Source organism: Syngnathus scovelli, chromosome 16 (assembly GCF_024217435.2).
Source record: "Syngnathus scovelli strain Florida chromosome 16, RoL_Ssco_1.2, whole genome shotgun sequence".
NCBI lineage: Eukaryota > Metazoa > Chordata > Actinopteri > Syngnathiformes > Syngnathidae > Syngnathus > Syngnathus scovelli.
Genome location: NC_090862.1, coordinates 13,370,664 through 13,513,658, shown reverse-complemented (window position 1 = coordinate 13,513,658; position 142,995 = coordinate 13,370,664). Strand labels below are relative to the sequence as shown.

General features: G+C 52.5%; 5 long non-coding RNA genes, 21 other non-coding genes and 2 pseudogenes across 26 annotated transcripts; 5 read left to right on the top strand and 23 right to left on the bottom strand.

The window, feature by feature from the left end:
* Positions 1 to 337: 337 nt before the first annotated feature.
* Positions 338 to 456, bottom strand: LOC125984294 (5S ribosomal RNA). Its single transcript, XR_007486917.1, has one exon. It is a non-coding gene; the product is annotated as a 5S ribosomal RNA (ribosomal RNA).
* A 6,997-nt stretch (positions 457 to 7,453) lies between these two features.
* Positions 7,454 to 7,572, bottom strand: LOC125984283 (5S ribosomal RNA). Its single transcript, XR_007486907.1, has one exon. It is a non-coding gene; the product is annotated as a 5S ribosomal RNA (ribosomal RNA).
* Positions 7,573 to 8,660: 1,088 nt separating this feature from the next.
* Positions 8,661 to 8,779, bottom strand: LOC125984289 (5S ribosomal RNA). Its single transcript, XR_007486912.1, has one exon. It is a non-coding gene; the product is annotated as a 5S ribosomal RNA (ribosomal RNA).
* A 632-nt stretch (positions 8,780 to 9,411) lies between these two features.
* On the bottom strand, positions 9,412 to 9,530 carry LOC125984277 (5S ribosomal RNA). Its single transcript, XR_007486901.1, has one exon. It is a non-coding gene; the product is annotated as a 5S ribosomal RNA (ribosomal RNA).
* Positions 9,531 to 16,661: 7,131 nt separating this feature from the next.
* Positions 16,662 to 16,780, bottom strand: LOC125984282 (5S ribosomal RNA). The gene has a single exon (XR_007486906.1). It is a non-coding gene; the product is annotated as a 5S ribosomal RNA (ribosomal RNA).
* A 1,095-nt stretch (positions 16,781 to 17,875) lies between these two features.
* On the bottom strand, positions 17,876 to 17,994 carry LOC125984288 (5S ribosomal RNA). Its single transcript, XR_007486911.1, has one exon. It is a non-coding gene; the product is annotated as a 5S ribosomal RNA (ribosomal RNA).
* Positions 17,995 to 18,626: 632 nt separating this feature from the next.
* Positions 18,627 to 18,745, bottom strand: LOC125984274 (5S ribosomal RNA). The gene has a single exon (XR_007486898.1). It is a non-coding gene; the product is annotated as a 5S ribosomal RNA (ribosomal RNA).
* A 7,829-nt stretch (positions 18,746 to 26,574) lies between these two features.
* Positions 26,575 to 26,693, bottom strand: LOC125984281 (5S ribosomal RNA). Its single transcript, XR_007486905.1, has one exon. It is a non-coding gene; the product is annotated as a 5S ribosomal RNA (ribosomal RNA).
* A 1,091-nt stretch (positions 26,694 to 27,784) lies between these two features.
* On the bottom strand, positions 27,785 to 27,903 carry LOC125984303 (5S ribosomal RNA). Its single transcript, XR_007486925.1, has one exon. It is a non-coding gene; the product is annotated as a 5S ribosomal RNA (ribosomal RNA).
* Positions 27,904 to 28,535: 632 nt separating this feature from the next.
* LOC125984262 (5S ribosomal RNA) lies at positions 28,536 to 28,654 on the bottom strand. Its single transcript, XR_007486887.1, has one exon. It is a non-coding gene; the product is annotated as a 5S ribosomal RNA (ribosomal RNA).
* A 4,316-nt stretch (positions 28,655 to 32,970) lies between these two features.
* LOC125984280 (5S ribosomal RNA) lies at positions 32,971 to 33,089 on the bottom strand. Its single transcript, XR_007486904.1, has one exon. It is a non-coding gene; the product is annotated as a 5S ribosomal RNA (ribosomal RNA).
* Positions 33,090 to 34,179: 1,090 nt separating this feature from the next.
* On the bottom strand, positions 34,180 to 34,298 carry LOC125984287 (5S ribosomal RNA). Its single transcript, XR_007486910.1, has one exon. It is a non-coding gene; the product is annotated as a 5S ribosomal RNA (ribosomal RNA).
* Positions 34,299 to 34,930: 632 nt separating this feature from the next.
* LOC125984251 (5S ribosomal RNA) lies at positions 34,931 to 35,049 on the bottom strand. The gene has a single exon (XR_007486880.1). It is a non-coding gene; the product is annotated as a 5S ribosomal RNA (ribosomal RNA).
* A 6,711-nt stretch (positions 35,050 to 41,760) lies between these two features.
* On the bottom strand, positions 41,761 to 41,879 carry LOC125984293 (5S ribosomal RNA). Its single transcript, XR_007486916.1, has one exon. It is a non-coding gene; the product is annotated as a 5S ribosomal RNA (ribosomal RNA).
* A 2,776-nt stretch (positions 41,880 to 44,655) lies between these two features.
* Positions 44,656 to 44,774, bottom strand: LOC125984292 (5S ribosomal RNA). Its single transcript, XR_007486915.1, has one exon. It is a non-coding gene; the product is annotated as a 5S ribosomal RNA (ribosomal RNA).
* Positions 44,775 to 45,617: 843 nt separating this feature from the next.
* On the bottom strand, positions 45,618 to 45,736 carry LOC125984313 (5S ribosomal RNA; annotated as a pseudogene).
* An 871-nt stretch (positions 45,737 to 46,607) lies between these two features.
* On the bottom strand, positions 46,608 to 46,726 carry LOC125984284 (5S ribosomal RNA). The gene has a single exon (XR_007486908.1). It is a non-coding gene; the product is annotated as a 5S ribosomal RNA (ribosomal RNA).
* A 2,769-nt stretch (positions 46,727 to 49,495) lies between these two features.
* On the bottom strand, positions 49,496 to 49,614 carry LOC125984291 (5S ribosomal RNA). Its single transcript, XR_007486914.1, has one exon. It is a non-coding gene; the product is annotated as a 5S ribosomal RNA (ribosomal RNA).
* Positions 49,615 to 50,457: 843 nt separating this feature from the next.
* On the bottom strand, positions 50,458 to 50,576 carry LOC125984307 (5S ribosomal RNA; annotated as a pseudogene).
* Positions 50,577 to 51,449: 873 nt separating this feature from the next.
* On the bottom strand, positions 51,450 to 51,568 carry LOC125984245 (5S ribosomal RNA). Its single transcript, XR_007486878.1, has one exon. It is a non-coding gene; the product is annotated as a 5S ribosomal RNA (ribosomal RNA).
* A 3,051-nt stretch (positions 51,569 to 54,619) lies between these two features.
* LOC125984279 (5S ribosomal RNA) lies at positions 54,620 to 54,738 on the bottom strand. Its single transcript, XR_007486903.1, has one exon. It is a non-coding gene; the product is annotated as a 5S ribosomal RNA (ribosomal RNA).
* Positions 54,739 to 55,966: 1,228 nt separating this feature from the next.
* LOC125984286 (5S ribosomal RNA) lies at positions 55,967 to 56,085 on the bottom strand. The gene has a single exon (XR_007486909.1). It is a non-coding gene; the product is annotated as a 5S ribosomal RNA (ribosomal RNA).
* Positions 56,086 to 56,716: 631 nt separating this feature from the next.
* LOC125984296 (5S ribosomal RNA) lies at positions 56,717 to 56,835 on the bottom strand. The gene has a single exon (XR_007486919.1). It is a non-coding gene; the product is annotated as a 5S ribosomal RNA (ribosomal RNA).
* A 13,566-nt stretch (positions 56,836 to 70,401) lies between these two features.
* On the top strand, positions 70,402 to 76,509 carry LOC125983447 (uncharacterized). Its single transcript, XR_007486707.2, has 6 exons — positions 70,402 to 70,505; positions 70,683 to 70,853; positions 70,999 to 71,076; positions 72,604 to 72,696; positions 76,109 to 76,138; positions 76,347 to 76,509. It is a non-coding gene; the product is annotated as an uncharacterized lncRNA (long non-coding RNA).
* A 116-nt stretch (positions 76,510 to 76,625) lies between these two features.
* LOC137841051 (uncharacterized) lies at positions 76,626 to 78,425 on the top strand. The gene is made up of 3 exons (XR_011088384.1): positions 76,626 to 76,703; positions 77,164 to 77,340; positions 77,532 to 78,425. It is a non-coding gene; the product is annotated as an uncharacterized lncRNA (long non-coding RNA).
* Positions 78,426 to 87,461: 9,036 nt separating this feature from the next.
* On the top strand, positions 87,462 to 93,746 carry LOC125983446 (uncharacterized). The gene is made up of 6 exons (XR_007486706.2): positions 87,462 to 87,565; positions 87,743 to 87,913; positions 88,059 to 88,136; positions 89,664 to 89,756; positions 93,346 to 93,375; positions 93,584 to 93,746. It is a non-coding gene; the product is annotated as an uncharacterized lncRNA (long non-coding RNA).
* Positions 93,747 to 104,710: 10,964 nt separating this feature from the next.
* LOC125983445 (uncharacterized) lies at positions 104,711 to 112,672 on the top strand. The gene is made up of 6 exons (XR_007486705.2): positions 104,711 to 104,814; positions 104,992 to 105,162; positions 105,308 to 105,385; positions 106,913 to 107,005; positions 112,272 to 112,301; positions 112,510 to 112,672. It is a non-coding gene; the product is annotated as an uncharacterized lncRNA (long non-coding RNA).
* A 10,524-nt stretch (positions 112,673 to 123,196) lies between these two features.
* LOC125983442 (uncharacterized) lies at positions 123,197 to 129,915 on the top strand. Its single transcript, XR_007486701.2, has 6 exons — positions 123,197 to 123,714; positions 123,892 to 124,062; positions 124,208 to 124,285; positions 125,813 to 125,905; positions 129,515 to 129,544; positions 129,753 to 129,915. It is a non-coding gene; the product is annotated as an uncharacterized lncRNA (long non-coding RNA).
* The last annotated feature ends 13,080 nt before the right edge of the window (positions 129,916 to 142,995 follow it).

Sequence of the window (142,995 nt, the reverse complement as noted above, 5' to 3'; positions counted from 1 at the left end):
GGAAAAGTGAAGTGCACAAAACCTGCATTTGGCTGTATCAAAATAAATGTCATGAAAAAGGTAAAAACACTACATGGAAGCGCAATGTGTTGTGCTGGGTTCTTTTACAAGTAAAGACTGCTGCTTTGAGTTCACAGGGAGCCATGCTCTTTATTCACTGTACATAGAGGTTTTGAACTCGTGTTGTAGTTTCAGTGTCGGAGTTCAAACTAGGCTTGCAGTTTCCGAATGCCATTCGTGATGGGTGTTGTAAAAAGGTCTTGGCTTAAACGATTGAAGTGCACATAAGAAAAGAAAAAAAAAAAAAGAGCTTGAAGTGCACATAAGAAAAAGAAAAAGCTTACAGCACCTGGTATTCCCAGGCAGTCTCCCATCCAAGTACTAACCAGGCCCGACCCTGCTTAGCTTCCGAGATAAGACGAGATCAGGCGTTCTCAGGGTAGTATGGCCGTAAGCCGTGAGGTGACCCAACATTTTGCATTTTATAGACACAATCGCCCCTGAAACTAGCGAGCAAGCCAATGAAGCCTTCAAAACTGCTTCGGCACATGGAGACCAAGCATCCTGCATTAAAAGACAAACCTTAACCACTTCGGGTTTCATTGTCTCCGATTACGCCTGGATGGGACCGGCTCGTTTCTGAGAAACAAGCTCGGTGCTCCCAATAATTCAACGTAATGGTGACTTTTATTTTTATGTGGTTTATATTTGTTTTTATGCCAGTCGTATCATTTTATTTAATCGTATTTACCGTATTTGCCGGTGTACAGGTCGACTCGGTGTATAAGTCGACCCCCTAAAATTCGACGGAAATTTACGATTTTATGATATATCCTTTGTATAAGTCGAGCTCAATTGTTGCATTATATTAAACTTCAAAATTCAATATGCGAAATTTATTGACGAAATGTGTTCAAATTCTGGGAGGCCGTGCGCATGCTGCTGTTTATAAGCACCGCGGAGGAGATCGCGGCCGGCGAGCTCGCGCACGCCGCCCGGCACCAACGGGAGGCCGGAAATAGCTCCAAGCCGAGCGGATCGGCACTTTATAAGCACCGCGGAGGAGATCGCGGCGCCTCATTGGACTTCCAGCCGCCGGCGAGCTCGCGCACCCGCCCGGCACATCCGGGAGGCCGTGCGCACGAGCCAAGTGGCCGAAAATAGCCCCCGCCGAGCGGATCGGCTGTTTATAAGCACCGCGGAGGTGGTCGCGGCGCCTCATTCGACTTCCAGCGGCCGGCGAGCTCGCGCACCCGCCCGGCACATCCGGGAGGCCGTGCGCACGAGCCAAGTGGCCGAAAATAGCCCCGCCGAGCGGATCGGCTTTTTATAAGCACCGCGGAGGTGGTCGCGGCGCCTCATTCGACTTCCAGCGGCCGGCGAGCCCGCGCACCCGCCCGGCACATCCGGGAGGCCGTGCGCACGAGCCAAGTGGCCGAAAATAGCCCCCGCCGAGCGGATCGGCTGTTTATAAGCACCGCGGAGGTGGTCGCGGCGCCTCATTCGACTTCCAGCGGCCGGCGAGCTCGCGCACCCGCCCGGCACATCCGGGAGGCCGTGCGCACGAGCCAAGTGGCCGAAAATAGCCCCCGCCGAGCGGATCGGCTGTTTATAAGCACCGCGGAGGTGGTCGCGGCGCCTCATTCGACTTCCAGCGGCCGGCGAGCTCGCGCACCCGCCCGGCACATCCGGGAGGCCGTGCGCACGAGCCAAATGGCCGAAAATAGCCCCCGCCGAGCGGATCGGCTGTTTATAAGCACCGCGGAGGTGGTCGCGGCGCCTCATTCGACTTCAAGCGGCCGGCGAGCTCGCGCACCCGCCCGGCACATCCGGGAGGCCGTGTGCACGAGCCAAGTGGCCGAAAATAGTCCATGCCGACCGGATCGGCTGTTTATAAGCACCGCGGAGGTGGTCGCGGCGCCTCATTCGACTTCCAGCGGCCAGCGAGCTCGCGCACCCGCCCGGCACATCCGGGAGGCCGTGCGCACGAGCCAAGTGGCCGAAAATAGCCCCCGCCGAGCGGATCGGCTGTTTATAAGCACCGCGGAGGTGGTCGCGGCGCCTCATTCGACTTCAAGCGGCCGGCGAGCTCGCGCACCCGCCCGGCACATCCGGGAGGCCGTGCGCACGAGCCAAGTGGCCGAAAATAGCCCCCGCCGAGCGGATCGGCTGTTTATAAGCACCGCGGAGGTGGTCGCGGCGCCTCATTCGACTTCCAGCGGCCGGCGAGCCCGCGCACCCGCCTGGCACATCCGGGAGGCCGTGCGCACGAGCCAAGTGGCCGAAAATAGCCCCCGCCGAGCGGATCGGCTGTTTATAAGCACCGCGGGGGTGGTCGCGTCGCCTCATTCGACTTCCAGCGGCCGGCGAGCTCGCGCACCCGCCCGGCACATCCGGGAGGCCGTGCTAACGAGCCAAGTGGCCGAAAATAGCCCCCGCCGAGCGGATCGGCTGTTTATAAGCACCGCGGAGGTGGTCGCGGCGCCTCATTCGACTTCCAGCGGCCGGCGAGCCTGCGCACCCGCCCGGCACATCCGGGAGGCCGTGCGCACGAGCCAAGTGGCCGAAAATAGCCCCCGCCGAGCGGATCGGCTGTTTATAAGCACCGCGGAGGTGGCCGCGGCGCCTCATTCGACTTCCAGCGGCCGGCGAGCTCGCGCACCCGCCCGGCACATCCGGGAGGCCGTGCGCACGAGCCAAGTGGCCGAAAATAGCCCCCGCCGAGCGGATCGGCTGTTTATAAGCACCGCGGAGGTGGTCGCGGCGCCTCATTCGACTTCCAGCGGCCGGCGAGCTCGCGCACCCGCCCGGCATATCCGGGAGGCCGTGCGCACGAGCCAAGTGGACGAAAATAGCCCCCGCCGAGCGGATCGGCTGTTTGTAAGCACCGCGGAGGTGGTCGCGGCGCCTCATTCGACTTCCAGCGGCCGGCGAGCTCGCGCACCCGCCCGGCACATCCGGGAGGCCGTGCGCACGAGCCAAGTGGCCGAAAATAGCCCCCGCCGAGCGGATCGGCTGTTTATAAGCACCGCGGAGGTGGTCGCGGCGCCTCATTCGACTTCCAGCGGCCGGCGAGCTCGCGCACCCGCCCGGCACATCCGGGAGGCCGTGCGCACGAGCCAAGTGGCCGAAAATAGCCCCCGCCGAGCGGATCGGCAGTTTATAAGCACCGCGGAGGTGGTCGCGGCGCCTCATTCGACTTCCAGCGGCCGGCGAGCTCGCGCACCCGCCCGGCACATCCGGGAGGCCGTGCGCACGAGCCAAGTGGCCGAAAATAGCCCCCGCCGAGCGGATTGGCTGTTTATAAGCACCGCGGAGGTGGTCGCGGCGCCTCATTCGACTTCAAGCGGCCGGCGAGCTCGCGCACCCGCCCGGCACATCCGGGAGGCCGTGCGCACGAGCCAAGTGGCCGAAAATAGCCCCCGCCGAGCGGATCGGCTGTTTATAAGCACCGCGGAGGTGGTCGCGGCGCCTCATTCGACTTCCAGCGGCCGGCGAGCTCGCGCACCCGCCCGGCACATCCGGGAGGCCGTGCGCACGAGCCAAGTGGCCGAAAATAGCCCCCGCCGAGCGGATCGGCTGTTTATAAGCACCGCGGAGGTGGTCGCGGCGCCTCATTCGACTTCCAGCGGCCGGCGAGCTCGCGCACCCGCCCGGCACATCCGGGAGGCCGTGCGCACGAGCCAAGTGGCCGAAAATAGCCCCCGCCGAGCGGATCGGCTGTTTATAAGCACCGCGGAGGTGGTCGCGGCGCCTCATTCGACTTCCAGCGGCCGGCGAGCCTGCGCACCCGCCCGGCACATCCGGGAGGCCGTGCGCACGAGCCAAGTGGCCGAAAATAGCCCCCGCCGAGCGGATCGGCTGTTTATAAGCACCGCGGAGGTGGTCGCGGCGCCTCATTCGACTTCTAGCGGCCGGCGAGCTCGCGCACCCGCCCGGCACATCCGGGAGGCCGTGCGCACGAGCCAAGTGGCCGAAAATAGCCCCCGCCGAGCGGATCGGCTGTTTATAAGCACCGCGGAGGTGGTCGCGGCGCCTCATTCGACTTCCAGCGGCCGGCGAGCCCGCGCACCCGCCCGGCACATCCGGGAGGCCGTGCGCACGAGCCAAGTGGCCGAAAATAGCCCCCGCCGAGCGGATCGGCTGTTTATAAGCACCGCGGAGGTGGCCGCGGCGCCTCATTCGACTTCCAGCGGCCGGCGAGCTCGCGCACCCGCCCGGCACATCCGGGAGGCCGTGCGCACGAGCCAGGTGGCCGAAAATAGCCCCCGCCGAGCGGATCGGCTGTTTATAAGCACCGCGGAGGTGGTCGCGGCGCCTCATTCGACTTCCAGCGGCCGGCGAGCTCGCGCACCCGCCCGGCACATCCGGGAGGCCGTGCGCACGAGCCAAGTGGGCGAAAATAGCCCCCGCCGAGCGGATCGGCTGTTTGTAAGCACCGCGGAGGTGGTCGCGGCGCCTCATTCGACTTCCAGCGGCCGGCGAGCTCGCGCACCCGCCCGGCACATCCGGGAGGCCGTGCGCACGAGCCAAGTGGCCGAAAATAGCCCCCGCCGAGCGGATCGGCTGTTTATAAGCACCGCGGAGGTGGTCGCGGCGCCTCATTCGACTTCCAGCGGCCGGCGAGCTCGCGCACCCGCCCGGCACATCCGGGAGGCCGTGCGCACGAGCCAAGTGGCCGAAAATAGCCCCCGCCGAGCGGATCGGCTGTTTATAAGCACCGCGGAGGTGGTCGCGGCGCCTCATTCGACTTCCAGCGGCCGGCGAGCTCGCGCACCCGCCCGGCACATCCGGGAGGCCGTGCGCACGAGCCAAGTGGCCGAAAATAGCCCCCGCCGAGCGGATCGGCTGTTTATAAGCACCGCGGAGGTGGTCGCGGCGCCTCATTCGACTTCCAGCGGCCAGCGAGCTCGCGCACCCGCCCGGCACATCCGGGAGGCCGTGCGCACGAGCCAAGTGGCCGAAAATAGCCCCCGCCGATCGGATCGGCTGTTTATAAGCACCGCGGAGGTGGTCGCGGCGCCTCATTCGACTTCCAGCGGCCGGCGAGCTCGCGCACCCGCCCGGCACATCCGGGAGGCCGTGCAGACGAGCCAAGTGGCCGAAAATAGCCCCCGCCGAGCGGATCGGCTGTTTATAAGCACCGCGGAGGTGGTCGCGGCGCCTCATTCGACTTCCAGCGGCCGGCGAGCTCGCGCACCCGCCCGGCACATCCGGGAGGCCGTGCGCACGAGCCAAGTGGCCGAAAATAGCCCCCGCCGAGCGGATCGGCTGTTTATAAGCACCGCGGAGGTGGTCGCGGCGCCTCATTCGACTTCCAGCGGCCGGCGAGCTCGCGCACCCGCCCGGCACATCCGGGAGGCCGTGCGCACGAGCCAAGTGGCCGAAAATAGCCCCCGCCGAGCGGATCGGCGGTTTATAAGCACCGCGGAGGTGGTCGCGGCGCCTCATTCGACTTCCAGCGGCCGGCGAGATCGCGCACCCGCCCGGCACATCCGGGAGGCCGTGCGCACGAGCCAAGTGGCCGAAAATAGCCCCCGCCGAGCGGATCGGCTGTTTATAAGCACCGCGGAGGTGGTCGCGGCGCCTCATTCGACTTCCAGCGGCCGGCGAGCTCGCGCACCCGCCCGGCACATCCGGGAGGCCGTGCGCACGAGCCAAGTGGCCGAAAATAGCCCCCGCCGAGCGGATCGGCTGTTTATAAGCACCGCGGAGGTGGTCGCGGCGCCTCATTCGACTTCCAGCGGCCGGCGAGCTCGCGCACCCGCCCGGCACATCCGGGAGGCCGTGCGCACGAGCCAAGTGGCCGAAAATAGCCCCCGCCGAGCGGATCGGCTGTTTATAAGCAGCGCGGAGGTGGTCGCGGCGCCTCATTCGACTTCCAGCGGCCAGCGAGCTCGCGCACCCGCCCGGCACATCCGGGAGGCCGTGCCCACGAGCCAAGTGGCCGAAAATAGCCCCCGCCGAGCGGATCGGCTGTTTATAAGCACCGCGGAGGTGGTCGCGGCGCCTCATTCGACTTCCAGCGGCCGGCGAGCTCGCGCACCCGCCCGGCACATCCGGGAGGCCGTGCGCACGAGCCAAGTGGCCGAAAATAGCCCCCGCCGAGCGAATCGGCTGTTTATAAGCACCGCGGAGGTGGTCGCGGCGCCTCATTCGACTTCCAGCGGCCGGCGAGCTCGCGCACCCGCCCGGCACATCCGGGAGGCCGTGCGCACGAGCCAAGTGGCCGAAAATAGCCCCCGCCGAGCGGATCGGCTGTTTATAAGCACCGCGGTGGTGGTCGCGGCGCCTCATTCGACTTCCAGCGGCCGGCGAGCTCGCGCACCCGCCCGGCACATCCGGGAGGCCGTGCGCACGAGCCAAGTGGCCGAAAATAGCCCCCGCCGAGCGGATCGGCTGTTTATAAGCACCGCGGAGGTGGTCGCGGCGCCTCATTCGACTTCCAGCGGCCGGCGAGCTCGCGCACCCGCCCGGCACATCCGGGAGGCCGTGCGCACGAGCCAAGTGGCCGAAAATAGCCCCCGCCGAGCGGATCGGCTGTTTATAAGCACCGCGGAGGTGGTCGCGGCGCCTCATTCGACTTCCAGCGGCCGGCGAGCTCGCGCACCCGCCCGGCACATCCGGGAGGCCGTGCGCACGAGCCAAGTGGCCGAAAATAGCCCCCGCCGAGCGGATCGGCTGTTTATAAGCACCGCGGAGGTGGTCGCGGCGCCTCATTCGACTTCCAGCGGGCCGCGCACTCGCGCACGCCGCCCGGTTCAAATTTTCTAAGTGCAACGCACAATGAGATGCATGAGAAACGGCCTTGGTTACCATCACATTTGAAGCGATGAATACGAAGTTAAATTTTATGACTCGGTGTATAAGTCGAGGTCGATTTTTTTCGGTCGATTTTGGATCGAAAAAGGTCGACCAATACACCGGCAAATACGGTATATATACTTATTATAAATGTAGTATTTATTTATATAGATTTATTGTTTATTTATATATATAAAGGCAGGTCCGCAAAAATATTTCTGACGCGTAGCCGGTCCGTGGCGCAAGAAAGGTTGGGGACCGCTAGTCTAAAAGAATCTGGCCGTAACTGGAATAGGGTTCTACGCGAATGCCCAACGGAAAAGTGAAGTGCACAAAACCTGCATTTGGCTGTATCAAAATAAATGTCATGAAAAAGGTAAAAACACTACATGGAAGCGCAATGTGTTGTGCTGGGTTCTTTTACAAGTAAAGACTGCTGCTTTGAGTTCACAGGGAGCCATGCTCTTTATTCACTGTACATAGAGGTTTTTAACTCGTGTTGTAGTTTCAGTGTCGGAGTTCAAACTAGGCTTGCAGTTTCCGAATGCCATTCGTGATGGGTGCTGTAAAAGGTTCTTGGCTTAAACGATTGAAGTGCACATAAGAAAAAAAAAAAAAAGAGCTTGAAGTGCACATAAGAAAAAGAAAAAGCTTACAGCACCTGGTATTCCCAGGCAGTCTCCCATCCAAGTACTGACCAGGCCCGACCCTGCTTAGCTTCCGAGATCAGACGAGATCAGGCGTTCTCAGGGTAGTATGGCCGTAAGCCGTGAGGTGACCCAACATTTTGCATTTTATAGACACAATCGCCCCTGAAACTAGAGCAAGCCAATGAAGCCTTCAAAACTGCTTCGGCACATGGAGACCAAGCATCCTGCATTAAAAGACAAACCTTAACCACTTCGGGTTTCATTGTCTCCGATTACGCCTGGATGGGACCGGCTCGTTTCTGAGAAACAAGCTCGGTGCTCCAAATAATTCAACGTAATGGTGACTTTTATTTTTATGTGGTTTATATTTGTTTTTATGCCAGTCGTATCCTTTTATTTAATCCTATTTATATATATTTATTATAAATGTAGTATTTATTTATATAGATTTATCCATCCATCCATCCATCCATCCATTTTCTGAACCGCTTAGTCCCCACGGGGGTCGCGGGCGTGCTGGAGCCTATCCCAGCCGTCATCGGGCAGTAGGCGGGGGACACCCTGAACTGGTTGCCAGCCGATCGCAGGGCACACAGAGACAGACAACCAATCGCACTCACACTCACACCTAGGGACAATTTGGAGTCTTCAATCGGCCTACCAAGCATGTTTTTGGAATGTGGGAGGAAACCGGAGTGCCCGGAGAAAACCCACGCGGGCCCGGGGAGAACATGCAAACTCCACACAGGGAGGGCCGGAGGTGGAATCGAACCCGCACCCTCCTAACTGTGAGGCGGACGTGCTACCCAGTGCGCCACCGAGCCGCCTATATAGATTTATTGTTTATTTATATATATAAAGGCAGGTCCGCAAAAATATTTCTGACGCGTAGCCGGTCCGTGGCGCAAGAAAGTTTGGGGACCACTAGTCTAAAAGAATCTGGCCGTAACTGGAATAGGGTTCTACGCGAATGCCCAACGGAAAAGTGAAGTGCACAAAACCTGCATTTGGCTGTATCAAAATAAATGTCATGAAAAAGGTAAAAACACTACATGGAAGCACAATGTAGGTTTTAAACTCGTGTTGTAGTTTCAGTGTCGGAGTTCAAACTAGGCTTGCAGTTTCCGAATGCCATTCTTGATGGGTGCTGTAAAAAGTTCTTGGCTTAAACGATTGAAGTGCACATAAGAAAAAAAAAAAAAAAAAAGCTTACGGTAACTGGTATTCCCAGGCGGTCTCCCATCCAAGTACTAACCAGGCCCGACCCTGCTTAGCCTCCGAGATCGGACGAGATCGGGCGCTCTCAGGGTAGTATGGCCGTAAGCCGTGAGACCGCTCAGAATTTTTCATTTTATAGACACAATCGCCCCTGAAACCAGGCCAAGCAGCGGCGGGACTTGATGGCTGTGGTAAAAGTTTCCTTTCACAATTGACGTGGGAAAAAAAAAAAAAAAAAAGGCTTTCAGCACCTGGTATTCCCGGACGGTCACCCTTCCCTTTTGTTTTTTTTTTTATTTTTTTACAACCAGGGCCGAAACAGTCTTTCTTCCAAGGCTTTTGGTGTTTTCTGGAAACATGGCTATCATGAAAAGTTATTGACAGCTTTTTATGCGGTAGCACGAATTTGCCGTTGCGACCTGCATTTTGCTGAATCAAAATAAATGCCTTGAAAAGTTTAAAAACACTTCATGGAAGTGTTGTGTTGGGTTCTTTTACAAGTCAAGCCTGCTGCTTTGAGTTCACAGGGAGCCATGCTCACTGTACATAGTCTGCTCTCTAGCGGTAAAAAATTTAACTACAATGCTGTGGATGTCACCACATAATATAGCTTTCAAACTCGTGTTATAGTTTCAATGTCGGAGTTTAAATTAGGCTTGCTGTTTCCGGATGCCATTCGTGATGGGTGTTGTAAAAAATAGCTTCTTAAACGATTGAAGTGCACATAAGAAAAAGAAAAAGCTTAAAGCACCTGGTATTCCCAGGCGGTCTCCCATCCAAGTACTAACCAGGCCCGACCCTGCTTAGCTTCCGAGATCGGACGAGATCGGGCGTTCTCAGGGTAGTATGGCCGTAAGCCGCGAGGTGACCCAACATTTTGCATTTTATAGACACAATCGCCCCTGAAACTAGCGAGCGAGCCAATGAAGCCTTCAAAACTGCTTCGGCACATGGAGACCAAGCATCCTGCATTAAAAGACAAACCTTAACCACTTCGGGTTTCATTGTCTCCGATTACGCCTGGATGGGACCGGCTCGTTTCTGAGAAACAAGCTCGGTGCTCCCAATAATTCAACGTAATGGTGACTTTTATTTGTATGTGGTTAATATTTGTTTTTATGCCAGTCGTATCATTTTATTTAATCGTATTTACCGTATTTGCCGGTGTACAGGTCGACTCGGTGTATAAGTCGACCCCCTAAAATTCGACGGAAATTTACGATTTTATGATATATCCTTTGTATAAGTCGAGCTCAATTGTTGCATTATATTAAACTTCAAAATTCAATATGCGAAATTTATTGACGAAATGTGTTCAAATTCTGGGAGGCCGTGCGCATGCTGCTGTTTATAAGCACCGCGGAGGAGATCGCGGCCGGCGAGCTCGCGCACGCTGCCCGGCACCAACGGGAGGCCGGAAATAGCTCCAAGCCGAGCGGATCGGCACTTTATAAGCACCGCGGAGGAGATCGCAGCGCCTCATTGGACTTCCAGCGGCCGGCGAGCTCGCGCACCCGCCCGGCACATCCGGGAGGCCGTGCGCACGAGCCAAGTGGCCGAAAATAGCCCCCGCCGAGCGGATCGGCTGTTTATAAGCACCGCGGAGGTGGTCGCGGCGCCTCATTCGACTTCCAGCGGCCGGCGAGCTCGCGCACCCGCCCGGCACATCCGGGAGGCCGTGCGCACGAGCCAAGTGGCCGAAAATAGCCCCCGCCGAGCGGATCGGCTGTTTATAAGCACCGCGGAGGTGGTCGCGGCGCCTCATTCGACTTCCAGCGGCCGGCGAGCTCGCGCACCCGCCCGGCACATCCGGGAGGCCGTGCGCACGAGCCAAGTGGCCGAAAATAGCCCCCGCCGAGCGGATCGGCTGTTTATAAGCACCGCGGAGGTGGTCGCGGCGCCTCATTCGACTTCCAGCGGCCAGCGAGCTCGCGCACCCGCCCGGCACATCCGGGAGGCCGTGCGCACAAGCCAAGTGGCCGAAAATAGCCCCCGCCGAGCGGATCGGCTGTTTATAAGCACCGCGGAGGTGGTCGCGGCGCCTCATTCGACTTCCAGCGGCCGGCGAGCTCGCGCACCCGACCGGCACATCCGGGAGGCCGTGCGCACGAGCCAAGTGGCCGAAAATAGCCCCCGCCGAGCGGATCGGCTGTTTATAAGCACCGCGGAGGTGGTCGCGGCGCCTCATTCGACTTCCGGCGGGCGGCGAGCTCGCGCACCCGCCCGGCACATCCGGGAGGCCGTGCGCACGAGCCAAGTGGCCGAAAATAGCCCCCGCCGAGCGGATCGGCTGTTTATAAGCACCGCGGAGGTGGTCGCGGCGCCTCATTCTACTTCCAGCGGCCGGCGAGCTCGCGCACCCGCCCGGCACATCCGGGAGGCCGTGCGCACGAGCCAAGTGGCCGAAAATAGCCCCCGCCGAGCGGATCGGCTGTTTATAAGCACCGCGGAGGTGGTCGCGGCGCCTCATTCGACTTCCAGCGGCCGGCGAGCTCGCGCACCCGCCCGGCACATCCGGGAGGCCGTGCGCACGAGCCAAGTGGCCGAAAATAGCCCCCGCCGAGCGGATCGGCTGTTTATAAGCACCGCGGAGGTGGTCGCGGCGCCTCATTCGACTTCAAGCGGCCGGCGAGCTCGCGCAACCGCCCGGCACATCCGGGAGGCCGTGCGCACGAGCCAAGTGGCCGAAAATAGCCCCCGCCGAGCGGATCGGCTGTTTATAAGCACCGCGGAGGTGGTCGCGGCGCCTCATTCGACTTCCAGCGGCCGGCGAGCTCGCGCACCCGCCCGGCACATCCGGGAGGCCGTGCGCACGAGCCAAGTGGCCGAAAATAGCCCCCGCCGAGCGGATCGGCTGTTTATAAGCACCGCGGAGGTGGTCGGGCGCCTCATTCGACTTCCAGCGGCCGGCGAGCTCGCGGACCCGCCCGGCACATCCGGGAGGCCGTGCGCACGAGCCAAGTGGCCGAAAATAGCCCCCGCCGAGCGGATCGGCTGTTTATAAGCACCGCGGAGGTGGTCGCGGCGCCTCATTCGACTTCCAGCGGCCGGCGAGCTCGCGCACCCGCCCGGCACATCCGGGAGGCCGTGCGCACGAGCCAAGTGGCCGAAAATAGCCCCCGCCGAGCGGATCGGCTGTTTATAAGCACCGCGGAGGTGGTCGCGGCGCCTCATTCGACTTCCAGCGGCCGGCGAGCTCGCGCACCCGCCCGGCACATCCGGGAGGCCGTGCGCACGAGCCAAGTGGCCGAAAATAGCCCCCGCCGAGCGGATCGGCTGTTTATAAGCACCGCGGAGGTGGTCGCGGCGCCTCATTCGACTTCCAGCGGCCGGCGAGCTCGCGCACCCGCCCGGCATATCCGGGAGGCCGTGCGCACGAGCCAAGTGGCCGAAAATAGCCCCCGCCGAGCGGATCGGCTGTTTATAAGCACCGAGGAGGTGGTCGCGGCGCCTCATTCGACTTCCAGCGGCCGGCGAGCCCGCGCACCCGCCCGGCACATCCGGGAGGCCGTGCGCACGAGCCAAGTGGCCGAAAATAGCCCCCGCCGAGCGGATCGGCTGTTTATAAGCACCGCGGAGGTGGTCGCGGCGCCTCATTCGACTTCCAGCGGCCGGCGAGCTCGCGCACCCGCCCGGCACATCCGGGAGGCCGTGCGCACAAGCCAAGTGGCCGAAAATAGCCCCCGCCGAGCGGATCGGCTGTTTATAAGCACCGCGGAGGTGGTCGCGGCGCCTCATTCGACTTCCAGCGGCCGGCGAGCTCGCGCACCCGCCCGGCACATCCGGGAGGCCGTGCGCACGAGCCAAGTGGCCGAAAATAGCCCCCGCCGAGCGGATCGGCTGTTTATAAGCACCGCGGAGGTGGTCGCGGCGCCTCATTCGACTTCCAGCGGCCGGCGAGCTCGCGCACCTGCCCGGCACATCCGGGAGGCCGTGCGCACGAGCCAAGTGGCCGAAAATAGCCCCCGCCGAGCGGATCGGCTGTTTATAAGCACCGCGGAGGTGGTCGCGGCGCCTCATTCGACTTCCAGCGGCCGGCGAGCTCGCGCACCCGCCCGGCACATCCGGGAGGCTGTGCGCACGAGCCAAGTGGCCGAAAATAGCCCCCGCCGAGCGGATCGGCTGTTTATAAGCACCGCGGAGGTGGTCGCGGCGCCTCATTCGACTTCCAGCGGCCGGCGAGCTCGCGCACCCGCCCGGCACATCCGGGAGGCCGTGCGCACGAGCCAAGTGGCCGAAAATAGCCCCCGCCGAGCGGATCGGCTGTTTATAAGCACCGCGGAGGTGGTCGCGGCGCCTCATTCGACTTCCAGCGGCCGGCGAGATCGCGCACCCGCCCGGCACATCCGGGAGGCCGTGCGCACGAGCCAAGTGGCCGAAAATAGCCCCCGCCGAGCGGATCGGCTGTTTATAAGCACCGCGGAGGTGGTCGCGGCGCCTCATTCGACTTCCAGCGGCCGGCGAGCTCGCGCACCCGCCCGTCACATCCGGGAGGCCGTGCGCACGAGCCAAGTGGCCGAAAATAGCCCCCGCCGAGCGGATCGGCTGTTTATAAGCACCGCGGAGGTGGTCGCGGCGCCTCATTCGACTTCCAGCGGCCGGCGAGCTCGCGCACCCGCCCGGCACATCCGGGAGGCTGTGCGCACGAGCCAAGTGGCCGAAAATAGCCCCCGCCGAGCGGATCGGCTGTTTATAAGCACCGCGGAGGTGGTCGCGGCGCCTCATTCGACTTCCAGCGGCCGGCGAGCTCGCGCACCCGCCCGGCACATCCGGGAGGCCGTGCGCACGAGCCAAGTGGCCGAAAATAGCCCCCGCCGAGCGGATCGGCTGTTTATAAGCACCGCGGAGGTGGTCGCGGCGCCTCATTCGACTTCCAGCGGCCGGCGAGCTCGCGCACCCGCCCGTCACATCCGGGAGGCCGTGCGCACGAGCCAAGTGGCCGAAAATAGCCCCCGCCGAGCGGATCGGCTGTTTATAAGCACCGCGGAGGTGGTCGCGGCGCCTCATTCGACTTCCAGCGGCCGGCGAGCTCGCGCACCCGCCCGGCACATCCGGGAGGCTGTGCGCACGAGCCAAGTGGCCGAAAATAGCCCCCGCCGAGCGGATCGGCTGTTTATAAGCACCGCGGAGGTGGTCGCGGCGCCTCATTCGACTTCCAGCGGCCGGCGAGCTCGCGCACCCGCCCGGCACATCCGGGAGGCCGTGCGCACGAGCCAAGTGGCCGAAAATAGCCCCCGCCGAGCGGATCGGCTGTTTATAAGCACCGCGGAGGTGGTCGCGGCGCCTCATTCGACTTCCAGCGGCCGGCGAGATCGCGCACCCGCCCGGCACATCCGGGAGGCCGTGCGCACGAGCCAAGTGGCCGAAAATAGCCCCCGCCGAGCGGATCGGCTGTTTATAAGCACCGCGGAGGTGGTCGCGGCGCCTCATTCGACTTCCAGCGGCCGGCGAGCTCGCGCACCCGCCCGGCACATCCGGGAGGCCGTGCGCACGAGCCAAGTGGCCGAAAATAGCCCCCGCCGAGCGGATCGGCTGTTTATAAGCACCGCGGAGGTGGTCGCGGCGCCTCATTCGACTTCCGGCGAGCTCGCGCACCCGCCCGGCACATCCGGGAGGCCGTGCGCACGAGCCAAGTGGCCGAAAATAGCCCCCGCCGAGCGGATCGGCTGTTTATAAGCACCGCGGAGGTGGTCGCGGCGCCTCATTCGACTTCCAGCGGCCGGCGAGCTCGCGCACCCGCCCGGCACATCCGGGAGGCCGTGCGCACGAGCCAAGTGGCCGAAAATAGCCCCCGCCGAGCGGATCGGCTGTTTATAAGCACCGCGGAGGTGGTCGCGGCGCCTCATTCGACTTACAGCGGTCGGCGAGCTCGCGCACCCGCCCGGCACATCCGGGAGGCCGTGCGCACGAGCCAAGTGGCCGAAAATAGCCCCCGCCGAGCGGATCGGCTGTTTATAAGCACCGCGGAGGTGGTCGCGGCGCCTCATTCGACTTCCAGCGGCCGGCGAGCTCGCGCACCCGCCCGGCACATCCGGGAGGCCGTGCGCACGAGCCAAGTGGCCGAAAATAGCCCCCGCCGAGCGGATCGGCTGTTTATAAGCACCGCGGAGGTGGTCGCGGCGCCTCATTCGACTTCCAGCGGCCGGCGAGCTCGCGCACCCGCCCGGCACATCCGGGAGGCCGTGCGCACGAGCCAAGTGGCCGAAAATAGCCCCCGCCGAGCGGATCGGCTGTTTATAAGCACCGCGGAGGTGGTCGCGGCGCCTCATTCGACTTCCAGCGGCCGGCGAGCTCGCGCACCCGCCCGGCACATCCGGGAGGCCGTGCGCACGAGCCAAGTGGCCGAAAATAGCCCCCGCCGAGCGGATCGGCGGTTTATAAGCACCGCGGAGGTGGTCGCGGCGCCTCATTCGACTTCCAGCGGCCGGCGAGATCGCGCACCCGCCCGGCACATCCGGGAGGCCGTGCGCACGAGCCAAGTGGCCGAAAATAGCCCCCGCCGAGCGGATCGGCTGTTTATAAGCACCGCGGAGGTGGTCGCGGCGCCTCATTCGACTTCCAGCGGCCGGCGAGCTCGCGCACCCGCCCGGCACATCCGGGAGGCCGTGCGCACGAGCCAAGTGGCCGAAAATAGCCCCCGCCGAGCGAATCGGCTGTTTATAAGCACCGCGGAGGTGGTCGCGGCGCCTCATTCGACTTCCAGCGGCCGGCGAGCTCGCGCACCCGCCCGGCACATCCGGGAGGCCGTGCGCACGAGCCAAGTGGCCGAAAATAGCCCCCGCCGAGCGGATCGGCTGTTTATAAGCACCGCGGTGGTGGTCGCGGCGCCTCATTCGACTTCCAGCGGCCGGCGAGCTCGCGCACCCGCCCGGCACATCCGGGAGGCCGTGCGCACGAGCCAAGTGGCCGAAAATAGCCCCCGCCGAGCGGATCGGCTGTTTATAAGCACCGCGGAGGTGGTCGCGGCGCCTCATTCGACTTCCAGCGGCCGGCGAGCTCGCGCACCCGCCCGGCACATCCGGGAGGCCGTGCGCACGAGCCAAGTGGCCGAAAATAGCCCCCGCCGAGCGGATCGGCTGTTTATAAGCACCGCGGAGGTGGTCGCGGCGCCTCATTCGACTTCCAGCGGCCGGCGAGCTCGCGCACCCGCCCGGCACATCCGGGAGGCCGTGCGCACGAGCCAAGTGGCCGAAAATAGCCCCCGCCGAGCGGATCGGCTGTTTATAAGCACCGCGGAGGTGGTCGCGGCGCCTCATTCGACTTCCAGCGGGCCGCGCACTCGCGCACGCCGCCCGGTTCAAATTTTCTAAGTGCAACGCACAATGAGATGCATGAGAAACGGCCTTGGTTACCATCACATTTGAAGCGATGAATACGAAGTTAAATTTTATGACTCGGTGTATAAGTCGAGGTCGATTTTTTTCGGTCGATTTTGGATCGAAAAAGGTCGACCAATACACCGGCAAATACGGTATATATACTTATTATAAATGTAGTATTTATTTATATAGATTTATTGTTTATTTATATATATAAAGGCAGGTCCGCAAAAATATTTCTGACGCGTAGCCGGTCCGTGGCGCAAGAAAGGTTGGGGACCGCTAGTCTAAAAGAATCTGGCCGTAACTGGAATAGGGTTCTACGCGAATGCCCAACGGAAAAGTGAAGTGCACAAAACCTGCATTTGGCTGTATCAAAATAAATGTCATGAAAAAGGTAAAAACACTACATGGAAGCGCAATGTGTTGTGCTGGGTTCTTTTACAAGTAAAGACTGCTGCTTTGAGTTCACAGGGAGCCATGCTCTTTATTCACTGTACATAGAGGTTTTTAACTCGTGTTGTAGTTTCAGTGTCGGAGTTCAAACTAGGCTTGCAGTTTCCGAATGCCATTCGTGATGGGTGCTGTAAAAGGTTCTTGGCTTAAACGATTGAAGTGCACATAAGAAAAAAAAAAAAAAGAGCTTGAAGTGCACATAAGAAAAAGAAAAAGCTTACAGCACCTGGTATTCCCAGGCAGTCTCCCATCCAAGTACTGACCAGGCCCGACCCTGCTTAGCTTCCGAGATCAGACGAGATCAGGCGTTCTCAGGGTAGTATGGCCGTAAGCCGTGAGGTGACCCAACATTTTGCATTTTATAGACACAATCGCCCCTGAAACTAGCGAGCAAGCCAATGAAGCCTTCAAAACTGCTTCGGCACATGGAGACCAAGCATCCTGCATTAAAAGACAAACCTTAACCACTTCGGGTTTCATTGTCTCCGATTACGCCTGGATGGGACCGGCTCGTTTCTGAGAAACAAGCTCGGTGCTCCAAATAATTCAACGTAATGGTGACTTTTATTTTTATGTGGTTTATATTTGTTTTTATGCCAGTCGTATCCTTTTATTTAATCCTATTTATATATATTTATTATAAATGTAGTATTTATTTATATAGATTTATCCATCCATCCATCCATCCATCCATTTTCTGAACCGCTTAGTCCCCACGGGGGTCGCGGGCGTGCTGGAGCCTATCCCAGCCGTCATCGGGCAGTAGGCGGGGGACACCCTGAACTGGTTGCCAGCCGATCGCAGGGCACACAGAGACAGACAACCAATCGCACTCACACTCACACCTAGGGACAATTTGGAGTCTTCAATCGGCCTACCAAGCATGTTTTTGGAATGTGGGAGGAAACCGGAGTGCCCGGAGAAAACCCACGCGGGCCCGGGGAGAACATGCAAACTCCACACAGGGAGGGCCGGAGGTGGAATCGAACCCGCACCCTCCTAACTGTGAGGCGGACGTGCTACCCAGTGCGCCACCGAGCCGCCTATATAGATTTATTGTTTATTTATATACTATATAAAGGCAGGTCCGCAAAAATATTTCTGACGCGTAGCCGGTCCGTGGCGCAAGAAAGTTTGGGGACCACTAGTCTAAAAGAATCTGGCCGTAACTGGAATAGGGTTCTACGCGAATGCCCAACGGAAAAGTGAAGTGCACAAAACCTGCATTTGGCTGTATCAAAATAAATGTCATGAAAAAGGTAAAAACACTACATGGAAGCACAATGTAGGTTTTAAACTCGTGTTGTAGTTTCAGTGTCGGAGTTCAAACTAGGCTTGCAGTTTCCGAATGCCATTCTTGATGGGTGCTGTAAAAAGTTCTTGGCTTAAACGATTGAAGTGCACATAAGAAAAAAAAAAAAAAAAAAAAGCTTACGGTAACTGGTATTCCCAGGCGGTCTCCCATCCAAGTACTAACCAGGCCCGACCCTGCTTAGCCTCCGAGATCGGACGAGATCGGGCGCTCTCAGGGTAGTATGGCCGTAAGCCGTGAGACCGCTCAGAATTTTTCATTTTATAGACACAATCGCCCCTGAAACCAGGCCAAGCAGCGGCGGGACTTGATGGCTGTGGTAAAAGTTTCCTTTCACAATTGACGTGGGAAAAAAAAAAAAAAAAAAGGCTTTCAGCACCTGGTATTCCCGGACGGTCACCCTTCCCTTTTGTTTTTTTTTTTATTTTTTTACAACCAGGGCCGAAACAGTCTTTCTTCCAAGGCTTTTGGTGTTTTCTGGAAACATGGCTATCATGAAAAGTTATTGACAGCTTTTTATGCGGTAGCACGAATTTGCCGTTGCGACCTGCATTTTGCTGAATCAAAATAAATGCCTTGAAAAGTTTAAAAACACTTCATGGAAGTGTTGTGTTGGGTTCTTTTACAAGTCAAGCCTGCTGCTTTGAGTTCACAGGGAGCCATGCTCACTGTACATAGTCTGCTCTCTAGCGGTAAAAAATTTAACTACAATGCTGTGGATGTCACCACATAATATAGCTTTCAAACTCGTGTTATAGTTTCAATGTCGGAGTTTAAATTAGGCTTGCTGTTTCCGGATGCCATTCGTGATGGGTGTTGTAAAAAATAGCTTCTTAAACGATTGAAGTGCACATAAGAAAAAGAAAAAGCTTAAAGCACCTGGTATTCCCAGGCGGTCTCCCATCCAAGTACTAACCAGGCCCGACCCTGCTTAGCTTCCGAGATCGGACGAGATCGGGCGTTCTCAGGGTAGTATGGCCGTAAGCCGCGAGGTGACCCAACATTTTGCATTTTATAGACACAATCGCCCCTGAAACTAGCGAGCGAGCCAATGAAGCCTTCAAAACTGCTTCGGCACATGGAGACCAAGCATCCTGCATTAAAAGACAAACCTTAACCACTTCGGGTTTCATTGTCTCCGATTACGCCTGGATGGGACCGGCTCGTTTCTGAGAAACAAGCTCGGTGCTCCCAATAATTCAACGTAATGGTGACTTTTATTTGTATGTGGTTAATATTTGTTTTTATGCCAGTCGTATCATTTTATTTAATCGTATTTACCGTATTTGCCGGTGTACAGGTCGACTCGGTGTATAAGTCGACCCCCTAAAATTCGACGGAAATTTACGATTTTATGATATATCCTTTGTATAAGTCGAGCTCAATTGTTGCATTATATTAAACTTCAAAATTCAATATGCGAAATTTATTGACGAAATGTGTTCAAATTCTGGGAGGCCGTGCGCATGCTGCTGTTTATAAGCACCGCGGAGGAGATCGCGGCCGGCGAGCTCGCGCACGCTGCCCGGCACCAACGGGAGGCCGGAAATAGCTCCAAGCCGAGCGGATCGGCACTTTATAAGCACCGCGGAGGAGATCGCAGCGCCTCATTGGACTTCCAGCGGCCGGCGAGCTCGCGCACCCGCCCGGCACATCCGGGAGGCCGTGCGCACGAGCCAAGTGGCCGAAAATAGCCCCCGCCGAGCGGATCGGCTGTTTATAAGCACCGCGGAGGTGGTCGCGGCGCCTCATTCGACTTCCAGCGGCCGGCGAGCTCGCGCACCCGCCCGGCACATCCGGGAGGCCGTGCGCACGAGCCAAGTGGCCGAAAATAGCCCCCGCCGAGCGGATCGGCTGTTTATAAGCACCGCGGAGGTGGTCGCGGCGCCTCATTCGACTTCCAGCGGCCGGCGAGCTCGCGCACCCGCCCGGCACATCCGGGAGGCCGTGCGCACGAGCCAAGTGGCCGAAAATAGCCCCCGCCGAGCGGATCGGCTGTTTATAAGCACCGCGGAGGTGGTCGCGGCGCCTCATTCGACTTCCAGCGGCCAGCGAGCTCGCGCACCCGCCCGGCACATCCGGGAGGCCGTGCGCACGAGCCAAGTGGCCGAAAATAGCCCCCGCCGAGCGGATCGGCTGTTTATAAGCACCGCGGAGGTGGTCGCGGCGCCTCATTCGACTTCCAGCGGCCGGCGAGCTCGCGCACCCGACCGGCACATCCGGGAGGCCGTGCGCACGAGCCAAGTGGCCGAAAATAGCCCCCGCCGAGCGGATCGGCTGTTTATAAGCACCGCGGAGGTGGTCGCGGCGCCTCATTCGACTTCCGGCGGGCGGCGAGCTCGCGCACCCGCCCGGCACATCCGGGAGGCCGTGCGCACGAGCCAAGTGGCCGAAAATAGCCCCCGCCGAGCGGATCGGCTGTTTATAAGCACCGCGGAGGTGGTCGCGGCGCCTCATTCTACTTCCAGCGGCCGGCGAGCTCGCGCACCCGCCCGGCACATCCGGGAGGCCGTGCGCACGAGCCAAGTGGCCGAAAATAGCCCCCGCCGAGCGGATCGGCTGTTTATAAGCACCGCGGAGGTGGTCGCGGCGCCTCATTCGACTTCCAGCGGCCGGCGAGCTCGCGCACCCGCCCGGCACATCCGGGAGGCCGTGCGCACGAGCCAAGTGGCCGAAAATAGCCCCCGCCGAGCGGATCGGCTGTTTATAAGCACCGCGGAGGTGGTCGCGGCGCCTCATTCGACTTCAAGCGGCCGGCGAGCTCGCGCAACCGCCCGGCACATCCGGGAGGCCGTGCGCACGAGCCAAGTGGCCGAAAATAGCCCCCGCCGAGCGGATCGGCTGTTTATAAGCACCGCGGAGGTGGTCGCGGCGCCTCATTCGACTTCCAGCGGCCGGCGAGCTCGCGCACCCGCCCGGCACATCCGGGAGGCCGTGCGCACGAGCCAAGTGGCCGAAAATAGCCCCCGCCGAGCGGATCGGCTGTTTATAAGCACCGCGGAGGTGGTCGGGCGCCTCATTCGACTTCCAGCGGCCGGCGAGCTCGCGCACCCGCCCGGCACATCCGGGAGGCCGTGCGCACGAGCCAAGTGGCCGAAAATAGCCCCCGCCGAGCGGATCGGCTGTTTATAAGCACCGCGGAGGTGGTCGCGGCGCCTCATTCGACTTCCAGCGGCCGGCGAGCTCGCGCACCCGCCCGGCACATCCGGGAGGCCGTGCGCACGAGCCAAGTGGCCGAAAATAGCCCCCGCCGAGCGGATCGGCTGTTTATAAGCACCGCGGAGGTGGTCGCGGCGCCTCATTCGACTTCCAGCGGCCGGCGAGCTCGCGCACCCGCCCGGCATATCCGGGAGGCCGTGCGCACGAGCCAAGTGGCCGAAAATAGCCCCCGCCGAGCGGATCGGCTGTTTATAAGCACCGCGGAGGTGGTCGCGGCGCCTCATTCGACTTCCAGCGGCCGGCGAGCTCGCGCACCCGCCCGGCATATCCGGGAGGCCGTGCGCACGAGCCAAGTGGCCGAAAATAGCCCCCGCCGAGCGGATCGGCTGTTTATAAGCACCGAGGAGGTGGTCGCGGCGCCTCATTCGACTTCCAGCGGCCGGCGAGCCCGCGCACCCGCCCGGCACATCCGGGAGGCCGTGCGCACGAGCCAAGTGGCCGAAAATAGCCCCCGCCGAGCGGATCGGCTGTTTATAAGCACCGCGGAGGTGGTCGCGGCGCCTCATTCGACTTCCAGCGGCCGGCGAGCTCGCGCACCCGCCCGGCACATCCGGGAGGCCGTGCGCACAAGCCAAGTGGCCGAAAATAGCCCCCGCCGAGCGGATCGGCTGTTTATAAGCACCGCGGAGGTGGTCGCGGCGCCTCATTCGACTTCCAGCGGCCGGCGAGCTCGCGCACCCGCCCGGCACATCCGGGAGGCCGTGCGCACGAGCCAAGTGGCCGAAAATAGCCCCCGCCGAGCGGATCGGCTGTTTATAAGCACCGCGGAGGTGGTCGCGGCGCCTCATTCGACTTCCAGCGGCCGGCGAGCTCGCGCACCCGCCCGGCACATCCGGGAGGCCGTGCGCACGAGCCAAGTGGCCGAAAATAGCCCCCGCCGAGCGGATCGGCTGTTTATAAGCACCGCGGAGGTGGTCGCGGCGCCTCATTCGACTTCCAGCGGCCGGCGAGCTCGCGCACCCGCCCGGCACATCCGGGAGGCCGTGCGCACAAGCCAAGTGGCCGAAAATAGCCCCCGCCGAGCGGATCGGCTGTTTATAAGCACCGCGGAGGTGGTCGCGGCGCCTCATTCGACTTCCAGCGGCCGGCGAGCTCGCGCACCCGCCCGGCACATCCGGGAGGCCGTGCGCACGAGCCAAGTGGCCGAAAATAGCCCCCGCCGAGCGGATCGGCTGTTTATAAGCACCGCGGAGGTGGTCGCGGCGCCTCATTCGACTTCCAGCGGCCGGCGAGCTCGCGCACCCGCCCGGCACATCCGGGAGGCTGTGCGCACGAGCCAAGTGGCCGAAAATAGCCCCCGCCGAGCGGATCGGCTGTTTATAAGCACCGCGGAGGTGGTCGCGGCGCCTCATTCGACTTCCAGCGGCCGGCGAGCTCGCGCACCCGCCCGGCACATCCGGGAGGCCGTGCGCACGAGCCAAGTGGCCGAAAATAGCCCCCGCCGAGCGGATCGGCTGTTTATAAGCACCGCAGAGGTGGTCGCGGCGCCTCATTCGACTTCCAGCGGCCGGCGAGATCGCGCACCCGCCCGGCACATCCGGGAGGCCGTGCGCACGAGCCAAGTGGCCGAAAATAGCCCCCGCCGAGCGGATCGGCTGTTTATAAGCACCGCGGAGGTGGTCGCGGCGCCTCATTCGACTTCCAGCGGCCGGCGAGCTCGCGCACCCGCCCGGCACATCCGGGAGGCCGTGCGCACGAGCCAAGTGGCCGAAAATAGCCCCCGCCGAGCGGATCGGCTGTTTATAAGCACCGCGGAGGTGGTCGCGGCGCCTCATTCGACTTCCGGCGAGCTCGCGCACCCGCCCGGCACATCCGGGAGGCCGTGCGCACGAGCCAAGTGGCCGAAAATAGCCCCCGCCGAGCGGATCGGCTGTTTATAAGCACCGCGGAGGTGGTCGCGGCGCCTCATTCGACTTCCAGCGGCCGGCGAGCTCGCGCACCCGCCCGGCACATCCGGGAGGCCGTGCGCACGAGCCAAGTGGCCGAAAATAGCCCCCGCCGAGCGGATCGGCTGTTTATAAGCACCGCGGAGGTGGTCGCGGCGACTCATTCGACTTACAGCGGTCGGCGAGCTCGCGCACCCGCCCGGCACATCCGGGAGGCCGTGCGCACGAGCCAAGTGGCCGAAAATAGCCCCCGCCGAGCGGATCGGCTGTTTATAAGCACCGCGGAGGTGGTCGCGGCGCCTCATTCGACTTCCAGCGGCCGGCGAGCTCGCGCACCCGCCCGGCACATCCGGGAGGCCGTGCGCACGAGCCAAGTGGCCGAAAATAGCCCCCGCCGAGCGGATCGGCTGTTTATAAGCACCGCGGAGGTGGTCGCGGCGCCTCATTCGACTTCCAGCGGCCGGCGAGCTCGCGCACCCGCCCGGCACATCCGGGAGGCCGTGCGCACGAGCCAAGTGGCCGAAAATAGCCCCCGCCGAGCGGATCGGCTGTTTATAAGCACCGCGGAGGTGGTCGCGGCGCCTCATTCGACTTCCAGCGGCCGGCGAGCTCGCGCACCCGCCCGGCACATCCGGGAGGCCGTGCGCACGAGCCAAGTGGCCGAAAATAGCCCCCGCCGAGCGGATCGGCGGTTTATAAGCACCGCGGAGGTGGTCGCGGCGCCTCATTCGACTTCCAGCGGCCGGCGAGATCGCGCACCCGCCCGGCACATCCGGGAGGCCGTGCGCACGAGCCAAGTGGCCGAAAATAGCCCCCGCCGAGCGGATCGGCTGTTTATAAGCACCGCGGAGGTGGTCGCGGCGCCTCATTCGACTTCCAGCGGCCGGCGAGCTCGCGCACCCGCCCGGCACATCCGGGAGGCCGTGCGCACGAGCCAAGTGGCCGAAAATAGCCCCCGCCGAGCGGATCGGCTGTTTATAAGCACCGCGGAGGTGGTCGCGGCGCCTCATTCGACTTCCGGCGAGCTCGCGCACCCGCCCGGCACATCCGGGAGGCCGTGCGCACGAGCCAAGTGGCCGAAAATAGCCCCCGCCGAGCGGATCGGCTGTTTATAAGCACCGCGGAGGTGGTCGCGGCGCCTCATTCGACTTCCAGCGGCCGGCGAGCTCGCGCACCCGCCCGGCACATCCGGGAGGCCGTGCGCACGAGCCAAGTGGCCGAAAATAGCCCCCGCCGAGCGGATCGGCGGTTTATAAGCACCGCGGAGGTGGTCGCGGCGCCTCATTCGACTTCCAGCGGCCGGCGAGATCGCGCACCCGCCCGGCACATCCGGGAGGCCGTGCGCACGAGCCAAGTGGCCGAAAATAGCCCCCGCCGAGCGGATCGGCTGTTTATAAGCACCGCGGAGGTGGTCGCGGCGCCTCATTCGACTTCCAGCGGCCGGCGAGCTCGCGCACCCGCCCGGCACATCCGGGAGGCCGTGCGCACGAGCCAAGTGGCCGAAAATAGCCCCCGCCGAGCGGATCGGCTGTTTATAAGCACCGCGGAGGTGGTCGCGGCGCCTCATTCGACTTCCAGCGGCCGGCGAGCTCGCGCACCCGCCCGGCACATCCGGGAGGCCGTGCGCACGAGCCAAGTGGCCGAAAATAGCCCCCGCCGAGCGGATCGGCTGTTTATAAGCACCGCGGAGGTGGTCGCGGCGCCTCATTCGACTTCCAGCGGCCGGCGAGCTCGCGCACCCGCCCGGCACATCCGGGAGGCCGTGCGCACGAGCCAAGTGGCCGAAAATAGCCCCCGCCGAGCGGATCGGCTGTTTATAAGCACCGCGGAGGTGGTCGCGGCGCCTCATTCGACTTCCAGCGGCCGGCGAGCTCGCGCACCCGCCCGGCACATCCGGGAGGCCGTGCGCACGAGCCAAGTGGCCGAAAATAGCCCCCGCCGAGCGGATCGGCTGTTTATAAGCACCGCGGAGGTGGTCGCGGCGCCTCATTCGACTTCCAGCGGCCGGCGAGCTCGCGCACCCGCCCGGCACATCCGGGAGGCCGTGCGCACGAGCCAAGTGGCCGAAAATAGCCCCCGCCGAGCGGATCGGCTGTTTATAAGCAGCGCGGAGGTGGTCGCGGCGCCTCATTCGACTTCCAGCGGCCAGCGAGCTCGCGCACCCGCCCGGCACATCCGGGAGGCCGTGCGCACGAGCCAAGTGGCCGAAAATAGCCCCCGCCGAGCGGATCGGCTGTTTATAAGCACCGCGGAGGTGGTCGCGGCGCCTCATTCGACTTCCAGCGGCCGGCGAGCTCGCGCACCCGCCCGGCACATCCGGGAGGCCGTGCGCACGAGCCAAGTGGCCGAAAATAGCCCCCGCCGAGCGAATCGGCTGTTTATAAGCACCGCGGAGGTGGTCGCGGCGCCTCATTCGACTTCCAGCGGCCGGCGAGCTCGCGCACCCGCCCGGCACATCCGGGAGGCCGTGCGCACGAGCCAAGTGGCCGAAAATAGCCCCCGCCGAGCGGATCGGCTGTTTATAAGCACCGCGGTGGTGGTCGCGGCGCCTCATTCGACTTCCAGCGGCCGGCGAGCTCGCGCACCCGCCCGGCACATCCGGGAGGCCGTGCGCACGAGCCAAGTGGCCGAAAATAGCCCCCGCCGAGCGGATCGGCTGTTTATAAGCACCGCGGAGGTGGTCGCGGCGCCTCATTCGACTTCCAGCGGCCGGCGAGCTCGCGCACCCGCCCGGCACATCCGGGAGGCCGTGCGCACGAGCCAAGTGGCCGAAAATAGCCCCCGCCGAGCGGATCGGCTGTTTATAAGCACCGCGGAGGTGGTCGCGGCGCCTCATTCGACTTCCAGCGGCCGGCGAGCTCGCGCACCCGCCCGGCACATCCGGGAGGCCGTGCGCACGAGCCAAGTGGCCGAAAATAGCCCCCGCCGAGCGGATCGGCTGTTTATAAGCACCGCGGAGGTGGTCGCGGCGCCTCATTCGACTTCCAGCGGGCCGCGCACTCGCGCACGCCGCCCGGTTCAAATTTTCTAAGTGCAACGCACAATGAGATGCATGAGAAACGGCCTTGGTTACCATCACATTTGAAGCGATGAATACGAAGTTAAATTTTATGACTCGGTGTATAAGTCGAGGTCGATTTTTTTCGGTCGATTTTGGATCGAAAAAGGTCGACCAATACACCGGCAAATACGGTATATATACTTATTATAAATGTAGTATTTATTTATATAGATTTATTGTTTATTTATATATATAAAGGCAGGTCCGCAAAAATATTTCTGACGCGTAGCCGGTCCGTGGCGCAAGAAAGGTTGGGGACCACTAGTCTAAAAGAATCTGGCCGTAACTGGAATAGGGTTCTACGCGAATGCCCAACGGAAAAGTGAAGTGCACAAAACCTGCATTTGGCTGTATCAAAATAAATGTCATGAAAAAGGTAAAAACACTACATGGAAGCGCAATGTGTTGTGCTGGGTTCTTTTACAAGTAAAGACTGCTGCTTTGAGTTCACAGGGAGCCATGCTCTTTATTCACTGTACATAGAGGTTTTTAACTCGTGTTGTAGTTTCAGTGTCGGAGTTCAAACTAGGCTTGCAGTTTCCGAATGCCATTCGTGATGGGTGCTGTAAAAGGTTCTTGGCTTAAACGATTGAAGTGCACATAAGAAAAAAAAAAAAAAGAGCTTGAAGTGCACATAAGAAAAAGAAAAAGCTTACAGCACCTGGTATTCCCAGGCAGTCTCCCATCCAAGTACTGACCAGGCCCGACCCTGCTTAGCTTCCGAGATCAGACGAGATCAGGCGTTCTCAGGGTAGTATGGCCGTAAGCTGTGAGGTGACCCAACATTTTGCATTTTATAGACACAATCGCCCCTGAAACTAGCGAGCAAGCCAATGAAGCCTTCAAAACTGCTTCGGCACATGGAGACCAAGCATCCTGCATTAAAAGACAAACCTTAACCACTTCGGGTTTCATTGTCTCCGATTACGCCTGGATGGGACCGGCTCGTTTCTGAGAAACAAGCTCGGTGCTCCAAATAATTCAACGTAATGGTGACTTTTATTTTTATGTGGTTTATATTTGTTTTTATGCCAGTCGTATCCTTTTATTTAATCCTATTTATATATATTTATTATAAATGTAGTATTTATTTATATAGATTTATCCATCCATCCATCCATCCATCCATTTTCTGAACCGCTTAGTCCCCACGGGGGTCGCGGGCGTGCTGGAGCCTATCCCAGCCGTCATCGGGCAGTAGGCGGGGGACACCCTGAACTGGTTGCCAGCCGATCGCAGGGCACACAGAGACAGACAACCAATCGCACTCACACTCACACCTAGGGACAATTTGGAGTCTTCAATCGGCCTACCAAGCATGTTTTTGGAATGTGGGAGGAAACCGGAGTGCCCGGAGAAAACCCACGCGGGCCCGGGGAGAACATGCAAACTCCACACAGGGAGGGCCGGAGGTGGAATCGAACCCGCACCCTCCTAACTGTGAGGCGGACGTGCTACCCAGTGCGCCACCGAGCCGCCTATATAGATTTATTGTTTATTTATATATATAAAGGCAGGTCCGCAAAAATATTTCTGACGCGTAGCCGGTCCGTGGCGCAAGAAAGTTTGGGGACCACTAGTCTAAAAGAATCTGGCCGTAACTGGAATAGGGTTCTACGCGAATGCCCAACGGAAAAGTGAAGTGCACAAAACCTGCATTTGGCTGTATCAAAATAAATGTCATGAAAAAGGTAAAAACACTACATGGAAGCACAATGTAGGTTTTAAACTCGTGTTGTAGTTTCAGTGTCGGAGTTCAAACTAGGCTTGCAGTTTCCGAATGCCATTCTTGATGGGTGCTGTAAAAAGTTCTTGGCTTAAACGATTGAAGTGCACATAAGAAAAAAAAAAAAAAAAAAAGCTTACGGTAACTGGTAATCCCAGGCGGTCTCCCATCCAAGTACTAACCAGGCCCAACCCTGCTTAGCCTCCGAGATCGGACGAGATCGGGCGCTCTCAGGGTAGTATGGCCGTAAGCCGTGAGACCGCTCAGAATTTTTCATTTTATAGACACAATCGCCCCTGAAACCAGGCCAAGCAGCGGCGGGACTTGATGGCTGTGGTAAAAGTTTCCTTTCACAATTGACGTGGGAAAAAAAAAAAAAAAAAAGGCTTTCAGCACCTGGTATTCCCGGACGGTCACCCTTCCCTTTTGTTTTTTTTTTTATTTTTTTACAACCAGGGCCGAAACAGTCTTTCTTCCAAGGCTTTTGGTGTTTTCTGGAAACATGGCTATCATGAAAAGTTATTGACAGCTTTTTATGCGGTAGCACGAATTTGCCGTTGCGACCTGCATTTTGCTGAATCAAAATAAATGCCTTGAAAAGTTTAAAAACACTTCATGGAAGTGTTGTGTTGGGTTCTTTTACAAGTCAAGCCTGCTGCTTTGAGTTCACAGGGAGCCATGCTCACTGTACATAGTCTGCTCTCTAGCGGTAAAAAATTTAACTACAATGCTGTGGATGTCACCACATAATATAGCTTTCAAACTCGTGTTATAGTTTCAATGTCGGAGTTTAAATTAGGCTTGCTGTTTCCGGATGCCATTCGTGATGGGTGTTGTAAAAAATAGCTTCTTAAACGATTGAAGTGCACATAAGAAAAAGAAAAAGCTTAAAGCACCTGGTATTCCCAGGCGGTCTCCCATCCAAGTACTAACCAGGCCCGACCCTGCTTAGCTTCCGAGATCGGACGAGATCGGGCGTTCTCAGGGTAGTATGGCCGTAAGCCGCGAGGTGACCCAACATTTTGCATTTTATAGACACAATCGCCCCTGAAACGCGAGCGAGCCAATGAAGCCTTCAAAACTGCTTCGGCACATGGAGACCAAGCATCCTGCATTAAAAGACAAACCTTAACCACTTCGGGTTTCATTGTCTCCGATTACGCCTGGATGGGACCGGCTCGTTTCTGAGAAACAAGCTCGGTGCTCCCAATAATTCAACGTAATGGTGACTTTTATTTGTATGTGGTTAATATTTGTTTTTATGCCAGTCGTATCATTTTATTTAATCGTATTTACCGTATTTGCCGGTGTACAGGTCGACTCGGTGTATAAGTCGACCCCCTAAAATTCGACGGAAATTTACGATTTTATGATATATCCTTTGTATAAGTCGAGCTCAATTGTTGCATTATATTAAACTTCAAAATTCAATATGCGAAATTTATTGACGAAATGTGTTCAAATTCTGGGAGGCCGTGCGCATGCTGCTGTTTATAAGCACCGCGGAGGAGATCGCGGCCGGCGAGCTCGCGCACGCTGCCCGGCACCAACGGGAGGCCGGAAATAGCTCCAAGCCGAGCGGATCGGCACTTTATAAGCACCGCGGAGGAGATCGCAGCGCCTCATTGGACTTCCAGCGGCCGGCGAGCTCGCGCACCCGCCCGGCACATCCGGGAGGCCGTGCGCACGAGCCAAGTGGCCGAAAATAGCCCCCGCCGAGCGGATCGGCTGTTTATAAGCACCGCGGAGGTGGTCGCGGCGCCTCATTCGACTTCCAGCGGCCGGCGAGCTCGCGCACCCGCCCGGCACATCCGGGAGGCCGTGCGCACGAGCCAAGTGGCCGAAAATAGCCCCCGCCGAGCGGATCGGCTGTTTATAAGCACCGCGGAGGTGGTCGCGGCGCCTCATTCGACTTCCGGCGAGCTCGCGCACCCGCCCGGCACATCCGGGAGGCCGTGCGCACGAGCCAAGTGGCCGAAAATAGCCCCCGCCGAGCGGATCGGCTGTTTATAAGCACCGCGGAGGTGGTCGCGGCGCCTCATTCGACTTCCAGCGGCCGGCGAGCTCGCGCACCCGCCCGGCACATCCGGGAGGCCGTGCGCACGAGCCAAGTGGCCGAAAATAGCCCCCGCCGAGCGGATCGGCTGTTTATAAGCACCGCGGAGGTGGTCGCGGCGCCTCATTCGACTTCCAGCGGCCGGCGAGCTCGCGCACCCGCCCGGCACATCCGGGAGGCCGTGCGCACGAGCCAAGTGGCCGAAAATAGCCCCCGCCGAGCGGATCGGCTGTTTATAAGCACCGCGGAGGTGGTCGCGGCGCCTCATTCGACTTCCAGCGGCCGGCGAGCTCGCGCACCCGCCCGGCACATCCGGGAGGCCGTGCGCACGAGCCAAGTGGCCGAAAATAGCCCCCGCCGAGCGGATCGGCTGTTTATAAGCACCGCGGAGGTGGTCGCGGCGCCTCATTCGACTTCCAGCGGCCGGCGAGCTCGCGCACCCGCCCGGCACATCCGGGAGGCCGTGCGCACGAGCCAAGTGGCCGAAAATAGCCCCCGCCGAGCGGATCGGCTGTTTATAAGCACCGCGGAGGTGGTCGCGGCGCCTCATTCGACTTCCAGCGGCCGGCGAGATCGCGCACCCGCCCGGCACATCCGGGAGGCCGTGCGCACGAGCCAAGTGGCCGAAAATAGCCCCCGCCGAGCGGATCGGCTGTTTATAAGCACCGCGGAGGTGGTCGCGGCGCCTCATTCGACTTCCAGCGGCCGGCGAGCTCGCGCACCCGCCCGGCACATCCGGGAGGCCGTGCGCACGAGCCAAGTGGCCGAAAATAGCCCCCGCCGAGCGGATCGGCTGTTTATAAGCACCGCGGAGGTGGTCGCGGCGCCTCATTCGACTTCCGGCGAGCTCGCGCACCCGCCCGGCACATCCGGGAGGCCGTGCGCACGAGCCAAGTGGCCGAAAATAGCCCCCGCCGAGCGGATCGGCTGTTTATAAGCACCGCGGAGGTGGTCGCGGCGCCTCATTCGACTTCCAGCGGCCGGCGAGCTCGCGCACCCGCCCGGCACATCCGGGAGGCCGTGCGCACGAGCCAAGTGGCCGAAAATAGCCCCCGCCGAGCGCATCGGCTGTTTATAAGCACCGCGGAGGTGGTCGCGGCGCCTCATTCGACTTACAGCGGTCGGCGAGCTCGCGCACCCGCCCGGCACATCCGGGAGGCCGTGCGCACGAGCCAAGTGGCCGAAAATAGCCCCCGCCGAGCGGATCGGCTGTTTATAAGCACCGCGGAGGTGGTCGCGGCGCCTCATTCGACTTCCAGCGGCCGGCGAGCTCGCGCACCCGCCCGGCACATCCGGGAGGCCGTGCGCACGAGCCAAGTGGCCGAAAATAGCCCCCGCCGAGCGGATCGGCTGTTTATAAGCACCGCGGAGGTGGTCGCGGCGCCTCATTCGACTTCCAGCGGCCGGCGAGCTCGCGCACCCGCCCGGCACATCCGGGAGGCCGTGCGCACGAGCCAAGTGGCCGAAAATAGCCCCCGCCGAGCGGATCGGCTGTTTATAAGCACCGCGGAGGTGGTCGCGGCGCCTCATTCGACTTCCAGCGGCCGGCGAGCTCGCGCACCCGCCCGGCACATCCGGGAGGCCGTGCGCACGAGCCAAGTGGCCGAAAATAGCCCCCGCCGAGCGGATCGGCGGTTTATAAGCACCGCGGAGGTGGTCGCGGCGCCTCATTCGACTTCCAGCGGCCGGCGAGATCGCGCACCCGCCCGGCACATCCGGGAGGCCGTGCGCACGAGCCAAGTGGCCGAAAATAGCCCCCGCCGAGCGGATCGGCTGTTTATAAGCACCGCGGAGGTGGTCGCGGCGCCTCATTCGACTTCCAGCGGCCGGCGAGCTCGCGCACCCGCCCGGCACATCCGGGAGGCCGTGCGCACGAGCCAAGTGGCCGAAAATAGCCCCCGCCGAGCGGATCGGCTGTTTATAAGCACCGCGGAGGTGGTCGCGGCGCCTCATTCGACTTCCAGCGGCCGGCGAGCTCGCGCACCCGCCCGGCACATCCGGGAGGCCGTGCGCACGAGCCAAGTGGCCGAAAATAGCCCCCGCCGAGCGGATCGGCTGTTTATAAGCACCGCGGAGGTGGTCGCGGCGCCTCATTCGACTTCCAGCGGCCGGCGAGCTCGCGCACCCGCCCGGCACATCCGGGAGGCCGTGCGCACGAGCCAAGTGGCCGAAAATAGCCCCCGCCGAGCGGATCGGCTGTTTATAAGCACCGCGGAGGTGGTCGCGGCGCCTCATTCGACTTCCAGCGGCCGGCGAGCTCGCGCACCCGCCCGGCACATCCGGGAGGCCGTGCGCACGAGCCAAGTGGCCGAAAATAGCCCCCGCCGAGCGGATCGGCTGTTTATAAGCACCGCGGAGGTGGTCGCGGCGCCTCATTCGACTTCCAGCGGCCGGCGAGCTCGCGCACCCGCCCGGCACATCCGGGAGGCCGTGCGCACGAGCCAAGTGGCCGAAAATAGCCCCCGCCGAGCGAATCGGCTGTTTATAAGCACCGCGGAGGTGGTCGCGGCGCCTCATTCGACTTCCAGCGGCCGGCGAGCTCGCGCACCCGCCCGGCACATCCGGGAGGCCACAAATTTTCTAAGTGCAACGCACAATGAGATGCATGAGAAACGGCCTTGGTTACCATCACATTTGAAGCGATGAATACGAAGTTAAATTTTATGACTCGGTGTATAAGTCGAGGTCGATTTTTTTCGGTCGATTTTGGATCGAAAAAGGTCGACCAATACACCGGCAAATACGGTATATATACTTATTATAAATGTAGTATTTATTTATATAGATTTATTGTTTATTTATATATATAAAGGCAGGTCCGCAAAAATATTTCTGACGCGTAGCCGGTCCGTGGCGCAAGAAAGGTTGGGGACCACTAGTCTAAAAGAATCTGGCCGTAACTGGAATAGGGTTCTACGCGAATGCCCAACGGAAAAGTGAAGTGCACAAAACCTGCATTTGGCTGTATCAAAATAAATGTCATGAAAAAGGTAAAAACACTACATGGAAGCGCAATGTGTTGTGCTGGGTTCTTTTACAAGTAAAGACTGCTGCTTTGAGTTCACAGGGAGCCATGCTCTTTATTCACTGTACATAGAGGTTTTTAACTCGTGTTGTAGTTTCAGTGTCGGAGTTCAAACTAGGCTTGCAGTTTCCGAATGCCATTCGTGATGGGTGCTGTAAAAGGTTCTTGGCTTAAACGATTGAAGTGCACATAAGAAAAAAAAAAAAAAGAGCTTGAAGTGCACATAAGAAAAAGAAAAAGCTTACAGCACCTGGTATTCCCAGGCAGTCTCCCATCCAAGTACTGACCAGGCCCGACCCTGCTTAGCTTCCGAGATCAGACGAGATCAGGCGTTCTCAGGGTAGTATGGCCGTAAGCCGTGAGGTGACCCAACATTTTGCATTTTATAGACACAATCGCCCCTGAAACTAGCGAGCAAGCCAATGAAGCCTTCAAAACTGCTTCGGCACATGGAGACCAAGCATCCTGCATTAAAAGACAAACCTTAACCACTTCGGGTTTCATTGTCTCCGATTACGCCTGGATGGGACCGGCTCGTTTCTGAGAAACAAGCTCGGTGCTCCAAATAATTCAACGTAATGGTGACTTTTATTTTTATGTGGTTTATATTTGTTTTTATGCCAGTCGTATCCTTTTATTTAATCCTATTTATATATATTTATTATAAATGTAGTATTTATTTATATAGATTTATCCATCCATCCATCCATCCATCCATTTTCTGAACCGCTTAGTCCCCACGGGGGTCGCGGGCGTGCTGGAGCCTATCCCAGCCGTCATCGGGCAGTAGGCGGGGGACACCCTGAACTGGTTGCCAGCCGATCGCAGGGCACACAGAGACAGACAACCAATCGCACTCACACTCACACCTAGGGACAATTTGGAGTCTTCAATCGGCCTACCAAGCATGTTTTTGGAATGTGGGAGGAAACCGGAGTGCCCGGAGAAAACCCACGCGGGCCCGGGGAGAACATGCAAACTCCACACAGGGAGGGCCGGAGGTGGAATCGAACCCGCACCCTCCTAACTGTGAGGCGGACGTGCTACCCAGTGCGCCACCGAGCCGCCTATATAGATTTATTGTTTATTTATATATATAAAGGCAGGTCCGCAAAAATATTTCTGACGCGTAGCCGGTCCGTGGCGCAAGAAAGTTTGGGGACCACTAGTCTAAAAGAATCTGGCCGTAACTGGAATAGGGTTCTACGCGAATGCCCAACGGAAAAGTGAAGTGCACAAAACCTGCATTTGGCTGTATCAAAATAAATGTCATGAAAAAGGTAAAAACACTACATGGAAGCACAATGTAGGTTTTAAACTCGTGTTGTAGTTTCAGTGTCGGAGTTCAAACTAGGCTTGCAGTTTCCGAATGCCATTCTTGATGGGTGCTGTAAAAAGTTCTTGGCTTAAACGATTGAAGTGCACATAAGAAAAAAAAAAAAAAAAAAGCTTACGGTAACTGGTATTCCCAGGCGGTCTCCCATCCAAGTACTAACCAGGCCCGACCCTGCTTAGCCTCCGAGATCGGACGAGATCGGGCGCTCTCAGGGTAGTATGGCCGTAAGCCGTGAGACCGCTCAGAATTTTTCATTTTATAGACACAATCGCCCCTGAAACCAGGCCAAGCAGCGGCGGGACTTGATGGCTGTGGTAAAAGTTTCCTTTCACAATTGACGTGGGAAAAAAAAAAAAAAAAAAGGCTTTCAGCACCTGGTATTCCCGGACGGTCACCCTTCCCTTTTGTTTTTTTTTTTATTTTTTTACAACCAGGGCCGAAACAGTCTTTCTTCCAAGGCTTTTGGTGTTTTCTGGAAACATGGCTATCATGAAAAGTTATTGACAGCTTTTTATGCGGTAGCACGAATTTGCCGTTGCGACCTGCATTTTGCTGAATCAAAATAAATGCCTTGAAAAGTTTAAAAACACTTCATGGAAGTGTTGTGTTGGGTTCTTTTACAAGTCAAGCCTGCTGCTTTGAGTTCACAGGGAGCCATGCTCACTGTACATAGTCTGCTCTCTAGCGGTAAAAAATTTAACTACAATGCTGTGGATGTCACCACATAATATAGCTTTCAAACTCGTGTTATAGTTTCAATGTCGGAGTTTAAATTAGGCTTGCTGTTTCCGGATGCCATTCGTGATGGGTGTTGTAAAAAATAGCTTCTTAAACGATTGAAGTGCACATAAGAAAAAGAAAAAGCTTAAAGCACCTGGTATTCCCAGGCGGTCTCCCATCCAAGTACTAACCAGGCCCGACCCTGCTTAGCTTCCGAGATCGGACGAGATCGGGCGTTCTCAGGGTAGTATGGCCGTAAGCCGCGAGGTGACCCAACATTTTGCATTTTATAGACACAATCGCCCCTGAAACTAGCGAGCGAGCCAATGAAGCCTTCAAAACTGCTTCGGCACATGGAGACCAAGCATCCTGCATTAAAAGACAAACCTTAACCACTTCGGGTTTCATTGTCTCCGATTACGCCTGGATGGGACCGGCTCGTTTCTGAGAAACAAGCTCGGTGCTCCCAATAATTCAACGTAATGGTGACTTTTATTTGTATGTGGTTAATATTTGTTTTTATGCCAGTCGTATCATTTTATTTAATCGTATTTACCGTATTTGCCGGTGTACAGGTCGACTCGGTGTATAAGTCGACCCCCTAAAATTCGACGGAAATTTACGATTTTATGATATATCCTTTGTATAAGTCGAGCTCAATTGTTGCATTATATTAAACTTCAAAATTCAATATGCGAAATTTATTGACGAAATGTGTTCAAATTCTGGGAGGCCGTGCGCATGCTGCTGTTTATAAGCACCGCGGAGGAGATCGCGGCCGGCGAGCTCGCGCACGCTGCCCGGCACCAACGGGAGGCCGGAAATAGCTCCAAGCCGAGCGGATCGGCACTTTATAAGCACCGCGGAGGAGATCGCAGCGCCTCATTGGACTTCCAGCGGCCGGCGAGCTCGCGCACCCGCCCGGCACATCCGGGAGGCCGTGCGCACGAGCCAAGTGGCCGAAAATAGCCCCCGCCGAGCGGATCGGCTGTTTATAAGCACCGCGGAGGTGGTCGCGGCGCCTCATTCGACTTCCAGCGGCCGGCGAGCTCGCGCACCCGCCCGGCACATCCGGGAGGCCGTGCGCACGAGCCAAGTGGCCGAAAATAGCCCCCGCCGAGCGGATCGGCTGTTTATAAGCACCGCGGAGGTGGTCGCGGCGCCTCATTCGACTTCCAGCGGCCGGCGAGCTCGCGCACCCGCCCGGCACATCCGGGAGGCCGTGCGCACGAGCCAAGTGGCCGAAAATAGCCCCCGCCGAGCGGATCGGCTGTTTATAAGCACCGCGGAGGTGGTCGCGGCGCCTCATTCGACTTCCAGCGGCCAGCGAGCTCGCGCACCCGCCCGGCACATCCGGGAGGCCGTGCGCACGAGCCAAGTGGCCGAAAATAGCCCCCGCCGAGCGGATCGGCTGTTTATAAGCACCGCGGAGGTGGTCGCGGCGCCTCATTCGACTTCCAGCGGCCGGCGAGCTCGCGCACCCGACCGGCACATCCGGGAGGCCGTGCGCACGAGCCAAGTGGCCGAAAATAGCCCCCGCCGAGCGGATCGGGTGTTTATAAGCACCGCGGAGGTGGTCGCGGCGCCTCATTCGACTTCCGGCGGGCGGCGAGCTCGCGCACCCGCCCGGCACATCCGGGAGGCCGTGCGCACGAGCCAAGTGGCCGAAAATAGCCCCCGCCGAGCGGATCGGCTGTTTATAAGCACCGCGGAGGTGGTCGCGGCGCCTCATTCTACTTCCAGCGGCCGGCGAGCTCGCGCACCCGCCCGGCACATCCGGGAGGCCGTGCGCACGAGCCAAGTGGCCGAAAATAGCCCCCGCCGAGCGGATCGGCTGTTTATAAGCACCGCGGAGGTGGTCGCGGCGCCTCATTCGACTTCCAGCGGCCGGCGAGCTCGCGCACCCGCCCGGCACATCCGGGAGGCCGTGCGCACGAGCCAAGTGGCCGAAAATAGCCCCCGCCGAGCGGATCGGCTGTTTATAAGCACCGCGGAGGTGGTCGCGGCGCCTCATTCGACTTCAAGCGGCCGGCGAGCTCGCGCAACCGCCCGGCACATCCGGGAGGCCGTGCGCACGAGCCAAGTGGCCGAAAATAGCCCCCGCCGAGCGGATCGGCTGTTTATAAGCACCGCGGAGGTGGTCGCGGCGCCTCATTCGACTTCCAGCGGCCGGCGAGCTCGCGCACCCGCCCGGCACATCCGGGAGGCCGTGCGCACGAGCCAAGTGGCCGAAAATAGCCCCCGCCGAGCGGATCGGCTGTTTATAAGCACCGCGGAGGTGGTCGGGCGCCTCATTCGACTTCCAGCGGCCGGCGAGCTCGCGCACCCGCCCGGCACATCCGGGAGGCCGTGCGCACGAGCCAAGTGGCCGAAAATAGCCCCCGCCGAGCGGATCGGCTGTTTATAAGCACCGCGGAGGTGGTCGCGGCGCCTCATTCGACTTCCAGCGGCCGGCGAGCTCGCGCACCCGCCCGGCACATCCGGGAGGCCGTGCGCACGAGCCAAGTGGCCGAAAATAGCCCCCGCCGAGCGGATCGGCTGTTTATAAGCACCGCGGAGGTGGTCGCGGCGCCTCATTCGACTTCCAGCGGCCGGCGAGCTCGCGCACCCGCCCGGCACATCCGGGAGGCCGTGCGCACGAGCCAAGTGGCCGAAAATAGCCCCCGCCGAGCGGATCGGCTGTTTATAAGCACCGCGGAGGTGGTCGCGGCGCCTCATTCGACTTCCAGCGGCCGGCGAGCTCGCGCACCCGCCCGGCATATCCGGGAGGCCGTGCGCACGAGCCAAGTGGCCGAAAATAGCCCCCGCCGAGCGGATCGGCTGTTTATAAGCACCGAGGAGGTGGTCGCGGCGCCTCATTCGACTTCCAGCGGCCGGCGAGCCCGCGCACCCGCCCGGCACATCCGGGAGGCCGTGCGCACGAGCCAAGTGGCCGAAAATAGCCCCCGCCGAGCGGATCGGCTGTTTATAAGCACCGCGGAGGTGGTCGCGGCGCCTCATTCGACTTCCAGCGGCCGGCGAGCTCGCGCACCCGCCCGGCACATCCGGGAGGCCGTGCGCACAAGCCAAGTGGCCGAAAATAGCCCCCGCCGAGCGGATCGGCTGTTTATAAGCACCGCGGAGGTGGTCGCGGCGCCTCATTCGACTTCCAGCGGCCGGCGAGCTCGCGCACCCGCCCGGCACATCCGGGAGGCCGTGCGCACGAGCCAAGTGGCCGAAAATAGCCCCCGCCGAGCGGATCGGCTGTTTATAAGCACCGCGGAGGTGGTCGCGGCGCCTCATTCGACTTCCAGCGGCCGGCGAGCTCGCGCACCCGCCCGGCACATCCGGGAGGCCGTGCGCACGAGCCAAGTGGCCGAAAATAGCCCCCGCCGAGCGGATCGGCTGTTTATAAGCACCGCGGAGGTGGTCGCGGCGCCTCATTCGACTTCCAGCGGCCGGCGAGCTCGCGCACCCGCCCGGCACATCCGGGAGGCCGTGCGCACAAGCCAAGTGGCCGAAAATAGCCCCCGCCGAGCGGATCGGCTGTTTATAAGCACCGCGGAGGTGGTCGCGGCGCCTCATTCGACTTCCAGCGGCCGGCGAGCTCGCGCACCCGCCCGGCACATCCGGGAGGCCGTGCGCACGAGCCAAGTGGCCGAAAATAGCCCCCGCCGAGCGGATCGGCTGTTTATAAGCACCGCGGAGGTGGTCGCGGCGCCTCATTCGACTTCCAGCGGCCGGCGAGCTCGCGCACCCGCCCGGCACATCCGGGAGGCTGTGCGCACGAGCCAAGTGGCCGAAAATAGCCCCCGCCGAGCGGATCGGCTGTTTATAAGCACCGCGGAGGTGGTCGCGGCGCCTCATTCGACTTCCAGCGGCCGGCGAGCTCGCGCACCCGCCCGGCACATCCGGGAGGCCGTGCGCACGAGCCAAGTGGCCGAAAATAGCCCCCGCCGAGCGGATCGGCTGTTTATAAGCACCGCAGAGGTGGTCGCGGCGCCTCATTCGACTTCCAGCGGCCGGCGAGATCGCGCACCCGCCCGGCACATCCGGGAGGCCGTGCGCACGAGCCAAGTGGCCGAAAATAACCCCCGCCGAGCGGATCGGCTGTTTATAAGCACCGCGGAGGTGGTCGCGGCGCCTCATTCGACTTCCAGCGGCCGGCGAGCTCGCGCACCCGCCCGGCACATCCGGGAGGCCGTGCGCACGAGCCAAGTGGCCGAAAATAGCCCCCGCCGAGCGGATCGGCTGTTTATAAGCACCGCGGAGGTGGTCGCGGCGCCTCATTCGACTTCCGGCGAGCTCGCGCACCCGCCCGGCACATCCGGGAGGCCGTGCGCACGAGCCAAGTGGCCGAAAATAGCCCCCGCCGAGCGGATCGGCTGTTTATAAGCACCGCGGAGGTGGTCGCGGCGCCTCATTCGACTTCCAGCGGCCGGCGAGCTCGCGCACCCGCCCGGCACATCCGGGAGGCCGTGCGCACGAGCCAAGTGGCCGAAAATAGCCCCCGCCGAGCGGATCGGCTGTTTATAAGCACCGCGGAGGTGGTCGCGGCGACTCATTCGACTTACAGCGGTCGGCGAGCTCGCGCACCCGCCCGGCACATCCGGGAGGCCGTGCGCACGAGCCAAGTGGCCGAAAATAGCCCCCGCCGAGCGGATCGGCTGTTTATAAGCACCGCGGAGGTGGTCGCGGCGCCTCATTCGACTTCCAGCGGCCGGCGAGCTCGCGCACCCGCCCGGCACATCCGGGAGGCCGTGCGCACGAGCCAAGTGGCCGAAAATAGCCCCCGCCGAGCGGATCGGCTGTTTATAAGCACCGCGGAGGTGGTCGCGGCGCCTCATTCGACTTCCAGCGGCCGGCGAGCTCGCGCACCCGCCCGGCACATCCGGGAGGCCGTGCGCACGAGCCAAGTGGCCGAAAATAGCCCCCGCCGAGCGGATCGGCTGTTTATAAGCACCGCGGAGGTGGTCGCGGCGCCTCATTCGACTTCCAGCGGCCGGCGAGCTCGCGCACCCGCCCGGCACATCCGGGAGGCCGTGCGCACGAGCCAAGTGGCCGAAAATAGCCCCCGCCGAGCGGATCGGCTGTTTATAAGCACCGCGGAGGTGGTCGCGGCGCCTCATTCGACTTCCAGCGGCCGGCGAGATCGCGCACCCGCCCGGCACATCCGGGAGGCCGTGCGCACGAGCCAAGTGGCCGAAAATAGCCCCCGCCGAGCGGATCGGCTGTTTATAAGCACCGCGGAGGTGGTCGCGGCGCCTCATTCGACTTCCAGCGGCCGGCGAGCTCGCGCACCCGCCCGGCACATCCGGGAGGCCGTGCGCACGAGCCAAGTGGCCGAAAATAGCCCCCGCCGAGCGGATCGGCTGTTTATAAGCACCGCGGAGGTGGTCGCGGCGCCTCATTCGACTTCCGGCGAGCTCGCGCACCCGCCCGGCACATCCGGGAGGCCGTGCGCACGAGCCAAGTGGCCGAAAATAGCCCCCGCCGAGCGGATCGGCTGTTTATAAGCACCGCGGAGGTGGTCGCGGCGCCTCATTCGACTTCCAGCGGCCGGCGAGCTCGCGCACCCGCCCGGCACATCCGGGAGGCCGTGCGCACGAGCCAAGTGGCCGAAAATAGCCCCCGCCGAGCGGATCGGCTGTTTATAAGCACCGCGGAGGTGGTCGCGGCGCCTCATTCGACTTACAGCGGTCGGCGAGCTCGCGCACCCGCCCGGCACATCCGGGAGGCCGTGCGCACGAGCCAAGTGGCCGAAAATAGCTCCCGCCGAGCGGATCGGCTGTTTATAAGCACCGCGGAGGTGGTCGCGGCGCCTCATTCGACTTCCAGCGGCCGGCGAGCTCGCGCACCCGCCCGGCACATCCGGGAGGCCGTGCGCACGAGCCAAGTGGCCGAAAATAGCCCCCGCCGAGCGGATCGGCTGTTTATAAGCACCGCGGAGGTGGTCGCGGCGCCTCATTCGACTTCCAGCGGCCGGCGAGCTCGCGCACCCGCCCGGCACATCCGGGAGGCCGTGCGCACGAGCCAAGTGGCCGAAAATAGCCCCCGCCGAGCGGATCGGCTGTTTATAAGCACCGCGGAGGTGGTCGGGCGCCTCATTCGACTTCCAGCGGCCGGCGAGCTCGCGCACCCGCCCGGCACATCCGGGAGGCCGTGCGCACGAGCCAAGTGGCCGAAAATAGCCCCCGCCGAGCGGATCGGCGGTTTATAAGCACCGCGGAGGTGGTCGCGGCGCCTCATTCGACTTCCAACGGGCTGCGCACTCGCGCACGCCGCCCGGTTCAAATTTTCTAAGTGCAACGCACAATGAGATGCATGAGAAACGGCCTTGGTTACCATCACATTTGAAGCGATGAATACGAAGTTAAATTTTATGACTCGGTGTATAAGTCGAGGTCGATTTTTTTCGGTCGATTTTGGATCGAAAAAGGTCGACCAATACACCGGCAAATACGGTATATATACTTATTATAAATGTAGTATTTATTTATATTGATTTATTGTTTATTTATATATATAAAGGCAGGTCCGCAAAAATATTTCTGACGCGTAGCCGGTCCGTGGCGCAAGAAAGGTTGGGGACCACTAGTCTACGTAAAAGAATCTGGCCGTAACTGGAATAGGGTTCTACGCGAATGCCCAACGGAAAAGTGAAGTGCACAAAACCTGCATTTGGCTGTATCAAAATAAATGTCATGAAAAAGGTAAAAACACTACATGGAAGCGCAATGTGTTGTGCTGGGTTCTTTTACAAGTAAAGACTGCTGCTTTGAGTTCACAGGGAGCCATGCTCTTTATTCACTGTACATAGAGGTTTTGAACTCGTGTTGTAGTTTCAGTGTCGGAGTTCAAACTAGGCTTGCAGTTTCCGAATGCCATTCGTGATGGGTGTTGTAAAAAGGTCTTGGCTTAAACGATTGAAGTGCACATAAGAAAAAAAAAAAAAAAAAAAAAGAGCTTGAAGTGCACATAAGAAAAAGAAAAAGCTTACAGCACCTGGTATTCCCAGGCAGTCTCCCATCCAAGTACTAACCAGGCCCGACCCTGCTTAGCTTCCGAGATAAGACGAGATCAGGCGTTCTCAGGGTAGTATGGCCGTAAGCCGTGAGGTGACCCAACATTTTGCATTTTATAGACACAATCGCCCCTGAAACTAGCGAGCAAGCCAATGAAGCCTTCAAAACTGCTTCGGCACATGGAGACCAAGCATCCTGCATTAAAAGACAAACCTTAACCACTTCGGGTTTCATTGTCTCCGATTACGCCTGGATGGGACCGGCTCGTTTCTGAGAAACAAGCTCGGTGCTCCCAATAATTCAACGTAATGGTGACTTTTATTTTTATGTGGTTTATATTTGTTTTTATGCCAGTCGTATCATTTTATTTAATCGTATTTACCGTATTTGCCGGTGTACAGGTCGACTCGGTGTATAAGTCGACCCCCTAAAATTGGACGGAAATTTACGATTTTATGATATATCCTTTGTATAAGTCGAGCTCAATTGTTGCATTATATTAAACTTCAAAATTCAATATGCGAAATTTATTGACGAAATGTGTTCAAATTCTGGGAGGCCGTGCGCATGCTGCTGTTTATAAGCACCGCGGAGGAGATCGCGGCCGGCGAGCTCGCGCACGCCGCCCGGCACCAACGGGAGGCCGGAAATAGCTCCAAGCCGAGCGGATCGGCACTTTATAAGCACCGCGGAGGAGATCGCGGCGCCTCATTGGACTTCCAGCGGCCGGCGAGCTCGCGCACCCGCCCGGCACATCCGGGAGGCCGTGCGCACGAGCCAAGTGGCCGAAAATAGCCCCCGCCGAGCGGATCGGCTGTTTATAAGCACCGCGGAGGTGGTCGCGGCGCCTCATTCGACTTCCAGCGGCCGGCGAGCTCGCGCACCCGCCCGGCACATCCGGGAGGCCGTGCGCACGAGCCAAGTGGCCGAAAATAGCCCCCGCCGAGCGGATCGGCTGTTTATAAGCACCGCGGAGGTGGTCGGGCGCCTCATTCGACTTCCAGCGGCCGGCGAGCTCGCGCACCCGCCCGGCACATCCGGGAGGCCGTGCGCACGAGCCAAGTGGCCGAAAATAGCCCCTGCCGAGCGGATCGGCTGTTTATAAGCACCGCGGAGGTGGTCGCGGCGCCTCATTCGACTTCCAGCGGCCGGCGAGCTCGCGCACCCGCCCGGCACATCCGGGAGGCCGTGCGCACGAGCCAAGTGGCCGAAAATAGCCCCCGCCGAGCGGATCGGTTGTTTATAAGCACCGCGGAGGTAGTCGCGGCGCCTCATTCGACTTCCAGCGGCCGGCGAGCTCGCGCACCCGCCCGGCACATCCGAGAGGCCGTGCGCACGAGCCAAGTGGCCGAAAATAGCCCCCGCCGAGCGGATCGGCTGTTTATAAGCACCGCGGAGGTGGTCGCGGCGCCTCATTCGACTTCCAACGGCCGGCGAGCTCGCGCACCCGCCCGGCACATCCGGGAGGCCGTGCGCACGAGCCAAGTGGCCGAAAATAGCCCCCGCCGAGCGGATCGGCTGTTTATAAGCACCGCGGAGGTGGTCGCGGCGCCTCATTCGACTTCCAGCGGCCGGCGAGCTCGCGCACCCGCCCGGCACATCCGGGAGGCCGTGCGCACGAGCCAAGTGGCCGAAAATAGCCCCCGCCGAGCGGATCGGCTGTTTATAAGCACCGCGGAGGTGGTCGCGGCGCCTCATTCGACTTCCAGCGGCCGGCGAGCTCGCGCACCCGCCCGGCACATCCGGGAGGCCGTGCGCACGAGTCAAGTGGCCGAAAATAGCCCCCGCCGAGCGGATCGGCTGTTTATAAGCACCGCGGAGGTGGTCGCGGCGCCTCATTCGACTTCCAGCGGCCGGCGAGCTCGCGCACCCGCCCGGCACATCCGGGAGGCCGTGCGCACGAGCCAAGTGGCCGAAAATAGCCCCCGCCGAGCGGATCGGCTGTTTATAAGCACCGCGGAGGTGGTCGCGGCGCCTCATTCGACTTCCGGCGGGCGGCGAGCTCGCGCACCCGCCCGGCACATCCGGGAGGCCGTGCGCACGAGCCAAGTGGCCGAAAATAGCCCCCGCCGAGCGGATCGGCTGTTTATAAGCACCGCGGAGGTGGTCGCGGCGCCTCATTCGACTTCCAGCGGGCCGCGCACTCGCGCACGCCGCCCGGTTCAAATTTTCTAAGTGCAACGCACAATGAGATGCATGAGAAACGGCCTTGGTTACCATCACATTTGAAGCGATGAATACGAAGTTAAATTTTATGACTCGGTGTATAAGTCGAGGTCGATTTTTTTCGGTCGATTTTGGATCGAAAAAGGTCGACCAATACACCGGCAAATACGGTATATATACTTATTATAAATGTAGTATTTATTTATATTGATTTATTGTTTATTTATATATATAAAGGCAGGTCCGCAAAAATATTTCTGACGCGTAGCCGGTCCGTGGCGCAAGAAAGGTTGGGGACCACTAGTCTAAAAGAATCTGGCCGTAACTGGAATAGGGTTCTACGCGAATGCCCAACGGAAAAGTGAAGTGCACAAAACCTGCATTTGGCTGTATCAAAATAAATGTCATGAAAAAGGTAAAAACACTACATGGAAGCGCAATGTGTTGTGCTGGGTTCTTTTACAAGTAAAGACTGCTGCTTTGAGTTCACAGGGAGCCATGCTCTTTATTCACTGTACATAGAGGTTTTGAACTCGTGTTGTAGTTTCAGTGTCGGAGTTCAAACTAGGCTTGCAGTTTCCGAATGCCATTCGTGATGGGTGTTGTAAAAAGGTCTTGGCTTAAACGATTGAAGTGCACATAAGAAAAAAAAAAAAAAAAAAAAAAAGAGCTTGAAGTGCACATAAGAAAAAGAAAAAGCTTACAGCACCTGGTATTCCCAGGCAGTCTCCCATCCAAGTACTAACCAGGCCCGACCCTGCTTAGCTTCCGAGATAAGACGAGATCAGGCGTTCTCAGGGTAGTATGGCCGTAAGCCGTGAGGTGACCCAACATTTTGCATTTTATAGACACAATCGCCCCTGAAACTAGCGAGCAAGCCAATGAAGCCTTCAAAACTGCTTCGGCACATGGAGACCAAGCATCCTGCATTAAAAGACAAACCTTAACCACTTCGGGTTTCATTGTCTCCGATTACGCCTGGATGGGACCGGCTCGTTTCTGAGAAACAAGCTCGGTGCTCCCAATAATTCAACGTAATGGTGACTTTTATTTTTATGTGGTTTATATTTGTTTTTATGCCAGTCGTATCATTTTATTTAATCCTATTTATATATATTTATTATAAATGTAGTATTTATTTATATAGATTTATTGTTTATTTATATATATAAAGGCAGGTCCGCAAAAATATTTCTGACGCGTAGCCGGTCCGTGGCGCAAGAAAGTTTGGGGACCACTAGTCTAAAAGAATCTGGCCGTAACTGGAATAGGGTTCTACGCGAATGCCCAACGGAAAAGTGAAGTGCACAAAACCTGCATTTGGCTGTATCAAAATAAATGTCATGAAAAAGGTAAAAACACTACATGGAAGCGCAATGTGTTGTGCTGGGTTCTTTTACAAGTAAAGACTGCTGCTTTGAGTTCACAGGGAGCCATGCTCTTTATTCACTGTACATAGTCTGTCCTCTAGCGGTAAAAACGTGAACTGCAATGCTATGGCTGTCGCCACACAATGTAGGTTTTAAACTCGTGTTGTAGTTTCAGTGTCGGAGTTCAAACTAGGCTTGCAGTTTCCGAATGCCATTCGTGATGGGTGCTGTAAAAAGTTCTTGGCTTAAACGATTGAAGTGCACATAAGAAAAAAAAAAAAAAAAAAAAAGCTTACGGTAAGTGGTATTCCCAGGCGGTCTCCCATCCAAGTACTAACCAGGCCCGACCCTGCTTAGCCTCCGAGGTCGGACGAGAGCGGGCGCTCTCAGGGTAGTATTGCCGTAAGCCGTGAGACCGCTCAGAATTTTTCATTTTATAGACACAATCGCCCCTGAAACCATGCCAAGCAGCGGCGGGACTTGATGGCTGTGGTAAAAGTTTCCTTTCACAATTGACGTGGGAAAAAAAAAAAAAAAAAGGCTTTCAGCACCTGGTATTCCCGGACGGTCACCCTTCCCTTTTGTTTTTTTTTTGTTTTTTTTACAACCAGGGCCGAAACAGGCTTTCTTCCAAGGCTTTTGGTGTTTTCTGGAAACATGGCTATCATGAAAAGTTATTGACAGCTTTTTATGCGGTAGCACGAATTTGCCGTTGCGACCTGCATTTTGCTGAATCAAAATAAATGCCTTGAAAAGTTTAAAAACACTTCATGGAAGTCACTTCACTGGTTTCTTTTATATCAAACAAATTGTTTTAGGTTATTCACCTGACATGTTTCGGCGGTTTCTTCCGCCTTCATCAGAGTGTCACAGATGTGATGGTGACGCGTCTTTATCAGCTGATGGATCAACATGTCAGGTGAATAACCTAAAACAATTTGTTTGATATAAAAGAAACCAGTGAAGTGATTAAATAAGGAAAAACAAAATGAACTTAGTACAATTACTTCATGGAAGTGTTGTGTTGGGTTCTTTTACAAGTCAAGCCTGCTGCTTTGAGTTCACAGGGAGCCATGCTCACTGTACATAGTCTGCTCTCTAGCGGTAAAAAATTTAACTACAATGCTGTGGATGTCACCACATAATACAGCTTTCAAACTCGTGTTATAGTTTCAATGTCGGAGTTTAAATTAGGCTTGCTGTTTCCGGATGCCATTCGTGATGGGTGTTGTAAAAAATAGCTTCTTAAACGATTGAAGTGCACATAAGAAAAAGAAAAAGCTTACAGCACCTGGTATTCCCAGGCGGTCTCCCATCCAAGTACTAACCAGGCCCGACCCTGCTTAGCTTCCGAGATCGGACGAGATCGGGCGTTCTCAGGGTAGTATGGCCGTAAGCCGTGAGGTGACCCAACATTTTGCATTTTATAGACACAATCGCCCCTGAAACGCGAGCGAGCCAATGAAGCCTTCAAAACTGCTTCGGCACATGGAGACCAAGCATCCTGCATTAAAAGACAAACCTTAACCACTTCGGGTTTCATTGTCTCCGATTACGCCTGGATGGGACCGGCTCGTTTCTGAGAAACAAGCTCGGTGCTCCCAATAATTCAACGTAATGGTGACTTTTATTTTTATGTGGTTTATATTTGTTTTTATGCCAGTCGTATCATTTTATTTAATCGTATTTACCGTATTTGCCGGTGTACAGGTCGACTCGGTGTATAAGTCGACCCCCTAAAATTCGACGGAAATTTACGATTTTATGATATATCCTTTGTATAAGTCGAGCTCAATTGTTGCATTATATTAAACTTCAAAATTCAATATGCGAAATTTATTGACGAAATGTGTTCAAATTCTGGGAGGCCGTGCGCATGCTGCTGTTTATAAGCACCGCGGAGGAGATCGCGGCCGGCGAGCTCGCGCACGCCGCCCGGCACCAACGGGAGGCCGGAAATAGCTCCAAGCCGAGCGGATCGGCACTTTATAAGCACCGCGGAGGAGATCGCGGCGCCTCATTGGACTTCCAGCGGCCGGCGAGCTCGCGCACCCGCCCGGCACATCCGGGAGGCCGTGCGCACGAGCCAAGTGGCCGAAAATAGCCCCCGCCGAGCGGATCGGCTGTTTATAAGCACCGCGGAGGTGGTCGCGGCGCCTCATTCGACTTCCAGCGGCCGGCGAGCTCGCGCACCCGCCCGGCACATCCGGGAGGCCGTGCGCACGAGCCAAGTGGCCGAAAATAGCCCCCGCCGAGCGGATCGGCTGTTTATAAGCACCGCGGAGGTGGTCGGGCGCCTCATTCGACTTCCAGCGGCCGGCGAGCTCGCGCACCCGCCCGGCACATCCGGGAGGCCGTGCGCACGAGCCAAGTGGCCGAAAATAGCCCCTGCCGAGCGGATCGGCTGTTTATAAGCACCGCGGAGGTGGTCGCGGCGCCTCATTCGACTTCCAGCGGCCGGCGAGCTCGCGCACCCGCCCGGCACATCCGGGAGGCCGTGCGCACGAGCCAAGTGGCCGAAAATAGCCCCCGCCGAGCGGATCGGTTGTTTATAAGCACCGCGGAGGTAGTCGCGGCGCCTCATTCGACTTCCAGCGGCCGGCGAGCTCGCGCACCCGCCCGGCACATCCGAGAGGCCGTGCGCACGAGCCAAGTGGCCGAAAATAGCCCCCGCCGAGCGGATCGGCTGTTTATAAGCACCGCGGAGGTGGTCGCGGCGCCTCATTCGACTTCCAACGGCCGGCGAGCTCGCGCACCCGCCCGGCACATCCGGGAGGCCGTGCGCACGAGCCAAGTGGCCGAAAATAGCCCCCGCCGAGCGGATCGGCTGTTTATAAGCACCGCGGAGGTGGTCGCGGCGCCTCATTCGACTTCCAGCGGCCGGCGAGCTCGCGCAACCGCCCGGCACATCCGGGAGGCCGTGCGCACGAGCCAAGTGGCCGAAAATAGCCCCCGCCGAGCGGATCGGCTGTTTATAAGCACCGCGGAGGTGGTCGCGGCGCCTCATTCGACTTCCAGCGGCCGGCGAGCTCGCGCACCCGCCCGGCACATCCGGGAGGCCGTGCGCACGAGTCAAGTGGCCGAAAATAGCCCCCGCCGAGCGGATCGGCTGTTTATAAGCACCGCGGAGGTGGTCGCGGCGCCTCATTCGACTTCCAGCGGCCGGCGAGCTCGCGCACCCGCCCGGCACATCCGGGAGGCCGTGCGCACGAGCCAAGTGGCCGAAAATAGCCCCCGCCGAGCGGATCGGCTGTTTATAAGCACCGCGGAGGTGGTCGCGGCGCCTCATTCGACTTCCGGCGGGCGGCGAGCTCGCGCACCCGCCCGGCACATCCGGGAGGCCGTGCGCACGAGCCAAGTGGCCGAAAATAGCCCCCGCCGAGCGGATCGGCTGTTTATAAGCACCGCGGAGGTGGTCGCGGCGCCTCATTCGACTTCCAGCGGGCCGCGCACTCGCGCACGCCGCCCGGTTCAAATTTTCTAAGTGCAACGCACAATGAGATGCATGAGAAACGGCCTTGGTTACCATCACATTTGAAGCGATGAATACGAAGTTAAATTTTATGACTCGGTGTATAAGTCGAGGTCGATTTTTTTCGGTCGATTTTGGATCGAAAAAGGTCGACCAATACACCGGCAAATACGGTATATATACTTATTATAAATGTAGTATTTATTTATATTGATTTATTGTTTATTTATATATATAAAGGCAGGTCCGCAAAAATATTTCTGACGCGTAGCCGGTCCGTGGCGCAAGAAAGGTTGGGGACCACTAGTCTAAAAGAATCTGGCCGTAACTGGAATAGGGTTCTACGCGAATGCCCAACGGAAAAGTGAAGTGCAGAAAACCTGCATTTGGCTGTATCAAAATAAATGTCATGAAAAAGGTAAAAACACTACATGGAAGCGCAATGTGTTGTGCTGGGTTCTTTTACAAGTAAAGACTGCTGCTTTGAGTTCACAGGGAGCCATGCTCTTTATTCACTGTACATAGAGGTTTTGAACTCGTGTTGTAGTTTCAGTGTCGGAGTTCAAACTAGGCTTGCAGTTTCCGAATGCCATTCGTGATGGGTGTTGTAAAAAGGTCTTGGCTTAAACGATTGAAGTGCACATAAGAAAAAAAAAAAAAAAAAAGAGCTTGAAGTGCACATAAGAAAAAGAAAAAGCTTACAGCACCTGGTATTCCCAGGCAGTCTCCCATCCAAGTACTAACCAGGCCCGACCCTGCTTAGCTTCCGAGATAAGACGAGATCAGGCGTTCTCAGGGTAGTATGGCCGTAAGCCGTGAGGTGACCCAACATTTTGCATTTTATAGACACAATCGCCCCTGAAACTAGCGAGCAAGCCAATGAAGCCTTCAAAACTGCTTCGGCACATGGAGACCAAGCATCCTGCATTAAAAGACAAACCTTAACCACTTCGGGTTTCATTGTCTCCGATTACGCCTGGATGGGACCGGCTCGTTTCTGAGAAACAAGCTCGGTGCTCCCAATAATTCAACGTAATGGTGACTTTTATTTTTATGTGGTTTATATTTGTTTTTATGCCAGTCGTATCATTTTATTTAATCCTATTTATATATATTTATTATAAATGTAGTATTTATTTATATAGATTTATTGTTTATTTATATATATAAAGGCAGGTCCGCAAAAATATTTCTGACGCGTAGCCGGTCCGTGGCGCAAGAAAGTTTGGGGACCACTAGTCTAAAAGAATCTGGCCGTAACTGGAATAGGGTTCTACGCGAATGCCCAACGGAAAAGTGAAGTGCAGAAAACCTGCATTTGGCTGTATCAAAATAAATGTCATGAAAAAGGTAAAAACACTACATGGAAGCGCAATGTGTTGTGCTGGGTTCTTTTACAAGTAAAGACTGCTGCTTTGAGTTCACAGGGAGCCATGCTCTTTATTCACTGTACATAGTCTGTCCTCTAGCGGTAAAAACGTGAACTGCAATGCTATGGCTGTCGCCACACAATGTAGGTTTTAAACTCGTGTTGTAGTTTCAGTGTCGGAGTTCAAACTAGGCTTGCAGTTTCCGAATGCCATTCGTGATGGGTGCTGTAAAAAGTTCTTGGCTTAAACGATTGAAGTGCACATAAGAAAAAAAAAAAAAAAAAAAAAGCTTACGGTAACTGGTATTCCCAGGCGGTCTCCCATCCAAGTACTAACCAGGCCCGACCCTGCTTAGCCTCCGAGGTCGGACGAGAGCGGGCGCTCTCAGGGTAGTATTGCCGTAAGCCGTGAAACCGCTCAGAATTTTTCATTTTATAGACACAATCGCCCCTGAAACCATGCCAAGCAGCGGCGGGACTTGATGGCTGTGGTAAAAGTTTCCTTTCACAATTGACGTGGGAAAAAAAAAAAAAAAAAGGCTTTCAGCACCTGGTATTCCCGGACGGTCACCCTTCCCTTTTGTTTTGTTTTTTTGTTTTTTTTACAACCAGGGCCGAAACAGGCTTTCTTCCAAGGCTTTTGGTGTTTTCTAGAAACATGGCTATCATGAAAAGTTATTGACAGCTTTTTATGCGGTAGCACGAATTTGCCGTTGCGACCTGCATTTTGCTGAATCAAAATAAATGCCTTGAAAAGTTTAAAAACACTTCATGGAAGTCACTTCACTGGTTTCTTTTATATCAAACAAATTGTTTTAGGTTATTCACCTGACATGTTTCGGCGGTTTCTTCCGCCTTCATCAGAGTGTCACAGATGTGATGGTGACGCGTCTTTATCAGCTGATGGATCAACATGTCAGGTGAATAACCTAAAACAATTTGTTTGATATAAAAGAAACCAGTGAAGTGATTAAATAAGGAAAAACAAAATGAACTTAGTACAATTACTTCATGGAAGTGTTGTGTTGGGTTCTTTTACAAGTCAAGCCTGCTGCTTTGAGTTCACAGGGAGCCATGCTCACTGTACATAGTCTGCTCTCTAGCGGTAAAAAATTTAACTACAATGCTGTGGATGTCACCACATAATATAGCTTTCAAACTCGTGTTATAGTTTCAATGTCGGAGTTTAAATTAGGCTTGCTGTTTCCGGATGCCATTCGTGATGGGTTTTGTAAAAAATAGCTTCTTAAACGATTGAAGTGCACATAAGAAAAAGAAAAAGCTTACAGCACCTGGTATTCCCAGGCGGTCTCCCATCCAAGTACTAACCAGGCCCGACCCTGCTTAGCTTCCGAGATCGGACGAGATCGGGCGTTCTCAGGGTAGTATGGCCGTAAGCCGTGAGGTGACCCAACATTTTGCATTTTATAGACACAATCGCCCCTGAAACTAGCGAGCGAGCCAATGAAGCCTTCAAAACTGCTTCGGCACATGGAGACCAAGCATCCTGCAGTAAAAGACAAACCTTAACCACTTTGGGTTTCATTGTCTCCGATTACGCCTGGATGGGACCGGCTCGTTTCTGAGAAACAAGCTCGGTGCTCCCAATAATTCAACGTAATCGTGACTTTTATTTTTATGTGGTTTATATTTGTTTTTATGCCAGTCGTATCATTTTATTTAATCGTATTTACCGTATTTGCCGGTGTACAGGTCGACTCGGTGTATAAGTCGACCCCCTAAAATTCGACGGAAATTTACGATTTTATGATATATCCTTTGTATAAGTCGAGCTCAATTGTTGCATTATATTAAACTTCAAAATTCAATATGCGAAATTTATTGACGAAATGTGTTCAAATTCTGGGAGGCCGTGCGCATGCTGCTGTTTATAAGCACCGCGGAGGAGATCGCGGCCGGCGAGCTCGCGCACGCCGCCCGGCACCAACGGGAGGCCGGAAATAGCTCCAAGCCGAGCGGATCGGCACTTTATAAGCACCGCGGAGGAGATCGCGGCGCCTCATTGGACTTCCAGCCGCCGGCGAGCTCGCGCACCCGCCCGGCACATCCGGGAGGCCGTGCGCACGAGCCAAGTGGCCGAAAATAGCCCCCGCCGAGCGGATCGGCTGTTTATAAGCACCGCGGAGGTGGTCGCGGCGCCTCATTCGACTTCCAGCGGCCGGCGAGCTCGCGCACCCGCCCGGCACATCCGGGAGGCCGTGCGCACGAGCCAAGTGGCCGAAAATAGCCCCCGCCGAGCGGATCGGCTGTTTATAAGCACCGCGGAGGTGGTCGGGCGCCTCATTCGACTTCCAGCGGCCGGCGAGCTCGCGCACCCGCCCGGCACATCCGGGAGGCCGTGCGCACGAGCCAAGTGGCCGAAAATAGCCCCCGCCGAGCGGATCGGCTGTTTATAAGCACCGCGGAGGTGGTCGCGGCGCCTCATTCGACTTCCAGCGGCCGGCGAGCTCGCGCACCCGCCCGGCACATCCGGGAGGCCGTGCGCAAGAGCCAAGTGACCGAAAATAGCCCCCGCCGAGCGGATCGGCTGTTTATAAGCACCGCGGAGGTGGTCGCGGCGCCTCATTCGACTTCCAGCGGCCGGCGAGCTCGCGCACCCGCCCGGCACATCCGGGAGGCCGTGCGCACGAGCCAAGTGGCCGAAAATAGCCCCCGCCGAGCGGATCGGCTGTTTATAAGCACCGCGGAGGTGGTCGCGGCGCCTCATTCGACTTCCAGCGGCCGGCGAGCCCGCGCACCCGCCCGGCACATCCGGGAGGCCGTGCGCACGAGCCAAGTGGCCGAAAATAGCCCCCGCCGAGCGGATCGGCTGTTTATAAGCACCGCGGAGGTGGTCGCGGTGCCTCATTCGACTTCCAGCGGCCGGCGAGCTCGCGCACCCGCCCGGCACATCCGGGAGGCCGTGCGCACGAGCCAAGTGGCCGAAAATAGCCCCCGCCGAGCGGATCGGCTGTTTATAAGCACCGCGGAGGTGGTCGCGGCGCCTCATTCGACTTCCAGCGGCCGGCGAGCTCGCGCACCCGCCCGGCACATCCGGGAGGCCGTGCGCACGAGCCAAGTGGCCGAAAATAGCCCCCGCCGAGCGGATCGGCTGTTTATAAGCACCGCGGAGGTGGTCGCGGCGCCTCATTCGACTTCCAGCGGCCGGCGAGCTCGCGCACCCGCCCGGCACATCCGGGAGGCCGTGCGCACGAGCCAAGTGGCCGAAAATAGCCCCCGCCGAGCGGATCGGCTGTTTATAAGCACCGCGGAGGTGGTCGCGGCGCCTCATTCGACTTACAGCGGTCGGCGAGCTCGCGCACCCGCCCGGCACATCCGGGAGGCCGTGCGCACGAGCCAAGTGGCCGAAAATAGCCCCCGCCGAGCGGATCGGCTGTTTATAAGCACCGCGGAGGTGGTCGCGGCGCCTCATTCGACTTCCAGCGGCCGGCGAGCTCGCGCACCCGCCCGGCACATCCGGGAGGCCGTGCGCACGAGCCAAGTGGCCGAAAATAGCCCCCGCCGAGCGGATCGGCTGTTTATAAGCACCGCGGAGGTGGTCGCGGCGCCTCATTCGACTTCCAGCGGCCGGCGAGCTCGCGCACCCGCCCGGCACATCCGGGAGGCCGTGCGCACGAGCCAAGTGGCCGAAAATAGCCCCCGCCGAGCGGATCGGCTGTTTATAAGCACCGCGGAGGTGGTCGCGGCGCCTCATTCGACTTCCAGCGGCCGGCGAGCTCGCGGCACGCCGCCCGGTTCAAATTTTCTAAGTGCAACGCACAATGAGATGCATGAGAAACGGCCTTGGTTACCATCACATTTGAAGCGATGAATACGAAGTTAAATTTTATGACTCGGTGTATAAGTCGAGGTCGATTTTTTTCGGTCGATTTTGGATCGAAAAAGGTCGACCAATACACCGGCAAATACGGTATATATACTTATTATAAATGTAGTATTTATTCATATAGATTTATTGTTTATTTATATATATAAAGGCAGGTCCGCAAAAATATTTCTGACGCGTAGCCGGTCCGTGGCGCAAGAAAGGTTGGGGACCACTAGTCTAAAAGAATCTGGCCGTAACTGGAATAGGGTTCTACGCGAATGCCCAACGGAAAAGTGAAGTGCACAAAACCTGCATTTGGCTGTATCAAAATAAATGTCATGAAAAAGGTAAAAACACTACATGGAAGCGCAATGTGTTGTGCTGGGTTCTTTTACAAGTAAAGACTGCTGCTTTGAGTTCACAGGGAGCCATGCTCTTTATTCACTGTACATAGAGGTTTTGAACTCGTGTTGTAGTTTCAGTGTCGGAGTTCAAACTAGGCTTGCAGTTTCCGAATGCCATTCGTGATGGGTGCTGTAAAAAGTTCTTGGCTTAAACGATTGAAGTGCACATAAGAAAAAAAAAAAAAAAGAGCTTGAAGTGCACATAAGAAAAAGAAAAAGCTTACAGCACCTGGTATTCCCAGGCAGTCTCCCATCCAAGTACTGACCAGGCCCGACCCTGCTTAGCTTCCGAGATCAGACGAGATCAGGCGTTCTCAGGGTAGTATGGCCGTAAGCCGTGAGGTGACCCAACATTTTGCATTTTATAGACACAATCGCCCCTGAAACTAGCGAGCAAGCCAATGAAGCCTTCAAAACTGCTTCGGCACATGGAGACCAAGCATCCTGCATTAAAAGACAAACCTTAACCACTTTGGGTTTCATTGTCTCCGATCACGCCTGGATGGGACCGGCTCGTTTCTGAGAAACAAGCTCGGTGCTCCAAATAATTCAACGTAATGGTGACTTTTATTTTTATGTGGTTTATATTTGTTTTTATGCCAGTCGTATCATTTTATTTAATCCTATTTATATATATTTATTATAAATGTAGTATTTATTTATATAGATATATCCATCCATCCATCCATCCATCCATTTTCTGAACCGCTTAGTCCCCACGGGGGTCGCGGGCGTGCTGGAGCCTATCCCAGCCGTCATCGGGCAGTAGGCGGGGGACACCCTGAACTGGTTGCCAGCCAATCGCAGGGCACACAGAGACAGACAACCAATCGCACTCACACTCACACCTAGGGACAATTTGGAGTCTTCAATCGGCCTACCAAGCATGTTTTTGGAATGTGGGAGGAAACCGGAGTGCCCGGAGAAAACCCACGCGGGCCCGGGGAGAACATGCAAACTCCACACAGGGAGGGCCGGAGGTGGAATCGAACCCGCACCCTCCTAACTGTGAGGCGGACGTGCTACCCAGTGCGCCACCGAGCCGCCTATATAGATTTATTGTTTATTTATATATATAAAGGCAGGTCCGCAAAAATATTTCTGACGCGTAGCCGGTCCGTGGCGCAAGAAAGTTTGGGGACCACTAGTCTAAAAGAATCTGGCCGTAACTGGAATAGGGTTCTACGCGAATGCCCAACGGAAAAGTGAAGTGCACAAAACCTGCATTTGGCTGTATCAAAATAAATGTCATGAAAAAGGTAAAAACACTACATGGAAGCACAATGTGTTGTGCTGGGATCTTTTACAAGTAAAGACTGCTGCTTTGAGTTCACAGGGAGCCATGATCTTTATTCACTGTACATAGTCTGTCCTCTAGCGGTAAAAACGTGAACTGCAATGCTATGGCTGTCGCCACACAATGTAGGTTTTAAACTCGTGTTGTAGTTTCAGTGTCGGAGTTCAAACTAGGCTTGCAGTTTCCGAATGCCATTCTTGACGGGTGCTGTAAAAAGTTCTTGGCTTAAACGATTGAAGTGCACATAAGAAAAAAAAAAAAAAAAAAAGCTTACGGTAACTGGTATTCCCAGGCGGTCTCCCATCCAAGTACTAACCAGGCCCGACCCTGCTTAGCCTCCGAGATCGGACGAGATCGGGCGCTCTCAGGGTAGTATGGCCGTAAGCCGTGAGACCGCTCAGAATTTTTCATTTTATAGACACAATCGCCCCTGAAACCATGCCAAGCAGCGGCGGGACTTGATGGCTGTGGTAAAAGTTTCCTTTCACAATTGACGTGGGAAAAAAAAAAAAAAAAAAGGCTTTCAGCACCTGGTATTCCCGGACGGTCACCCTTCCCTTTTGTTTTTTTTTGTTTTTTTTACAACCAGGGCCGAAACAGTCTTTCTTCCAAGGCTTTTGGTGTTTTCTGGAAACATGGCTATCATGAAAAGTTATTGACAGCTTTTTATGCGGTAGCACGAATTTGCCGTTGCGACCTGCATTTTGCTGAATCAAAATAAATGCCTTGAAAAGTTTAAAAACACTTCATGGAAGTGTTGTGTTGGGTTCTTTTACAAGTCAAGCCTGCTGCTTTGAGTTCACAGGGAGCCATGCTCACTGTACATAGTCTGCTCTCTAGCGGTAAAAAATTTAACTACAATGCTGTGGATGTCACCACATAATATAGCTTTCAAACTCGTGTTATAGTTTCAATGTCGGAGTTTAAATTAGGCTTGCTGTTTCCGGATGCCATTCGTGATGGGTGTTGTAAAAAATAGCTTCTTAAACGATTGAAGTGCACATAAGAAAAAGAAAAAGCTTACAGCACCTGGTACTCCCAGGCGGTCTCCCATCCAAGTACTAACCAGGCCCGACCCTGCTTAGCTTCCGAGATCGGACGAGATCGGGCGTTCTCAGGGTAGTATGGCCGTAAGCCGTGAGGTGACCCAACATTTTGCATTTTATAGACACAATCGCCCCTGAAACTAGCGAGCGAGCCAATGAAGCCTTCAAAACTGCTTCGGCACATGGAGACCAAGCATCCTGCATTAAAAGACAAACCTTAACCACTTCGGGTTTCATTGTCTCCGATTACGCCTGGATGGGACCGGCTCGTTTCTGAGAAACAACAAGGAGAAGAACACCCATGTTCGGATGCTGTTCCTGGACTTCAGCTCAGCACTGAACAACACCATGCCGCACTGAACAACACCATGCCGCACTGAACAACACCATGCCGCACTGAACAACACCATGCCGCACTGAACAACACCATGCCGCACTGAACAACACCATGCCGCACTGAACAGCACCATGCCGCACTGAACAGCACCATGCCGCACTGAACAGCACCATGCCGCACTGAACAGCACCATGCCGCACTGAACAACACCATGCCGCACTGAACAACACCATGCCGCACTGAACAACACCATGCCCCACTGAACAACATTACGCCGCACTGAACAACACCATGCCGCACTTAACAACACCATGCCGCACTGAACAACACCATGCCGCACTGAACAACACCATTCCGCACTGAACAACACCATGCTGCACTGAACAACACGACGCCGCACTGAACAACACGACGCCGCACTGAACAACACCATGCCGCACTGAACAACACCCTGCCGCACTGAACAACACCATGCCGCACTGAACAACACCATGCCGCACTGAACAACACCATGCCGCACTGAACAACACCATGCCGCACTGAACAACACCATCCCGCACTAAACAACACCATGCCGCACTGAACAACATTATGCCGCACTGAACAACATTATGCCGCACTGAACAACATTATGCCGCACTGAACAACATCATGTCGCACTGAACAACACCATGCCGCACTGAACAACACCATGCCGCACTGAACAACACCATCCCGCACTGAACAACACCATGCCGCACTGAACTACACCATGCCGCACTGAACAACACCATGCCGCACTGAACTACACCATGCCGCACTGAACAACACCATGCCGCACTGAACAACACCATGCCGCACTGAACAACACCATGCCGCACTGAACAACACCATGCCGCACTGAACAACACCATGCCGCACTGAACAACACCATGCCGCACTGAACAACACCATCCCGCACTGAACAACACCATCCCGCACTGAACAACACCATGCCGCACTGAACAACATTATGCCCCACTGAACAACAATATACCGCACTGAACAACATTATGCCGCACTGAACAACATTATGCCGCACTGAACAACACCATGCCGCACTGAACAACATTATGCCGCACTGAACAACATTATGCCGCACTGAACACCATGCCGCACTGAACAACACCATGCCGCACTGAACAACACCATGCCGCACTGAACAACACCATGCCGCACTGAACAACACCATGCCGCACTGAACAACACCATGCCGCACTGAACAACACCATGCCGCACTGAACAACACCATGCCGCACTGAACAACACCATCCCGCACTGAACAACATTATGCCGCACTGAACAACATTATGCCGCACTGAACAACATTATGCCGCACTGAACAACATCATGTCGCACTGAACAACACCATGCCGCACTGAACAACACCATGCCCCACTGAACAACATTACGCCGCACTGAACAATATTATGCCGCACTGAACAACACCATGCCGCACTGAACAACACCATGCCGCACTGAACAACACCATGCCGCACTGAACAACACCATGCCGCACTGAACAACACCATCCCGCACTGAACAACACCATGCCGCACTGAACAACACCATGCCGCACTGAACAACACCATGCCGCACTTAACAACACCATGCCGCACTGAACAACACCATGCCGCACTGAACAACAACATGCCGCACTGAACAACAACATGCCGCACTGAACAACACGTCGCCGCACAGAACAACACGACGCCGCACAGAATAACGCAATACCGCACAGAACAACACCATGCCGCACAAACAGTTTTAGATAATATTACGTCGCAGTCATGCGACGCGGACATGACGTCAATAGGCGGAACTCATGGCAAAATTATAATCCGTGGGCGTGGCTTGCAACAGGAAGTAGGAAAGCGGCAATGCTGGCAAACAAGACACAGCGGTTAGTAACACGACGACTAACAAGACAAATATTTTTGTTTTCAGCTTGCAACTTGACCGTCTAGAGCGTACAAGGTAATTACAACTCATTGTTTTGAAAAATATGTTTTTTTGTTGGCCTGAAAAGCGAGGCAGTGTGGCATTTGGGAGGAACGTCGAACTCGGCGTCTGCTTCCAGCCACAGACGCCAAATTTCGACGATTATTTCGACTGGTCAACGTTTGTAAATTATTGCGTTGATTAAAAACTTTATTTAACTCTACTCTTAACTTTGCCGTTTCAGATATGCGGGTATTACACCGCGGAAATGACGTCAATAGGCTGAACTCTGGCCAAAATTCAAATCTGTGGGCGCAATGGCCTTGAGCGAGACAACGGATACAAACACGACGATTATCAACAGAAATATCTTTATTTTCTGCTTGCAAGTGGACCGTCTAGAGCGTACACGGTAAGTACAACTCATTGTGTTTTAAAAGATTTATGTTTGTGTAGTTTGCGTTGCGTTGTATCTGTGAATGTTGGTTGAGGCTAAATGTTAATGTTTAATTTCCTTCCTTTAGGTTCCACGGTGTTTGTTGGCTGTATGTTTTCCACTGCAAGAAGAGGCTCGTATCATTGACCAGCAGGAGCTACAATGGTGAGTACCCCTTTCGTCGTCCATTTATGTTAAACACTTCCTGTTTCATGTCTAACAGTACTCGATTTAACAAATAACCATAAATAAATACAGTGTGGGCAGTCAAGTTAACATATGTGATTATCCTGCCTAATATGTTTATCACAAATATGTCACTAATATGTTTATTTGTTTATCACAACACCTTTGGACCTTCAGCAATCGATTATTTCCCTTCATCTACATAGAGACAGAACGATGGTGTCTTAAACATCTCATTCATTTCACCAAATAACTTCACGCAGGTGGATAACGGCCGTCTCGGTCACGCTATGTTGCGTGATGCAGTTTTGAAGAACCAAATGCATTTATTCAATGAATAAGTCAAGCTAGATCTATGTTTATGATGTTGTACGTTACGGTACCGATTGAAGTTGAGTCCGAAGCCAGTGGAAAACAGCGCTGCGTTTGTGCTCTCCAGGTACAAATGTTGTGATCTCTGACTGACGACCGGGCGAGACTCGAGTAAGAGATGTCCAAACGAGCTCCGGCAGGGCGGGTCAAGGCGGAGCGAACGGACGCCTTTCAGGCCGCCAATGACGAGCTGAGAGCCAAACTGATGGACGTCCAGTTAGAACTTCAGCAGGAGAAGAACAAGGTGAAAACCTCAACAGACAGACACTGCCTTCCTCCCTGCCTGCTTCCCTGCCTGCCTCCCTGCCTGCCTCCCTGCCTGCCTGCCTCCCTGCTTGCCTCCCTCCCGCCCTCCCGCCCTCCCTCCCTCCCTCCCTCCCTCCCTCCCAGTTTCCCCGATGTAGATTTGACATGCGTGTGCCATGACTGTGTCAGCCTACGTCAACAAATGCACCGAGGACGTCAGCACCACTAAGAATATCATCACCCGGGGCAACCAACGACCCTGGATGACTGAGGAGGTACGTCAAACGCTACGAGCGCGGAACTCTGCCTTCAAGTCTGGCGACAAGGAGACACTGAGGACAGCGAGAGCCAACTTGAACCGTGCCATCAGGGTAGCGAAGCGAGACCACAGTCGAAAAATTCAGGATCGTTTCCACGACGCCAACAACACCAGGAGTATGTGGCAAGGCATACGGGCGATTACAGACTACAACTCACCCTCCCCCCCCGGTGGGTGAAGATGATGCTGACTTTCTAAATGGTCTAAATAACTTCTTTGGGAGGTTCGAGGCACTAAACGGCACTCCAGCAGTTAAAACTGTCCCCCATCAGGAAGAGGAGGTACTCTGCCTTGACTCCGCCGATGTGTTGAAGACCCTGAGGAGAGTCAACTCCCGTAAGGCCCCTGGCCCCGACAACATTCCTGGGCGTGTGTTCAGGGAATGTGCAAGTCAGCTGGCTGGGGTCATCACAGACATTTTTAACACCTCGCTGGGCCAAGCCACAGTGCCAGCGTGCTTTAAGATTGCCTCCATCATTCCGGTGCCGAAGAAACTCAAACTTGACTTAATGATTACCGGCCTGTTGCACTGACTCCGGTCATGATGAAGTGCTTCGAACGGCTGCTTAAAGATCACATCGTTTCCAGACTCCCCCCATTATTTGACCCGTTCCAGTTTGCCGACCGGCAAAACCGCTCCACTCAGGACGCCATCTCCTCCGTTCTTCACCTGAGCCTGGCTCACCTGGAGGAGAAGAACACCCATGTTCGGATGCTGTTCCTGGACTTCAGCTCAGCGTTTAACACCATCATCCCACAGCATCTAGTAGGAAAACTGGAACACCTGGGCTTCAACACCCCCCTTCGCAACTGGCTGCTAGACTTCCTCACCAACAGACCTCAGTCAGTCCGGGTCGGACAGAACACCTCTGATGTCATCACCCTCAGCACAGGCTCCCCTCAGGGCTGCGTCCTGAGCCCCCTGCTGTTCACCCTGATGACACACGACTGCGTCCCCAGGTTCACCACCAATCACATCGTGAAGTTCGCAGACGACACAACGGCGGTGGGGCTCATCAGAGACAACAACGACCTGGACTACAGAGAGGAGGTGGAGCAGCTGGTGGGCTGGTGCAGAGACAACAGCCTGATCCTGAATGTGGAGAAGATGAAGGAGATCATCGTCGACTTCAGGAAAAACCAGCCTCACCACGCTCCACTGATCATCAACAGCTCAGCTGTGGAGGTGGTCAGCAGCACCAAATTCCTGGGGGTCCACATCACAGAAGACCTCACCTGGACTATGAACACTACGGCACTGATCAAGAGGGCACAGAAGCGCTTGTACTTCCTGCGGAGGATGAGGAGAGCCCACCTGCCCCCACCCATCATGAGGACGTTCTACAGGAGCACCATAGAGAGCATTCTGACAAGCTGACTCTCTGTGTGGTGTGGAGGCTGCACCGCCTCCGATTGGAAGAACATGAGGAGAGTGGTGAGGACAGCAGAGAGGATCATAGGGGCTCCTCTTCCCTCCATTCAGGACATTTCATCTCAGCGCTGCATGTCCCGTGCCCGTAACATCAACAATGACCCATCACACCCCCACCATGGACTGTTCTCCCTGCTGCCCTCTGGGAAGAGGTTTCGCACAATCCGCTGCAGGTCCACCAGGTTCTGCAACAGCTTTTTCCCTGCTGTCATCAGACTGTTGAACATTAGAACTGTTGAGCTCTAAACTGAACTCTGCATCACACATTCACAGAACTGTACTTTATGACACTACGGACCTCTATCTTGCACTATCTCGCACTACCAACTTTACTGAACTTGTGTAAACCCTTTAAATAGAAGTTTAATACATGGTTTAGCATTCCTCTGCACACTCTTGAATACTGTTTTGCCTACTTGCACTATTGCATAATTAGCACTGCTGCACTTTATACTTATTTGTAATATATATATATATACAGTATATGTATATATATATATTTTCATAGGATATGTTACTTCTATTCAACTGCAATATCACTACTTTGTTGTAAGCCGTGTGCAACGAAATTTCGTTTTGTATGCACCATGTGCAGACAAGATGACAATAAAGTTTGTCTAAGTCATGTCAGGTCAGCTGTCTGGAGAGAGAGAGAAGTCAGGACCTGCGGGCGGAGCACCACCGTGCCACCGCCGCCATGACGGAACTCAAAAGCAAACTCCATGAGGAGAAGCAGAAAGAGTTAGCCGTTACCAGGGAGACATTACTGCGGCAGCATGAAATGGAGCTGATGAGAGTGATCAAAATCAAAGATGGAGAGATCCAGCGACTGAATGCCTTGGTCCTCAGCCTGAGGGACGGCTCCATGGACAAGGTGATCCGCTCAATCCGTGTCTGACTATCCGCACGCCACGTCGGGCTCCGATGCGGCCGCTACCGTATTGTGTAGCTTGTCCTCAGTAAGCGTCGCGGCGCTCCGTTGCGGTCTCAACGGCCCGATGTGGCGCAATGTCTGCTCAGGTGAGGAGCGGGGGCGCTTTGCTGGCGGAAGTGGAGGAGACGCGGCGGTGTCGGGAGACCGAGCGGTGTCGCCTCCACCAGGAGCGCGGAAGAAGCCCTGGCAGCGGCCCAGCAGGCCTGGCAGTCCCGAGCGGCCGAGCTCCGATCGGCTCATCACCAGCATCGGGAGGAGCTGAGCCGAACCAAGAGAGACTGCGAGAGGGAGATCCGCCGACTGGTAGGACTGATCAGATGCGCGGTGCGTGGCTATGTTCCCAATTTCGTTGTATACCTGCAGTGCAATGACACCTAAGGCATTCTATTCTATTCTATTCTATTTCACAAGAAGAAAACGTCCGGTTGCTCGCTTCGCTTTTGTCACAGCAATGGTGTTCTAGTCGATTCAAGATAAAAATTGGCCGGTTGCTCTCTTTGTTTTTGTCACAATTCTGGCAAATGAGTTTGCCCGCCTGCCTGAGCGCTCCCCGTTTGTACATCCAGATGGATGAGATCAAGCTGAAAGACAGAGCGGTTAGTGTTTTGGATAAATCCCTGGGGCCGGCCACGTCCACCGCCTTCAGCTGCAGACTCAGGCTGCCGAGCAGCAGATCGCTGCCCTGAGGGATTCCCAAAGGGCGGGCCTAAACTACCCTGGAAGTGGGGTCAACGGCGCTACTAGCAATCCTCTTCATAGCGTAAGCCACCTCATCACACACTTGCAGTACGCATGACTTAGTTCGTTGCTGGAGGAAGGTAGCACAAAAACAGTTTTGAACTTTGAACGAGTGGTTGTGTGTGTGTGTTGCGGGGCGTTTTCAGTCTCAGGAGGATCGGGACACGCGAAGGTTTCATCTGAAAATCGCTGAGCTCAGCGCAGTCATCAGGAAACTGGAGGATCGAAACGCCCTGCTTTCTGAAGAGCGCAATGAACTGGTAATTTATTGACGGCACGCTTGAAGGTTTGCGCTACGTTTGATGCGCGCCATCCAGCGAGGCACCCATTGCGCTTGCTTATTAGTTGAGCGGCGCGGCGAGTCGGTTGCCTGGTAGATGTCTTTTATTGGGAGCCAAAGCCACGATTCCGTTCAAACCGATGCCAAAGGAATGGATACGTTCTGGCCCGCGTGTTGTGCGTCTTTCGCATCCCGCACTTCATGCTTGCAGCTTAAGCGACTGAGAGAAACAGAAAGCCAGTTTCTGCCACTCCTGTACAAAAACAAACGCCTGAGCAGGAAGAATGAAGAACTCTCACTGGTGCTGTGTCGCCTTGAAAACAAAGTGCGCTTTGTCACCCAGGAGAACGAGGAGATGGCAAGCTTGGTAAGTCGACGCGGACAACGGCGGCGTGCCAACAGAGTCCACTGCATTTGTGTTCCACAGAGAAGGCCTAGTTCGCTCAATGACCTGGAGCGCGGTTGCGGCCAGCAGGACGGTGAAATGGAGTTCCTTCAAGTTGTGGAGCAGCGGCACATCATCGACGACTTGTCCAAGGTCTTCAGGCAGGTGACTCGGTGCACGTACGGCAGCGCCGCGCTCGCTCGCTGTCGCCAGGAAACCTTTTCCGTCCAAAGCTTGGCCGGCGGCCGCCATCCAAAAAATTGGCCCCTTAAACTCCGACCTTTCAAGCAGGAGCATTGTGCGCACGCGTTTGAACACGCTTTAGACTTGTTTTGCCGTTTTCAGCAGCTCAAAGCTCCCGTTTTGTCAGCGCCTTTGCCACTCGCTGTGCGCTGAAAACGACGGACTCGCCCGGCTGCTCAGCCCGTCAACCATGAGCCGCGAGCGCGACGTCATTGTCCGTAGGCAGCTAGTGGCAAAATGCACCCTGTTAGAGTTGCGCTCGCTCCAACTTATTTTGCAAGAACCACACGGGAGACAAGTAAGTTCTTTTGGACACCTGCAGGTGGAGAGTCCATCCGTTGTACGAATGAAGTCTGACTCTCGGCTCCCGCACGAGCATTTTTATTAAGAGAAACAGGGTGGGTGTAAGAGTGGATTGAATAGAGAAAGCCCTTGACCTCTAGTCAAAACATAGCAAGGGATGTTTTACGACTTTGTGTAGGAAGGGATAAGCGATAGGGATAAATAAGGGATAAATAATATTATTTATTACAGGTTGCAGTCAAAGTCAAAGCAACATAATCATACGATAAAGATAATCTGGAAAACCCTGACACACCCTGTAGTTGTCACTTTTGGAAAAGACGAGCGTCCCTCCAATCATCGCCGGTGACGGGTTTTTCAGGCTCTGGAGACAGGAGCTCATGTCAGAAATGTCATCGTGAGTCGCGTTTGTTTCTGCGCCGGAGCCGTTCGTTCCCTTTGCATCCAAAGAATCTCAAAGGCGGATTATTTGTGTCGACAGGAGAGAGATTTGCTGCTACGATACCGACGTCGAGAATCTCTGAGGAGGAACAAAGCGTGAGGTCCTGCAAGGTGAGTCTGTTTGTTTGCGGCTGCTTGGTGTTGCGCAAGATGAAATGGCCTTTTTCTCGCTATCGTTCCTCTCGTCGATTCATCGTGAGGTGTCGCTTCAGTTTGTTCAGAGAGATGTTTGCTTCCGCGCCCGCAGGTCATCGAAACATTTTACGGCTACGACGAAGACGTGTTGGTGGACTCGGACGGATCGTCCTTGTCTTTTCACACCGACAGAACCCCCGACACGGAACCCGAAGAGGTAGCCCGCCATTTCTGCCAGCGTATTGGCGCCAAACATTCCTCTTCAGCCTGGAATCGGACTCGTCTTTGCGTCGCGGGTGCTTTGTCGCCGGTCTGACTGATTCTGGTACTAGTGCTGTGTTGCATTGGTGTGTGCATGAGGAGGCGGAGCTTCGCTACCGCCAGCTGACGCAAGAATATCAAGCGCTGCAACGAGCCTACGCTCTGCTAGCCCAGACCAGCGGAGGGGACTACGACGCCGAGAAGGAGATCAAGGTGGCGCCCCTTCCCGCAACCCCCGGCCGGGTCGCAGCCTCCCCGTTCTCACCCAGCCTCGGGTGTTCTCTGGTCTGAAAGGAGGAGGAGGAGCCTCCCTCCTCCTCCTTTCAGACCAGAGAAAAGCTGATGGTAGTGTCAAACGCACCTCTTTCAATAATCACTCTTCCCTTAAATATCTACGAAAGTTATTTAATTCTCTAACATGTTCGGAGTTACTTTTTACGCGGCCCGTCAAAAGGGGAAACGGGCCTGCGCCCTTCAAATAATTAAATTACTTTCAGTTCTACACCAAACCGATAATCCGATTCAAACACTTCCGTTAATTTATTCAGACGAAGCAAACTTTCAAACGGATTGAAATTCACTCGTGTCTCAAATAACTACGAAAGTTATTCAATTCTCTAAAATTGTCTGATGTTACTTTTATTTATTACGGTCCTATGTTATACCATAATAACCCCCCGCACATTAATCAAATTGTCAAATCAACCCCGAACCATCGATTGTACATTCAGTACAAATCAGCGCACAACAAAGTAGATGAATATACACAACACATTTATTGAAGAAACATGAAATAGAATTACAAATCTTAATCACTCCAGAAACCGAACAATTTCACCCACTGATACCCGTGTTAATAAAATCATTCAATCCCAGAACAATTCGATTGCAAAACACAGTTCATGAAAGAGGGAATCAATTTTTAGCCAAGCAAAGAAATCAAGAAGTAAAAATCACATTTGTGCTTCTCCAAACAATTTATGTCACGCCACTATTCTCATAGTGACGGGTCCCTTGATCGAATTGACTAACAATATTGCTTTAAGCTGTTACAGAATACATTTTTAGCCAAGCAAAGAAATCAAAAAGTAAAAATCACATTTGTGCGTCCATGCGTGACTCACAATCCGACACCGTGTTCCTGTTTTATTTCTATTTTAACTTGCTTAGCTTATTTTGGCCCCTTTTTTGGTCTCATGTTTTGGTCTGGCGCCATCTTTTGGACAAATTTGGAATTTCAGCTCTGCCAATTTATTCCTGTGAACAATCCATATTTTACCATTTGCACCATCTCTTCCCCCCATGTTACATGACAGTAGAAATGGGTCACTATCAAAGCAGAGTAGCAGATCTGGAGTCAGCGCTGAAGCAACAAGGACAGGTAAGCTTATCAATGAGCACACCTTTTTCTCAGACAAAATAGCTACATTCTTCAGTCACTCATTCGTCTGGCATTACTGGACCAACACCCCCCCCCTGAACGTGGCTGGGAAAATGTGGAGAAAAGCAAATGTCATTTTCCAGTCAACCAAAGAATTTGTGGATGAAAATGACACAACATTCCAAAGCTGTCCACGCGTTTGTCTCTTCTAGAATGTCAAGTGGGTGGAGGAGAAGCAGCTGCTGCGTCAGAGCAATCAGCAGTTGGCCGAAAAGGTGACGGAAAGAAAGGCGCTGGGCGGAGTCGCTTGGCGTCACACCCGTCCGGAAGCCCCGCAGATGAGGTCTGACTGTCTTTTCAGGTCAGGCGGATGGAGGCGGAAGAAGCGCGTCTGAAAGAGCACATCCAGGATATCCGAGACCAAAACGAACTGCTTGAGTTCCGCATCCTGGAGCTGGAGGTGGGAAGACTCGCACAAGCGTTTTGAGGCCAGAGATGTGACGGACGGACGGACGGACGGACGGACGGATGCATGCCTCTGCCTTTCAGGAGAGGGAGTGGCGCTCCCCCGTCTTGAAGTTTCTGCAAGTCCGTTTCCCAGACGGCCTCAGCCCTTTGCAGATCTACTGCGAGGCCGACGGCGTGAGCGTACGTAAGGCGTCCCTCGCAACCCTAACCTTAACCTGAGGTCCCAGAACACCTTACATTGCTCCTTGCGCCTTTCCCCAGGACATCGTCATCAGTGATCTGATGAAGAAGCTGGACATCCTGGGCGATAACGCCGTAAGTGTATGTCGAACTCCTTATGTTCGCACTCCACGAGACTCGGCGGCTCAAATGTGACTTTTGGAAGGCTTTGCGCTGAAAGAACCTTGTTGACGCTGTGCCTTTGGGCTCTTGCAGAATCTCACCAACGAGGAGCAGGTGGTCGTGATTCACGCCAGGACCCTTCCCACCCTAGCCGAGAAGGTAACGCGCACGTCCACGCACGCTCTCGCATTCTGCTTATGTGACAGCAGCCTTTCCTCAGTGGTTAGAATACATCAAAGTGACCAAGTCAGCACTTCAACAGAAGATGTTGGACATTGAAAGTGAGAAGGTAGACAGACACGCGACATCAGCCAAGGGGAACTCGGGGCAATGTGCCCCAACAATTCTGACCTTGAGCTGTGCTAGGATATGTTCTGCAACCAGAAGGGCTACCTGGATGAAGAGTTGGACTTCAGGAAGCGTTCCATGGACCAGGCTCATAAGGTAAGCCGCCCTCAAATCTCCCGCCGGACTACTGATGGACGAGGATTGCGGCCCAGAGGATCATGGAGCTGGAGGCCATGTTGTACGAGGCGCTACCGCAGCGGGACTGCCCCGCCACGGACGGCGAAAAAGCCAGCCACGCTGGCGTGAATGACGTGCTGACGGCGGATCAGAGACAAGAGCTTAGGAGCGCCGTGGACCAATGGAAGCGAGCCCTGATGTGGGAGTTGAGGGAGCGCGACGCTTGCATCCTCCAAGAGAGAATGGATCTGCTGCACAGCGCGCAACAGGTAAGGGCCCAAAGCCAGCCCGGCACTTACTTGCACGCTTACTGGCTTTTGAAGGCTACTTTCCATTTGTCCGTCCTAGAGGAACAAAGAGCTGAAAGAATTCATCGAAGCTCACAAGAGACAAATCAAACAATTGGAGGAGAAGTTTCTGTTTCTCTTTCTAGTCTTCTCCTTGGCCTTCATTCTGTGGCCCTAACACCAGCTGGTGAGTGAGCTCCAGCGGCACCGCACTCGACACCTCCGATACACTGCCAGCCGGTCTCAGACGTTGGCAGACGCTCCGATGCCGACGTATACCCCCCGCCACGGTGACAGAGGCACCGCGTCACACCGGCGCTCATCCAATCAGAAGGCAGGAAAGGCAAATTCACATGCAGGGCACTCTTGAACCAGAAGAGAGCGCCACAAAAAACGGTTGTTGCCCCAAACGCGCACTAAAAAGGGTCAGAATAACAAGAGTCCCACCGGCCAGCCGGGGCCACCCGTCCATCCATTTCTTCAGGGGGGGAAAAAATTGGAGTCACCGGTGAGTACATTTTGCATTTAGCTCTGCTTTTCTGCTTCTGTCTTCAAGTGTGTGGCATCCTGCGACCAAAGATTCAGCCAACCCCAAAGCGGTTGACCTCAACGTCCCACCACCATTCCTACCAGAGCAGGTGACGTGATGCTTTGGACATCCTTCCGTCTCAGATGCCCAAAAGTACTCTTTGCCACATCTGCGGCAATACGGTGTCTTTTCAAAGGTGCAAATAAATCCAGCGTGGGCGGAACACGCACGTCTTCGGTTTTTCCCGCTTTGTTTGTGTGACAGCTGTTGTGAAAATTTTACACAAATAAAGTTGTATAGTACAGGTTTGGCCAAGCCGCAACTCCCGAACCGCATGCGGCTCTTTTATGTTCATATCAACATTTGTGTGTGTGTGTGTAGGTGTGTGTGTGTGTGTGGGGGGGGGGGGGGGGGGGTTGTGCGTGTTGGCTTCACTTGAGTTCAATTTAGTATTTTCGTCAAAAGCGCATGTGGTGAAATTCCACAAAGTAGGATGGGCAAACACATTCCAGTAAACTATTAGTGTCAATTGGGCTCTCGAAATGGCAGGGAAAAGATGCACAGCAAAACGAAAATATGTAGATGAACACAGGACGTTTTTATCAGAGTGGGAAAGTTTCTATTTTTTGTTGAACGTGATGGCAAACCATTCTGCCTGATACGTCAGACCTCAGCGCATTTCAAAGATTCAAATCTTCAGCGCCATGCACTTCAGCTCACTCCATGCTAACATTGATCAGGCGTCGAACCCGCAACATCATGCTTAAGAGGTGGACATGCTAACCAGTGCGCCATTATGTCAACGCATAACAACTGTAAGAACTTCCGCCGGAATTCAAATCCGCGGGGAGAGTTAACTTGTTTAAAAGGGAGTGGGCAGAAGAATTATTTAATTTATTTAAATCTATTTGGAGTGTGCGCCATTATGTCAATGCATAACAACTGTAAGTCTACTAAACAAAACAGCGGTTGCTATATGACGTCTGCCACGTCGTGGTCACGTGACGCGGACGTGACGTCGACGCCTACTTTACATCCCACCGATCACAGGACCCCTCGGCTGCATAACCGCGCCCCCTTCCCAACCAATCGGATTTGCTATACGCGAAAACGACGCCAATGGGCGGGCTCTTCCGCCAGAATTTAAATCCGTGGGCGTGGCTCGCAACAGGAAGTAGGAAAATGGCGATGTTGACAAAGACACAGCGGATGGTAACATACGACTAACGAGAGAAATATTTTTATTTTCTGCTTGCAACTGGACCGTCCAGAGCGTACACGGTAAGTACAACTCATCGTTTTTAAAAAGAAGTACTTTTGTTGCCCTGAAAAGCGAGTGAGTGTGGCGTTTGGGGGGAACGTCGAATTTCGACGATTCTTTCTGGTCAACGGTTGTAAATGATTGCGTTGATTAAAAAAGAAAACTTGATGTAACTCTACTTTTAACTGCCGTTTCAGATAAGCGGGTATTACGTCGCAGTCATGTGCCGCGGATATGACGTAATTGGCTGACCTTCCACCAAAATTCAAATCTGTTGGCGCGATGGCCGTGAGCCACTGAGCAACGACGAATATCAACAGAAATATCTTTATTTTCTGCTTGCAACTGGACCGTCTACAGCGTACACGGTAAGTAACACTCATTGTGTTTAAAGAGATTTACGTTTGTAATAGCAACGTGTAGCTGAGGCGCTAGCAGAAGTGTAGCCGCGTTGCGTTGTACGTGTGAATATTGGTCCAGGCGAAATGTTAATGTTTAATTTCATTCCTTTAGGTTCCACGGTGTTTGTTGGCTGCAAGTTTTCCACTGCAAGAAGAGGCTCGTATCATTGACCAGGAGCGAGCTACAACGGTGAGTAGCCATAACATTTATGTTAAACACTTCCTATTTCATGTCTAACAGTACTTGATTTAACAAATAACCATAAATAAATACAGTGTGGGCACTGAAGTTAACATATGTGATTATACTGCCTAATCTGTCACCGAGTATATTGTTGCAAAGTAATATAAGATCCAAAGTTGTAATTCAGAATAGTTTTCAAAAGAAGGCCATTAGAATTATATACAAGTCTGATTACCCTGAACATAACAACAAGCTATTAATTAAATCACAAATTCTTCAATTCAAAGATTTGGTAGATTATCAGAATAATAATGTCTAACAGTAATTGATTTAACACATCACGATAAGTAGATTGAGTGTGGGCACTCTCAAGTTAACATATGTGATTATACTGCCTAATCTGTTACAGAGTATGTTGTTGCCAAGTAATGTAGAATAGATCCAAAGTAGTAATCCAGAATAGTTTTGAAAAGGCCATTAGAATAATAAACAAATCTGATTACCTTGAACATAATAGTTAAGTGTTGAATATGTCCTATGAAGTCAAAATTTGGCACCATCATGTGGTGAAATTTGGAATTGCATCACATCCAATTTTGCCTGGGAACAAACAGATTAAATAAATCTTAGACTTAAATAAGCCACTCCTTCTCAAACAAGTAAACTCTGCCCATTTTGCGCAGTAGATGGTCTGTTAATATCTAGTATTTATACAAAGTCATAATTTAAATTGCTTTTAACCTTCATTCATCGCTTCAACCAACATTACTCGCTCTTATTACCAACTTGTATCGATTTAACTGAGCGTTTAATACTTCCTATCAGGTCTCAAGTCAAGATTTGGCAAAATACAATTTCAGCAAATCCAATTTTGCCAGGCAACAAAAAGAGATTAAATAAACTAAATAAGTCTTCTTCCCATTAAATAAATCAGAAAAGTCTGTCTTGCAACCAGTCCTCTTCAAACAAGTAAAGTCTGCCCGTTTTGTGCCGTAGATTTTGTGTCTATGCCTAGTATTTATACAAAATCATAATTTAAACGACTTCATTCCTTCATTCACTTTGGAAATTTGGAATTGCAGCAAATCGAATTTTGCCAGGGAACAAAAATAGATCAATTAAACTAAATAAGTCTTCTTCCCATTAAATAAATTAAAAAAGTCTGTCTTGTAACCAGTCCTTTTCAAACAAGTAAAGTCTGCCCATTTTGTGCCGTAGATTTTGTGTTTATGCCTAGTATTTATACAAAATCATAATTTAAAGGATTTCATTCCTTCATTCACTTTGGAAATTTGGAATTGCAGCACGTCAAATTTTGCCTGGGAAGAAAAGTAGATTAAATAAATTTAATAAGTCTTACTACTTCCCAATAAATAAATTAAATACGTCTTACTTGTTCCCACTCCTTTTCAAAAAAGTAGTTTAAAACGAGGGCCCTTCACTCAACCTTTAACCTCAACACCGCACGTCACATTGTGTTGTATCTGTGAATGTTGGTTGTGGCCAAATGATAGTTTTCTTTCATTCGTTTAGGTTCCACGGTGTTTGTTGGCTATATATGTTTTCCACTGTCAGAAGGATGAAAATACAAAGTACAACGCTTGGACGTGGGCGACGACGTCACCGGTGAGTCCTTCCTTCCTATTTATTTACCTTCTAGGTGCTAGGTGCCGCACTGAACAACATTATGCCGCACTGAACAACATTATGCCGCACTGAACAACACCATGCCGCACTGAACAACACCATGCCGCACTGAACAACATTATGCCGCACTGAACACCATGCCGCACTGAACAACACCATCCCGCACTGAACAACACCATCCCGCACTGAACAACACCATCCCGCACTGAACAACACCATGCCGCACTGAACAACACCATGCCGCACTGAACAACACCATGCCGCACTGAACAACACCATGCCGCACTGAACAACACCATGCCGCACTGAACAACACCATGCCGCACTGAACAACATTATGCCGCACTGAACAACATTATGCCGCACTGAACAACATTATGCCGCACTGAAAAACACCATGCCGCACTGAACAACACCATGCCGCACTGAACAACACCATGCCGCACTGAACAACACCATGCCGCACTGAACAACACCATGCCGCACTGAACAACACCATGCCGCACTGAACAACACCATGCCGCACTGAACAACACCATGCCGCACTGAACAACACCATGCCGCACTGAACAACACCATCCCACACTAAACAACACCATGCCGCACTGAACAACATTATGCCGCACTGAACAACATTATGCCGCACTGAACAACATTATGCCGCACTGAACAACATCATGTCGCACTGAACAACACCATGCCGCACTGAACAACACCATGCCGCACTGAACAACACCATGCCGCACTGAACAACACCATCCCGCACTGAACAACACCATGCCGCACTGAACAACACCATGCCGCACTGAACAACACCATGCCGCACTGAACAACACCATGCCGCACTGAACAACACCATGCCGCACTGAACAACACCATGCCGCACTGAACAACACCATGCCGCACTGAACAACACCATGCCGCACTGAACAACACCATGCCGCACTGAACAACACCATGCCGCACTGAACAACACCATGCCGCACTGAACAACACCATGCCGCACTGAACAACACCATGCAGCACTGAACAACACCATGCAGCACTGAACAACATTATACCGCACTGAACAACATTATGCCGCACTGAACAACATTATGCCGCACTGAACAACACCATGCCGCACTGAACAACATTATGCCGCACTGAACAACATTATGCCGCACTGAACACCATGCCGCACTGAACAACACCATCCCGCACTGAACAACACCATCCCGCACTGAACAACACCATGCCGCACTGAACAACACCATGCCGCACTGAACAACACCATGCCGCACTGAACAACACCATGCCGCACTGAACAACACCATGCCGCACTGAACAACACCATGCCGCACTGAACAACACCATGCCGCACTGAACAACACCATCCCGCACTGAACAACATTATGCCGCACTGAACAACATTATGCCGCACTGAACAACATTATGCCGCACTGAACAACATTATGCCGCACTGAACAACATTATGCCGCACTGAACAACATTATGCCGCACTGAACAACACCATGCCGCACTGAACAACACCATGCCGCACTGAACAACACCATGCCGCACTGAACAACACCATGCCGCACTGAACAACACCATGCCGCACTGAACAACACCATGCCGCACTGAACAACACCATGCCGCACTGAACAACACCATGCCGCACTGAACAGCACCATGCCGCACTGAACAGCACCATGCCGCACTGAACAGCACCATGCCGCACTGAACAGCACCATGCCGCACTGAACAACACCATGCCGCACTGAACAACACCATGCCGCACTGAACAACACCATGCCCCACTGAACAACATTACGCCGCACTGAACAACACCATGCCGCACTGAACAACACCATTCCGCACTGAACAACACCATGCTGCACTGAACAACACGACGCCGCACTGAACAACACGACGCCGCACTGAACAACACCATGCCGCACTGAACAACACCCTGCCGCACTGAACAACACCATGCCGCACTGAACAACACCATGCCGCACTGAACAACACCATGCCGCACTGAACAACACCATGCCGCACTGAACAACACCATCCCGCACTAAACAACACCATGCCGCACTGAACAACATTATGCCGCACTGAACAACATTATGCCGCACTGAACAACATCATGTCGCACTGAACAACACCATGCCGCACTGAACAACACCATGCCGCACTGAACAACACCATCCCGCACTGAACAACACCATGCCGCACTGAACTACACCATGCCGCACTGAACAACACCATGCCGCACTGAACTACACCATGCCGCACTGAACAACACCATGCCGCACTGAACAACACCATGCCGCACTGAACAACACCATGCCGCACTGAACAACACCATGCCGCACTGAACAACACCATGCCGCACTGAACAACACCATGCCGCACTGAACAACACCATCCCGCACTGAACAACACCATCCCGCACTGAACAACACCATGCCGCACTGAACAACATTATGCCCCACTGAACAACAATATACCGCACTGAACAACATTATGCCGCACTGAACAACACCATGCCGCACTGAACAACACCATGCCGCACTGAACAACACCATGCCGCACTGAACAACACCATGCCGCACTGAACAACACCATGCCGCACTGAACAACACCATGCCGCACTGAACAACACCATGCCGCACTGAACAACACCATGCCGCACTGAACAACACCATGCCGCACTGAACAACACCATCCCGCACTGAACAACATTATGCCGCACTGAACAACATTATGCCGCACTGAACAACATTATGCCGCACTGAACAACATCATGTCGCACTGAACAACACCATGCCGCACTGAACAACACCATGCCCCACTGAACAACATTACGCCGCACTGAACAATATTATGCCGCACTGAACAACACCATGCCGCACTGAACAACACCATGCCGCACTGAACAACACCATGCCGCACTGAACAACACCATGCCGCACTGAACAACACCATCCCGCACTGAACAACACCATGCCGCACTGAACAACACCATGCCGCACTGAACAACACCATGCCGCACTTAACAACACCATGCCGCACTGAACAACACCATGCCGCACTGAACAACAACATGCCGCACTGAACAACAACATGCCGCACTGAACAACACGTCGCCGCACAGAACAACACGACGCCGCACAGAATAACGCAATACCGCACAGAACAACACCATGCCGCACAAACAGTTTTAGATAATATTACGTCGCAGTCATGCGACGCGGACATGACGTCAATAGGCGGAACTCATGGCAAAATTATAATCCGTGGGCGTGGCTTGCAACAGGAAGTAGGAAAGCGGCAATGCTGGCAAACAAGACACAGCGGTTAGTAACACGACGACTAACAAGACAAATATTTTTGTTTTCAGCTTGCAACTTGACCGTCTAGAGCGTACAAGGTAATTACAACTCATTGTTTTGAAAAATATGTTTTTTTGTTGGCCTGAAAAGCGAGGCAGTGTGGCATTTGGGAGGAACGTCGAACTCGGCGTCTGCTTCCAGCCACAGACGCCAAATTTCGACGATTATTTCGACTGGTCAACGTTTGTAAATTATTGCGTTGATTAAAAACTTTATTTAACTCTACTCTTAACTTTGCCGTTTCAGATATGCGGGTATTACACCGCGGAAATGACGTCAATAGGCTGAACTCTGGCCAAAATTCAAATCTGTGGGCGCAATGGCCTTGAGCGAGACAACGGATACAAACACGACGATTATCAACAGAAATATCTTTATTTTCTGCTTGCAAGTGGACCGTCTAGAGCGTACACGGTAAGTACAACTCATTGTGTTTTAAAAGATTTATGTTTGTGTAGTTTGCGTTGCGTTGTATCTGTGAATGTTGGTTGAGGCTAAATGTTAATGTTTAATTTCCTTCCTTTAGGTTCCACGGTGTTTGTTGGCTGTATGTTTTCCACTGCAAGAAGAGGCTCGTATCATTGACCAGCAGGAGCTACAATGGTGAGTACCCCTTTCGTCGTCCATTTATGTTAAACACTTCCTGTTTCATGTCTAACAGTACTCGATTTAACAAATAACCATAAATAAATACAGTGTGGGCAGTCAAGTTAACATATGTGATTATCCTGCCTAATATGTTTATCACAAATATGTCACTAATATGTTTATTTGTTTATCACAACACCTTTGGACCTTCAGCAATCGATTATTTCCCTTCATCTACATAGAGACAGAACGATGGTGTCTTAAACATCTCATTCATTTCACCAAATAACTTCACGCAGGTGGATAACGGCCGTCTCGGTCACGCTATGTTGCGTGATGCAGTTTTGAAGAACCAAATGCATTTATTCAATGAATAAGTCAAGCTAGATCTATGTTTATGATGTTGTACGTTACGGTACCGATTGAAGTTGAGTCCGAAGCCAGTGGAAAACAGCGCTGCGTTTGTGCTCTCCAGGTACAAATGTTGTGATCTCTGACTGACGACCGGGCGAGACTCGAGTAAGAGATGTCCAAACGAGCTCCGGCAGGGCGGGTCAAGGCGGAGCGAACGGACGCCTTTCAGGCCGCCAATGACGAGCTGAGAGCCAAACTGATGGACGTCCAGTTAGAACTTCAGCAGGAGAAGAACAAGGTGAAAACCTCAACAGACAGACACTGCCTTCCTCCCTGCCTGCTTCCCTGCCTGCCTCCCTGCCTGCCTCCCTGCCTGCCTGCCTCCCTGCTTGCCTCCCTCCCGCCCTCCCGCCCTCCCTCCCTCCCTCCCTCCCTCCCTCCCAGTTTCCCCGATGTAGATTTGACATGCGTGTGCCATGACTGTGTCAGCCTACGTCAACAAATGCACCGAGGACGTCAGCACCACTAAGAATATCATCACCCGGGGCAACCAACGACCCTGGATGACTGAGGAGGTACGTCAAACGCTACGAGCGCGGAACTCTGCCTTCAAGTCTGGCGACAAGGAGACACTGAGGACAGCGAGAGCCAACTTGAACCGTGCCATCAGGGTAGCGAAGCGAGACCACAGTCGAAAAATTCAGGATCGTTTCCACGACGCCAACAACACCAGGAGTATGTGGCAAGGCATACGGGCGATTACAGACTACAACTCACCCTCCCCCCCCGGTGGGTGAAGTTGATGCTGACTTTCTAAATGGTCTAAATAACTTCTTTGGGAGGTTCGAGGCACTAAACGGCACTCCAGCAGTTAAAACTGTCCCCCATCAGGAAGAGGAGGTACTCTGCCTTGACTCCGCCGATGTGTTGAAGACCCTGAGGAGAGTCAACTCCCGTAAGGCCCCTGGCCCCGACAACATTCCTGGGCGTGTGTTCAGGGAATGTGCAAGTCAGCTGGCTGGGGTCATCACAGACATTTTTAACACCTCGCTGGGCCAAGCCACAGTGCCAGCGTGCTTTAAGATTGCCTCCATCATTCCGGTGCCGAAGAAACTCAAACTTGACTTAATGATTACCGGCCTGTTGCACTGACTCCGGTCATGATGAAGTGCTTCGAACGGCTGCTTAAAGATCACATCGTTTCCAGACTCCCCCCATTATTTGACCCGTTCCAGTTTGCCGACCGGCAAAACCGCTCCACTCAGGACGCCATCTCCTCCGTTCTTCACCTGAGCCTGGCTCACCTGGAGGAGAAGAACACCCATGTTCGGATGCTGTTCCTGGACTTCAGCTCAGCGTTTAACACCATCATCCCACAGCATCTAGTAGGAAAACTGGAACACCTGGGCTTCAACACCCCCCTTCGCAACTGGCTGCTAGACTTCCTCACCAACAGACCTCAGTCAGTCCGGGTCGGACAGAACACCTCTGATGTCATCACCCTCAGCACAGGCTCCCCTCAGGGCTGCGTCCTGAGCCCCCTGCTGTTCACCCTGATGACACACGACTGCGTCCCCAGGTTCACCACCAATCACATCGTGAAGTTCGCAGACGACACAACGGCGGTGGGGCTCATCAGAGACAACAACGACCTGGACTACAGAGAGGAGGTGGAGCAGCTGGTGGGCTGGTGCAGAGACAACAGCCTGATCCTGAATGTGGAGAAGATGAAGGAGATCATCGTCGACTTCAGGAAAAACCAGCCTCACCACGCTCCACTGATCATCAACAGCTCAGCTGTGGAGGTGGTCAGCAGCACCAAATTCCTGGGGGTCCACATCACAGAAGACCTCACCTGGACTATGAACACTACGGCACTGATCAAGAGGGCACAGAAGCGCTTGTACTTCCTGCGGAGGATGAGGAGAGCCCACCTGCCCCCACCCATCATGAGGACGTTCTACAGGAGCACCATAGAGAGCATTCTGACAAGCTGACTCTCTGTGTGGTGTGGAGGCTGCACCGCCTCCGATTGGAAGAACATGAGGAGAGTGGTGAGGACAGCAGAGAGGATCATAGGGGCTCCTCTTCCCTCCATTCAGGACATTTCATCTCAGCGCTGCATGTCCCGTGCCCGTAACATCAACAATGACCCATCACACCCCCACCATGGACTGTTCTCCCTGCTGCCCTCTGGGAAGAGGTTTCGCACAATCCGCTGCAGGTCCACCAGGTTCTGCAACAGCTTTTTCCCTGCTGTCATCAGACTGTTGAACATTAGAACTGTTGAGCTCTAAACTGAACTCTGCATCACACATTCACAGAACTGTACTTTATGACACTACGGACCTCTATCTTGCACTATCTCGCACTACCAACTTTACTGAACTTGTGTAAACCCTTTAAATAGAAGTTTAATACATGGTTTAGCATTCCTCTGCACACTCTTGAATACTGTTTTGCCTACTTGCACTATTGCATAATTAGCACTGCTGCACTTTATACTTATTTGTAATATATATATATATACAGTATATGTATATATATATATTTTCATAGGATATGTTACTTCTATTCAACTGCAATATCACTACTTTGTTGTAAGCCGTGTGCAACGAAATTTCGTTTTGTATGCACCATGTGCAGACAAGATGACAATAAAGTTTGTCTAAGTCATGTCAGGTCAGCTGTCTGGAGAGAGAGAGAAGTCAGGACCTGCGGGCGGAGCACCACCGTGCCACCGCCGCCATGACGGAACTCAAAAGCAAACTCCATGAGGAGAAGCAGAAAGAGTTAGCCGTTACCAGGGAGACATTACTGCGGCAGCATGAAATGGAGCTGATGAGAGTGATCAAAATCAAAGATGGAGAGATCCAGCGACTGAATGCCTTGGTCCTCAGCCTGAGGGACGGCTCCATGGACAAGGTGATCCGCTCAATCCGTGTCTGACTATCCGCACGCCACGTCGGGCTCCGATGCGGCCGCTACCGTATTGTGTAGCTTGTCCTCAGTAAGCGTCGCGGCGCTCCGTTGCGGTCTCAACGGCCCGATGTGGCGCAATGTCTGCTCAGGTGAGGAGCGGGGGCGCTTTGCTGGCGGAAGTGGAGGAGACGCGGCGGTGTCGGGAGACCGAGCGGTGTCGCCTCCACCAGGAGCGCGGAAGAAGCCCTGGCAGCGGCCCAGCAGGCCTGGCAGTCCCGAGCGGCCGAGCTCCGATCGGCTCATCACCAGCATCGGGAGGAGCTGAGCCGAACCAAGAGAGACTGCGAGAGGGAGATCCGCCGACTGGTAGGACTGATCAGATGCGCGGTGCGTGGCTATGTTCCCAATTTCGTTGTATACCTGCAGTGCAATGACACCTAAGGCATTCTATTCTATTCTATTCTATTTCACAAGAAGAAAACGTCCGGTTGCTCGCTTCGCTTTTGTCACAGCAATGGTGTTCTAGTCGATTCAAGATAAAAATTGGCCGGTTGCTCTCTTTGTTTTTGTCACAATTCTGGCAAATGAGTTTGCCCGCCTGCCTGAGCGCTCCCCGTTTGTACATCCAGATGGATGAGATCAAGCTGAAAGACAGAGCGGTTAGTGTTTTGGATAAATCCCTGGGGCCGGCCACGTCCACCGCCTTCAGCTGCAGACTCAGGCTGCCGAGCAGCAGATCGCTGCCCTGAGGGATTCCCAAAGGGCGGGCCTAAACTACCCTGGAAGTGGGGTCAACGGCGCTACTAGCAATCCTCTTCATAGCGTAAGCCACCTCATCACACACTTGCAGTACGCATGACTTAGTTCGTTGCTGGAGGAAGGTAGCACAAAAACAGTTTTGAACTTTGAACGAGTGGTTGTGTGTGTGTGTTGCGGGGCGTTTTCAGTCTCAGGAGGATCGGGACACGCGAAGGTTTCATCTGAAAATCGCTGAGCTCAGCGCAGTCATCAGGAAACTGGAGGATCGAAACGCCCTGCTTTCTGAAGAGCGCAATGAACTGGTAATTTATTGACGGCACGCTTGAAGGTTTGCGCTACGTTTGATGCGCGCCATCCAGCGAGGCACCCATTGCGCTTGCTTATTAGTTGAGCGGCGCGGCGAGTCGGTTGCCTGGTAGATGTCTTTTATTGGGAGCCAAAGCCACGATTCCGTTCAAACCGATGCCAAAGGAATGGATACGTTCTGGCCCGCGTGTTGTGCGTCTTTCGCATCCCGCACTTCATGCTTGCAGCTTAAGCGACTGAGAGAAACAGAAAGCCAGTTTCTGCCACTCCTGTACAAAAACAAACGCCTGAGCAGGAAGAATGAAGAACTCTCACTGGTGCTGTGTCGCCTTGAAAACAAAGTGCGCTTTGTCACCCAGGAGAACGAGGAGATGGCAAGCTTGGTAAGTCGACGCGGACAACGGCGGCGTGCCAACAGAGTCCACTGCATTTGTGTTCCACAGAGAAGGCCTAGTTCGCTCAATGACCTGGAGCGCGGTTGCGGCCAGCAGGACGGTGAAATGGAGTTCCTTCAAGTTGTGGAGCAGCGGCACATCATCGACGACTTGTCCAAGGTCTTCAGGCAGGTGACTCGGTGCACGTACGGCAGCGCCGCGCTCGCTCGCTGTCGCCAGGAAACCTTTTCCGTCCAAAGCTTGGCCGGCGGCCGCCATCCAAAAAATTGGCCCCTTAAACTCCGACCTTTCAAGCAGGAGCATTGTGCGCACGCGTTTGAACACGCTTTAGACTTGTTTTGCCGTTTTCAGCAGCTCAAAGCTCCCGTTTTGTCAGCGCCTTTGCCACTCGCTGTGCGCTGAAAACGACGGACTCGCCCGGCTGCTCAGCCCGTCAACCATGAGCCGCGAGCGCGACGTCATTGTCCGTAGGCAGCTAGTGGCAAAATGCACCCTGTTAGAGTTGCGCTCGCTCCAACTTATTTTGCAAGAACCACACGGGAGACAAGTAAGTTCTTTTGGACACCTGCAGGTGGAGAGTCCATCCGTTGTACGAATGAAGTCTGACTCTCGGCTCCCGCACGAGCATTTTTATTAAGAGAAACAGGGTGGGTGTAAGAGTGGATTGAATAGAGAAAGCCCTTGACCTCTAGTCAAAACATAGCAAGGGATGTTTTACGACTTTGTGTAGGAAGGGATAAGCGATAGGGATAAATAAGGGATAAATAATATTATTTATTACAGGTTGCAGTCAAAGTCAAAGCAACATAATCATACGATAAAGATAATCTGGAAAACCCTGACACACCCTGTAGTTGTCACTTTTGGAAAAGACGAGCGTCCCTCCAATCATCGCCGGTGACGGGTTTTTCAGGCTCTGGAGACAGGAGCTCATGTCAGAAATGTCATCGTGAGTCGCGTTTGTTTCTGCGCCGGAGCCGTTCGTTCCCTTTGCATCCAAAGAATCTCAAAGGCGGATTATTTGTGTCGACAGGAGAGAGATTTGCTGCTACGATACCGACGTCGAGAATCTCTGAGGAGGAACAAAGCGTGAGGTCCTGCAAGGTGAGTCTGTTTGTTTGCGGCTGCTTGGTGTTGCGCAAGATGAAATGGCCTTTTTCTCGCTATCGTTCCTCTCGTCGATTCATCGTGAGGTGTCGCTTCAGTTTGTTCAGAGAGATGTTTGCTTCCGCGCCCGCAGGTCATCGAAACATTTTACGGCTACGACGAAGACGTGTTGGTGGACTCGGACGGATCGTCCTTGTCTTTTCACACCGACAGAACCCCCGACACGGAACCCGAAGAGGTAGCCCGCCATTTCTGCCAGCGTATTGGCGCCAAACATTCCTCTTCAGCCTGGAATCGGACTCGTCTTTGCGTCGCGGGTGCTTTGTCGCCGGTCTGACTGATTCTGGTACTAGTGCTGTGTTGCATTGGTGTGTGCATGAGGAGGCGGAGCTTCGCTACCGCCAGCTGACGCAAGAATATCAAGCGCTGCAACGAGCCTACGCTCTGCTAGCCCAGACCAGCGGAGGGGACTACGACGCCGAGAAGGAGATCAAGGTGGCGCCCCTTCCCGCAACCCCCGGCCGGGTCGCAGCCTCCCCGTTCTCACCCAGCCTCGGGTGTTCTCTGGTCTGAAAGGAGGAGGAGGAGCCTCCCTCCTCCTCCTTTCAGACCAGAGAAAAGCTGATGGTAGTGTCAAACGCACCTCTTTCAATAATCACTCTTCCCTTAAATATCTACGAAAGTTATTTAATTCTCTAACATGTTCGGAGTTACTTTTTACGCGGCCCGTCAAAAGGGGAAACGGGCCTGCGCCCTTCAAATAATTAAATTACTTTCAGTTCTACACCAAACCGATAATCCGATTCAAACACTTCCGTTAATTTATTCAGACGAAGCAAACTTTCAAACGGATTGAAATTCACTCGTGTCTCAAATAACTACGAAAGTTATTCAATTCTCTAAAATTGTCTGATGTTACTTTTATTTATTACGGTCCTATGTTATACCATAATAACCCCCCGCACATTAATCAAATTGTCAAATCAACCCCGAACCATCGATTGTACATTCAGTACAAATCAGCGCACAACAAAGTAGATGAATATACACAACACATTTATTGAAGAAACATGAAATAGAATTACAAATCTTAATCACTCCAGAAACCGAACAATTTCACCCACTGATACCCGTGTTAATAAAATCATTCAATCCCAGAACAATTCGATTGCAAAACACAGTTCATGAAAGAGGGAATCAATTTTTAGCCAAGCAAAGAAATCAAGAAGTAAAAATCACATTTGTGCTTCTCCAAACAATTTATGTCACGCCACTATTCTCATAGTGACGGGTCCCTTGATCGAATTGACTAACAATATTGCTTTAAGCTGTTACAGAATACATTTTTAGCCAAGCAAAGAAATCAAAAAGTAAAAATCACATTTGTGCGTCCATGCGTGACTCACAATCCGACACCGTGTTCCTGTTTTATTTCTATTTTAACTTGCTTAGCTTATTTTGGCCCCTTTTTTGGTCTCATGTTTTGGTCTGGCGCCATCTTTTGGACAAATTTGGAATTTCAGCTCTGCCAATTTATTCCTGTGAACAATCCATATTTTACCATTTGCACCATCTCTTCCCCCCATGTTACATGACAGTAGAAATGGGTCACTATCAAAGCAGAGTAGCAGATCTGGAGTCAGCGCTGAAGCAACAAGGACAGGTAAGCTTATCAATGAGCACACCTTTTTCTCAGACAAAATAGCTACATTCTTCAGTCACTCATTCGTCTGGCATTACTGGACCAACACCCCCCCCCTGAACGTGGCTGGGAAAATGTGGAGAAAAGCAAATGTCATTTTCCAGTCAACCAAAGAATTTGTGGATGAAAATGACACAACATTCCAAAGCTGTCCACGCGTTTGTCTCTTCTAGAATGTCAAGTGGGTGGAGGAGAAGCAGCTGCTGCGTCAGAGCAATCAGCAGTTGGCCGAAAAGGTGACGGAAAGAAAGGCGCTGGGCGGAGTCGCTTGGCGTCACACCCGTCCGGAAGCCCCGCAGATGAGGTCTGACTGTCTTTTCAGGTCAGGCGGATGGAGGCGGAAGAAGCGCGTCTGAAAGAGCACATCCAGGATATCCGAGACCAAAACGAACTGCTTGAGTTCCGCATCCTGGAGCTGGAGGTGGGAAGACTCGCACAAGCGTTTTGAGGCCAGAGATGTGACGGACGGACGGACGGACGGACGGACGGATGCATGCCTCTGCCTTTCAGGAGAGGGAGTGGCGCTCCCCCGTCTTGAAGTTTCTGCAAGTCCGTTTCCCAGACGGCCTCAGCCCTTTGCAGATCTACTGCGAGGCCGACGGCGTGAGCGTACGTAAGGCGTCCCTCGCAACCCTAACCTTAACCTGAGGTCCCAGAACACCTTACATTGCTCCTTGCGCCTTTCCCCAGGACATCGTCATCAGTGATCTGATGAAGAAGCTGGACATCCTGGGCGATAACGCCGTAAGTGTATGTCGAACTCCTTATGTTCGCACTCCACGAGACTCGGCGGCTCAAATGTGACTTTTGGAAGGCTTTGCGCTGAAAGAACCTTGTTGACGCTGTGCCTTTGGGCTCTTGCAGAATCTCACCAACGAGGAGCAGGTGGTCGTGATTCACGCCAGGACCCTTCCCACCCTAGCCGAGAAGGTAACGCGCACGTCCACGCACGCTCTCGCATTCTGCTTATGTGACAGCAGCCTTTCCTCAGTGGTTAGAATACATCAAAGTGACCAAGTCAGCACTTCAACAGAAGATGTTGGACATTGAAAGTGAGAAGGTAGACAGACACGCGACATCAGCCAAGGGGAACTCGGGGCAATGTGCCCCAACAATTCTGACCTTGAGCTGTGCTAGGATATGTTCTGCAACCAGAAGGGCTACCTGGATGAAGAGTTGGACTTCAGGAAGCGTTCCATGGACCAGGCTCATAAGGTAAGCCGCCCTCAAATCTCCCGCCGGACTACTGATGGACGAGGATTGCGGCCCAGAGGATCATGGAGCTGGAGGCCATGTTGTACGAGGCGCTACCGCAGCGGGACTGCCCCGCCACGGACGGCGAAAAAGCCAGCCACGCTGGCGTGAATGACGTGCTGACGGCGGATCAGAGACAAGAGCTTAGGAGCGCCGTGGACCAATGGAAGCGAGCCCTGATGTGGGAGTTGAGGGAGCGCGACGCTTGCATCCTCCAAGAGAGAATGGATCTGCTGCACAGCGCGCAACAGGTAAGGGCCCAAAGCCAGCCCGGCACTTACTTGCACGCTTACTGGCTTTTGAAGGCTACTTTCCATTTGTCCGTCCTAGAGGAACAAAGAGCTGAAAGAATTCATCGAAGCTCACAAGAGACAAATCAAACAATTGGAGGAGAAGTTTCTGTTTCTCTTTCTAGTCTTCTCCTTGGCCTTCATTCTGTGGCCCTAACACCAGCTGGTGAGTGAGCTCCAGCGGCACCGCACTCGACACCTCCGATACACTGCCAGCCGGTCTCAGACGTTGGCAGACGCTCCGATGCCGACGTATACCCCCCGCCACGGTGACAGAGGCACCGCGTCACACCGGCGCTCATCCAATCAGAAGGCAGGAAAGGCAAATTCACATGCAGGGCACTCTTGAACCAGAAGAGAGCGCCACAAAAAACGGTTGTTGCCCCAAACGCGCACTAAAAAGGGTCAGAATAACAAGAGTCCCACCGGCCAGCCGGGGCCACCCGTCCATCCATTTCTTCAGGGGGGGAAAAAATTGGAGTCACCGGTGAGTACATTTTGCATTTAGCTCTGCTTTTCTGCTTCTGTCTTCAAGTGTGTGGCATCCTGCGACCAAAGATTCAGCCAACCCCAAAGCGGTTGACCTCAACGTCCCACCACCATTCCTACCAGAGCAGGTGACGTGATGCTTTGGACATCCTTCCGTCTCAGATGCCCAAAAGTACTCTTTGCCACATCTGCGGCAATACGGTGTCTTTTCAAAGGTGCAAATAAATCCAGCGTGGGCGGAACACGCACGTCTTCGGTTTTTCCCGCTTTGTTTGTGTGACAGCTGTTGTGAAAATTTTACACAAATAAAGTTGTATAGTACAGGTTTGGCCAAGCCGCAACTCCCGAACCGCATGCGGCTCTTTTATGTTCATATCAACATTTGTGTGTGTGTGTGTAGGTGTGTGTGTGTGTGTGTGGGGGGGGGGGGGGGGTTGTGCGTGTTGGCTTCACTTGAGTTCAATTTAGTATTTTCGTCAAAAGCGCATGTGGTGAAATTCCACAAAGTAGGATGGGCAAACACATTCCAGTAAACTATTAGTGTCAATTGGGCTCTCGAAATGGCAGGGAAAAGATGCACAGCAAAACGAAAATATGTAGATGAACACAGGACGTTTTTATCAGAGTGGGAAAGTTTCTATTTTTTGTTGAACGTGATGGCAAACCATTCTGCCTGATACGTCAGACCTCAGCGCATTTCAAAGATTCAAATCTTCAGCGCCATGCACTTCAGCTCACTCCATGCTAACATTGATCAGGCGTCGAACCCGCAACATCATGCTTAAGAGGTGGACATGCTAACCAGTGCGCCATTATGTCAACGCATAACAACTGTAAGAACTTCCGCCGGAATTCAAATCCGCGGGGAGAGTTAACTTGTTTAAAAGGGAGTGGGCAGAAGAATTATTTAATTTATTTAAATCTATTTGGAGTGTGCGCCATTATGTCAATGCATAACAACTGTAAGTCTACTAAACAAAACAGCGGTTGCTATATGACGTCTGCCACGTCGTGGTCACGTGACGCGGACGTGACGTCGACGCCTACTTTACATCCCACCGATCACAGGACCCCTCGGCTGCATAACCGCGCCCCCTTCCCAACCAATCGGATTTGCTATACGCGAAAACGACGCCAATGGGCGGGCTCTTCCGCCAGAATTTAAATCCGTGGGCGTGGCTCGCAACAGGAAGTAGGAAAATGGCGATGTTGACAAAGACACAGCGGATGGTAACATACGACTAACGAGAGAAATATTTTTATTTTCTGCTTGCAACTGGACCGTCCAGAGCGTACACGGTAAGTACAACTCATCGTTTTTAAAAAGAAGTACTTTTGTTGCCCTGAAAAGCGAGTGAGTGTGGCGTTTGGGGGGAACGTCGAATTTCGACGATTCTTTCTGGTCAACGGTTGTAAATGATTGCGTTGATTAAAAAAGAAAACTTGATGTAACTCTACTTTTAACTGCCGTTTCAGATAAGCGGGTATTACGTCGCAGTCATGTGCCGCGGATATGACGTAATTGGCTGACCTTCCACCAAAATTCAAATCTGTTGGCGCGATGGCCGTGAGCCACTGAGCAACGACGAATATCAACAGAAATATCTTTATTTTCTGCTTGCAACTGGACCGTCTACAGCGTACACGGTAAGTAACACTCATTGTGTTTAAAGAGATTTACGTTTGTAATAGCAACGTGTAGCTGAGGCGCTAGCAGAAGTGTAGCCGCGTTGCGTTGTACGTGTGAATATTGGTCCAGGCGAAATGTTAATGTTTAATTTCATTCCTTTAGGTTCCACGGTGTTTGTTGGCTGCAAGTTTTCCACTGCAAGAAGAGGCTCGTATCATTGACCAGGAGCGAGCTACAACGGTGAGTAGCCATAACATTTATGTTAAACACTTCCTATTTCATGTCTAACAGTACTTGATTTAACAAATAACCATAAATAAATACAGTGTGGGCACTGAAGTTAACATATGTGATTATACTGCCTAATCTGTCACCGAGTATATTGTTGCAAAGTAATATAAGATCCAAAGTTGTAATTCAGAATAGTTTTCAAAAGAAGGCCATTAGAATTATATACAAGTCTGATTACCCTGAACATAACAACAAGCTATTAATTAAATCACAAATTCTTCAATTCAAAGATTTGGTAGATTATCAGAATAATAATGTCTAACAGTAATTGATTTAACACATCACGATAAGTAGATTGAGTGTGGGCACTCTCAAGTTAACATATGTGATTATACTGCCTAATCTGTTACAGAGTATGTTGTTGCCAAGTAATGTAGAATAGATCCAAAGTAGTAATCCAGAATAGTTTTGAAAAGGCCATTAGAATAATAAACAAATCTGATTACCTTGAACATAATAGTTAAGTGTTGAATATGTCCTATGAAGTCAAAATTTGGCACCATCATGTGGTGAAATTTGGAATTGCATCACATCCAATTTTGCCTGGGAACAAACAGATTAAATAAATCTTAGACTTAAATAAGCCACTCCTTCTCAAACAAGTAAACTCTGCCCATTTTGCGCAGTAGATGGTCTGTTAATATCTAGTATTTATACAAAGTCATAATTTAAATTGCTTTTAACCTTCATTCATCGCTTCAACCAACATTACTCGCTCTTATTACCAACTTGTATCGATTTAACTGAGCGTTTAATACTTCCTATCAGGTCTCAAGTCAAGATTTGGCAAAATACAATTTCAGCAAATCCAATTTTGCCAGGCAACAAAAAGAGATTAAATAAACTAAATAAGTCTTCTTCCCATTAAATAAATCAGAAAAGTCTGTCTTGCAACCAGTCCTCTTCAAACAAGTAAAGTCTGCCCGTTTTGTGCCGTAGATTTTGTGTCTATGCCTAGTATTTATACAAAATCATAATTTAAACGACTTCATTCCTTCATTCACTTTGGAAATTTGGAATTGCAGCAAATCGAATTTTGCCAGGGAACAAAAATAGATCAATTAAACTAAATAAGTCTTCTTCCCATTAAATAAATTAAAAAAGTCTGTCTTGTAACCAGTCCTTTTCAAACAAGTAAAGTCTGCCCATTTTGTGCCGTAGATTTTGTGTTTATGCCTAGTATTTATACAAAATCATAATTTAAAGGATTTCATTCCTTCATTCACTTTGGAAATTTGGAATTGCAGCACGTCAAATTTTGCCTGGGAAGAAAAGTAGATTAAATAAATTTAATAAGTCTTACTACTTCCCAATAAATAAATTAAATACGTCTTACTTGTTCCCACTCCTTTTCAAAAAAGTAGTTTAAAACGAGGGCCCTTCACTCAACCTTTAACCTCAACACCGCACGTCACATTGTGTTGTATCTGTGAATGTTGGTTGTGGCCAAATGATAGTTTTCTTTCATTCGTTTAGGTTCCACGGTGTTTGTTGGCTATATATGTTTTCCACTGTCAGAAGGATGAAAATACAAAGTACAACGCTTGGACGTGGGCGACGACGTCACCGGTGAGTCCTTCCTTCCTATTTATTTACCTTCTAGGTGCTAGGTGCCGCACTGAACAACATTATGCCGCACTGAACAACATTATGCCGCACTGAACAACACCATGCCGCACTGAACAACACCATGCCGCACTGAACAACATTATGCCGCACTGAACACCATGCCGCACTGAACAACACCATCCCGCACTGAACAACACCATCCCGCACTGAACAACACCATCCCGCACTGAACAACACCATGCCGCACTGAACAACACCATGCCGCACTGAACAACACCATGCCGCACTGAACAACACCATGCCGCACTGAACAACACCATGCCGCACTGAACAACACCATGCCGCACTGAACAACATTATGCCGCACTGAACAACATTATGCCGCACTGAACAACATTATGCCGCACTGAAAAACACCATGCCGCACTGAACAACACCATGCCGCACTGAACAACACCATGCCGCACTGAACAACACCATGCCGCACTGAACAACACCATGCCGCACTGAACAACACCATGCCGCACTGAACAACACCATGCCGCACTGAACAACACCATGCCGCACTGAACAACACCATGCCGCACTGAACAACACCATCCCACACTAAACAACACCATGCCGCACTGAACAACATTATGCCGCACTGAACAACATTATGCCGCACTGAACAACATTATGCCGCACTGAACAACATCATGTCGCACTGAACAACACCATGCCGCACTGAACAACACCATGCCGCACTGAACAACACCATGCCGCACTGAACAACACCATCCCGCACTGAACAACACCATGCCGCACTGAACAACACCATGCCGCACTGAACAACACCATGCCGCACTGAACAACACCATGCCGCACTGAACAACACCATGCCGCACTGAACAACACCATGCCGCACTGAACAACACCATGCCGCACTGAACAACACCATGCCGCACTGAACAACACCATGCCGCACTGAACAACACCATGCCGCACTGAACAACACCATGCCGCACTGAACAACACCATGCCGCACTGAACAACACCATGCCGCACTGAACAACACCATGCAGCACTGAACAACACCATGCAGCACTGAACAACATTATACCGCACTGAACAACATTATGCCGCACTGAACAACATTATGCCGCACTGAACAACACCATGCCGCACTGAACAACATTATGCCGCACTGAACAACATTATGCCGCACTGAACACCATGCCGCACTGAACAACACCATCCCGCACTGAACAACACCATCCCGCACTGAACAACACCATGCCGCACTGAACAACACCATGCCGCACTGAACAACACCATGCCGCACTGAACAACACCATGCCGCACTGAACAACACCATGCCGCACTGAACAACACCATGCCGCACTGAACAACACCATGCCGCACTGAACAACACCATCCCGCACTGAACAACATTATGCCGCACTGAACAACATTATGCCGCACTGAACAACATTATGCCGCACTGAACAACATTATGCCGCACTGAACAACATTATGCCGCACTGAACAACATTATGCCGCACTGAACAACACCATGCCGCACTGAACAACACCATGCCGCACTGAACAACACCATGCCGCACTGAACAACACCATGCCGCACTGAACAACACCATGCCGCACTGAACAACACCATGCCGCACTGAACAACACCATGCCGCACTGAACAACACCATGCCGCACTGAACAGCACCATGCCGCACTGAACAGCACCATGCCGCACTGAACAGCACCATGCCGCACTGAACAGCACCATGCCGCACTGAACAACACCATGCCGCACTGAACAACACCATGCCGCACTGAACAACACCATGCCCCACTGAACAACATTACGCCGCACTGAACAACACCATGCCGCACTTAACAACACCATGCCGCACTGAACAACACCATGCCGCACTGAACAACACCATTCCGCACTGAACAACACCATGCTGCACTGAACAACACGACGCCGCACTGAACAACACGACGCCGCACTGAACAACACCATGCCGCACTGAACAACACCCTGCCGCACTGAACAACACCATGCCGCACTGAACAACACCATGCCGCACTGAACAACACCATGCCGCACTGAACAACACCATGCCGCACTGAACAACACCATCCCGCACTAAACAACACCATGCCGCACTGAACAACATTATGCCGCACTGAACAACATTATGCCGCACTGAACAACATTATGCCGCACTGAACAACATCATGTCGCACTGAACAACACCATGCCGCACTGAACAACACCATGCCGCACTGAACAACACCATCCCGCACTGAACAACACCATGCCGCACTGAACTACACCATGCCGCACTGAACAACACCATGCCGCACTGAACTACACCATGCCGCACTGAACAACACCATGCCGCACTGAACAACACCATGCCGCACTGAACAACACCATGCCGCACTGAACAACACCATGCCGCACTGAACAACACCATGCCGCACTGAACAACACCATGCCGCACTGAACAACACCATCCCGCACTGAACAACACCATCCCGCACTGAACAACACCATGCCGCACTGAACAACATTATGCCCCACTGAACAACAATATACCGCACTGAACAACATTATGCCGCACTGAACAACATTATGCCGCACTGAACAACACCATGCCGCACTGAACAACATTATGCCGCACTGAACAACATTATGCCGCACTGAACACCATGCCGCACTGAACAACACCATGCCGCACTGAACAACACCATGCCGCACTGAACAACACCATGCCGCACTGAACAACACCATGCCGCACTGAACAACACCATGCCGCACTGAACAACACCATGCCGCACTGAACAACACCATGCCGCACTGAACAACACCATGCCGCACTGAACAACACCATGCCGCACTGAACAACACCATCCCGCACTGAACAACATTATGCCGCACTGAACAACATTATGCCGCACTGAACAACATTATGCCGCACTGAACAACATCATGTCGCACTGAACAACACCATGCCGCACTGAACAACACCATGCCCCACTGAACAACATTACGCCGCACTGAACAATATTATGCCGCACTGAACAACACCATGCCGCACTGAACAACACCATGCCGCACTGAACAACACCATGCCGCACTGAACAACACCATGCCGCACTGAACAACACCATCCCGCACTGAACAACACCATGCCGCACTGAACAACACCATGCCGCACTGAACAACACCATGCCGCACTTAACAACACCATGCCGCACTGAACAACACCATGCCGCACTGAACAACAACATGCCGCACTGAACAACAACATGCCGCACTGAACAACACGTCGCCGCACAGAACAACACGACGCCGCACAGAATAACGCAATACCGCACAGAACAACACCATGCCGCACAAACAGTTTTAGATAATATTACGTCGCAGTCATGCGACGCGGACATGACGTCAATAGGCGGAACTCATGGCAAAATTATAATCCGTGGGCGTGGCTTGCAACAGGAAGTAGGAAAGCGGCAATGCTGGCAAACAAGACACAGCGGTTAGTAACACGACGACTAACAAGACAAATATTTTTGTTTTCAGCTTGCAACTTGACCGTCTAGAGCGTACAAGGTAATTACAACTCATTGTTTTGAAAAATATGTTTTTTTGTTGGCCTGAAAAGCGAGGCAGTGTGGCATTTGGGAGGAACGTCGAACTCGGCGTCTGCTTCCAGCCACAGACGCCAAATTTCGACGATTATTTCGACTGGTCAACGTTTGTAAATTATTGCGTTGATTAAAAACTTTATTTAACTCTACTCTTAACTTTGCCGTTTCAGATATGCGGGTATTACACCGCGGAAATGACGTCAATAGGCTGAACTCTGGCCAAAATTCAAATCTGTGGGCGCAATGGCCTTGAGCGAGACAACGGATACAAACACGACGATTATCAACAGAAATATCTTTATTTTCTGCTTGCAAGTGGACCGTCTAGAGCGTACACGGTAAGTACAACTCATTGTGTTTTAAAAGATTTATGTTTGTGTAGTTTGCGTTGCGTTGTATCTGTGAATGTTGGTTGAGGCTAAATGTTAATGTTTAATTTCCTTCCTTTAGGTTCCACGGTGTTTGTTGGCTGTATGTTTTCCACTGCAAGAAGAGGCTCGTATCATTGACCAGCAGGAGCTACAATGGTGAGTACCCCTTTCGTCGTCCATTTATGTTAAACACTTCCTGTTTCATGTCTAACAGTACTCGATTTAACAAATAACCATAAATAAATACAGTGTGGGCAGTCAAGTTAACATATGTGATTATCCTGCCTAATATGTTTATCACAAATATGTCACTAATATGTTTATTTGTTTATCACAACACCTTTGGACCTTCAGCAATCGATTATTTCCCTTCATCTACATAGAGACAGAACGATGGTGTCTTAAACATCTCATTCATTTCACCAAATAACTTCACGCAGGTGGATAACGGCCGTCTCGGTCACGCTATGTTGCGTGATGCAGTTTTGAAGAACCAAATGCATTTATTCAATGAATAAGTCAAGCTAGATCTATGTTTATGATGTTGTACGTTACGGTACCGATTGAAGTTGAGTCCGAAGCCAGTGGAAAACAGCGCTGCGTTTGTGCTCTCCAGGTACAAATGTTGTGATCTCTGACTGACGACCGGGCGAGACTCGAGTAAGAGATGTCCAAACGAGCTCCGGCAGGGCGGGTCAAGGCGGAGCGAACGGACGCCTTTCAGGCCGCCAATGACGAGCTGAGAGCCAAACTGATGGACGTCCAGTTAGAACTTCAGCAGGAGAAGAACAAGGTGAAAACCTCAACAGACAGACACTGCCTTCCTCCCTGCCTGCTTCCCTGCCTGCTTCCCTGCCTGCCTCCCTGCCTGCCTCCCTGCCTGCCTGCCTCCCTGCTTGCCTCCCTCCCGCCCTCCCGCCCTCCCTCCCTCCCTCCCTCCCAGTTTCCCCGATGTAGATTTGACATGCGTGTGCCATGACTGTGTCAGCCTACGTCAACAAATGCACCGAGGACGTCAGCACCACTAAGAATATCATCACCCGGGGCAACCAACGACCCTGGATGACTGAGGAGGTACGTCAAACGCTACGAGCGCGGAACTCTGCCTTCAAGTCTGGCGACAAGGAGACACTGAGGACAGCGAGAGCCAACTTGAACCGTGCCATCAGGGTAGCGAAGCGAGACCACAGTCGAAAAATTCAGGATCGTTTCCACGACGCCAACAACACCAGGAGTATGTGGCAAGGCATACGGGCGATTACAGACTACAACTCACCCTCCCCCCCCGGTGGGTGAAGTTGATGCTGACTTTCTAAATGGTCTAAATAACTTCTTTGGGAGGTTCGAGGCACTAAACGGCACTCCAGCAGTTAAAACTGTCCCCCATCAGGAAGAGGAGGTACTCTGCCTTGACTCCGCCGATGTGTTGAAGACCCTGAGGAGAGTCAACTCCCGTAAGGCCCCTGGCCCCGACAACATTCCTGGGCGTGTGTTCAGGGAATGTGCAAGTCAGCTGGCTGGGGTCATCACAGACATTTTTAACACCTCGCTGGGCCAAGCCACAGTGCCAGCGTGCTTTAAGATTGCCTCCATCATTCCGGTGCCGAAGAAACTCAAACTTGACTTAATGATTACCGGCCTGTTGCACTGACTCCGGTCATGATGAAGTGCTTCGAACGGCTGCTTAAAGATCACATCGTTTCCAGACTCCCCCCATTATTTGACCCGTTCCAGTTTGCCGACCGGCAAAACCGCTCCACTCAGGACGCCATCTCCTCCGTTCTTCACCTGAGCCTGGCTCACCTGGAGGAGAAGAACACCCATGTTCGGATGCTGTTCCTGGACTTCAGCTCAGCGTTTAACACCATCATCCCACAGCATCTAGTAGGAAAACTGGAACACCTGGGCTTCAACACCCCCCTTCGCAACTGGCTGCTAGACTTCCTCACCAACAGACCTCAGTCAGTCCGGGTCGGACAGAACACCTCTGATGTCATCACCCTCAGCACAGGCTCCCCTCAGGGCTGCGTCCTGAGCCCCCTGCTGTTCACCCTGATGACACACGACTGCGTCCCCAGGTTCACCACCAATCACATCGTGAAGTTCGCAGACGACACAACGGCGGTGGGGCTCATCAGAGACAACAACGACCTGGACTACAGAGAGGAGGTGGAGCAGCTGGTGGGCTGGTGCAGAGACAACAGCCTGATCCTGAATGTGGAGAAGATGAAGGAGATCATCGTCGACTTCAGGAAAAACCAGCCTCACCACGCTCCACTGATCATCAACAGCTCAGCTGTGGAGGTGGTCAGCAGCACCAAATTCCTGGGGGTCCACATCACAGAAGACCTCACCTGGACTATGAACACTACAGCACTGATCAAGAGGGCACAGAAGCGCTTGTACTTCCTGCGGAGGATGAGGAGAGCCCACCTGCCCCCACCCATCATGAGGACGTTCTACAGGAGCACCATAGAGAGCATTCTGACAAGCTGACTCTCTGTGTGGTGTGGAGGCTGCACCGCCTCCGATTGGAAGAACATGAGGAGAGTGGTGAGGACAGCAGAGAGGATCATAGGGGCTCCTCTTCCCTCCATTCAGGACATTTCATCTCAGCGCTGCATGTCCCGTGCCCGTAACATCAACAATGACCCATCACACCCCCACCATGGACTGTTCTCCCTGCTGCCCTCTGGGAAGAGGTTTCGCACAATCCGCTGCAGGTCCACCAGGTTCTGCAACAGCTTTTTCCCTGCTGTCATCAGACTGTTGAACATTAGAACTGTTGAGCTCTAAACTGAACTCTGCATCACACATTCACAGAACTGTACTTTATGACACTACGGACCTCTATCTTGCACTATCTCGCACTACCAACTTTACTGAACTTGTGTAAACCCTTTAAATAGAAGTTTAATACATGGTTTAGCATTCCTCTGCACACTCTTGAATACTGTTTTGCCTACTTGCACTATTGCATAATTAGCACTGCTGCACTTTATACTTATTTGTAATATATATATATATACAGTATATGTATATATATATATTTTCATAGGATATGTTACTTCTATTCAACTGCAATATCACTACTTTGTTGTAAGCCGTGTGCAACGAAATTTCGTTTTGTATGCACCATGTGCAGACAAGATGACAATAAAGTTTGTCTAAGTCATGTCAGGTCAGCTGTCTGGAGAGAGAGAGAAGTCAGGACCTGCGGGCGGAGCACCACCGTGCCACCGCCGCCATGACGGAACTCAAAAGCAAACTCCATGAGGAGAAGCAGAAAGAGTTAGCCGTTACCAGGGAGACATTACTGCGGCAGCATGAAATGGAGCTGATGAGAGTGATCAAAATCAAAGATGGAGAGATCCAGTGACTGAATGCCTTGGTCCTCAGCCTGAGGGACGGCTCCATGGACAAGGTGATCCGCTCAATCCGTGTCTGACTATCCGCACGCCACGTCGGGCTCCGATGCGGCCGCTACCGTATTGTGTAGCTTGTCCTCAGTAAGCGTCGCGGCGCTCCGTTGCGGTCTCAACGGCCCGATGTGGCGCAATGTCTGCTCAGGTGAGGAGCGGGGGCGCTTTGCTGGCGGAAGTGGAGGAGACGCGGCGGTGTCGGGAGACCGAGCGGTGTCGCCTCCACCAGGAGCGCGGAAGAAGCCCTGGCAGCGGCCCAGCAGGCCTGGCAGTCCCGAGCGGCCGAGCTCCGATCGGCTCATCACCAGCATCGGGAGGAGCTGAGCCGAACCAAGAGAGACTGCGAGAGGGAGATCCGCCGACTGGTAGGACTGATCAGATGCGCGGTGCGTGGCTATGTTCCCAATTTCGTTGTATACCTGCAGTGCAATGACACCTAAGGCATTCTATTCTATTCTATTCTATTTCACAAGAAGAAAACGTCCGGTTGCTCGCTTCGCTTTTGTCACAGCAATGGTGTTCTAGTCGATTCAAGATAAAAATTGGCCGGTTGCTCTCTTTGTTTTTGTCACAATTCTGGCAAATGAGTTTGCCCGCCTGCCTGAGCGCTCCCCGTTTGTACATCCAGATGGATGAGATCAAGCTGAAAGACAGAGCGGTTAGTGTTTTGGATAAATCCCTGGGGCCGGCCACGTCCACCGCCTTCAGCTGCAGACTCAGGCTGCCGAGCAGCAGATCGCTGCCCTGAGGGATTCCCAAAGGGCGGGCCTAAACTACCCTGGAAGTGGGGTCAACGGCGCTACTAGCAATCCTCTTCATAGCGTAAGCCACCTCATCACACACTTGCAGTACGCATGACTTAGTTCGTTGCTGGAGGAAGGTAGCACAAAAACAGTTTTGAACTTTGAACGAGTGGTTGTGTGTGTGTGTTGCGGGGCGTTTTCAGTCTCAGGAGGATCGGGACACGCGAAGGTTTCATCTGAAAATCGCTGAGCTCAGCGCAGTCATCAGGAAACTGGAGGATCGAAACGCCCTGCTTTCTGAAGAGCGCAATGAACTGGTAATTTATTGACGGCACGCTTGAAGGTTTGCGCTACGTTTGATGCGCGCCATCCAGCGAGGCACCCATTGCGCTTGCTTATTAGTTGAGCGGCGCGGCGAGTCGGTTGCCTGGTAGATGTCTTTTATTGGGAGCCAAAGCCACGATTCCGTTCAAACCGATGCCAAAGGAATGGATACGTTCTGGCCCGCGTGTTGTGCGTCTTTCGCATCCCGCACTTCATGCTTGCAGCTTAAGCGACTGAGAGAAACAGAAAGCCAGTTTCTGCCACTCCTGTACAAAAACAAACGCCTGAGCAGGAAGAATGAAGAACTCTCACTGGTGCTGTGTCGCCTTGAAAACAAAGTGCGCTTTGTCACCCAGGAGAACGAGGAGATGGCAAGCTTGGTAAGTCGACGCGGACAACGGCGGCGTGCCAACAGAGTCCACTGCATTTGTGTTCCACAGAGAAGGCCTAGTTCGCTCAATGACCTGGAGCGCGGTTGCGGCCAGCAGGACGGTGAAATGGAGTTCCTTCAAGTTGTGGAGCAGCGGCACATCATCGACGACTTGTCCAAGGTCTTCAGGCAGGTGACTCGGTGCACGTACGGCAGCGCCGCGCTCGCTCGCTGTCGCCAGGAAACCTTTTCCGTCCAAAGCTTGGCCGGCGGCCGCCATCCAAAAAATTGGCCCCTTAAACTCCGACCTTTCAAGCAGGAGCATTGTGCGCACGCGTTTGAACACGCTTTAGACTTGTTTTGCCGTTTTCAGCAGCTCAAAGCTCCCGTTTTGTCAGCGCCTTTGCCACTCGCTGTGCGCTGAAAACGACGGACTCGCCCGGCTGCTCAGCCCGTCAACCATGAGCCGCGAGCGCGACGTCATTGTCCGTAGGCAGCTAGTGGCAAAATGCACCCTGTTAGAGTTGCGCTCGCTCCAACTTATTTTGCAAGAACCACACGGGAGACAAGTAAGTTCTTTTGGACACCTGCAGGTGGAGAGTCCATCCGTTGTACGAATGAAGTCTGACTCTCGGCTCCCGCACGAGCATTTTTATTAAGAGAAACAGGGTGGGTGTAAGAGTGGATTGAATAGAGAAAGCCCTTGACCTCTAGTCAAAACATAGCAAGGGATGTTTTACGACTTTGTGTAGGAAGGGATAAGCGATAGGGATAAATAAGGGATAAATAATATTATTTATTACAGGTTGCAGTCAAAGTCAAAGCAACATAATCATACGATAAAGATAATCTGGAAAACCCTGACACACCCTGTAGTTGTCACTTTTGGAAAAGACGAGCGTCCCTCCAATCATCGCCGGTGACGGGTTTTTCAGGCTCTGGAGACAGGAGCTCATGTCAGAAATGTCATCGTGAGTCGCGTTTGTTTCTGCGCCGGAGCCGTTCGTTCCCTTTGCATCCAAAGAATCTCAAAGGCGGATTATTTGTGTCGACAGGAGAGAGATTTGCTGCTACGATACCGACGTCGAGAATCTCTGAGGAGGAACAAAGCGTGAGGTCCTGCAAGGTGAGTCTGTTTGTTTGCGGCTGCTTGGTGTTGCGCAAGATGAAATGGCCTTTTTCTCGCTATCGTTCCTCTCGTCGATTCATCGTGAGGTGTCGCTTCAGTTTGTTCAGAGAGATGTTTGCTTCCGCGCCCGCAGGTCATCGAAACATTTTACGGCTACGACGAAGACGTGTTGGTGGACTCGGACGGATCGTCCTTGTCTTTTCACACCGACAGAACCCCCGACACGGAACCCGAAGAGGTAGCCCGCCATTTCTGCCAGCGTATTGGCGCCAAACATTCCTCTTCAGCCTGGAATCGGACTCGTCTTTGCGTCGCGGGTGCTTTGTCGCCGGTCTGACTGATTCTGGTACTAGTGCTGTGTTGCATTGGTGTGTGCATGAGGAGGCGGAGCTTCGCTACCGCCAGCTGACGCAAGAATATCAAGCGCTGCAACGAGCCTACGCTCTGCTAGCCCAGACCAGCGGAGGGGACTACGACGCCGAGAAGGAGATCAAGGTGGCGCCCCTTCCCGCAACCCCCGGCCGGGTCGCAGCCTCCCCGTTCTCACCCAGCCTCGGGTGTTCTCTGGTCTGAAAGGAGGAGGAGGAGCCTCCCTCCTCCTCCTTTCAGACCAGAGAAAAGCTGATGGTAGTGTCAAACGCACCTCTTTCAATAATCACTCTTCCCTTAAATATCTACGAAAGTTATTTAATTCTCTAACATGTTCGGAGTTACTTTTTACGCGGCCCGTCAAAAGGGGAAACGGGCCTGCGCCCTTCAAATAATTAAATTACTTTCAGTTCTACACCAAACCGATAATCCGATTCAAACACTTCCGTTAATTTATTCAGACGAAGCAAACTTTCAAACGGATTGAAATTCACTCGTGTCTCAAATAACTACGAAAGTTATTCAATTCTCTAAAATTGTCTGATGTTACTTTTATTTATTACGGTCCTATGTTATACCATAATAACCCCCCGCACATTAATCAAATTGTCAAATCAACCCCGAACCATCGATTGTACATTCAGTACAAATCAGCGCACAACAAAGTAGATGAATATACACAACACATTTATTGAAGAAACATGAAATAGAATTACAAATCTTAATCACTCCAGAAACCGAACAATTTCACCCACTGATACCCGTGTTAATAAAATCATTCAATCCCAGAACAATTCGATTGCAAAACACAGTTCATGAAAGAGGGAATCAATTTTTAGCCAAGCAAAGAAATCAAGAAGTAAAAATCACATTTGTGCTTCTCCAAACAATTTATGTCACGCCACTATTCTCATAGTGACGGGTCCCTTGATCGAATTGACTAACAATATTGCTTTAAGCTGTTACAGAATACATTTTTAGCCAAGCAAAGAAATCAAAAAGTAAAAATCACATTTGTGCGTCCATGCGTGACTCACAATCCGACACCGTGTTCCTGTTTTATTTCTATTTTAACTTGCTTAGCTTATTTTGGCCCCTTTTTTGGTCTCATGTTTTGGTCTGGCGCCATCTTTTGGACAAATTTGGAATTTCAGCTCTGCCAATTTATTCCTGTGAACAATCCATATTTTACCATTTGCACCATCTCTTCCCCCCATGTTACATGACAGTAGAAATGGGTCACTATCAAAGCAGAGTAGCAGATCTGGAGTCAGCGCTGAAGCAACAAGGACAGGTAAGCTTATCAATGAGCACACCTTTTTCTCAGACAAAATAGCTACATTCTTCAGTCACTCATTCGTCTGGCATTACTGGACCAACACCCCCCCCCTGAACGTGGCTGGGAAAATGTGGAGAAAAGCAAATGTCATTTTCCAGTCAACCAAAGAATTTGTGGATGAAAATGACACAACATTCCAAAGCTGTCCACGCGTTTGTCTCTTCTAGAATGTCAAGTGGGTGGAGGAGAAGCAGCTGCTGCGTCAGAGCAATCAGCAGTTGGCCGAAAAGGTGACGGAAAGAAAGGCGCTGGGCGGAGTCGCTTGGCGTCACACCCGTCCGGAAGCCCCGCAGATGAGGTCTGACTGTCTTTTCAGGTCAGGCGGATGGAGGCGGAAGAAGCGCGTCTGAAAGAGCACATCCAGGATATCCGAGACCAAAACGAACTGCTTGAGTTCCGCATCCTGGAGCTGGAGGTGGGAAGACTCGCACAAGCGTTTTGAGGCCAGAGATGTGACGGACGGACGGACGGACGGACGGACGGATGCATGCCTCTGCCTTTCAGGAGAGGGAGTGGCGCTCCCCCGTCTTGAAGTTTCTGCAAGTCCGTTTCCCAGACGGCCTCAGCCCTTTGCAGATCTACTGCGAGGCCGACGGCGTGAGCGTACGTAAGGCGTCCCTCGCAACCCTAACCTTAACCTGAGGTCCCAGAACACCTTACATTGCTCCTTGCGCCTTTCCCCAGGACATCGTCATCAGTGATCTGATGAAGAAGCTGGACATCCTGGGCGATAACGCCGTAAGTGTATGTCGAACTCCTTATGTTCGCACTCCACGAGACTCGGCGGCTCAAATGTGACTTTTGGAAGGCTTTGCGCTGAAAGAACCTTGTTGACGCTGTGCCTTTGGGCTCTTGCAGAATCTCACCAACGAGGAGCAGGTGGTCGTGATTCACGCCAGGACCCTTCCCACCCTAGCCGAGAAGGTAACGCGCACGTCCACGCACGCTCTCGCATTCTGCTTATGTGACAGCAGCCTTTCCTCAGTGGTTAGAATACATCAAAGTGACCAAGTCAGCACTTCAACAGAAGATGTTGGACATTGAAAGTGAGAAGGTAGACAGACACGCGACATCAGCCAAGGGGAACTCGGGGCAATGTGCCCCAACAATTCTGACCTTGAGCTGTGCTAGGATATGTTCTGCAACCAGAAGGGCTACCTGGATGAAGAGTTGGACTTCAGGAAGCGTTCCATGGACCAGGCTCATAAGGTAAGCCGCCCTCAAATCTCCCGCCGGACTACTGATGGACGAGGATTGCGGCCCAGAGGATCATGGAGCTGGAGGCCATGTTGTACGAGGCGCTACCGCAGCGGGACTGCCCCGCCACGGACGGCGAAAAAGCCAGCCACGCTGGCGTGAATGACGTGCTGACGGCGGATCAGAGACAAGAGCTTAGGAGCGCCGTGGACCAATGGAAGCGAGCCCTGATGTGGGAGTTGAGGGAGCGCGACGCTTGCATCCTCCAAGAGAGAATGGATCTGCTGCACAGCGCGCAACAGGTAAGGGCCCAAAGCCAGCCCGGCACTTACTTGCACGCTTACTGGCTTTTGAAGGCTACTTTCCATTTGTCCGTCCTAGAGGAACAAAGAGCTGAAAGAATTCATCGAAGCTCACAAGAGACAAATCAAACAATTGGAGGAGAAGTTTCTGTTTCTCTTTCTAGTCTTCTCCTTGGCCTTCATTCTGTGGCCCTAACACCAGCTGGTGAGTGAGCTCCAGCGGCACCGCACTCGACACCTCCGATACACTGCCAGCCGGTCTCAGACGTTGGCAGACGCTCCGATGCCGACGTATACCCCCCGCCACGGTGACAGAGGCACCGCGTCACACCGGCGCTCATCCAATCAGAAGGCAGGAAAGGCAAATTCACATGCAGGGCACTCTTGAACCAGAAGAGAGCGCCACAAAAAACGGTTGTTGCCCCAAACGCGCACTAAAAAGGGTCAGAATAACAAGAGTCCCACCGGCCAGCCGGGGCCACCCGTCCATCCATTTCTTCAGGGGGGGAAAAAATTGGAGTCACCGGTGAGTACATTTTGCATTTAGCTCTGCTTTTCTGCTTCTGTCTTCAAGTGTGTGGCATCCTGCGACCAAAGATTCAGCCAACCCCAAAGCGGTTGACCTCAACGTCCCACCACCATTCCTACCAGAGCAGGTGACGTGATGCTTTGGACATCCTTCCGTCTCAGATGCCCAAAAGTACTCTTTGCCACATCTGCGGCAATACGGTGTCTTTTCAAAGGTGCAAATAAATCCAGCGTGGGCGGAACACGCACGTCTTCGGTTTTTCCCGCTTTGTTTGTGTGACAGCTGTTGTGAAAATTTTACACAAATAAAGTTGTATAGTACAGGTTTGGCCAAGCCGCAACTCCCGAACCGCATGCGGCTCTTTTATGTTCATATCAACATTTGTGTGTGTGTGTGTGTAGGTGTGTGTGTGTGTGTGTGTGTGGGGGGGGGGGGGGGGGGTTGTGCGTGTTGGCTTCACTTGAGTTCAATTTAGTATTTTCGTCAAAAGCGCATGTGGTGAAATTCCACAAAGTAGGATGGGCAAACACATTCCAGTAAACTATTAGTGTCAATTGGGCTCTCGAAATGGCAGGGAAAAGATGCACAGCAAAACGAAAATATGTAGATGAACACAGGACGTTTTTATCAGAGTGGGAAAGTTTCTATTTTTTGTTGAACGTGATGGCAAACCATTCTGCCTGATACGTCAGACCTCAGCGCATTTCAAAGATTCAAATCTTCAGCGCCATGCACTTCAGCTCACTCCATGCTAACATTGATCAGGCGTCGAACCCGCAACATCATGCTTAAGAGGTGGACATGCTAACCAGTGCGCCATTATGTCAACGCATAACAACTGTAAGAACTTCCGCCGGAATTCAAATCCGCGGGGAGAGTTAACTTGTTTAAAAGGGAGTGGGCAGAAGAATTATTTAATTTATTTAAATCTATTTGGAGTGTGCGCCATTATGTCAATGCATAACAACTGTAAGTCTACTAAACAAAACAGCGGTTGCTATATGACGTCTGCCACGTCGTGGTCACGTGACGCGGACGTGACGTCGACGCCTACTTTACATCCCACCGATCACAGGACCCCTCGGCTGCATAACCGCGCCCCCTTCCCAACCAATCGGATTTGCTATACGCGAAAACGACGCCAATGGGCGGGCTCTTCCGCCAGAATTTAAATCCGTGGGCGTGGCTCGCAACAGGAAGTAGGAAAATGGCGATGTTGACAAAGACACAGCGGATGGTAACATACGACTAACGAGAGAAATATTTTTATTTTCTGCTTGCAACTGGACCGTCCAGAGCGTACACGGTAAGTACAACTCATCGTTTTTAAAAAGAAGTACTTTTGTTGCCCTGAAAAGCGAGTGAGTGTGGCGTTTGGGGGGAACGTCGAATTTCGACGATTCTTTCTGGTCAACGGTTGTAAATGATTGCGTTGATTAAAAAAGAAAACTTGATGTAACTCTACTTTTAACTGCCGTTTCAGATAAGCGGGTATTACGTCGCAGTCATGTGCCGCGGATATGACGTAATTGGCTGACCTTCCACCAAAATTCAAATCTGTTGGCGCGATGGCCGTGAGCCACTGAGCAACGACGAATATCAACAGAAATATCTTTATTTTCTGCTTGCAACTGGACCGTCTACAGCGTACACGGTAAGTAACACTCATTGTGTTTAAAGAGATTTACGTTTGTAATAGCAACGTGTAGCTGAGGCGCTAGCAGAAGTGTAGCCGCGTTGCGTTGTACGTGTGAATATTGGTCCAGGCGAAATGTTAATGTTTAATTTCATTCCTTTAGGTTCCACGGTGTTTGTTGGCTGCAAGTTTTCCACTGCAAGAAGAGGCTCGTATCATTGACCAGGAGCGAGCTACAACGGTGAGTAGCCATAACATTTATGTTAAACACTTCCTATTTCATGTCTAACAGTACTTGATTTAACAAATAACCATAAATAAATACAGTGTGGGCACTGAAGTTAACATATGTGATTATACTGCCTAATCTGTCACCGAGTATATTGTTGCAAAGTAATATAAGATCCAAAGTTGTAATTCAGAATAGTTTTCAAAAGAAGGCCATTAGAATTATATACAAGTCTGATTACCCTGAACATAACAACAAGCTATTAATTAAATCACAAATTCTTCAATTCAAAGATTTGGTAGATTATCAGAATAATAATGTCTAACAGTAATTGATTTAACACATCACGATAAGTAGATTGAGTGTGGGCACTCTCAAGTTAACATATGTGATTATACTGCCTAATCTGTTACAGAGTATGTTGTTGCCAAGTAATGTAGAATAGATCCAAAGTAGTAATCCAGAATAGTTTTGAAAAGGCCATTAGAATAATAAACAAATCTGATTACCTTGAACATAATAGTTAAGTGTTGAATATGTCCTATGAAGTCAAAATTTGGCACCATCATGTGGTGAAATTTGGAATTGCATCACATCCAATTTTGCCTGGGAACAAACAGATTAAATAAATCTTAGACTTAAATAAGCCACTCCTTCTCAAACAAGTAAACTCTGCCCATTTTGCGCAGTAGATGGTCTGTTAATATCTAGTATTTAGACAAAGTCATAATTTAAATTGCTTTTAACCTTCATTCATCGCTTCAACCAACATTACTCGCTCTTATTACCAACTTGTATCGATTTAACTGAGCGTTTAATACTTCCTATCAGGTCTCAAGTCAAGATTTGGCAAAATACAATTTCAGCAAATCCAATTTTGCCAGGCAACAAAAAGAGATTAAATAAACTAAATAAGTCTTCTTCCCATTAAATAAATCAGAAAAGTCTGTCTTGCAACCAGTCCTCTTCAAACAAGTAAAGTCTGCCCGTTTTGTGCCGTAGATTTTGTGTCTATGCCTAGTATTTATACAAAATCATAATTTAAACGACTTCATTCCTTCATTCACTTTGGAAATTTGGAATTGCAGCAAATCGAATTTTGCCAGGGAACAAAAATAGATCAATTAAACTAAATAAGTCTTCTTCCCATTAAATAAATTAAAAAAGTCTGTCTTGTAACCAGTCCTTTTCAAACAAGTAAAGTCTGCCCATTTTGTGCCGTAGATTTTGTGTTTATGCCTAGTATTTATACAAAATCATAATTTAAAGGATTTCATTCCTTCATTCACTTTGGAAATTTGGAATTGCAGCACGTCAAATTTTGCCTGGGAAGAAAAGTAGATTAAATAAATTTAATAAGTCTTACTACTTCCCAATAAATAAATTAAATACGTCTTACTTGTTCCCACTCCTTTTCAAAAAAGTAGTTTAAAACGAGGGCCCTTCACTCAACCTTTAACCTCAACACCGCACGTCACATTGTGTTGTATCTGTGAATGTTGGTTGTGGCCAAATGATAGTTTTCTTTCATTCGTTTAGGTTCCACGGTGTTTGTTGGCTATATATGTTTTCCACTGTCAGAAGGATGAAAATACAAAGTACAACGCTTGGACGTGGGCGACGACGTCACCGGTGAGTCCTTCCTTCCTATTTATTTACCTTCTAGGTGCTAGGTGCCGCACTGAACAACATTATGCCGCACTGAACAACATTATGCCGCACTGAACAACACCATGCCGCACTGAACAACACCATGCCGCACTGAACAACATTATGCCGCACTGAACACCATGCCGCACTGAACAACACCATCCCGCACTGAACAACACCATCCCGCACTGAACAACACCATCCCGCACTGAACAACACCATGCCGCACTGAACAACACCATGCCGCACTGAACAACACCATGCCGCACTGAACAACACCATGCCGCACTGAACAACACCATGCCGCACTGAACAACACCATGCCGCACTGAACAACATTATGCCGCACTGAACAACATTATGCCGCACTGAACAACATTATGCCGCACTGAAAAACACCATGCCGCACTGAACAACACCATGCCGCACTGAACAACACCATGCCGCACTGAACAACACCATGCCGCACTGAACAACACCATGCCGCACTGAACAACACCATGCCGCACTGAACAACACCATGCCGCACTGAACAACACCATGCCGCACTGAACAACACCATGCCGCACTGAACAACACCATGCCGCACTGAACAACACCATCCCACACTAAACAACACCATGCCGCACTGAACAACATTATGCCGCACTGAACAACATTATGCCGCACTGAACAACATCATGCCGCACTGAACAACATCATGTCGCACTGAACAACACCATGCCGCACTGAACAACACCATGCCGCACTGAACAACACCATCCCGCACTGAACAACACCATGCCGCACTGAACAACACCATGCCGCACTGAACAACACCATGCCGCACTGAACAACACCATGCCGCACTGAACAACACCATGCCAAACTGAACAACACCATCCCGCACTGAACAACACCATGCCGCACTGAACAACACCATGCCGCACTGAACAACACCATGCCGCACTGAACAACACCATGCCGCACTGAACAACACCATGCCGCACTGAACAACACCATGCCGCACTAAACAACACCATGCCGCACTGAACAACATTATGCCGCACTGAACAACATTATGCCGCACTGAACAACATCATGTCGCACTGAACAACACCATGCCGCACTGAACAACACCATGCCGCACTGAACAACACGACGCCGCACTGAACAACACCATGCCGCACTGAACAACACCATGCCGCACTGAACAACACCATGCCGCACTGAACAACACCATGCCGCACTGAACAACACCATGCCGCACTGAACAACACCATGCCGCACTGAACAACACCATGCCGCACTGAACAACACCATGCCGCACTGAACAACACCATGCCGCACTGAACAACACTATGCCGCACTGAACAACATTATGCCGCACTGAACAACACCATGCCGCACTGAACAACACCATGCCGCACTGAACAACACCATCCCGCACTGAACAACACCATCCCGCACTGAACACCATCCCGCACTGAACAACACCATGCCGCACTGAACAAATCCATGCCGCACTGAACAACACCATGCCGAACAACACCATGCCGCACTGAACAACACCATGCCGCACTGAACAACACCATCCCGCACTGAACAACACCATCCCGCACTGAACAACACCATCCCGCACTGAATAACACCATCCCGCACTGAACAACACCATGCCGCACTGAACAACACCATGCCGCACTGAACAACACCATGCCAAACTGAACAACACCATCCCGCACTGAACAACACCATCCCGCACTGAACAACACCATCCCGCACTGAACAACACCATCCCGCACTGAACAACACCATCCCGCACTGAACAACACCATGCCGCACTGAACTACACCATGCCGCACTGAACTACACCATGCCGCACTGAACTACACCATGCCGCACTGAACAACATTATGCCCCACTGAACAACAATATACCGCACTGAACAACATTATGCCGCACTGAACAACATTATGCCGCACTGAACAACACCATGCCGCACTGAACAACATTATGCCGCACTGAACAACATTATGCCGCACTGAACACCATGCCGCACTGAACAACACCATCCCGCACTGAACAACACCATGCCGCACTGAACAACACCATGCCGCACTGAACAACACCATGCCGCACTGAACAACACCATGCCGCACTGAACAACACCATGCCGCACTGAACAACACCATGCCGCACTGAACAACACCATCCCGCACTAAACAACACCATGCCGCACTGAACAACATTATGCCGCACTGAACAACATTATGCCGCACTGAACAACATTATGCCGCACTGAACAACATCATGTCGCACTGAACAACACCATGCCGCACTGAACAACACCATGCCGCACTGAACAACACCATCCCGCACTGAACAACACCATGCCGCACTGAACTACACCATGCCGCACTGAACAACACCATGCCGCACTGAACTACACCATGCCGCACTGAACAACACCATGCCGCACTGAACAACACCATGCCGCACTGAACAACACCATGCCGCACTGAACAACACCATGCCGCACTGAACAACACCATGCCGCACTGAACAACACCATGCCGCACTGAACAACACCATGCCGCACTGAACAACACCATGCCGCACTGAACAACACCATCCCGCACTGAACAACACCATGCAGCACTGAACAACACCATGCAGCACTGAACAACATTATACCGCACTGAACAACATTATGCCGCACTGAACAACATTATGCCGCACTGAACAACACCATGCCGCACTGAACAACATTATGCCGCACTGAACAACATTATGCCGCACTGAACACCATGCCGCACTGAACAACACCATCCCGCACTGAACAACACCATCCCGCACTGAACAACACCATGCCGCACTGAACAACACCATGCCGCACTGAACACCATGCCGCACTGAACAACACCATGCCGCACTGAACAACACCATGCCGCACTGAACAACACCATGCCGCACTGAACACCATGCCGCACTGAACAACACCATGCCGCACTGAACAACACCATGCCGCACTGAACAACACCATGCCGCACTGAACAACACCATGCCGCACTGAACAACACCATCCCGCACTGAACAACATTATGCCGCACTGAACAACTTTATGCCGCACTGAACAACTTTATGCCGCACTGAACAACATTATGCCGCACTGAACAACATTATGCCGCACTGAACAACATTATGCCGCACTGAAAAACACCATGCCGCACTGAACAACACCATGCCGCACTGAACAACACCGTGCCGCACTGAACAACACCATGCCGCACTGAACAACACCATGCCGCACTGAACAACACCATGCCGCACTGAACAGCACCATGCCGCACTGAACAGCACCATGCCGCACTGAACAACACCATGCCGCACTGAACAACACCATGCCGCACTGAACAACACCATGCCCCACTGAACAACACCATGCCCCACTGAACAACATTACGCCGCACTGAACAACACCATGCCGCACTTAACAACACCATGCCGCACTGAACAACACCATGCCGCACTGAACAACACCATTCCGCACTGAACAACACCATGCTGCACTGAACAACACGACACCGCACTGAACAACACGACGCCGCACTGAACAACACCATGCCGCACTGAACAACACCATGCCGCACTGAACAACACCATGCCGCACTGAACAACACCATGCCGCACTGAACAACACCATGCCGCACTGAACAACACCATGCCGCACTGAACAACACCATCCCGCACTGAACAACACCATGCCGCACTGAACAACATTATGCCGCACTGAACAACATTATGCCGCACTGAACAACATTATGCCGCACTGAACAACATCATGTCGCACTGAACAACACCATGTCGCACTGAACAACACCATGCCGCACTGAACAACACCATCCCGCACTGAACAACACCATGCCGCACTGAACTACACCATGCCGCACTGAACTACACCATGCCGCACTGAACTACACCATGCCGCACTGAACAACACCATGCCGCACTGAACAACACCATGCCGCACTGAACAACACCATGCCGCACTGAACAACACCATGCCGCACTGAACAACACCATGCCGCACTGAACAACACCATGCCGCACTGAACAACACCATGCCGCACTGAACACCATCCCGCACTGAACAACACCATGCCGCACTGAACAACATTATGCCCCACTGAACAACAATATACCGCACTGAACAACAATATACCGCACTGAACAACATTATGCCGCACTGAACAACACCATGCCGCACTGAACAACATTATGCCGCACTGAACAACATTATGCCGCACTGAACACCATGCCGCACTGAACACCATGCCGCACTGAACAACACCATGCCGCACTGAACAACACCATGCCGCACTGAACAACACCATGCCGCACTGAACAACACCATGCCGCACTGAACAACACCATGCCGCACTGAACAACACCATGCCGCACTGAACAACACCATGCCGCACTGAACAACACCATGCCGCACTGAACAACACCATCCCGCACTGAACAACACCATGCCGCACTGAACAACACCATGCCGCACTGAACAACACCATGCCGCACTGAACAACACCATGCCGCACTGAACAACACCATGCCGCACTGAACAACACCATGCCGCACTGAACAACACCATCCCGCACTGAACAACACCATCCCGCACTGAACAACATTATGCCGCACTGAACAACATTATGCCGCACTGAACAACATTATGCCGCACTGAACAACATCATGTCGCACTGAACAACACCATGCCGCACTGAACAACACCATGCCCCACTGAACAACATTACGCCGCACTGAACAATATTATGCCGCACTGAACAACACCATGCCGCACTGAACAACACCATGCCGCACTGAACAACACCATGCCGCACTGAACAACACCATGCCGCACTGAACAACACCATGCCGCACTGAACAACAACATGCCGCACTGAACAACAACATGCCGCACTGAACAACACGACGCCGCACTGAACAACACTACGCCGCACAGAACAACACGACGCCGCACAGAATAACACAATACCGCACAGAACAACACCATGCCGCACAAACAGTTTTAGATAATATTACGTCGCAGTCATGCGACGCGGACATGACGTCAATAGGCGGAACTCATGGCAAAATTATAATCCGTGGGCGTGGCTTGCAACAGGAAGTAGGAAAGCGGCAATGCTGGCAAACAAGACACAGCGGTTAGTAACACGACGACTAACAAGACAAATATTTTTGTTTTCAGCTTGCAACTTGACCGTCTAGAGCGTACAAGGTAATTACAACTCATTGTTTTGAAAAATATGTTTTTTTGTTGGCCTGAAAAGCGAGGCAGTGTGGCATTTGGGAGGAACGTCGAACTCGGCGTCTGCTTCCAGCCACAGACGCCAAATTTCGACGATTATTTCGACTGGTCAACGTTTGTAAATTATTGCGTTGATTAAAAACTTTATTTAACTCTACTCTTAACTTTGCCGTTTCAGATATGCGGGTATTACACCGCGGAAATGACGTCAATAGGCTGAACTCTGGCCAAAATTCAAATCTGTGGGCGCAATGGCCTTGAGCGAGACAACGGATACAAACACGACGATTATCAACAGAAATATCTTTATTTTCTGCTTGCAAGTGGACCGTCTAGAGCGTACACGGTAAGTACAACTCATTGTGTTTTAAAAGATTTATGTTTGTGTAGTTTGCGTTGCGTTGTATCTGTGAATGTTGGTTGAGGCTAAATGTTAATGTTTAATTTCCTTCCTTTAGGTTCCACGGTGTTTGTTGGCTGTATGTTTTCCACTGCAAGAAGAGGCTCGTATCATTGACCAGCAGGAGCTACAATGGTGAGTACCCCTTTCGTCGTCCATTTATGTTAAACACTTCCTGTTTCATGTCTAACAGTACTCGATTTAACAAATAACCATAAATAAATACAGTGTGGGCAGTCAAGTTAACATATGTGATTATCCTGCCTAATATGTTTATCACAAATATGTCACTAATATGTTTATTTGTTTATCACAACACCTTTGGACCTTCAGCAATCGATTATTTCCCTTCATCTACATAGAGACAGAACGATGGTGTCTTAAACATCTCATTCATTTCACCAAATAACTTCACGCAGGTGGATAACGGCCGTCTCGGTCACGCTATGTTGCGTGATGCAGTTTTGAAGAACCAAATGCATTTATTCAATGAATAAGTCAAGCTAGATCTATGTTTATGATGTTGTACGTTACGGTACCGATTGAAGTTGAGTCCGAAGCCAGTGGAAAACAGCGCTGCGTTTGTGCTCTCCAGGTACAAATGTTGTGATCTCTGACTGACGACCGGGCGAGACTCGAGTAAGAGATGTCCAAACGAGCTCCGGCAGGGCGGGTCAAGGCGGAGCGAACGGACGCCTTTCAGGCCGCCAATGACGAGCTGAGAGCCAAACTGATGGACGTCCAGTTAGAACTTCAGCAGGAGAAGAACAAGGTGAAAACCTCAACAGACAGACACTGCCTTCCTCCCTGCCTGCTTCCCTGCCTGCCTCCCTGCCTGCCTCCCTGCCTGCCTGCCTCCCTGCTTGCCTCCCTCCCGCCCTCCCTCCCTCCCTCCCTCCCAGTTTCCCCGATGTAGATTTGACATGCGTGTGCCATGACTGTGTCAGCCTACGTCAACAAATGCACCGAGGACGTCAGCACCACTAAGAATATCATCACCCGGGGCAACCAACGACCCTGGATGACTGAGGAGGTACGTCAAACGCTACGAGCGCGGAACTCTGCCTTCAAGTCTGGCGACAAGGAGACACTGAGGACAGCGAGAGCCAACTTGAACCGTGCCATCAGGGTAGCGAAGCGAGACCACAGTCGAAAAATTCAGGATCGTTTCCACGACGCCAACAACACCAGGAGTATGTGGCAAGGCATACGGGCGATTACAGACTACAACTCACCCTCCCCCCCCCGGTGGGTGAAGTTGATGCTGACTTTCTAAATGGTTTAAATAACTTCTTTGGGAGGTTCGAGGCACTAAACGGCACTCCAGCAGTTAAAACTGTCCCCCATCAGGAAGAGGAGGTACTCTGCCTTGACTCCGCCGATGTGTTGAAGACCCTGAGGAGAGTCAACCCCCGTAAGGCCCCTGGCCCCGACAACATTCCTGGGCGTGTGTTCAGGGAATGTGCAAGTCAGCTGGCTGGGGTCATCACAGACATTTTTAACACCTCGCTGGGCCAAGCCACAGTGCCAGCGTGCTTTAAGACTGCCTCCATCATTCCGGTGCCGAAGAAACCTCAAATCACCTCATTTAATGATTACCGGCCTGTTGCACTGACTCCGGTCATGATGAAGTGCTTCGAACGGCTGCTTAAAGATCACATCGTTTCCAGACTCCCCCCATTATTTGACCCGTTCCAGTTTGCCGACCGGCAAAACCGCTCCACTCAGGACGCCATCTCCTCCGTTCTTCACCTGAGCCTGGCTCACCTGGAGGAGAAGAACACCCATGTTCGGATGCTGTTCCTGGACTTCAGCTCAGCGTTTAACACCATCATCCCACAGCATCTAGTAGGAAAATTGGAACACCTGGGCTTCAACACCCCCCTTCGCAACTGGCTGCTAGACTTCCTCACCAACAGACCTCAGTCAGTCCGGGTCGGACAGAACACCTCTGATGTCATCACCCTCAGCACAGGCTCCCCTCAGGGCTGCGTCCTGAGCCCCCTGCTGTTCACCCTGATGACACACGACTGCGTCCCCAGGTTCACCACCAATCACATCGTGAAGTTCGCAGACGACACAACGGCGGTGGGGCTCATCAGAGACAACAACGACCTGGACTACAGAGAGGAGGTGGAGCAGCTGGTGGGCTGGTGCAGAGACAACAGCCTGATCCTGAATGTGGAGAAGATGAAGGAGATCATCGTCGACTTCAGAAAAAACCAGCCTCACCACGCTCCACTGATCATCAACAGCTCAGCTGTGGAGGTGGTCAGCAGCACCAAATTCCTGGGGGTCCACATCACAGAAGACCTCACCTGGACTATGAACACTACGGCACTGATCAAGAGGGCACAGAAGCGCTTGTACTTCCTGCGGAGGATGAGGAGAGCCCACCTGCCCCCACCCATCATGAGGACGTTCTACAGGAGCACCATAGAGAGCATTCTGACAAGCTGACTCTCTGTGTGGTGTGGAGGCTGCACCGCCTCCGATTGGAAGAACGTGAGGAGAGTGGTGAGGACAGCAGAGAGGATCATAGGGGCTCCTCTTCCCTCCATTCAGGACATTTCATCTCAGCGCTGCATGTCCCGTGCCCGTAACATCATCAATGACCCATCACACCCCCACCATGGACTGTTCTCCCTGCTGCCCTCTGGGAAGAGGTTTCGCACAATCCGCTGCAGGTCCACCAGGTTCTGCAACAGCTTTTTCCCTGCTGTCATCAGACTGTTGAACATTAGAACTGTTGAGCTCTAAACTGAACTCTGCATCACACATTCACAGAACTGTACTTTATGACACTACGGACCTCTATCTTGCACTATCTCGCACTACCAACTTTACTGAACTTGTGTAAACCCTTTAAATAGAAGTTTAATACATGGTTTAGCATTCCTCTGCACACTCTTGAATACTGTTTTGCCTACTTGCACTATTGCATAATTAGCACTGCTGCACTTTATACTTATTTGTAATATATATATATATACAGTATATGTATATATATATTTTCATAGGATATGTTACTTCTATTCAACTGCAATATCACTACTTTGTTGTAAGCCGTGTGCAACGAAATTTCGTTTTGTATGCACCATGTGCAGACAAGATGACAATAAAGTTTGTCTAAGTCATGTCAGGTCAGCTGTCTGGAGAGAGAGAGAAGTCAGGACCTGCGGGCGGAGCACCACCGTGCCACCGCCGCCATGACGGAACTCAAAAGCAAACTCCATGAGGAGAAGCAGAAAGAGTTAGCCGTTACCAGGGAAACATTACTGCGGCAGCATGAAATGGAGCTGATGAGAGTGATCAAAATCAAAGATGGAGAGATCCAGCGACTGAATGCCTTGGTCCTCAGCCTGAGGGACGGCTCCATGGACAAGGTGATCCGCTCAATCCGTGTCTGACTATCCGCACGCCACGTCGGGCTCCGATGCGGCCGCTACCGTATTGTGTAGCTTGTCCTCAGTAAGCGTCGCGGCGCTCCGTTGCGGTCTCAACGGCCCGATGTGGCGCAATGTCTGCTCAGGTGAGGAGCGGGGGCGCTTTGCTGGCGGAAGTGGAGGAGACGCGGCGGTGTCGGGAGACCGAGCGGTGTCGCCTCCACCAGGAGCGCGGAAGAAGCCCTGGCAGCGGCCCAGCAGGCCTGGCAGTCCCGAGCGGCCGAGCTCCGATCGGCTCATCACCAGCATCGGGAGGAGCTGAGCCGAACCAAGAGAGACTGCGAGAGGGAGATCCGCCGACTGGTAGGACTGATCAGATGCGCGGTGCGTGGCTATGTTCCCAATTTCGTTGTATACCTGCAGTGCAATGACACCTAAGGCATTCTATTCTATTCTATTTCACAAGAAGAAAACGTCCGGTTGCTCGCTTCGCTTTTGTCACAGCAATGGTGTTCTAGTCGATTCAAGATAAAAATTGGCCGGTTGCTCTCTTTGTTTTTGTCACAATTCTGGCAAATGAGTTTGCCCGCCTGCCTGAGCGCTCCCCGTTTGTACATCCAGATGGATGAGATCAAGCTGAAAGACAGAGTGGTTAGTGTTTTGGATAAATCCCTGGGGCCGGCCACGTCCACCGCCTTCAGCTGCAGACTCAGGCTGCCGAGCAGCAGATCGCTGCCCTGAGGGATTCCCAAAGGGCGGGCCTAAACTACCCTGGAAGTGGGGTCAACGGCGCTACTAGCAATCCTCTTCATAGCGTAAGCCACCTCATCACACACTTGCAGTACGCATGACTTAGTTCGTTGCTGGAGGAAGGTAGCACAAAAACAGTTTTGAACTTTGAACGAGTGGTTGTGTGTGTGTGTTGCGGGGCGTTTTCAGTCTCAGGAGGATCGGGACACGCGAAGGTTTCATCTGAAAATCGCTGAGCTCAGCGCAGTCATCAGGAAACTGGAGGATCGAAACGCCCTGCTTTCTGAAGAGCGCAATGAACTGGTAATTTATTGACGGCACGCTTGAAGGTTTGCGCTACGTTTGATGCGCGCCATCCAGCGAGGCACCCATTGCGCTTGCTTATTAGTTGAGCGGCGCGGCGAGTCGGTTGCCTGGTAGATGTCTTTTATTGGGAGCCAAAGCCACGATTCCGTTCAAACCGATGCAAAAGGAATGGATACGTTCTGGCCCGCGTGTTGTGCGTCTTTCGCATCCCGCACTTCATGCTTGCAGCTTAAGCGACTGAGAGAAACAGAAAGCCAGTTTCTGCCACTCCTGTACAAAAACAAACGCCTGAGCAGGAAGAATGAAGAACTCTCACTGGTGCTGTGTCGCCTTGAAAACAAAGTGCGCTTTGTCACCCAGGAGAACGAGGAGATGGCAAGCTTGGTAAGTCGACGCGGACAACGGCGGCGTGCCAACAGAGTCCACTGCATTTGTGTTCCACAGAGAAGGCCTAGTTCGCTCAATGACCTGGAGCGCGGTTGCGGCCAGCAGGACGGTGAAATGTAGTTCCTTCAAGTTGTGGAGCAGCGGCACATCATCGACGACTTGTCCAAGGTCTTCAGGCAGGTGACTCGGTGCACGTACGGCAGCGCCGCGCTCGCTCGCTGTCGCCAGGAAACCTTTTCCGTCCAAAGCTTGGCCGGCGGCCGCCATCCAAAAAATTGGCCCCTTAAACTCCGACCTTTCAAGCAGGAGCATTGTGCGCACGCGTTTGAACACGCTTTAGACTTGTTTTGCCGTTTTCAGCAGCTCAAAGCTCCCGTTTTGTCAGCGCCTTTGCCACTCGCTGTGCGCTGAAAACGACGGACTCGCCCGGCTGCTCAGCCCGTCAACCATGAGCCGCGAGCGCGACGTCATTGTCCGTAGGCAGCTAGTGGCAAAATGCACCCTGTTAGAGTTGCGCTCGCTCCAACTTATTTTGCAAGAACCACACGGGAGACAAGTAAGTTCTTTTGGACACCTGCAGGTGGAGAGTCCATCCGTTGTACAAATGAAGTCTGACTCTCGGCTCCCGCACGAGCATTTTTATTAAGAGAAACAGGGTGGGTGTAAGAGTGGATTGAATAGAGAAAGCCCTTGACCTCTAGTCAAAACATAGCAAGGGATGTTTTACGACTTTGTGTAGGAAGGGATAAGCGATAGGGATAAATAAGGGATAAATAATATTATTTATTACAGGTTGCAGTCAAAGTCAAAGCAACATAATCATACGATAAAGATAATCTGGAAAACCCTGACACACCCTGTAGTTGTCACTTTTGGAAAAGACGAGCGTCCCTCCAATCATCGCCGGTGACGGGTTTTTCAGGCTCTGGAGACAGGAGCTCATGTCAGAAATGTCATCGTGAGTCGCGTTTGTTTCTGCGCCGGAGCCGTTCGTTCCCTTTGCATCCAAAGAATCTCAAAGGCGGATTATTTGTGTCGACAGGAGAGAGATTTGCTGCTACGATACCGACGTCGAGAATCTCTGAGGAGGAACAAAGCGTGAGGTCCTGCAAGGTGAGTCTGTTTGTTTGCGGCTGCTTGGTGTTGCGCAAGATGAAATGGCCTTTTTCTCGCTATCGTTCCTCTCGTCGATTCATCGTGAGGTGTCGCTTCAGTTTGTTCAGAGAGATGTTTGCTTCCGCGCCCGCAGGTCATCGAAACATTTTACGGCTACGACGAAGACGTGTTGGTGGACTCGGACGGATCGTCCTTGTCTTTTCACACCGACAGAACCCCCGACACGGAACCCGAAGAGGTAGCCCGCCATTTCTGCCAGCGTATTGGCGCCAAACATTCCTCTTCAGCCTGGAATCGGACTCGTCTTTGCGTCGCGGGTGCTTTGTCGCCGGTCTGACTGATTCTGGTACTAGTGCTGTGTTGCATTGGTGTGTGCATGAGGAGGCGGAGCTTCGCTACCGCCAGCTGACGCAAGAATATCAAGCGCTGCAACGAGCCTACGCTCTGCTAGCCCAGACCAGCGGAGGGGACTACGACGCCGAGAAGGAGATCAAGGTGGCGCCCCTTCCCGCAACCCCCGGCCGGGTCGCAGCCTCCCCGTTCTCACCCAGCCTCGGGTGTTCTCTGGTCTGAAAGGAGGAGGAGGAGCCTCCCTCCTCCTCCTTTCAGACCAGAGAAAAGCTGATGGTAGTGTCAAACGCACCTCTTTCAATAATCACTCTTCCCTTAAATATCTACGAAAGTTATTTAATTCTCTAACATGTTCGGAGTTACTTTTTACGCGGCCCGTCAAAAGGGGAAACGGGCCTGCGCCCTTCAAATAATTAAATTACTTTCAGTTCTACACCAAACCGATAATCCGATTCAAACACTTCCGTTAATTTATTCAGACGAAGCAAACTTTCAAACGGATTGAAATTCACTCGTGTCTCAAATAACTACGAAAGTTATTCAATTCTCTAAAATTGTCTGATGTTACTTTTATTTATTACGGTCCTATGTTATACCATAATAACCCCCCGCACATTAATCAAATTGTCAAATCAACCCCGAACCATCGATTGTACATTCAGTACAAATCAGCGCACAACAAAGTAGATGAATATACACAACACATTTATTGAAGAAACATGAAATAGAATTACAAATCTTAATCACTCCAGAAACCGAACAATTTCACCCACTGATACCCGTGTTAATAAAATCATTCAATCCCAGAACAATTCGATTGCAAAACACAGTTCATGAAAGAGGGAATCAATTTTTAGCCAAGCAAAGAAATCAAGAAGTAAAAATCACATTTGTGCTTCTCCAAACAATTTATGTCACGCCACTATTCTCATAGTGACGGGTCCCTTGATCGAATTGACTAACAATATTGCTTTAAGCTGTTACAGAATACATTTTTAGCCAAGCAAAGAAATCAAAAAGTAAAAATCACATTTGTGCGTCCATGCGTGACTCACAATCCGACACCGTGTTCCTGTTTTATTTCTATTTTAACTTGCTTAGCTTATTTTGGCCCCTTTTTTGGTCTCATGTTTTGGTCTGGCGCCATCTTTTGGACAAATTTGGAATTTCAGCTCTGCCAATTTATTCCTGTGAACAATCCATATTTTACCATTTGCACCATCTCTTCCCCCCATGTTACATGACAGTAGAAATGGGTCACTATCAAAGCAGAGTAGCAGATCTGGAGTCAGCGCTGAAGCAACAAGGACAGGTAAGCTTATCAATGAGCACACCTTTTTCTCAGACAAAATAGCTACATTCTTCAGTCACTCATTCGTCTGGCATTACTGGACCAACACCCCCCCCCTGAACGTGGCTGGGAAAATGTGGAGAAAAGCAAATGTCATTTTCCAGTCAACCAAAGAATTTGTGGATGAAAATGACACAACATTCCAAAGCTGTCCACGCGTTTGTCTCTTCTAGAATGTCAAGTGGGTGGAGGAGAAGCAGCTGCTGCGTCAGAGCAATCAGCAGTTGGCCGAAAAGGTGACGGAAAGAAAGGCGCTGGGCGGAGTCGCTTGGCGTCACACCCGTCCGGAAGCCCCGCAGATGAGGTCTGACTGTCTTTTCAGGTCAGGCGGATGGAGGCGGAAGAAGCGCGTCTGAAAGAGCACATCCAGGATATCCGAGACCAAAACGAACTGCTTGAGTTCCGCATCCTGGAGCTGGAGGTGGGAAGACTCGCACAAGCGTTTTGAGGCCAGAGATGTGACGGACGGACGGACGGACGGACGGACGGATGCATGCCTCTGCCTTTCAGGAGAGGGAGTGGCGCTCCCCCGTCTTGAAGTTTCTGCAAGTCCGTTTCCCAGACGGCCTCAGCCCTTTGCAGATCTACTGCGAGGCCGACGGCGTGAGCGTACGTAAGGCGTCCCTCGCAACCCTAACCTTAACCTGAGGTCCCAGAACACCTTACATTGCTCCTTGCGCCTTTCCCCAGGACATCGTCATCAGTGATCTGATGAAGAAGCTGGACATCCTGGGCGATAACGCCGTAAGTGTATGTCGAACTCCTTATGTTCGCACTCCACGAGACTCGGCGGCTCAAATGTGACTTTTGGAAGGCTTTGCGCTGAAAGAACCTTGTTGACGCTGTGCCTTTGGGCTCTTGCAGAATCTCACCAACGAGGAGCAGGTGGTCGTGATTCACGCCAGGACCCTTCCCACCCTAGCCGAGAAGGTAACGCGCACGTCCACGCACGCTCTCGCATTCTGCTTATGTGACAGCAGCCTTTCCTCAGTGGTTAGAATACATCAAAGTGACCAAGTCAGCACTTCAACAGAAGATGTTGGACATTGAAAGTGAGAAGGTAGACAGACACGCGACATCAGCCAAGGGGAACTCGGGGCAATGTGCCCCAACAATTCTGACCTTGAGCTGTGCTAGGATATGTTCTGCAACCAGAAGGGCTACCTGGATGAAGAGTTGGACTTCAGGAAGCGTTCCATGGACCAGGCTCATAAGGTAAGCCGCCCTCAAATCTCCCGCCGGACTACTGATGGACGAGGATTGCGGCCCAGAGGATCATGGAGCTGGAGGCCATGTTGTACGAGGCGCTACCGCAGCGGGACTGCCCCGCCACGGACGGCGAAAAAGCCAGCCACGCTGGCGTGAATGACGTGCTGACGGCGGATCAGAGACAAGAGCTTAGGAGCGCCGTGGACCAATGGAAGCGAGCCCTGATGTGGGAGTTGAGGGAGCGCGACGCTTGCATCCTCCAAGAGAGAATGGATCTGCTGCACAGCGCGCAACAGGTAAGGGCCCAAAGCCAGCCCGGCACTTACTTGCACGCTTACTGGCTTTTGAAGGCTACTTTCCATTTGTCCGTCCTAGAGGAACAAAGAGCTGAAAGAATTCATCGAAGCTCACAAGAGACAAATCAAACAATTGGAGGAGAAGTTTCTGTTTCTCTTTCTAGTCTTCTCCTTGGCCTTCATTCTGTGGCCCTAACACCAGCTGGTGAGTGAGCTCCAGCGGCACCGCACTCGACACCTCCGATACACTGCCAGCCGGTCTCAGACGTTGGCAGACGCTCCGATGCCGACGTATACCCCCCGCCACGGTGACAGAGGCACCGCGTCACACCGGCGCTCATCCAATCAGAAGGCAGGAAAGGCAAATTCACATGCAGGGCACTCTTGAACCAGAAGAGAGCGCCACAAAAAACGGTTGTTGCCCCAAACGCGCACTAAAAAGGGTCAGAATAACAAGAGTCCCACCGGCCAGCCGGGGCCACCCGTCCATCCATTTCTTCAGGGGGGGAAAAAATTGGAGTCACCGGTGAGTACATTTTGCATTTAGCTCTGCTTTTCTGCTTCTGTCTTCAAGTGTGTGGCATCCTGCGACCAAAGATTCAGCCAACCCCAAAGCGGTTGACCTCAACGTCCCACCACCATTCCTACCAGAGCAGGTGACGTGATGCTTTGGACATCCTTCCGTCTCAGATGCCCAAAAGTACTCTTTGCCACATCTGCGGCAATACGGTGTCTTTTCAAAGGTGCAAATAAATCCAGCGTGGGCGGAACACGCACGTCTTCGGTTTTTCCCGCTTTGTTTGTGTGACAGCTGTTGTGAAAATTTTACACAAATAAAGTTGTATAGTACAGGTTGGGCCAAGCCGCAACTCCCGAACCGCATGCGGCTCTTTTATGTTCATATCAACATTTGTGTGTGTGTGTGTAGGTGTGTGTGTGTGTGTGTGTGTGTGTGTGGGGGGGGGGTTGTGCGTGTTGGCTTCACTTGAGTTCAATTTAGTATTTTCGTCAAAAGCGCATGTGGTGAAATTCCACAAAGTAGGATGGGCAAACACATTCCAGTAAACTATTAGTGTCAATTGGGCTCTCGAAATGGCAGGGAAAAGATGCACAGCAAAACGAAAATATGTAGATGAACACAGGACGTTTTTATCAGAGTGGGAAAGTTTCTATTTTTTGTTGAACGTGATGGCAAACCATTCTGCCTGATACGTCAGACCTCAGCGCATTTCAAAGATTCAAATCTTCAGCGCCATGCACTTCAGCTCACTCCATGCTAACATTGATCAGGCGTCGAACCCGCAACATCATGCTTAAGAGGTGGACATGCTAACCAGTGCGCCATTATGTCAACGCATAACAACTGTAAGAACTTCCGCCGGAATTCAAATCCGCGGGGAGAGTTAACTTGTTTAAAAGGGAGTGGGCAGAAGAATTATTTAATTTATTTAAATCTATTCAGAGTGTGCGCCATTATGTCAATGCATAACAACTGTAAGTCTACTAAACAAAACAGCGGTTGCTATATGACGTCTGCCACGTCGTGGTCACGTGACGCGGACGTGACGTCGACGCCTACTTTACATCCCACCGATCACAGGACCCCTCGGCTGCATAACCGCGCCCCCTTCCCAACCAATCGGATTTGCTATACGCGAAAACGACGCCAATGGGCGGGCTCTTCCGCCAGAATTTAAATCCGTGGGCGTGGCTCGCAACAGGAAGTAGGAAAATGGCGATGTTGACAAAGACACAGCGGATGGTAACATACGACTAACGAGAGAAATATTTTTATTTTCTGCTTGCAACTGGACCGTCCAGAGCGTACACGGTAAGTACAACTCATCGTTTTTAAAAAGAAGTACTTTTGTTGCCCTGAAAAGCGAGTGAGTGTGGCGTTTGGGGGGAACGTCGAATTTCGACGATTCTTTCTGGTCAACGGTTGTAAATGATTGCGTTGATTAAAAAAGAAAACTTGATGTAACTCTACTTTTAACTGCCGTTTCAGATAAGCGGGTATTACGTCGCAGTCATGTGCCGCGGATATGACGTAATTGGCTGACCTTCCACCAAAATTCAAATCTGTTGGCGCGATGGCCGTGAGCCACTGAGCAACGACGAATATCAACAGAAATATCTTTATTTTCTGCTTGCAACTGGACCGTCTACAGCGTACACGGTAAGTAACACTCATTGTGTTTAAAGAGATTTACGTTTGTAATAGCAACGTGTAGCTGAGGCGCTAGCAGAAGTGTAGCCGCGTTGCGTTGTACGTGTGAATATTGGTCCAGGCGAAATGTTAATGTTTAATTTCATTCCTTTAGGTTCCACGGTGTTTGTTGGCTGCAAGTTTTCCACTGCAAGAAGAGGCTCGTATCATTGACCAGGAGCGAGCTACAACGGTGAGTAGCCATAACATTTATGTTAAACACTTCCTATTTCATGTCTAACAGTACTTGATTTAACAAATAACCATAAATAAATACAGTGTGGGCACTGAAGTTAACATATGTGATTATACTGCCTAATCTGTCACCGAGTATATTGTTGCAAAGTAATATAAGATCCAAAGTTGTAATTCAGAATAGTTTTCAAAAGAAGGCCATTAGAATTATATACAAGTCTGATTACCCTGAACATAACAACAAGCTATTAATTAAATCACAAATTCTTCAATTCAAAGATTTGGTAGATTATCAGAATAATAATGTCTAACAGTAATTGATTTAACACATCACGATAAGTAGATTGAGTGTGGGCACTCTCAAGTTAACATATGTGATTATACTGCCTAATCTGTTACAGAGTATGTTGTTGCCAAGTAATGTAGAATAGATCCAAAGTAGTAATCCAGAATAGTTTTGAAAAGGCCATTAGAATAATAAACAAATCTGATTACCTTGAACATAATAGTTAAGTGTTGAATATGTCCTATGAAGTCAAAATTTGGCACCATCATGTGGTGAAATTTGGAATTGCATCACATCCAATTTTGCCTGGGAACAAACAGATTAAATAAATCTTAGACTTAAATAAGCCACTCCTTCTCAAACAAGTAAACTCTGCCCATTTTGCGCAGTAGATGGTCTGTTAATATCTAGTATTTAGACAAAGTCATAATTTAAATTGCTTTTAACCTTCATTCATCGCTTCAACCAACATTACTCGCTCTTATTACCAACTTGTATCGATTTAACTGAGCGTTTAATACTTCCTATCAGGTCTCAAGTCAAGATTTGGCAAAATACAATTTCAGCAAATCCAATTTTGCCAGGCAACAAAAAGAGATTAAATAAACTAAATAAGTCTTCTTCCCATTAAATAAATCAGAAAAGTCTGTCTTGCAACCAGTCCTCTTCAAACAAGTAAAGTCTGCCCGTTTTGTGCCGTAGATTTTGTGTCTATGCCTAGTATTTATACAAAATCATAATTTAAACGACTTCATTCCTTCATTCACTTTGGAAATTTGGAATTGCAGCAAATCGAATTTTGCCAGGGAACAAAAATAGATCAATTAAACTAAATAAGTCTTCTTCCCATTAAATAAATTAAAAAAGTCTGTCTTGTAACCAGTCCTTTTCAAACAAGTAAAGTCTGCCCATTTTGTGCCGTAGATTTTGTGTTTATGCCTAGTATTTATACAAAATCATAATTTAAAGGATTTCATTCCTTCATTCACTTTGGAAATTTGGAATTGCAGCACGTCAAATTTTGCCTGGGAAGAAAAGTAGATTAAATAAATTTAATAAGTCTTACTACTTCCCAATAAATAAATTAAATACGTCTTACTTGTTCCCACTCCTTTTCAAAAAAGTAGTTTAAAACGAGGGCCCTTCACTCAACCTTTAACCTCAACACCGCACGTCACATTGTGTTGTATCTGTGAATGTTGGTTGTGGCCAAATGATAGTTTTCTTTCATTCGTTTAGGTTCCACGGTGTTTGTTGGCTATATATGTTTTCCACTGTCAGAAGGATGAAAATACAAAGTACAACGCTTGGACGTGGGCGACGACGTCACCGGTGAGTCCTTCCTTCCTATTTATTTACCTTCTAGGTGCTAGGTGCCGCACTGAACAACATTATGCCGCACTGAACAACATTATGCCGCACTGAACAACACCATGCCGCACTGAACAACACCATGCCGCACTGAACAACATTATGCCGCACTGAACACCATGCCGCACTGAACAACACCATCCCGCACTGAACAACACCATCCCGCACTGAACAACACCATCCCGCACTGAACAACACCATGCCGCACTGAACAACACCATGCCGCACTGAACAACACCATGCCGCACTGAACAACACCATGCCGCACTGAACAACACCATGCCGCACTGAACAACACCATGCCGCACTGAACAACACCATGCCGCACTGAACAACATTATGCCGCACTGAACAACATTATGCCGCACTGAACAACATTATGCCGCACTGAAAAACACCATGCCGCACTGAACAACACCATGCCGCACTGAACAACACCATGCCGCACTGAACAACACCATGCCGCACTGAACAACACCATGCCGCACTGAACAACACCATGCCGCACTGAACAACACCATGCCGCACTGAACAACACCATGCCGCACTGAACAACACCATGCCGCACTGAACAACACCATCCCACACTAAACAACACCATGCCGCACTGAACAACATTATGCCGCACTGAACAACATTATGCCGCACTGAACAACATTATGCCGCACTGAACAACACCATGTCGCACTGAACAACACCATGCCGCACTGAACAACACCATGCCGCACTGAACAACACCATCCCGCACTGAACAACACCATGCCGCACTGAACAACACCATGCCGCACTGAACAACACCATGCCGCACTGAACAACACCATGCCGCACTGAACAACACCATGCCGCACTGAACAACACCATGCCGCACTGAACAACACCATGCCGCACTGAACAACACCATGCCGCACTGAACAACACCATGCCGCACTGAACAACACCATGCCGCACTGAACAACACCATGCCGCACTGAACAACACCATGCCGCACTGAACAACACCATGCCGCACTGAACAACACCATGCAGCACTGAACAACACCATGCAGCACTGAACAACATTATACCGCACTGAACAACATTATGCCGTACTGAACAACATTATGCCGCACTGAACAACACCATGCCGCACTGAACAACATTATGCCGCACTGAACAACATTATGCCGCACTGAACACCATGCCGCACTGAACAACACCATCCCGCACTGAACAACACCATCCCGCACTGAACAACACCATGCCGCACTGAACAACACCATGCCGCACTGAACAACACCATGCCGCACTGAACAACACCATGCCGCACTGAACAACACCATGCCGCACTGAACAACACCATGCCGCACTGAACAACACCATGCCGCACTGAACAACACCATGCCGCACTGAACAACACCATCCCGCACTGAACAACATTATGCCGCACTGAACAACATTATGCCGCACTGAACAACATTATGCCGCACTGAACAACATTATGCCGCACTGAACAACATTATGCCGCACTGAACAACATTATGCCGCACTGAACAACACCATGCCGCACTGAACAACACCATGCCGCACTGAACAACACCATGCCGCACTGAACAACACCATGCCGCACTGAACAACACCATGCCGCACTGAACAACACCATGCCGCACTGAACAACACCATGCCGCACTGAACAACACCATGCCGCACTGAACAGCACCATGCCGCACTGAACAGCACCATGCCGCACTGAACAGCACCATGCCGCACTGAACAACACCATGCCGCACTGAACAACACCATGCCGCACTGAACAACACCATGCCCCACTGAACAACATTACGCCGCACTGAACAACACCATGCCGCACTTAACAACACCATGCCGCACTGAACAACACCATGCCGCACTGAACAACACCATTCCGCACTGAACAACACCATGCTGCACTGAACAACACGACGCCGCACTGAACAACACGACGCCGCACTGAACAACACCATGCCGCACTGAACAACACCCTGCCGCACTGAACAACACCATGCCGCACTGAACAACACCATGCCGCACTGAACAACACCATGCCGCACTGAACAACACCATGCCGCACTGAACAACACCATCCCGCACTAAACAACACCATGCCGCACTGAACAACATTATGCCGCACTGAACAACATTATGCCGCACTGAACAACATTATGCCGCACTGAACAACATCATGTCGCACTGAACAACACCATGCCGCACTGAACAACACCATGCCGCACTGAACAACACCATCCCGCACTGAACAACACCATGCCGCACTGAACTACACCATGCCGCACTGAACAACACCATGCCGCACTGAACTACACCATGCCGCACTGAACAACACCATGCCGCACTGAACAACACCATGCCGCACTGAACAACACCATGCCGCACTGAACAACACCATGCCGCACTGAACAACACCATGCCGCACTGAACAACACCATGCCGCACTGAACAACACCATGCCGCACTGAACAACACCATCCCGCACTGAACAACACCATCCCGCACTGAACAACACCATGCCGCACTGAACAACATTATGCCCCACTGAACAACAATATACCGCACTGAACAACATTATGCCGCACTGAACAACATTATGCCGCACTGAACAACACCATGCCGCACTGAACAACATTATGCCGCACTGAACAACATTATGCCGCACTGAACACCATGCCGCACTGAACAACACCATGCCGCACTGAACAACACCATGCCGCACTGAACAACACCATGCCGCACTGAACAACACCATGCCGCACTGAACAACACCATGCCGCACTGAACAACACCATGCCGCACTGAACAACACCATGCCGCACTGAACAACACCATGCCGCACTGAACAACACCATGCCGCACTGAACAACACCATCCCGCACTGAACAACATTATGCCGCACTGAACAACATTATGCCGCACTGAACAACATTATGCCGCACTGAACAACATCATGTCGCACTGAACAACACCATGCCGCACTGAACAACACCATGCCCCACTGAACAACATTACGCCGCACTGAACAATATTATGCCGCACTGAACAACACCATGCCGCACTGAACAACACCATGCCGCACTGAACAACACCATGCCGCACTGAACAACACCATGCCGCACTGAACAACACCATCCCGCACTGAACAACACCATGCCGCACTGAACAACACCATGCCGCACTGAACAACACCATGCCGCACTTAACAACACCATGCCGCACTGAACAACACCATGCCGCACTGAACAACAACATGCCGCACTGAACAACAACATGCCGCACTGAACAACACGACGCCGCACAGAACAACACGACGCCGCACAGAATAACGCAATACCGCACAGAACAACACCATGCCGCACAAACAGTTTTAGATAATATTACGTCGCAGTCATGCGACGCGGACATGACGTCAATAGGCGGAACTCATGGCAAAATTATAATCCGTGGGCGTGGCTTGCAACAGGAAGTAGGAAAGCGGCAATGCTGGCAAACAAGACACAGCGGTTAGTAACACGACGACTAACAAGACAAATATTTTTGTTTTCAGCTTGCAACTTGACCGTCTAGAGCGTACAAGGTAATTACAACTCATTGTTTTGAAAAATATGTTTTTTTGTTGGCCTGAAAAGCGAGGCAGTGTGGCATTTGGGAGGAACGTCGAACTCGGCGTCTGCTTCCAGCCACAGACGCCAAATTTCGACGATTATTTCGACTGGTCAACGTTTGTAAATTATTGCGTTGATTAAAAACTTTATTTAACTCTACTCTTAACTTTGCCGTTTCAGATATGCGGGTATTACACCGCGGAAATGACGTCAATAGGCTGAACTCTGGCCAAAATTCAAATCTGTGGGCGCAATGGCCTTGAGCGAGACAACGGATACAAACACGACGATTATCAACAGAAATATCTTTATTTTCTGCTTGCAAGTGGACCGTCTAGAGCGTACACGGTAAGTACAACTCATTGTGTTTTAAAAGATTTATGTTTGTGTAGTTTGCGTTGCGTTGTATCTGTGAATGTTGGTTGAGGCTAAATGTTAATGTTTAATTTCCTTCCTTTAGGTTCCACGGTGTTTGTTGGCTGTATGTTTTCCACTGCAAGAAGAGGCTCGTATCATTGACCAGCAGGAGCTACAATGGTGAGTACCCCTTTCGTCGTCCATTTATGTTAAACACTTCCTGTTTCATGTCTAACAGTACTCGATTTAACAAATAACCATAAATAAATACAGTGTGGGCAGTCAAGTTAACATATGTGATTATCCTGCCTAATATGTTTATCACAAATATGTCACTAATATGTTTATTTGTTTATCACAACACCTTTGGACCTTCAGCAATCGATTATTTCCCTTCATCTACATAGAGACAGAACGATGGTGTCTTAAACATCTCATTCATTTCACCAAATAACTTCACGCAGGTGGATAACGGCCGTCTCGGTCACGCTATGTTGCGTGATGCAGTTTTGAAGAACCAAATGCATTTATTCAATGAATAAGTCAAGCTAGATCTATGTTTATGATGTTGTACGTTACGGTACCGATTGAAGTTGAGTCCGAAGCCAGTGGAAAACAGCGCTGCGTTTGTGCTCTCCAGGTACAAATGTTGTGATCTCTGACTGACGACCGGGCGAGACTCGAGTAAGAGATGTCCAAACGAGCTCCGGCAGGGCGGGTCAAGGCGGAGCGAACGGACGCCTTTCAGGCCACCAATGACGAGCTGAGAGCCAAACTGATGGACGTCCAGTTAGAACTTCAGCAGGAGAAGAACAAGGTGAAAACCTCAACAGACAGACACTGCCTTCCTCCCTGCCTGCTTCCCTGCCTGCCTCCCTGCCTGCCTCCCTGCCTGCCTGCCTCCCTGCTTGCCTCCCTCCCGCCCTCCCTCCCTCCCTCCCTCCCTCCCAGTTTCCCCGATGTAGATTTGACATGCGTGTGCCATGACTGTGTCAGCCTACGTCAACAAATGCACCGAGGACGTCAGCACCACTAAGAATATCATCACCCGGGGCAACCAACGACCCTGGATGACTGAGGAGGTACGTCAAACGCTACGAGCGCGGAACTCTGCCTTCAAGTCTGGCGACAAGGAGACACTGAGGACAGCGAGAGCCAACTTGAACCGTGCCATCAGGGTAGCGAAGCGAGACCACAGTCGAAAAATTCAGGATCGTTTCCACGACGCCAACAACACCAGGAGTATGTGGCAAGGCATACGGGCGATTACAGACTACAACTCACCCTCCCCCCCCGGTGGGTGAAGTTGATGCTGACTTTCTAAATGGTCTAAATAACTTCTTTGGGAGGTTCGAGGCACTAAACGGCACTCCAGCAGTTAAAACTGTCCCCCATCAGGAAGAGGAGGTACTCTGCCTTGACTCCGCCGATGTGTTGAAGACCCTGAGGAGAGTCAACTCCCGTAAGGCCCCTGGCCCCGACAACATTCCTGGGCGTGTGTTCAGGGAATGTGCAAGTCAGCTGGCTGGGGTCATCACAGACATTTTTAACACCTCGCTGGGCCAAGCCACAGTGCCAGCGTGCTTTAAGATTGCCTCCATCATTCCGGTGCCGAAGAAACTCAAACTTGACTTAATGATTACCGGCCTGTTGCACTGACTCCGGTCATGATGAAGTGCTTCGAACGGCTGCTTAAAGATCACATCGTTTCCAGACTCCCCCCATTATTTGACCCGTTCCAGTTTGCCGACCGGCAAAACCGCTCCACTCAGGACGCCATCTCCTCCGTTCTTCACCTGAGCCTGGCTCACCTGGAGGAGAAGAACACCCATGTTCGGATGCTGTTCCTGGACTTCAGCTCAGCGTTTAACACCATCATCCCACAGCATCTAGTAGGAAAATTGGAACACCTGGGCTTCAACACCCCCCTTCGCAACTGGCTGCTAGACTTCCTCACCAACAGACCTCAGTCAGTCCGGGTCGGACAGAACACCTCTGATGTCATCACCCTCAGCACAGGCTCCCCTCAGGGCTGCGTCCTGAGCCCCCTGCTGTTCACCCTGATGACACACGACTGCGTCCCCAGGTTCACCACCAATCACATCGTGAAGTTCGCAGACGACACAACGGCGGTGGGGCTCATCAGAGACAACAACGACCTGGACTACAGAGAGGAGGTGGAGCAGCTGGTGGGCTGGTGCAGAGACAACAGCCTGATCCTGAATGTGGAGAAGATGAAGGAGATCATCGTCGACTTCAGGAAAAACCAGCCTCACCACGCTCCACTGATCATCAACAGCTCAGCTGTGGAGGTGGTCAGCAGCACCAAATTCCTGGGGGTCCACATCACAGAAGACCTCACCTGGACTATGAACACTACGGCACTGATCAAGAGGGCACAGAAGCGCTTGTACTTCCTGCGGAGGATGAGGAGAGCCCACCTGCCCCCACCCATCATGAGGACGTTCTACAGGAGCACCATAGAGAGCATTCTGACAAGCTGACTCTCTGTGTGGTGTGGAGGCTGCACCGCCTCCGATTGGAAGAACATGAGGAGAGTGGTGAGGACAGCAGAGAGGATCATAGGGGCTCCTCTTCCCTCCATTCAGGACATTTCATCTCAGCGCTGCATGTCCCGTGCCCGTAACATCAACAATGACCCATCACACCCCCACCATGGACTGTTCTCCCTGCTGCCCTCTGGGAAGAGGTTTCGCACAATCCGCTGCAGGTCCACCAGGTTCTGCAACAGCTTTTTCCCTGCTGTCATCAGACTGTTGAACATTAGAACTGTTGAGCTCTAAACTGAACTCTGCATCACACATTCACAGAACTGTACTTTATGACACTACGGACCTCTATCTTGCACTATCTCGCACTACCAACTTTACTGAACTTGTGTAAACCCTTTAAATAGAAGTTTAATACATGGTTTAGCATTCCTCTGCACACTCTTGAATACTGTTTTGCCTACTTGCACTATTGCATAATTAGCACTGCTGCACTTTATACTTATTTGTAATATATATATATATACAGTATATGTATATATATATATTTTCATAGGATATGTTACTTCTATTCAACTGCAATATCACTACTTTGTTGTAAGCCGTGTGCAACGAAATTTCGTTTTGTATGCACCATGTGCAGACAAGATGACAATAAAGTTTGTCTAAGTCATGTCAGGTCAGCTGTCTGGAGAGAGAGAGAAGTCAGGACCTGCGGGCGGAGCACCACCGTGCCACCGCCGCCATGACGGAACTCAAAAGCAAACTCCATGAGGAGAAGCAGAAAGAGTTAGCCGTTACCAGGGAGACATTACTGCGGCAGCATGAAATGGAGCTGATGAGAGTGATCAAAATCAAAGATGGAGAGATCCAGCGACTGAATGCCTTGGTCCTCAGCCTGAGGGACGGCTCCATGGACAAGGTGATCCGCTCAATCCGTGTCTGACTATCCGCACGCCACGTCGGGCTCCGATGCGGCCGCTACCGTATTGTGTAGCTTGTCCTCAGTAAGCGTCGCGGCGCTCCGTTGCGGTCTCAACGGCCCGATGTGGCGCAATGTCTGCTCAGGTGAGGAGCGGGGGCGCTTTGCTGGCGGAAGTGGAGGAGACGCGGCGGTGTCGGGAGACCGAGCGGTGTCGCCTCCACCAGGAGCGCGGAAGAAGCCCTGGCAGCGGCCCAGCAGGCCTGGCAGTCCCGAGCGGCCGAGCTCCGATCGGCTCATCACCAGCATCGGGAGGAGCTGAGCCGAACCAAGAGAGACTGCGAGAGGGAGATCCGCCGACTGGTAGGACTGATCAGATGCGCGGTGCGTGGCTATGTTCCCAATTTCGTTGTATACCTGCAGTGCAATGACACCTAAGGCATTCTATTCTATTCTATTCTATTTCACAAGAAGAAAACGTCCGGTTGCTCGCTTCGCTTTTGTCACAGCAATGGTGTTCTAGTCGATTCAAGATAAAAATTGGCCGGTTGCTCTCTTTGTTTTTGTCACAATTCTGGCAAATGAGTTTGCCCGCCTGCCTGAGCGCTCCCCGTTTGTACATCCAGATGGATGAGATCAAGCTGAAAGACAGAGCGGTTAGTGTTTTGGATAAATCCCTGGGGCCGGCCACGTCCACCGCCTTCAGCTGCAGACTCAGGCTGCCGAGCAGCAGATCGCTGCCCTGAGGGATTCCCAAAGGGCGGGCCTAAACTACCCTGGAAGTGGGGTCAACGGCGCTACTAGCAATCCTCTTCATAGCGTAAGCCACCTCATCACACACTTGCAGTACGCATGACTTAGTTCGTTGCTGGAGGAAGGTAGCACAAAAACAGTTTTGAACTTTGAACGAGTGGTTGTGTGTGTGTGTTGCGGGGCGTTTTCAGTCTCAGGAGGATCGGGACACGCGAAGGTTTCATCTGAAAATCGCTGAGCTCAGCGCAGTCATCAGGAAACTGGAGGATCGAAACGCCCTGCTTTCTGAAGAGCGCAATGAACTGGTAATTTATTGACGGCACGCTTGAAGGTTTGCGCTACGTTTGATGCGCGCCATCCAGCGAGGCACCCATTGCGCTTGCTTATTAGTTGAGCGGCGCGGCGAGTCGGTTGCCTGGTAGATGTCTTTTATTGGGAGCCAAAGCCACGATTCCGTTCAAACCGATGCCAAAGGAATGGATACGTTCTGGCCCGCGTGTTGTGCGTCTTTCGCATCCCGCACTTCATGCTTGCAGCTTAAGCGACTGAGAGAAACAGAAAGCCAGTTTCTGCCACTCCTGTACAAAAACAAACGCCTGAGCAGGAAGAATGAAGAACTCTCACTGGTGCTGTGTCGCCTTGAAAACAAAGTGCGCTTTGTCACCCAGGAGAACGAGGAGATGGCAAGCTTGGTAAGTCGACGCGGACAACGGCGGCGTGCCAACAGAGTCCACTGCATTTGTGTTCCACAGAGAAGGCCTAGTTCGCTCAATGACCTGGAGCGCGGTTGCGGCCAGCAGGACGGTGAAATGGAGTTCCTTCAAGTTGTGGAGCAGCGGCACATCATCGACGACTTGTCCAAGGTCTTCAGGCAGGTGACTCGGTGCACGTACGGCAGCGCCGCGCTCGCTCGCTGTCGCCAGGAAACCTTTTCCGTCCAAAGCTTGGCCGGCGGCCGCCATCCAAAAAATTGGCCCCTTAAACTCCGACCTTTCAAGCAGGAGCATTGTGCGCACGCGTTTGAACACGCTTTAGACTTGTTTTGCCGTTTTCAGCAGCTCAAAGCTCCCGTTTTGTCAGCGCCTTTGCCACTCGCTGTGCGCTGAAAACGACGGACTCGCCCGGCTGCTCAGCCCGTCAACCATGAGCCGCGAGCGCGACGTCATTGTCCGTAGGCAGCTAGTGGCAAAATGCACCCTGTTAGAGTTGCGCTCGCTCCAACTTATTTTGCAAGAACCACACGGGAGACAAGTAAGTTCTTTTGGACACCTGCAGGTGGAGAGTCCATCCGTTGTACGAATGAAGTCTGACTCTCGGCTCCCGCACGAGCATTTTTATTAAGAGAAACAGGGTGGGTGTAAGAGTGGATTGAATAGAGAAAGCCCTTGACCTCTAGTCAAAACATAGCAAGGGATGTTTTACGACTTTGTGTAGGAAGGGATAAGCGATAGGGATAAATAAGGGATAAATAATATTATTTATTACAGGTTGCAGTCAAAGTCAAAGCAACATAATCATACGATAAAGATAATCTGGAAAACCCTGACACACCCTGTAGTTGTCACTTTTGGAAAAGACGAGCGTCCCTCCAATCATCGCCGGTGACGGGTTTTTCAGGCTCTGGAGACAGGAGCTCATGTCAGAAATGTCATCGTGAGTCGCGTTTGTTTCTGCGCCGGAGCCGTTCGTTCCCTTTGCATCCAAAGAATCTCAAAGGCGGATTATTTGTGTCGACAGGAGAGAGATTTGCTGCTACGATACCGACGTCGAGAATCTCTGAGGAGGAACAAAGCGTGAGGTCCTGCAAGGTGAGTCTGTTTGTTTGCGGCTGCTTGGTGTTGCGCAAGATGAAATGGCCTTTTTCTCGCTATCGTTCCTCTCGTCGATTCATCGTGAGGTGTCGCTTCAGTTTGTTCAGAGAGATGTTTGCTTCCGCGCCCGCAGGTCATCGAAACATTTTACGGCTACGACGAAGACGTGTTGGTGGACTCGGACGGATCGTCCTTGTCTTTTCACACCGACAGAACCCCCGACACGGAACCCGAAGAGGTAGCCCGCCATTTCTGCCAGCGTATTGGCGCCAAACATTCCTCTTCAGCCTGGAATCGGACTCGTCTTTGCGTCGCGGGTGCTTTGTCGCCGGTCTGACTGATTCTGGTACTAGTGCTGTGTTGCATTGGTGTGTGCATGAGGAGGCGGAGCTTCGCTACCGCCAGCTGACGCAAGAATATCAAGCGCTGCAACGAGCCTACGCTCTGCTAGCCCAGACCAGCGGAGGGGACTACGACGCCGAGAAGGAGATCAAGGTGGCGCCCCTTCCCGCAACCCCCGGCCGGGTCGCAGCCTCCCCGTTCTCACCCAGCCTCGGGTGTTCTCTGGTCTGAAAGGAGGAGGAGGAGCCTCCCTCCTCCTCCTTTCAGACCAGAGAAAAGCTGATGGTAGTGTCAAACGCACCTCTTTCAATAATCACTCTTCCCTTAAATATCTACGAAAGTTATTTAATTCTCTAACATGTTCGGAGTTACTTTTTACGCGGCCCGTCAAAAGGGGAAACGGGCCTGCGCCCTTCAAATAATTAAATTACTTTCAGTTCTACACCAAACCGATAATCCGATTCAAACACTTCCGTTAATTTATTCAGACGAAGCAAACTTTCAAACGGATTGAAATTCACTCGTGTCTCAAATAACTACGAAAGTTATTCAATTCTCTAAAATTGTCTGATGTTACTTTTATTTATTACGGTCCTATGTTATACCATAATAACCCCCCGCACATTAATCAAATTGTCAAATCAACCCCGAACCATCGATTGTACATTCAGTACAAATCAGCGCACAACAAAGTAGATGAATATACACAACACATTTATTGAAGAAACATGAAATAGAATTACAAATCTTAATCACTCCAGAAACCGAACAATTTCACCCACTGATACCCGTGTTAATAAAATCATTCAATCCCAGAACAATTCGATTGCAAAACACAGTTCATGAAAGAGGGAATCAATTTTTAGCCAAGCAAAGAAATCAAGAAGTAAAAATCACATTTGTGCTTCTCCAAACAATTTATGTCACGCCACTATTCTCATAGTGACGGGTCCCTTGATCGAATTGACTAACAATATTGCTTTAAGCTGTTACAGAATACATTTTTAGCCAAGCAAAGAAATCAAAAAGTAAAAATCACATTTGTGCGTCCATGCGTGACTCACAATCCGACACCGTGTTCCTGTTTTATTTCTATTTTAACTTGCTTAGCTTATTTTGGCCCCTTTTTTGGTCTCATGTTTTGGTCTGGCGCCATCTTTTGGACAAATTTGGAATTTCAGCTCTGCCAATTTATTCCTGTGAACAATCCATATTTTACCATTTGCACCATCTCTTCCCCCCATGTTACATGACAGTAGAAATGGGTCACTATCAAAGCAGAGTAGCAGATCTGGAGTCAGCGCTGAAGCAACAAGGACAGGTAAGCTTATCAATGAGCACACCTTTTTCTCAGACAAAATAGCTACATTCTTCAGTCACTCATTCGTCTGGCATTACTGGACCAACACCCCCCCCCTGAACGTGGCTGGGAAAATGTGGAGAAAAGCAAATGTAATTTTCCAGTCAACCAAAGAATTTGTGGATGAAAATGACACAACATTCCAAAGCTGTCCACGCGTTTGTCTCTTCTAGAATGTCAAGTGGGTGGAGGAGAAGCAGCTGCTGCGTCAGAGCAATCAGCAGTTGGCCGAAAAGGTGACGGAAAGAAAGGCGCTGGGCGGAGTCGCTTGGCGTCACACCCGTCCGGAAGCCCCGCAGATGAGGTCTGACTGTCTTTTCAGGTCAGGCGGATGGAGGCGGAAGAAGCGCGTCTGAAAGAGCACATCCAGGATATCCGAGACCAAAACGAACTGCTTGAGTTCCGCATCCTGGAGCTGGAGGTGGGAAGACTCGCACAAGCGTTTTGAGGCCAGAGATGTGACGGACGGACGGACGGACGGACGGACGGACGGACGGATGCATGCCTCTGCCTTTCAGGAGAGGGAGTGGCGCTCCCCCGTCTTGAAGTTTCTGCAAGTCCGTTTCCCAGACGGCCTCAGCCCTTTGCAGATCTACTGCGAGGCCGACGGCGTGAGCGTACGTAAGGCGTCCCTCGCAACCCTAACCTTAACCTGAGGTCCCAGAACACCTTACATTGCTCCTTGCGCCTTTCCCCAGGACATCGTCATCAGTGATCTGATGAAGAAGCTGGACATCCTGGGCGATAACGCCGTAAGTGTATGTCGAACTCCTTATGTTCGCACTCCACGAGACTCGGCGGCTCAAATGTGACTTTTGGAAGGCTTTGCGCTGAAAGAACCTTGTTGACGCTGTGCCTTTGGGCTCTTGCAGAATCTCACCAACGAGGAGCAGGTGGTCGTGATTCACGCCAGGACCCTTCCCACCCTAGCCGAGAAGGTAACGCGCACGTCCACGCACGCTCTCGCATTCTGCTTATGTGACAGCAGCCTTTCCTCAGTGGTTAGAATACATCAAAGTGACCAAGTCAGCACTTCAACAGAAGATGTTGGACATTGAAAGTGAGAAGGTAGACAGACACGCGACATCAGCCAAGGGGAACTCGGGGCAATGTGCCCCAACAATTCTGACCTTGAGCTGTGCTAGGATATGTTCTGCAACCAGAAGGGCTACCTGGATGAAGAGTTGGACTTCAGGAAGCGTTCCATGGACCAGGCTCATAAGGTAAGCCGCCCTCAAATCTCCCGCCGGACTACTGATGGACGAGGATTGCGGCCCAGAGGATCATGGAGCTGGAGGCCATGTTGTACGAGGCGCTACCGCAGCGGGACTGCCCCGCCACGGACGGCGAAAAAGCCAGCCACGCTGGCGTGAATGACGTGCTGACGGCGGATCAGAGACAAGAGCTTAGGAGCGCCGTGGACCAATGGAAGCGAGCCCTGATGTGGGAGTTGAGGGAGCGCGACGCTTGCATCCTCCAAGAGAGAATGGATCTGCTGCACAGCGCGCAACAGGTAAGGGCCCAAAGCCAGCCCGGCACTTACTTGCACGCTTACTGGCTTTTGAAGGCTACTTTCCATTTGTCCGTCCTAGAGGAACAAAGAGCTGAAAGAATTCATCGAAGCTCACAAGAGACAAATCAAACAATTGGAGGAGAAGTTTCTGTTTCTCTTTCTAGTCTTCTCCTTGGCCTTCATTCTGTGGCCCTAACACCAGCTGGTGAGTGAGCTCCAGCGGCACCGCACTCGACACCTCCGATACACTGCCAGCCGGTCTCAGACGTTGGCAGACGCTCCGATGCCGACGTATACCCCCCGCCACGGTGACAGAGGCACCGCGTCACACCGGCGCTCATCCAATCAGAAGGCAGGAAAGGCAAATTCACATGCAGGGCACTCTTGAACCAGAAGAGAGCGCCACAAAAAACGGTTGTTGCCCCAAACGCGCACTAAAAAGGGTCAGAATAACAAGAGTCCCACCGGCCAGCCGGGGCCACCCGTCCATCCATTTCTTCAGGGGGGGAAAAAATTGGAGTCACCGGTGAGTACATTTTGCATTTAGCTCTGCTTTTCTGCTTCTGTCTTCAAGTGTGTGGCATCCTGCGACCAAAGATTCAGCCAACCCCAAAGCGGTTGACCTCAACGTCCCACCACCATTCCTACCAGAGCAGGTGACGTGATGCTTTGGACATCCTTCCGTCTCAGATGCCCAAAAGTACTCTTTGCCACATCTGCGGCAATACGGTGTCTTTTCAAAGGTGCAAATAAATCCAGCGTGGGCGGAACACGCACGTCTTTGGTTTTTCCCGCTTTGTTTGTGTGACAGCTGTTGTGAAAATTTTACACAAATAAAGTTGTATAGTACAGGTTTGGCCAAGCCGCAACTCCCGAACCGCATGCGGCTCTTTTATGTTCATATCAACATTTGTGTGTGTGTGTGTAGGTGTGTGTGTGTGTGTGTGTGTGGGGGGGGGGGGGGGGGGGGTTGTGCGTGTTGGCTTCACTTGAGTTCAATTTAGTATTTTCGTCAAAAGCGCATGTGGTGAAATTCCACAAAGTAGGATGGGCAAACACATTCCAGTAAACTATTAGTGTCAATTGGGCTCTCGAAATGGCAGGGAAAAGATGCACAGCAAAACGAAAATATGTAGATGAACACAGGACGTTTTTATCAGAGTGGGAAAGTTTCTATTTTTTGTTGAACGTGATGGCAAACCATTCTGCCTGATACGTCAGACCTCAGCGCATTTCAAAGATTCAAATCTTCAGCGCCATGCACTTCAGCTCACTCCATGCTAACATTGATCAGGCGTCGAACCCGCAACATCATGCTTAAGAGGTGGACATGCTAACCAGTGCGCCATTATGTCAACGCATAACAACTGTAAGAACTTCCGCCGGAATTCAAATCCGCGGGGAGAGTTAACTTGTTTAAAAGGGAGTGGGCAGAAGAATTATTTAATTTATTTAAATCTATTTGGAGTGTGCGCCATTATGTCAATGCATAACAACTGTAAGTCTACTAAACAAAACAGCGGTTGCTATATGACGTCTGCCACGTCGTGGTCACGTGACGCGGACGTGACGTCGACGCCTACTTTACATCCCACCGATCACAGGACCCCTCGGCTGCATAACCGCGCCCCCTTCCCAACCAATCGGATTTGCTATACGCGAAAACGACGCCAATGGGCGGGCTCTTCCGCCAGAATTTAAATCCGTGGGCGTGGCTCGCAACAGGAAGTAGGAAAATGGCGATGTTGACAAAGACACAGCGGATGGTAACATACGACTAACGAGAGAAATATTTTTATTTTCTGCTTGCAACTGGACCGTCCAGAGCGTACACGGTAAGTACAACTCATCGTTTTTAAAAAGAAGTACTTTTGTTGCCCTGAAAAGCGAGTGAGTGTGGCGTTTGGGGGGAACGTCGAATTTCGACGATTCTTTCTGGTCAACGGTTGTAAATGATTGCGTTGATTAAAAAAGAAAACTTGATGTAACTCTACTTTTAACTGCCGTTTCAGATAAGCGGGTATTACGTCGCAGTCATGTGCCGCGGATATGACGTAATTGGCTGACCTTCCACCAAAATTCAAATCTGTTGGCGCGATGGCCGTGAGCCACTGAGCAACGACGAATATCAACAGAAATATCTTTATTTTCTGCTTGCAACTGGACCGTCTACAGCGTACACGGTAAGTAACACTCATTGTGTTTAAAGAGATTTACGTTTGTAATAGCAACGTGTAGCTGAGGCGCTAGCAGAAGTGTAGCCGCGTTGCGTTGTACGTGTGAATATTGGTCCAGGCGAAATGTTAATGTTTAATTTCATTCCTTTAGGTTCCACGGTGTTTGTTGGCTGCAAGTTTTCCACTGCAAGAAGAGGCTCGTATCATTGACCAGGAGCGAGCTACAACGGTGAGTAGCCATAACATTTATGTTAAACACTTCCTATTTCATGTCTAACAGTACTTGATTTAACAAATAACCATAAATAAATACAGTGTGGGCACTGAAGTTAACATATGTGATTATACTGCCTAATCTGTCACCGAGTATATTGTTGCAAAGTAATATAAGATCCAAAGTTGTAATTCAGAATAGTTTTCAAAAGAAGGCCATTAGAATTATATACAAGTCTGATTACCCTGAACATAACAACAAGCTATTAATTAAATCACAAATTCTTCAATTCAAAGATTTGGTAGATTATCAGAATAATAATGTCTAACAGTAATTGATTTAACACATCACGATAAGTAGATTGAGTGTGGGCACTCTCAAGTTAACATATGTGATTATACTGCCTAATCTGTTACAGAGTATGTTGTTGCCAAGTAATGTAGAATAGATCCAAAGTAGTAATCCAGAATAGTTTTGAAAAGGCCATTAGAATAATAAACAAATCTGATTACCTTGAACATAATAGTTAAGTGTTGAATATGTCCTATGAAGTCAAAATTTGGCACCATCATGTGGTGAAATTTGGAATTGCATCACATCCAATTTTGCCTGGGAACAAACAGATTAAATAAATCTTAGACTTAAATAAGCCACTCCTTCTCAAACAAGTAAACTCTGCCCATTTTGCGCAGTAGATGGTCTGTTAATATCTAGTATTTAGACAAAGTCATAATTTAAATTGCTTTTAACCTTCATTCATCGCTTCAACCAACATTACTCGCTCTTATTACCAACTTGTATCGATTTAACTGAGCGTTTAATACTTCCTATCAGGTCTCAAGTCAAGATTTGGCAAAATACAATTTCAGCAAATCCAATTTTGCCAGGCAACAAAAAGAGATTAAATAAACTAAATAAGTCTTCTTCCCATTAAATAAATCAGAAAAGTCTGTCTTGCAACCAGTCCTCTTCAAACAAGTAAAGTCTGCCCGTTTTGTGCCGTAGATTTTGTGTCTATGCCTAGTATTTATACAAAATCATAATTTAAACGACTTCATTCCTTCATTCACTTTGGAAATTTGGAATTGCAGCAAATCGAATTTTGCCAGGGAACAAAAATAGATCAATTAAACTAAATAAGTCTTCTTCCCATTAAATAAATTAAAAAAGTCTGTCTTGTAACCAGTCCTTTTCAAACAAGTAAAGTCTGCCCATTTTGTGCCGTAGATTTTGTGTTTATGCCTAGTATTTATACAAAATCATAATTTAAAGGATTTCATTCCTTCATTCACTTTGGAAATTTGGAATTGCAGCACGTCAAATTTTGCCTGGGAAGAAAAGTAGATTAAATAAATTTAATAAGTCTTACTACTTCCCAATAAATAAATTAAATACGTCTTACTTGTTCCCACTCCTTTTCAAAAAAGTAGTTTAAAACGAGGGCCCTTCACTCAACCTTTAACC